General features: G+C 37.9%; 2 protein-coding genes across 6 annotated transcripts; both read left to right on the plus strand.

The window, feature by feature from the left end:
- The first annotated feature begins 2,762 nt into the window (after positions 1-2,762).
- Positions 2,763-83,911, plus strand: CENPE (centromere protein E). Of its 5 annotated transcripts, none has more exons than XM_047857067.1 (51): positions 2,763-2,888; positions 4,660-4,751; positions 7,335-7,424; positions 7,542-7,660; positions 8,825-8,944; positions 9,344-9,425; positions 9,578-9,645; positions 9,718-9,783; positions 14,488-14,539; positions 16,037-16,124; positions 16,476-16,605; positions 17,915-18,034; positions 21,677-21,835; positions 25,407-25,551; positions 26,456-26,544; positions 28,136-28,303; positions 32,136-32,210; positions 32,438-32,557; positions 34,538-34,660; positions 34,742-34,907; positions 35,308-35,462; positions 36,833-37,144; positions 37,257-37,529; positions 37,684-37,842; positions 41,639-41,842; positions 43,734-43,892; positions 45,856-46,146; positions 46,267-46,425; positions 47,614-47,937; positions 49,471-49,761; positions 49,925-50,083; positions 50,297-50,584; positions 50,736-50,840; positions 51,017-51,304; positions 51,893-52,051; positions 52,452-52,733; positions 53,380-53,538; positions 54,666-54,935; positions 55,565-55,723; positions 55,888-56,178; positions 57,660-57,764; positions 59,705-59,923; positions 62,011-62,208; positions 62,918-63,121; positions 65,655-65,873; positions 69,109-69,294; positions 74,705-74,817; positions 76,170-76,267; positions 77,354-77,537; positions 80,391-80,677; positions 83,357-83,911. In XM_047857067.1, exons 1-51 carry the CDS (start codon positions 2,833-2,835, stop codon positions 83,449-83,451), a joined length of 8,523 nt encoding a protein of 2,840 aa, XP_047713023.1. In that variant the 5' UTR covers positions 2,763-2,832; the 3' UTR covers positions 83,452-83,911. The 5 variants fall into 5 exon arrangements, with proteins under 5 accessions (XP_047713023.1, XP_047713024.1, XP_047713026.1 ...); XM_047857068.1 differs by having other exon boundaries at positions 47,647-47,937; XM_047857070.1 differs by lacking the exon at positions 55,565-55,723.
- A 10,484-nt stretch (positions 83,912-94,395) lies between these two features.
- BDH2 (3-hydroxybutyrate dehydrogenase 2) lies at positions 94,396-119,244 on the plus strand. Its single transcript, XM_047857088.1, has 10 exons — positions 94,396-94,467; positions 97,220-97,311; positions 98,221-98,299; positions 100,395-100,491; positions 102,974-103,082; positions 110,063-110,123; positions 111,344-111,457; positions 114,731-114,789; positions 115,375-115,467; positions 117,476-119,244. Exons 2-10 carry the CDS (start codon positions 97,237-97,239, stop codon positions 117,527-117,529), a joined length of 741 nt encoding a protein of 246 aa, XP_047713044.1. The 5' UTR covers positions 94,396-94,467; positions 97,220-97,236; the 3' UTR covers positions 117,530-119,244.
- The last annotated feature ends 795 nt before the right edge of the window (positions 119,245-120,039 follow it).

The raw sequence follows: 120,039 nt of genomic DNA on the forward strand, positions 1-120,039 counted from the left end.
ACAAGCCTTGAGTTCTTTGACTCACTTGTCCCTCTATCTGAGACAAATAAAAGAGGTATCCTTACCCTCCCATGCATGGCTAATTCTTTTCATATAAGTCTCACCTCAAAAGTCCCCTCCCTAGGCCTTTCTTGAGCATCCCATCTAAAGTGACACCTCCTTGGGGCACCCGGGTAGCTCAGTGGGCTAAACGTCCCACTCTTGATTTTGGCTCAGGTCATGATCTCATCGTCTTGAGATCAAGCCCCGATGGGCATGGAGCCTTCTTAAGATTCTCTCTCTTCCTCTGCCCATCTCTCTTGAGCAGGAGTGCTCTCTCTTTCAAAAAAAAAAAGTGGCACCTCCTCTTATCATAAGATCCTAGAACTACATCTGGCACATAGTAGATTTTCAATAAGTATTTCTTTATGAACATATTTGGAAAATTAAATGGAAAACTGCATGCAGAGCGTACACCAGAGCACCTGACACATAGTAAATCTCATTAAATGTTAGCTGCTGTGATGATGGCAGCAAAGACTAGCATGGCCACAATCACAAGCACAACTCTGAAAGGCCAATCCTCCTCTGTGCTCTTGAACCACCCCACTTGGTGTTGTCAGAGATTTTCTGTCATTAATTGCATGTCCCTTCTTCCTCTTTATAGGCTCCTTCCCTTCAGCTAAATATGTGAAATATTTCACCATTTTTTAAAAATCAATTAAAATATATGTTTCTTAACTCTGTCTTATTAGGTGCAGCCAAGTATCATCAGGGTTTAGTCCTTAAAAAAAGAGTAATCTAGGGGCACCTGGGTGGCTCAGTCAGTTAAGTGTCCAACTTCAGCTCAGGTCATGATCTCATGGTCCATGGGTTCGAGCCCCATGTCAGGTTCTGTGCTGACAGCTCAGAGCCTGGAGTCTGTTTCGGATTCTGTGTGTGTGTGTGTGTGTGTGTGTGTGTGTGTGCGCGCGCGTGTGTGTGTGCACGCGCATCTGCCCCTCACCACTCACTCTCTCTCAAAAATAAACATTAAAAAAAAGATTTAAAAAAAATAAAAAATAAAAAAAGAGTAACCTATACTAGCTCACAGCTGAATGTTCAAACTCCTTTTTATTTACTGTTTTTTTCCATTAACTAGTTTTTCCAAGTTTAACAACTAGATATTTGCATGGTTAAAATATTATTAATTATAAAATACTACACAGTGGAAGGTAGATCTACTATCTAACTCATCCTCCCTCTCTAAGGAAATTAGGTATATTCTGTGTATCTTTCCAGAAATTATGTATCCATATCTAGACACATAAATATCCTTTGAAAATATCATAGAGGATCATATTGTGTACACAATTCCACACCTTGGGTTTCTATCAGTTAACGAAACACCTTGAACAGCTTTCTAAAGTACATATTAAGAGCTATATCATTCTTTTTACGAGCTACATAGCATTTCATTTTATTGATAATATTCCATCCATTTAACTAGTCTCAGATTTATTATTTATTGGCACTTAATGTGTTTTCAGCCATTTGCTATTGTAAGCAATCCTGCAACCCATATACATATATCCTTGCACAGTCCTTCAAATACATGTATAAATTCTTAAAAGCAGAATTGCCTGTAAAAAGGGCATAAATAGGGCGCCTGGGTGGCGCAGTCGGTTAAGCGTCCGACTTCAGCCAGGTCACGATCTCGCCGTCCGTGGGTTCGAGCCCCGCGTCGGGCTCTGGGCTGATGGCTCAGAGCCTGGAGCCTGTTTCCGATTCTGTGTCTCCCTCTCTCTCTGCCCCTCCCCCGTTCATGCTCTGTCTCTCTCTGTCCCAAAAATAAATAAACGTTGAAAAAAAAAATTTTTTTTTAAAAAGGGCATAAATACCTTCCACTTTTTATTGATATTGCCAAATTTACTCCCAAAACAGTTTTATTACATCACTAGAATTTTCTACTCCTCTAAATAATAAACAATTATTAGTAACTGCTGGTCATATTTTTGGTGAGGGAAAGGGAATAATTCCTGAAGCTCCTTAAACCAACTATGAAAGGGAATGAAATCACTCTTAAAGAAAATGTTAACACTTTACTATGATACATATTTTTTAAAAAGAAAATAACACTATTTCCAGGAAAGAATTATTTAGAATTATTTTCCCACTCTTGCTAATAAATGTTCACCGTATTACTCAAAGAGTTTTTCCAGTGTTCAATAATTCTCTTTCCAAAACAGCTCCTCTTAGGAACTCACAGCCATTGGAAATAGGAGTTTAAAGAAAAAGGAAAATGTAAAACGTAAAACTCAGAGTTTCTAAAGAGCACAATAAGATTCTTACGTTTCGGGGCAGCGAAGTGACTTTCAGTTCTTGTCTTTTAGGGTGTTTTTAATTTTAAAAAGCTGTTAGGAGATTCTTAATTCTGTTGGTGGATTTAAAGGTCTTACCTCTTTGTGAAAAAAAAAAAAAATCTGCCTTATTTTCCTACACACGGCAAACTCTTTAGGGGTGAGGTTTGTAAACAGCTGCCTGCATTTCAGTGACTTTTAGCAGATAATAGTGCTCTCCGCTGCAGCCAAAACAGCCGCTCGCCGCCTGCTTCCCCCATCTCCTCTCTGTGACTCCCTAACCCTACTCTCTTCCAGATCCTTTATTCCCCCCTCCACCTTTTATCCGTGGACGCGCCGCCGGCCTCGCGCCCCCCGCGCCGAGCGCAGTGGAACAACCCATGACGTCACGAGGCCGCGGCTCAATCAGACGCGGAGTTTGGGAAATTTTAAACTTAAAGGCGGGGCGGCCGGTGCTCTCAGAAGAAGGGACGCTGAACAACTGTGCCAGTTCCCTGGGATCTAGCCTGGCAGGATGGCGGAGGAAGGGGCTGTCGCGGTGTGCGTGCGGGTCCGGCCGCTCAACAGCAGGTAGGTGGGCCAGACCGAGACCGGGTCCCAGCTGCGGCCTCTGGCGCGGGCCTGAGCCCCAGACTGAGTCCTCGCTGCTCCTTCCTGCTGCCTGGTATCTCGGCCTCTTACCCGCTTTGTGCCACGGTGTCCTTATCTGGTAGTGGCCAAGAGGAAGGATCGGAAGATCTAGAAGACAATTTCCAGCTGTAGGAGTCTTTTAGATGTTAACTCAGGCTCGCCAACGTTAAAGACCTCAACGCCAGCCCTGCACTGCCTCTCCCCGTATGCGTTTCCCCACCCCACCCCACCCCACCCCATACCTTAAAGGAAGTCGTATCGGAAAGGTTTTTATTTGTACTCATCTGTCATTTTGCACTTAACTCCCTCTCCCTTATTACTGTGTACTTCTTGAGAGCAAGGACTAGTCTGTCTTGTTGCATTGTATTCAAAGGCACTCAAGACTTCAGTCAATGACTGAATTCAACATTCAGAACGTTGAATGGCTGATATTTATCAATACTGATTTTTTTTTTTTAGTACAGTGTACTCTACTACATAGACACTACCATCCTTGCCCCTGTGGATCTACATTCTAGTGGGCAGACAGAAAATAAAGTAAAAAATACAGAATGTTAAGTTGACATAATGTTACAGGAGTCATGCTACAGAGAAGAAAAGAAGGGGGGGGGGGGTGGAAATGAAGTCTTTGCTTCTCTCTGATCTGTGGCCCTCACTCCAGAATACTAACATATTTTGTGTTTGAGAAATATTTGTTAAATATCACTAGGTGTTAATAAATGAGGAATTTCCTGTTTTTAAATATCTCATTACTTAATGCATTAGAAGACCATTATGTTACAATCACAATATTTAATCTCTTATTTTTGAAAGGGACTGATATGCAGTCAGAATTGATATGCAGTTAGGCATGTATAGGAACTTAGAGCCAGATGACGTTGAAGAGAGAAATAAACATGTTCCAGATCTAGTATGCCATGTTAAGAATTTCAGATGTTTTTTAAAAGTTGTGGGCAAGAGTGACATAATCAGAGTTGCATTTTGAATGTATCTTTTCAGCAACCAGTACTAGGTAGGAGGGTAGAAATGAAGAACTTCACCAGGAAACTCCCATGAGAAGGCAGGAGTTAAAAGTCTTGGCCCACTTAAAAGTCTTGGCTCCTCAAAGGCAGATTTTCCATGTTTCTCATATATAGTATAAGTCAATACTACTATTTTTTTTAAGTTTACTTATTTTGAAAAAGAGAGAGAGAGCAGGAGGAGCAGAGACAGAGGGAAAGAGAAAGAATCCCAGGCAGGCTCCATACCAACAGCCCAGAGCCTAACATGGGGCTCAAACTCACAAAACATGAGACCATGGCCTGAGCCGAAACCAAAGGTCCGACACTTAACTGACTGACCCACCCAGGTTCCCCAATACTATCTTTTAAAATATTCTTCAGAAGAAGCACCTGGGTGGCTCACTCAGATAAGCGTCGGACTCCAGATCAGGTCATGATCTTACAGTTGGTGAGTTTGGGGCTCATGTCAGGCTTTGTGACAGCTCAGAGCCTGGAGCCTGCTTGGGATTCTGTCTCCTTCTCTCTCCACCCATCCCCTGCTTACACTCTGTCTCTCCCTCTCAAAAATAAATAAACATTTAAAAATAAATAAATTTATTTATTAACTAAAATAAAATATTTTTCAGAAGACAGAATCTTTTAAATTATCTGTCATATGACATGAATTCCATGACCAGTTTTACTAAAATGCAGTGTTTTTATTCTTTCAGAGAAGAAGCTCTTGGAGGAGATACCCAAATTTACTGGAAAACTGACAATAATGCTATTTATCAAGTTGATGGCAGTAAATCCTTCAATTTTGGTAAGTTTATAATAGCATCAAAAGTTAATATATTATCCTTTTCCTATTAGGACTACAAAAGGCTTATCCATAATACTGGATTTGTCATTAAAGATCAGACGAGGCCTTCTGTAAACTGCATTAGTAAAAACTCAAAAATTGTTCATCCATCATGTATGATAAATAAGATAATAAATTGCTATTTAAAATGCAGTTATGTGTGGAACCTCAGAAACTTAACAGAAGACCATGGGGGAATGGAAAGTGAAAAAAATAGTTACAGAGAGGGAGGGAGGCAAACCATAAGAGACTCTTAAATACAGAGAACAAACTGAGGCTTGATGGGGGAAGGGAAAATGGGTGATGGGCATTGAGGAGGGCACTTGTTGGGATGAGCACTGGGTGTTGTATGTAAGCAATGAACCACGGGAATCTACCCCAAAACCAAGAGCACACTATATGTTAGGCAATTTGACAATAAATTATATTTTTAAAAATGCAGTTATAGTCATAGTGCCTCAAGGTTGAAACTAACATTTTTTCCTCTTATTCATTAGTGTATTTGTGGCCTAAAACCCCATAAGCCTAAAATATGTTGCTTGGTATCAAGTCATCTTTAAGATCTTTGATTTTAGTATATACTTTCCATAATTATTTTTAAGAAAATTCTTTAAAGAATAAGTAGTGAAGATATTCCTTCTTTGTCTGCTAAAATACAGCAAAGACCTACCCCTGCTTTTGTGGAACTTCTCATATGATGAGAGAGAGGCTTTAAACAAGTAATCACATTTGTTTTTTTTTTTTGTTTTTTTTAATTTTTTTCAACGTTTTTATTTATTTTTGGGACAGAGAGACAGAGCATGAACGGGGGAGGGGCAGAGAGAGAGGGAGACACAGAATCGGAAACAGGCTCCAGGCTCCGAGCCATCAGCCCAGAGCCTGACGCGGGGCTCGAACTCACAGACCGCAAGATCGTGACCTGGCTGAAGTCGGACGCCTAACCGACTGCGCCACCCAGGCGCCCCAAGTAATCACATTTGTGACAGCATAAGCTTTGTGAGATTTATAGTGGGACATAACTAGTCTAGGTTTCTAAAATGGTACCACTGACACTGGGGCAGAAGGTCATGGAGGCCCTGAACGTTGACTCAGCTGATTTGTATATTGATTTAATATGGGTCTACTGCTGACACTGTGCCAGATACAGTTTTCAGCATGTCATATTTATTAACTCATTTAATCCTCATAACAAGCTTATGTGGTAGGTACTATACAGTAGGTGCCTTTCCATTTCAGAGTAACTGAAATAAGCCTAGAGTCACACAGCTAGCAAATGGAAGAGTCAGACTCACTAGCATGCTGTCATTTAGGCACCTCAGGGCAACAGTGAGGCCCTCTCAACAACTCTGGGAGTAAGAATGGTTAGGATGTTGAACTAGCATTAAGCTAGAAAGCCATCATAAAAGGTTTTGGAGCAAAGATGTAAAGAAGAGAAAACAATTTCTGGTAAAGGACTTGTTTTAGAGTATTAACATAATTTTTAAAAAGGTAGTACAATAAATGCCAGAGATTATAAAACCAAGAGAGAGGGATGCACAAGCATTCAGACTCATGATCTATGGGTTCTCTGTAGCCATGTATGCCCATCGTGGATTTGGACTTATCCACTTATCTAAAGCAAATGGCATTAAGATTTGAATTATCCTGCCATCTGTCCTTGCTCTGATATCATAACCCCTAAGCAGCCTTCAGATGGCACTTTGATTTTCCATAGAGCTCTGCCAACAGGGCAAATGTGTTGTCGTGATGCAAACCATGTGATCACTGAATTTCTCATTGCATGTGGATGCATTTCCCTCCTGATTTAGAAATGCATTTCTTGTGAGTTTTTTAATATGAGGCTACCATTGAAAGAGTAGTCCATTTTTAATGTGCTAATTATGCTAACAAAATTAGCAGAGAACCACATCCTAGACTAGTGAATTCATCAGTACAAATGTACTCTAAACCCAGCCTCCTTTAGCAGCCAGCCAACTGGTCATTCCTTGTAACATTTCAGCTTTGTTAGGTCTCTTCTTCCATATGTGTGCATTTCTTATTTTAGTTTGAGCTAGGTCTTCTTGCTAAATATGTTATAAACCTTAAAATTTCTCAGTAGTAATAGTTCATATTTCCTAAGTATTGACTCTAGGTTCACAATAATTCTATGAGGAAGAGAATTCATATCCATTTTACAGATTGGGTAATTGAGGCACAAAGGCATCAACCACCTTGCCCAAAGTCACACAGCTTATAAATGGTGGAACCAGATTTGCAGAGTCTGATTCGATAACCCTGTATTCAGCCACTGTGCCCTGCTGACTCTTAAAAGCACATAGAATAGCTGAGAAGTCTGACTTGTATTTTTTCTGTGTGAGGACCAACACATCTTACCTTATAGAGAAATATTTTTTCAGAGGACCAATAAGGTGAAGAGAATATTGTGTCTTAAATATTTTATCTTATCATATCCTGACCATTTTATTTCTTTGGACAACTACTGAGAATGAAAACAAAGTTGGTTTGTTTGATTTAACTTCTGTATATGTGTTTTTTTCTTTTTAGATCGCGTCTTTCATAGTAATGAAACTACTAAAAATGTGTATGAAGAAATAGCAGTACCAATCATAGATTCTGCCATACAAGGCTACAATGGTTTGTATTCATTGTAGAAATATTTTGGTATTGGTTCTCTGTTCAAGTATTGATAGTTTCACATCTTACAGATTCATTTTTAATCTTTGCATGTGTGTGTGTGTTTTGGTTTTACAGGTACCATATTTGCCTATGGGCAGACTGCTTCAGGAAAAACATATACCATGATGGGTTCAGAGGATTATTTGGGAGTAATACCCAGGGCAATTCATGACATTTTCCAAAAAATTAAAAAGGTAAATAACTTAGGTAAATTTCTGGTACATAAAGGGAAAAGTAGTAATAGTAGGATGAAAACCTTAATATATTTTCTTATAATGATGAAAGGAAGTAGATTTACAGTTATCTCTTAATTAGCCATGGGTAAAGAAGGCATAACAGATTCATTTTTTTCCCCACAAACTTACTATGTAGAGCTTAAAGTTCTTTCATTCTTTTCCTTGAATCCTGAAACAGTAATAATCACACCAAAAAGTGGGTGTTGAGGAACAGGAAAATCTTACCAGAATGGTTAGCTCCTCGTTGTCTTTGTGTAACTACCAGTGATTTTTTTTTTTAATGTTTATTTATTTATTTTGAGACAGGGAATGAATGTGCTCAAGAGAGGGTAGGAGCAAAGAAAGAGAGAGAATCCCAAGCAGGCTCCACACTGTTAGGACAGAGCCTGACAAGGAGCTCGATCTCATGAACTGTGAGCCGAAATCAAGAGTCAGATGCCCACCGAGTGAGCCACCCAGGCTCCCTGCTACCAGTGCTTATAAAGGAACAGAGAGGGGTGCCTGGGTGGCTCAGTCAGTTAAGCGTCCAAGTTTGCCTCAGGTCATGATCTCATGGTTGGTGGGTTCTACCCCTGCATCTGGCTCTGTGCTGACAGCTCAGAGCCTGGAGCCTGCTTCAGATTCTGTCTTCCTCTCACTCTCTGCCCCTCCCCTGCTCGTGCTTTCTCTCAAAAATAAATAGATGTTAAAAAAAATTTTTTTAATTAAAAAAAAAAAAAAGAAAAGTACATGTAGAAAAAAGACAAGGAAAGCAGAAGGCCAGAATAAGCAACCTAGTTACTTAAGAGCTGGTTTTAGGTTTGTTTTTTCATTACTATTTTAATGATTTTTAATGTTCTTACTTGAACATCCATTGGTAGGTTTTATTTTGAGTTCAGAGAGTTGGACCAGGCACTCTCCTCTTCTAATTCTTTGATACTATACTTTCCATTATTACTGAAACATGTTTTTATATTTTTGTGTTTATTGTGGATATAAAACGACATGAGGTTTTGTTTGTTGTTTGCTTTACAAAGATAATTTCTCAAAATGTTTTAATATTTAATATTATCACATAAGTATTCAGTATTAGGTTTTCATAAATGGCTGACCTCTGATGTTTTACATATTTTTTTCTGCTAGTTTCCTGACAGAGAATTTCTCTTACGCGTGTCTTACATGGAGATATACAATGAAACCATTACAGACTTACTCTGTGACACTCAAAAAATGAAGCCTTTAATAATTCGGGAAGACTTCAACGTGAGTAACAGAGCTAGTGTGGTTCTAAAAATAGTCTTGCTTATTGGGATTCATGTTCTTGAATATTTACCTTCAATTTCTGTATTTTTTAAACTGTCTCCTATTTGTATGGTTTATTTTTTTGTTTCTTAAGTGTTTATAGAGATAGCATATGAGCAACATGTATCGTTTTTAAACACTGACAGCCGTGATATTTTGGTATAAGTGCCTCCTAAAAAAGAGCAAAATGGAAGTATCAGGTTCGAATTTGGTACAGAAATAAATTGTATATATCATAGTTTACTTGTTATTTTCATCCATTTTCCATTTGTAACTTCTGCATGTGAATTCTATACTAGCTCACACCTTCTTGTGAGATGCAACTTTTTCGTGACTTCTCTATTCTTAACCTTGTTTCAGAGGAATGTATATGTGGCTGATCTCACAGAAGAAGTTGTTTATACATCAGAAATGGCTTTGAAGTGGATCACAAAAGGAGAGAGTAAGACTTTATACTGTATTTTTCCAAAACACTTGTAAAAACTATTCAGTTGAATGTATTTAGGCTTTAAATCACACTTTTCACTCTAAAAAAAGTCAATATTTTTCTTTGATTTTAATATACACACCTGAAATATGACTCCCTTTTCACAGAGAACAGACATTATGGAATTACAAAAATGAATCAAAGAAGCAGTCGTTCTCATACCATTTTTAGGATGGTAGGTAACTCTCTGTTTGGCCTTTCCAATTAGAAATGCACTGATTTTTTACAAGTTGTCTTTTCTGTCTAGATTTTGGAAAGTAGAGAGAAAGGGGAACCTTCCAATTGTGATGGATCCGTCAAGGTGTCCCATTTGGTGAGTATTGATGGACCATGATACCGTCCCACATGGACCAAACCATAATTTAATTTGGCTGCTGGATGTTTGGTTTCATAAGAACTGTTAACTGAACTAAACAGGCAAAAACACCTATAAATTGGTAGTTTAGTCTCATCTATAAACATAAGATTACAAGCTGAAACATCGGACGAATTCAGAGGGTCTTTCTTCCTGTTATGTTATTGCTGTTGTCTCCTAAAATTTAGAGTGAAGCACTTTTCCTAACCAGAGTTCTTGGGGAAGAGATTTTCCGTACACATTTAAGAGTATATTCTTGAAACGGGGGTGGGGGCGATTTGGTATTGTTGTTGCTGTTGTTTTGTCTCAGCCAAAAGAATTGAGACTCGTGAGATCAACAAAAACCTAACTGGGATGGTTAAAAAGTAAATCACATTATTCAAGTTCATTCTTAAATAAAATAAGGAAATGTGTTTTTTTTTAATTTTTTATTTTTTAAACGTTTATTTATTTTTGAGACAGAGCATGAACGGGGGAGGGTCAGAGAGAGAGGGAGACACAGAATCTGAAACAGGCTCCAGGCTCCGAGCTGTCAGCACAGAGCCCGACGCGGGGCTCAAACCCACGGACCGCGAGATCATGACCTGAGCCGAAGTCGGCCACTTAACCAACTGAGCCACCCAGGCGCCCCAGGAAGTGTTTTATATTATAAACATTGTGTTTACGACTGTAAATCCCTTGAAGGGAAGAAAGACATTTATTCATCTTGATAGCCCCAACACAGTATACGTAGTTTATATTGAGTACTTGTTTGCTGAATAGTGAATATAAACATGATGTAAACATTTCTTTTTTCTACATAAGTAAGCCACCATTTCCTTCTTGTTGCACTGAAGAAGTTCTCTTTTTTTTGTGCTTGCTTCCTGTTCCTTCCCAATATTGCTTTATTTCTGTCTTCAGGGTCTAAATTTCTTAGCTTCATGTAGGATATGATTTAAGATTATTCTTGAAAACTTCAGGGAAAAAAAAATAAAAAATCTCTAATTATTCACTTACAGATTTGAAAAATCAGAGTCTTAATAAATTCTAATTCTTGTTCACCTCAGTTATTTTACCGTACCAATATAAAATTTATTTTAGTAGATGGTCTTGCTTTAATTTATTTTTTTTTTTTATTTTTTTTTTTAAATTTTTTTTTTCAACGTTTATTTATTTTTGGGACAGAGAGAGACAGAGCATGAACGGGGGAGGGGCAGAGAGAGAGGGAGACACAGAATCGGAAACAGGCTACAGGCTCTGAGCCATCCCAGAGCCCGACGTGGGGCTCGAACTCACGGACCGCGAGATCGTGACCTGGCTGAAGTCGGACGCTTAACCGACTGCGCCACCCAGGCGCCCCGGTCTTGCTTTAATTTAACAATAAAACACAAAACCTAACTTCTGTTTTGTTTTCTAAACCCAATCTGTGATATTTCACTACAATTTTAACTATTAATAATTTCTTTAATACTCTCGACATGTTCAGTAATCAAGTTGATGACTTTTTTTATATACTTTGACACTCTATCATCTAGGGAATATAGATACCATCTGGGGCCCCTGGGTGGCTCAGTCGGTTAAGCGGCCGACTTTGGCTCAGGTCATGATCTCTCAGTCCGTGAGTTCGAGCCCCGCGTCGGGCTCTGTGCTGACAGCTCGGAGCCTGGAGCCTGTTTCAGATTCTGTGTCTCCCTCTCTCTGACCCTCCCCTGTTCGTGCTCTGTATCTGTCTCAAAAATAAATAAAATGTTAAAAAAAAATTAAAAAAAAATATAGATACCATCTGGTCCAACCCTTCAGCCTTTCTACTTATTGTAAGTATCTTCTTGGAAAGAAGTCTTCCTCAAAAGATCATTTTCTGGCTCTGTTTTGTTTTGTTTTGTTCTGTTTTGGTTTTTTAGCGTCTTCTGATCTTTCTGGTTCATAATATCCAGGTCCTTTTGGCTCTGCTTCTTCTCTGTTCCCTTTGTGGGAATTCTTTCTCCTACTCTACTGTCTAAAACATAGGAGTGTTCTGCTGTCGCCTTTCTTGCTTCCTGCGTCTGCCCTCAGACATTCTGTTATCGTTTCTGTATTGATGACAGTCAAGTATTTTATCTAGAGTCTCTGAGCTCTAATTCATGTCTTTATAAAGATGATTATAATTGTGTGTCTCACTGTTACTTCAAACTTCAGTGTGTCTAAAACAAAATTAATTTCTTTCTATCATAGTGAATATTCCTTTTTTCCAGTAGTACCAACATTATCCTGGTCACCTAGGTTAGACCTGAGTCAGTTCCGACTCATCTTTTTCAGCCTTCCCCTTTTTGTGTCCATTCATCAGCATTTCTTATTCAACATTCCCATGGGCATCACATTCATTTAGGTCCTCATCTCCTGACCTGGCCTCTATGACTCTGGTCTTCCTTTCTGTGGTCTGCTGGCAGATTTCTAATGTTACTAAGTACTGCTTTTGTTATGTTGCATCCTTTGGCAAATTCTGGCCACTCTCAACCAACCTGATTTGATTTCCCTCTACTCCACGTGAGCCCTCTCTCAGATAGATTGGTGCCTCTTGGTGTCTTTGAACACCAATATTTGTTCCCAGTTTTATTCCTCAATTCATGCTGCCTTCATCACTACTTTGCCCCTTTATTATTTATCTAGGTCTTCTGTAGTAGATGCTACACCAGAAAGATTAGACTGAGTATTTTAGAGAAAGTAGTGTCTGAGATAGGACATAATTAAAGCAGGAGTGCATAATTACTGCCCATCCGTGAAAGTCTCTGACTTTGTTTTAATGCATTGAGAATATTTGCTGAGACTGCATCATGTTCTGAGCATAGTACCAGGCTCTGAGATTAGAAGAATAAGGAACACATCCCTCCATCACTTACTGTTTCCCATGCTACCTTACTAGTCCAAGCCGCCATTCACCTCTTGCTCAGATTCCTACACGAGCCTAATGGGCTCCCTGCTGCCACTCTTGCCTCTCTCCAGTCCTTCCCCACCCACCCTTTTCACCCTTCTCTGCCAAAATGTCTGTCACTCTCTTGCTTAAACCGTTTCCCATCACATTTAGAAAATCCACAGTTCTTGCTCTTGCTTACCATGCCCCATTCCATCTGACCCCTACCCACTTCTCTGACCCAGTCTTGTCCCAACTCCACTTCACCAACTCTGTTGTCCTTCCTATTTTTTGAACACACCAAGCTTATTTCTGCTTTGTGACTGGGTATACTAGCTGTTCTTTCTATCTGGAGTATGGCTCCCTTAGGCTTTGCATGGCTGGGCCCCTCTTCTCTGTCTTTCCAGATTCTAGCTTAATGGGAGGACTTCCCTGCCATCAAGTCCAAAGAACCAATTCTGTACCTTCCTCTTTCCCCTTCCAGCACTCTATTTAAATTATCTCTAATGAGGCACCTGGGTGGCTCAGTCCCTTGAGCATCCAACTCTTGATCTCAACTCAGGTCATAATCTCACAGTTCGTGAGTTCAAGCCCTACTTCGGGCTCTGTACTGACAGCACAGAGCCTGCTTGGGATCCTCTCTGTCCCTCTCTCACTCTCTCTCAAAATAAATAAATAAAACAACAAAAAATTATCTGCCATGATGCATTTCTTATCTTTTTCTTGTTTCTCACCAACTTTCCCCTCTCCCCAGCCTGCCCCATGTAGAATAAAAGCTCAATGAGAGCAGAGAACTTACATGTCTGATTCACTGCCATATCCCTAGTACCTAACAAACTGCCTGGAGCATGACAGGCAGTCACTTGTTGTCAACAATATTTGTGAAATGAAGGAGAGGCCCATGCTTTTAAAGATGCTACAGTGTAGGCAGAGACACAAATGACTAGCTCAACACAGTAAGTGCTGAAGAGTAAGTTGTATCTTTAAAGACCCTTGGAGGGGGCGCCTGGGGGGCGCAGTCGGTTAAGCGTCCGACTTCAGCCAGGTCAAGATCTCGCGGTCCGTGAGTTCCAGCCCCGCGTCAGGCTCTGGGCTGATGGCTCAGAGCCTGGAGCCTGTTTCCAATTCTGTGTCTCCCTCTCTCTCTGCCCCTCACCCGTTCATGCTCTGTCTCTCTCTGTCCCAAAAATAAATAAACGTTGAAAAAAAAAATTTTTTTTTAATAAATAAATAAATAAATAAATAAAGACCCTTGGGTACACAATTGAAAGAGCAGATCAAGGTGTGGGAGAGGAAGGATAAAGATGGCAAAGTTTCACTAAGAAGGTAACAGTTGTCTTTGGTCCTGAGTAAAGAATAAGGATAGTCTAGAAAATTAGAACTAACTAAACAAGGGGAATGGCAAAAGATAGCTCTTGGAAGCATAGAAGTACATGAAGCATTTAGGGCATAGTGAGTAGGTCAGCTAGAATTCAGAGCGAGTAATGTGTGGATTTAAAGCTGGAGGAACACAAGTGCCAGATTGTAAAGAATTATATTCACCATGGTAAGGTTTTGAACTTTGTGTAGTAAATAGAGAATCTATTCTGACAACATTATGGAGGCTATATTATAAGGCAGGAACAAAGTATACACATCAGTTTGACCCAAAAATGGTAAGGACCTAACCGGTGGAGCGAGAGACCAGCATACAGATGGGGTATGCTGATAAACCATGTGTTAAAATTGTTCCTTCAGTCATTGGGATTTTATTTCAAGTTACCCTTCCTAAAGTTTTATTTTCATCTATCTTACAGAATTTGGTTGATCTTGCAGGCAGTGAAAGAGCTGCTCAAACAGGCGCTGAAGGTAATGGAAACTCGTAAATGTTTTGGCCTAAGTGTTATCTTGTTCTTTTACAGAACAAAGAAGTGCTACCTTGCATTTTAGAAGCTAATAAAGATAGTAAGTTTGTGACAAGACTCTTTAATGTAAAAAGCAGCTTCCATATCTAGCAAATTATCTATTTGGGGCTACTATAGCATCAATTAAAAAGCTAAAACTATGCAGTTGGTAGGATTGTATAGCTACAAAGCTGAAAGTACCATGAAAACCATCTAAATTTTCATAATTAGTAAGGAAATTCAGGAAGGTAGTCAGGTACAAAATTAATATACGATATTAATAACTCCTAATACAAACAACAACCAGTTAGAATATTTAGTGTACAAAAAGACTCCATTTACAATAATGACTTAAAAGATCTTATATCTAGGAAAAAAACTCAACACAAATTACACAAGACCAAAATAAAGAAAACTTTAAAACAGACCTAAAGGATGTAATCAAATACTTAAACAAATGGAAAAGCATACTTAGATGGGAAGTTTCAAGATCATGAAGATGTCAAACCTTTCTATGTTTATTTCCTACAGCCTGACACAGAGACACTCCTCTGAGCATGGTCTCTATTCACCAAACCAGTGGATCCTCCAATCTGTAAACAAGAAATAAATGCTTGTTGTTTTAGCTGGCTTGTTAGAGCAATAGCTGAAAAATGCATCTGTAAAATAACAGCTGTTCAAAACTATTTGTTGTAGTACCTTTTATATATGTGGTATATTGAAAACGTACATGACCCTCAACAGGGTGCTGAGGAAATAAATTTCAATACGTCCATATAATGGAATTTTATGCTATAAAAGATAAAAACACCAGTGTTTACTGATAGGATATATTGCCAAGTGAAAAAAAAACAAAGCGCAAATTAGCATATACAGTGTGCTACTCTTTGTGTAAAAAAGAAATAAACATATATGAACTTGAATTTCTAAAAATTTCTACAAGAGTCAACTAAGAAAAGTGATTTTCTGGTAGGGGGACAGGAACTGGTTGAATGGAGCATAGGAGAAAGAGCTTTTTCAGTGTACTTTTTTGGGGGGGTATATGACTCATGAGAGCATATTAGTTTAAAAGTAAGAACTTTGTTGTGCACCTAATAGGAATTAATTTGGTTGTAAGTCTATAGTTGCCTATGTTTGGAGGTTTGGAAAAAAATAGATTTGAACTGGGGAATTAGGCTCTTGGGGGAAATGAACTTTACTTCCCTCTGATTTTTTTTCTTAGCCATCATTTTCTTTTTGCTCTTTCTCTGAGGTGATGACCTTTCTGATTCACTTACTAGGTAGGAGGAACAGGGAAAGAGCTCAACCAGTGGTATTAAAGGTGGACTCAGATCTAATCCAAAGCACAGACTTTATCATCTAACCCTTTAATTTCTAGTTTCTCTTGCAATTTATTGATAAATGAGTTAATCATCTAATACAGAGGTTAGTTTTCATTTTTATGTTTGCTTAATAAATGCAGGTGTGCGACTCAAGGAAGGCTGTAATATAAATCGCAGTTTATTTATTTTGGGACAAGTGATCAAGAAACTTAGCGATGGACAAGTTGGGTAAGTTTATTCCATTGTACATTTACCTATTAATGCTTACATTTTTCATTAGGTTGAGAATTTTAATACTTCAGTGACACTCAAATGTACTGATTTCTTCAATATGTTCAAAAGCTTTTGCGATTCTGTGAGCATGCTTAGCTTCTTAAATATATGACTACAACTTCCTAAATTTGCTTTCTATTTTAAATATTTTTTACTGAGTAGTTTTGATCTGCCTCATGTAACCTATAATGAATTAATTTTTAAATTGTAGCTAATTTAAGGTTCTGCATTAAAAACCAACCACTTTTGTTAAATAAAAATTCTTACTGGTTTTTTTTTTTTTCCCCAAACTCCTTTCTCACTAAGTGGTTTCATAAATTACCGAGACAGTAAATTAACACGAATTCTCCAGAATTCTTTGGGAGGAAATGCAAAAACACGTATTATCTGCACAATTACTCCAGTGTCTTTTGATGAAACCCTTACTACTCTACAGGTAAGTTTGATTTTTTTTTTCAGTATTCAGGCCAGGGCGGGGGTGTTGTGGGAGTGGGGAATCATCTTTAAAAAGAAAAAATTACCCACTAACATTAGGGTTTTTTTTTTTTAATGACATACTATATCTATTACGATAAAATTGGTATACTGTCTACTAAATAGTATTCCTTAATTTTCCCAAATTTCAATTATTCATATCCCACCTCCACAGTTTTGCTGTATCCAACACTATTATACTGATACATTTCTCTTTAAGAAAATCACTTTTTCTACTTTATTTATTGTAGAAGGAAACCTTATCTCAATCCCATGAATGAAAAACTAGTATCACTTTCAACAAATAGGTACCCCAAGAAACACATATATGTGTGTGTGTTTATAATAAAATAACTCTTAAATTCCTGCTAGCTCATTGTTGATTGCCTTTGCTCTGAGCCTAAGGCTTACATTTTCTGTTAAAAAAAAAAAAAAAAAGGAAAAATGAGAAATGTCAATAGAATAGCCGTCTCAGTCAAGGATTCAATGTTATTTAATGGTCACCTTCATGGAACCACTTAAAGTTACTTCTGATACACTCTAAGAAAAATTGTTTTAAATAGCTATTGAGCACTGGCTCAAGGTAGTATGAAAGAAACAAAGAAAGTACAGTCCCTGACTTCACAATTTATAGTCATATAGGGAAGGGGCACCTGGGTGGTTCAGCCAGTTGTGTCTGACTTCGGCTCAGGTCACAATCTCACAGATCGTGAGTTCGAGCCATGCATCGGACTCTGTGCTGACAGCTCAGAGCCTGGAGCCTGCTTTGGATTCTGTGTCTCCATCTCTCTCTGCGCCTCCCTTGCTCATACTCTGTCTCTCTCTCTTTCAAAAATAAGTAAACATTAAAAAAAAAATCTTAAAGTACTATAAGGAAGATAAGACCTGTCTTCCAACACGATTGGCTTGGATTAATTAACTATTAATAAATGGAATAGAGTTCAGAGGAAGGAGAGGTACTTTACACTGGAAGCAAAGCTTCAGAGTAGAGGGAGCATTTGCTCTTGACTTTGAGAGGTGGGTGGGATTCTAGTAAGCCAGTATTTGTAGGTTCTCTGTTGGCATATGTCTTCAAGATATTTCCCTGTCTCTTCTGAAGACTAGCAGCCAGGGTAAGTTACAAGGATAGAGAATACTCTCTGTGTTCAAAAGTATTAAGCCACCTGGAAAGAGGATTGATCTTTCTTTATAAAACGTAATTACAAGAAACCTAAATATTATTAATTAATTTTTTTGATGTTGAACACTTAACACTCTTGTATTTTCCCCAGTTTGCCAGCACTGCCAAATATATGAAGAATACTCCTTATGTTAATGAGGTATCAAGTGATGAAGCTCTCCTGAAAAGATACAGAAAAGAAATAATGGATCTTAAAAAACAGTTAGAGGAGGTATGTATGAACCGACAGATTTAGGGGCGCCTGGGTGGCTCAGTCGGTTGAACGTCCAACTCTGGATTTCAGCTCAGGTCATGATCTCATGATTCATGGAATCGAGCACTGTGTCGGGCTCCATGCTGGCAGCACAGAGCCTGCTTGGGATTCTCTCCCTCTCTCTGTCCCTCCCCTGCTCCTGTACTCTCTCTCTCAAAAGAAATAAATAAAAATTAAAAGAAAAAAAGAATAGGGGCAGATTTACAACTAAGAGCTGCCCAAATACCCAGAGATTCTTAACTCCTCAATAGCTGAGGTCTACAACCTAATTTTTTTTTTGGGGAGGGGGGGCTGTGTCATAATTTTTTATGGTGCTAAAATAGAAACATAAAATTTTACCATTTTTTAAGTGTAAAATTCAGTGGTATTAGGTACATTAACACTGTACTGATATAATCACTGCCACTATTTCCCAAACTTCTTCATTGTCCCAAACAGAAACTCTGTGCCCATTAAATAATTACTTCCTATTTCTCCCCCGTCCCTCCAGCCCCTGGTAACCTCTACTCTCATTTATGTCACTATGAGTTTACCTATTCTAGATACCTCTGGCAAGTGGAATCATGCAGTATTTGCCCTTTTGTGTCTAGCTTATTTCACTTAGCAAAAGGCTTTCAAAGTTAATCCAAGTCATACTGTGTATTAGAACTTCAGTCTTTTTTTATCCATTGTCTGGATATAACACATTTTGTTCATCCATTCACCTGTTCATGGACAGGTGGGTTAATTCTACCTTTTGGCTATTATGAATAATGCTGCTGTGAACACTGGTGTACAAGTATCTATTTCAGTACCTCTTGTCAGTTCTTTTGCACACATACCTAGTTATAGAATTGCTGTGTCAGATGGTAATTCTATGTTTAACATTTTGAGGAACAACCATACTTTTCCACAGAAGCTGTACCATTTTGCACAACCAACACATTGCATGAAGTTTCGAATTTCTCCACACTTTCACCAATATTTGTTATTTATTTTACTTTTTTTATATAATAGCCATCCTAGTGAGTATAAAATGATAAGTGTGTTTAGTTTTATAAGAGACTGGGGGCCCCTGGGTGGCTCAGTCAATTAAGCATTCGACTTCGACTCAGGTCACAATCTCACCACTCCCTAGTTCCAGCCCCACGTCCGGCTCTGTGCTGACAGCTCAGAGCCTGGAGCCTGCTTCAGATTCCGTCTGTCTCTCTCTCTCTCTCTGCCCCTCCCCCACTCACATATTCTCTCTCTCTCTCTCTCTCTCTCTCTCTCTCTCTCTCTCTCTCTCCTTCTCTCCATCCCCCTCCCTCCCTCCTTCCCTCCCTCTTAAAAATAAATAAACATTAAATTTTTTTTTTACAAATAAGAAACTGCCAAACTGTCTTCCAAAGTGGTTGCATTCCCACCAACAATAAATAAGAGTTCCTGTTGCTCCACATTGTTCAGCATCTGGTATCATCCGTGTTTTGGATTTTAGCCATTCTAATAAGTGTGTAGTGGGTATCTCGTTGTTGTTTTAATTTGCAATTCCCTAGTGACATATGACATTGTCTTTTCATGTGTTTATTTACCATCTATATGTCATCTATGGTGAGATGTCTGTTCAGATCTGTTGCCTATTTTTAAATTGGATTATTTTCTTATTGTTGGGTTTAAAAGTTCTTAGTGTTTTTTGGATACTAATTTCTTACCAAATATGTGTTTTGCAAATATTGTCTCCCAGTCTGTGGCTTGTTTCTTCATTTTCTGAACAGTGACTTTCACAGTGCGGGGGTGTATTGTTTTGTTTTGTTTTGTTTTGTTTTTTTATGCAAACATGATTCAACTTTATTTTTTTTTACAGGAGACTCTTTTTGGATTTTCAATTTTAGTTGAATCCAAGTTAGTTAACATATAGTGTAATAATGGTTTCAGGAGTAGACTATAGTGATTCATCACTTACATATATCACACAGTGCTCAACAAGAGCCCTCCTTAATGCCCATTACCCATTAACCCCCACCCACAACCCCTCCTCAACCCTCAATTTGTTCTCTGTATTTAAGAGTCTTTTATGGCTTGCCTTCCTCTCTGTTTTTATCTTACTTTCTTCCCTCCCCTATGTTCATCTGTTTTGTTTCTTAAATTTAAGAAAAAGATTTATATGCTGCTGTAAACATTGGGGTGCATGTGCCCGTTGGAAACAGCACACCTGTATCCTTTGGATAAATTCCTAGTAGTGCAACTGCTGGGCTGTAAGGTAGCTGTATTTTTAATTTTTTGAGGAACCTCCATATTATTTTCCATAATGGCTACACTAGTTTGCATTCCCATCAGCAGTGCAAAAGTATTCCCCTTTCTCTGCATCCTCACCAACATTTGTTGTTTCCTGAGTTAATTTTAACCAATCTGACAGGTGTGAGGTGATCTCTGATTGTAGTTTTGATTTGTATTTCCTTGATGATAAGTGATGTTGAGCATCTTTTCATGTGTCTCTTAGCCATCTGAATGTGTTCTTTGGAAAAGTGTCTATTCATGTTTTTTGCCCATTTCTTCACTGGATTATTTGGTTTTTGGGTGTTGAGTTTGTTAAGTTCTTTATACCTTTTACAACCTAATTTTAAAATAGCTTTCAAGGGGCGCCTGGGTGGCACAGTCGGTTAAGCGTCCGACTTCAGCCAGGTCACGATCTCGCGGTCCGTGAGTTCGAGCCCCGCGTCAGGCTCTGGGCTGATGGCTCAGAGCCTGGAGCCTGTTTCCGATTCTGTGTCTCCCTCTCTCTCTGCCCCTCCCCTGTTCATGCTCTGTCTCTCTCTGTCCCAAAAATAAATAAACGTTGAAAAAAAAATTTTTTTAAATAAAAAATAAAATAAAATAAAATAAAATAAAATAGCTTTCAAGTAAGAAGAAATCAGCTCATAAAAATTTTTCAATTTAATATAAACTGAAAAATTTGATTTCTTGAAATTATTTTAGATTGTTTTTCATTTCCAAAAGGCAAAATTTGAGATGTTCAGATGGGCCAAGTAGAGATAGTCTTTCTAAATTGTCACAAATGCATAGGGAGTTAGGTTAAAAAAGAGAGACCATGTATAATTACTTAAAAGTGTCTTTTGTATGTTCACATTATCTTGAATTCTTCTTCTGACTGTAAGATAACAATCTAATAAGATAGCATAATCATTTGTCATTGTAATTTGTTTATTTTAACCATTGTGGTCCCATATTTTGTAAAAATCTTATATTTTAGTTATCTTTTTAATAATGAGCTAAAATATCAAATGGAAGTCTTATGAGAACATCTGTTCCTTTGCTGTAGGTATTCAAGTCTCTGCTGTTATGACTTCTCTGCCTAATTTTTAGGCAATTAATAGGATTGCTTTAACAGCCTTGTTATAATCTATATGGCATAGAATAGTCACATGGGAAGAAATGTTTATTTTACTTTATTATAAGTTAGAAAAATTACTCTTTGTGGCAACTGAGTATTAGTATTCTATAGGTAAGATATATTTTCTTTCGGTAAAATGTAAATTTTCATAGTTCACATACAAATTTAATATTCTGTTCTTTCAAGCTACTTTCAAGGCTTGAAAATCTAGCTATGTTTATTATTAATATAACTTAATATTATGTCTATAGGTTTCTTTAGAGACTCGAGCCCAGGCAATGGAAAAAGACCAATTAGCCCAACTTTTGGAAGAAAAAGATTTGCTTCAAAAAGTACAGATTGAGAAAATTCAGAACTTAACGCGGATGCTGGTGACTTCTTCCTCCCTCACATCACAACAGGAATTAAAGGTAAAATTTAAAGGAATGACAACTCAGACTTAGTATATAGAGACTAGGATGGGTATTCCTATAGGTTTATAATATAGTTATACATTTCTTATCCTTTGTTACAGTGTATTCAGGAAACCCAGAACATTTTGTGTGTTTGCCTATGTGTCAGCAAAACCTAAAAGGTTCATTAAAAATACTGATCTCTGATCCTACATGTAGAGATCCTAATTCAAGAAATCTAGAATAGGGGCACCTGGGTGGCTCAGTTGATCATCCAACTCTTGATTTCAGCCTAGATCATGATCCCAAGGTCATGGGATTGAGCCCCATGTCAGGCTCCATGCTGAGTATGAATGATTATGATTTTCTCTCTTTCTTCCTCTGCCCCTCTTCCCCCATCACGCTTGCTCTCTCTGTAAAATTAAAAAAAAAAAAAATGCACAAGAAGTCTGGAATATTGACCAGGAATCTATATTCAATATGCTTCTTAAGAAATTCTGATGAAGTTGATCAAGTGATTGGGAACCACAGGTGTCTAGGGTATATGGGAATATTTTCTCTTTAAAGAAAAAGAATATCAATCTCAGGATGATTGATCTAGAATACAAATCAACATAGTGATCAAAATTCTGGTTTCCAGTATGTGTACTTTTTGTTTTTGGTAGAGTTAGGGGTTTTTTTTTTGTCAAGTAAGTATGTTTTGGCTATAATGGTATCATGGTTAAAAGGATGGCCTCTGGAGCTTGACTGCCTGGATTTGAATCCTGATGCTGTCAGTTCCTAACTCTTTACCTTAGGTAATTTCTTAAATACACTTTGTTGCATTTTCTTATTTGTGAGATATCTAGATCTCCACCTCATAGGAATGCTGTGAGAATTAAGTTAAATAATATATAGACTGTGCCTAACACTACACTTTCTACAGGGCAAATCCTCAATATATGTATGCTCTTAATTAAGGTAATTATTAATAGACATTATGCTCAAGTCACCACAGTTGGTATAAAGAAGACATTCGAAGAGCTATTTGTTGACAGACTGATGAGAAGAAAATAGTCCAATGGAAGGTATAAGAGAGAATATTTTACGAAGAGATCTACATGTACAAAAGCTCGGAGTTGTGAAAACAACATAATATATTTCTTGGACTTAGAATGTTTTGGTGGCAGGGGAATTCTAAACCATAGGGAAGGATTTGAACATTGTGTTATGCTAAGGATAAGGAAAAACCTTACATGTAACACAGAACTGTATTTTAGAAAGGTGTGTCTGCTTGTGTGCATCAGATTGGTTAGGACTATACAAGGACTGTGACTCTGGAGATGCCAAAGATGTGGATAAATTGGAAAGCTGTGTGAGAGGTAGACTCAACAGGACTCTATGATTGTTTAGATGTGAGGGACAGGGATAGGGAGGTATCCAGAATAATTTGCAAACGTTGCTAGGCTTGCTGGGTAACTGGTAGCAGTATTCGTTGTTAAAGAACACTGGATGAAGCTCAGTGCAGCTGCTCAGTGTTTTATTTGGGCCATCTCCAGTTTAAGGTGTCATGCAGTTGAAAATCCAAATATATGAAATCCAAGTGAAATTTGTGAGTTGGAGATACCAATGTGGCCATTAGATACTGCAGATCCAAAGTAAAGTCATGGGAATGGATAGTCTTGTTCTGGGAGCATGTTGAAAATGAAAATAGCCAAAGACCCCAAGGACAACTTTTTAATAAAGGCAAAAGAATCCCAAAGGGAGCCCAGGATTAGCTGTAGAGTTAAGTAAATCTGGTGAATGTGGTCTCTAAGAGAAGAAAATATTTCAGAGAGGTAGTGATTAGCAATGTCACATTCTGCTAAGAACTTAATTAAGATAAATATAGACATGGGGTGCCTGGGTGGCTTAGTCGGTTAGGAGTCCGACTTCAGCTCAGGTCATGGTCTCGCAATTCATGAGTTCGAGCCCCACATTGCTCACTGTGCTGACATCTCAGAGCCTGGAGCCTGCTTTGGATTCTGTCTCTCTCTCTCTCTGTCTCTCTCTCTCCTTCTCTCTCTCTCTCTCTCTCTCTCTCTCTGCTCCTCCCTTGCTCACGCTCTCACTCTCAAAAATAAAATAAACATTAAAATAACTAAAAAAATAAATAAAGGATAAATTTAGACAAAAACTTTTTGGATTTGGATATAAGAAGCTCATTTACAAAACAATTTGAGTTATGTGGTAGGAGTGGAAGCCACTTTACAGAGGGTTAAGATGGCCCCAAGGGATTGGATCATGAACACGGTAGAGAGGACTGGCTTCAGAAGAAAGGATCATTTATAGATCTATAAAAAGGATCTATAAATCCCAGTAATAGGATTATAGAGAGGATCAAATAAGACAATACTTGGACCTAGCAGAGGGACCACAGAAAAATGGTAACTGAAATATGGAAAAACACAAGCAGAGGAGGAGAAACCAGCAAAGCAGAGTGAGAGGTGAGGACGGCTAGCTGGGAGACAGAGGTATTCCTGGAAGGAGTAGATGGATGATGAGGAAGAATACAATGGTAGATAGAGAGAAGTAAGGACTGAAGAGTTTGTTTTTAAAAAAAAATCAAAAGCAAATAGGGCACATGGATGGCTCAATCGGTTGAGTGTTCGATTCTTGATTTTGACTCAGGTTGTGATCACAGAGTAGTGGGATCGAGCCCTGGGTCAGACTCCCTGCTAAGCGTGGAGCCTGCTTAAGAATCTCATTCTCTCTGTCTCTCAAAAAAAAAGATACTAAAATAAAATAAAAGTAAACAAAGAGGCTTGAGCATTTATCAGGCTACTAGCAGGGAACTGGTAAAGATGACATGAACAGATAACCCAGGGAGCAAGATCTCAAGGGAGAAAGGAACAATGAGGTCAGGAGTGCTGGTGGAGGCATTAGCTTTACTGAATTGGAAGAGAACTGGCATTGTGAAGGCCACGTGTGTGAGATTCATTCACTGCAGGAAATTCAAATGGACTGTCTGTCCTTGTCGGTTAAAGCTGGAGACTCAGACGTGCTTTTGGTAGCTATGGTGTGGCAACAGCAACTTCCTTTCTAGAGAACACTGGATTACTTACTTAAAGGGTTGTGAGTCTGCCAAGTCCTTTCAATTAAGTCCCAGAAAAGTTTGTAAATAAACCTTCAAATAAAACATGACATTTGTTTCATCAAATTTTTTTATGAGTTAAACACTGATTTTAAAAGTTTGTGTTCATGGGGCGCCTGGGTGGCGCAGTCGGTTAAGCGTCCAACTTCAGCCAGGTCACGATCTCGCGGTCCGTGAGTTCGAGCCCCGCGTCAGGCTCTGGGCTGATGGCTCGGAGCCTGGAGCCTGTTTCCGATTCTGTGTCTCCCTCTCTCTCTGCCCCTCCCCCGTTTATGCTCTGTCTCTCTCTGTCCCAAAAATAAATAAAAATGTAAAAGTTTGTGTTCTCACAGGATGTCCTAAGCCCAGTATGATATTACATAGGCTTAATAAGAATTCTACCAAGTTAGTGCTTTCCAAAAATGAAAACTAATTCCCTTGTTTTATGATGTTTGAGCCCAGATCTGTGCGAGGTAATTTTTATTTCTTTCTCCTTAGGCTAAAAGAAAACGAAGAGTCACTTGGTGTCTTGGCAAAATTAACAAAATGAAGGACTCAAATTATTTAAATGAATTTAATATGTCAGCAAATATAACAAAAACACATAAGGCAGCTATAACTATGATAGGAGAAATTGATGAATGTGAGTACTTTTTCAGCTGCTTTTAATTATAAAAGCATCCTTGTAGGGGCACCTGGGTGACTCAGTTGGTTGACTTGATTTCGGCCCAGGTCATGATCCCAGGGTTGTGAGATCGAGTCCCATGTCAGGCTCCACAATCAGCATGGCGCTTGCTTAGGATTCTCTATCTCACTCCCTCTGTCCTCTCCCCAACTTGCACTCCCTCTCTCTAAAGTAAAAAAAAAAAAAAAAATCAAAAACTCAAAATCAAAACAAAAAGTTATCCCTGTAAAGAAAGACTTTCTTTATAATTCAGTTAATGTGGTAAACACATTTAATAAAATGTATGAATTTTAGATATGATTACAGATGGAGATAATGATAAAAAATTAGTAATTTTAAGACAGTGAACATTCTCTATTTTTTTCAAGACTCTTAAGAATAATGCACTGTAGTTGAAACACATGAGACATGTTTTTATTGTTTGGTTTTTGTTCTAATCATTATCCAATTAAATTAGTATCCATATAACATCTGCCTTAAACTTTGTTTAATCTTGGAAGGGGGACATTACATAGACATGTTTCAAAATAATGTCTCCAACATTATCAGTATTTTTAAAGGGCATTTTAAAACCTACTTACAATGATCAAATCTTAAATTCAGATTTTGTCCCTATAATGTAGGTAACTATATTTTATTAAGGATCTATATTATATTACTAACCCCAACCAGGGATCTTAATTCATACAATACTATAAATGATCATATCTGTTGTTAATATATTCGTGGCATTCATATTGTGAGCACATGTTACCTAATTGGATCTTATTATTACCTCTGATCAGATTTTCTTATAGTCTTTGACTTTTGAGAAATTTTATTAACACATTTATGGATAAATATCTTTTCCTCCTTATTATAGCTATCTCTTCAGAGTCTGATATTTTCAGTAACACTCTTGATCCATTAACAGAGGTAGAGTGGAATCCAGCAACAAAGCTACTAAGTCAGGTAATTTAAGTGTACTTCATAGACATACTCTCTTTTTAAAATTCATTTTTTATTGGTGTTCACTATTGTTGCTGCACATTATAAGCTCTGACTTAATTTCGGTAACAGTTTTGGTTCTAATTACTCGTAACACTGCTAGTTGCTAACTGGCATGCGGAGGAGGCGAAAAATTTCATATTGCAGGTGTATCGTATTAGGTGAACCTTTGCTTCTGGTTCTTTACCAGCAGATCTTGGTATTCGTGATTTTTTGTTTGTTTGTTGTTGTTGTTGTTGTTTTGGTTTTTGTTTTTACTTAGACCCATAAGGGTAAAAAGTCTGATTTTTAAAGTGTCAAAATCTCAAGCATATAGTAGAAAAATGACACATCGGGGGTGGGGGGTAATATTGCCAAATAAGACTGAAAAAAAGAAGTAAATATATTATATATGACCTTGTCAAAACTGTAAACAAGGAATACTATAGTAAATACTTCAGTGGGTAGAGAGTCCATGTTTACTTTCTAGGCTACTAATGTCCAAAAAAATACAGTATAGTTTTATAAATGTTTTTGTTAAGGAAATTTCATTTTAGTTTTAGAGTGAAATTGCAGTGATGCTTGGGAATTATTACCATTAGTTAACCATCATATTAGTTATAATTAGGTGAGTATTAGAGGTAAAGTGCTTTTATGTCCCTAACACATCCTCTAGAAGTGTGTTATTGTTGGAAAATTCCTGGTGTTTATTTTTGTTTCTATAACTTAGAGTTTATCTCTTTCTCATAATAGTATACAAAACAGGAACAGGCCTCTTTTGAGTATGGTAAAACATGGCACTAGAGGTCAATGAAGAATATTTCTGTTTCCCTTCCTAAATTCAGACCTGTCTGAGAAATAAAACAGGCATCAGATAGGTAGAGAATTAAATTATCAGCTTTATTACTAAGGAGCTTAAAAAACTGTGGTCAAATGGGGCACCTGGGTGGCTCAGTTGGTTAAGCAGCTGACTTCTGCCCAGATCATGATCTTGTCTGTGAGTTCGAGCCCCGCATCGGCTCTGTGCTGACAGCTCAAAGCCTGGAGCCTGCTTTGGATCCTGTGTCTCCCTCTCTCTCTGACCCTCGCCCACTCATGCTCTGTATCACTCTGTCTCTCAAAAATAAATAAATGTTAAAAAAAAATTTTTTTTTTAAAACTGTGGTCAAATGGACTTCCCAGTATACACCCTACCTCCCCAAATTCCTCCTCCCGACAACTTTTCCAGTTAAATATTGGCAGAGCATTGTTTATAAGATGTTTTTTTCATACTCCTTTCAAAATTGCCTGCTCTTCTAAATTAGCTAGTTTACCGAAATTCACACCCTTTATTTTACCCGGGATGAAACTAGACCATTAGATATTGAAGAAGAATCTCCTCCTGAAGCCAAGACTACACTGTATGCTAACTAACTTGAGAATAAATAAAGTAAAATAAAAAAGAAAGATATTGAAGAAGAGAATGACCTAAGTTGCTACATGATATAAGGTTAAATTAATTATTTGAGTAATCTAAAAGAAACAATATATGATTTGAATTCTGTCTGTCTTGAAAATCTGGTTTTGTTGCCAATAGGAAAACTTAGAAAGTGAGCTGAATTCACTTCGTGCCAACTATGATAATCTGATATTGGACTATGAACAACTGAGACGAGAAAATGAAGAAATGGAATTGAAATTAAAAGAAAAGAATGATTTGGATGAATTTGAGGCTCTAGAAAGAAAAGCGGTAAAAGATCAGGAGGTAAGAGATATGGAAACATGAACCTAAAACCACACTTTTCAAAGAAGTATCATTCTCTTAAAGATATTTCTAAGGTTGATATAGGAAGAATCCAACCATTTTCCATATGTAGACACAATTTAAAGAATTTAAGAAATAATTCATTTGTGTCACTTTTAAAATATTTAAAGCATATTTGTTTCACTTGTGCTCATGCACAAGAAGAAGGACAAATTACAAATGTCTTTGGGATGGTTTGGTGCATCTGCCTATTGATGGATTTGTCTTGAATAAGTTATTTCATTGTAATTTGTATATTATCAGTTAATTGGTTGAGCACACGTAAATTCTGTCTATAGTATAACCATTTCCTACTGAGACCAATATGAATTTTACTATCTGACTGTTTTATGCATGGATACTACATATCCATGGACCCATGGATTTCATTTTCTTTGAAAAGTATATTCCTAAATATTTAGAACATTATTAGAATAGACAGGAAAGCTGATTATGCTCATGTCTTTTTCCATATAAGAGAGTTATTATGAAAATTAGTGTAACTAAATACTAAATACTTGTAATGCAATTTTTAGAAATGAAACAGATCACTTAAATTTTCTAAATATATATTAGGCTCTATGTTAAGAGAACCTAATTCAGAAAACCTCAAACTTCAGGTACTTAGAAATTGTCCAAGAGATTTAAGATTTCTTAGAGCACACAGTCCTTAACTTAGAGTTCACAGACAGTATAAAATTATTTTGCGGAATTTTTGAAGGATATTCATTTTTCTGGAACAAGAATCCATAGCTGTTATCAGACTATGAATCTGTCCCTACCCCACTCCCGTCTCCTGCCCTGCCAAATAAGAGCCAGTACTGGTGTAGTTAAATGATGAGTTAATTTAATTTGTAGCTACTTCTAAGACTTCTGTGTGGATAGCCCAAAGGAACACAATGCTCTTTCCTCAGTATCATTGTTTCATTTCTCACCCTCTTTTTTTTTTTTTATAAGGAAAAAAGAAATCTGTGCCAAAACTATTATTTCCATTCTATATACAAATTAAAGTTAATCCTACATTTATGGGTATATATCCTAAGAGGAAGTCTATATGTTCTCCACAGGGTTTCATTTAACTTGGTTTAAAATTTACATTTTAACAAAATACAAAATGTCATATATTGGCCCATGAATTTCAGTCTATAAAACAGAGTTTTATAAGGAAGGGGGTGGTGTAGTGTCATGGTTAAGACCATGGTCTCTGGAGCCAAACTGCTCAGATGCAAGGCTAACTGAGCGTAAGTATAGCAATCATTTCTAAGTTTTTTACATGATTTCTGTATCCAATCAATAAAAACTGAAGCTCACTAAATTGTCTCACACACAAAAAGATTACAAAATAACACAGTATATGACTTTACTGTCACATCCCAATTTTTTTTTTCTTTTAACCACAGTCAAGGGGAGAAATAATCCTATGCTCTTCATCTTTACTTGGACACAATTAAAATTCTAGGTTCAATAAGGTAACCTAAAAGATTAAGTAATAAAAACTTAACTCTATTCAAAGCTCTTTTTGCAACGTCCATTCCATTTTAAACTAAGAATGTAAGTCTGAATATACAGTAAAATGTGTTCCCAAACCTCCATTTTGGGGAAAAGCTTAATGAAAACGGAATGAAAAGTCAAATAATGACCTTAAGACATGTGGGTATTGCCCTGGTTTGCCGATGATCTTATAAATCACCAAGGCTATGGATAATTTTCAAATGGGAATATAGAAATACAGAATGTTTAGTGATTTTAGAAGGAGTAAGTATTATGCTCAGGGAACAAAGTAAATTCCAACCCCTACCTGTTTTAACTTGATTAGTTTTAGAATTTTAACAAGTTAGAGGTTTTTGTCTTAAGTTAAATATTTTATTTCACCTGCTGCAAATTACAGTTGAAATCTATTTTTTTTTTTTATGTAGCAACCACTTGACTTTTGATCGTATCATATATACTTTCTCTTTATGCTCAGCATCTTAATACATCTTTGGGAAGTTACACTCAGAGCTTTACAAAAGTTACTCCATCTTTTTTCTGTTAATGAGAACCAATAGTTAAAGTGGTATTTCAAATGAAAGTGGGACAATTTTTCTTTCTAAATGTTTATTTTCTAAAATGAAGGTAAATTTAGTTCTTCTTTATTGGTAAATGTGATTTTCTTGCACAAAATTTAGAAACAGGAAAGAAAAGATAAAAGATGGAGCCAATTTAAGTTATAACCAATATAAATGTCTAAAATTTTGCTGAACACTTGGTAGCCACTTAGCACATGTGGTGATTTTGAGCATTTGAAATGGGGCCAGTCTGAATTAAGTATGAAAAAAAAAAAAAAAAAGAATGTAAACTATTTCTTTAATTTTTTATATTGATTACATGAACAAATGATAGTACTTTGAATATTTTAGGTTAAAATACATTATCAAAATTAATTATACCTGTTTCTTTCTTTAATGCAGCCAGTAGAAAATCTTAAATTACAAATTTGGCTCACATAATATTGTGGAGGCAATGTTGGAGGGCATTGACCTAAAATAATAACATCAACACGAGCACTAGTCTGAGTCTAAATCTAGTTAGGACTGAATTAAACATTCATACAATATTAAACAAGATGCTGTTTTCCTAAGTCCCTTACATTCTACTCTAATTTGCCTTTACTTTTAAAGGATTCATCGAATTATGAAGATTAAATAATTCTAAGGGAAAAAACGTTTATCTGTGGTAAATTGTCATTTACTTGCTTTGCACAAGAATACCTGAAACTCAAATATTTAATGCTCCAGATATTTTGTGAAAAGGAAACTTTAATAGAAATACTTGTATCTTTAAGTATTCTTTGGACTTTTAGACAGTTGAAAAATGTAAACCAATAACATCATCTTTTTAGTATTTTCTGTAGACTGAATTGACAAGGTAATAATTCATAATCCCATACCTATTTCTGTAGCTTGGTGAACCGTAATATTATTATAAAAACACCACATGAAGCTACCTTAATCTAAACCTAAATTCTAAACCACAAAGCCTTAAAAAGTATGCCAGTATAAAATCTAAATGGATAATTTACAGGAAGAAAAAAAATCTTATAGAATAAACATATGTCTGTACTTAATTAACTTCCCCAAAACAAAAATCTATTAAAAATGTATTTTTAAAAAAAATGTATTTTAAAAATTTTTTTTTAATGTTTATTTATTTTTGAGAGAGAGAGAGAGTGAGCGTGAGTGAGGTAGGGGCAGAGAGAGAGGGAGACACAGAATCTGAAGCAGGCTCCAAACTGTCACCACAAAGCCTGATGTGAGGCTTGAACCCACAAGCTGTGAGATCACGACCTGAGCCAAAGTCGGACACTTAACCGACAAAGCACCCAGGTGCCCCTAAAAGTGTATCTTTTAAAAGTTTATTTCCTCCAAGGAATGCATACTAATTTGCTTTTAACTTTATTCTAGCATTATTAACAGATGACATAACTATTAGTTGGGCCATGCTGAGGTTTTTTTCTTGTTGGCTTGTTTTATGGGGATTGGGAATTTTCTGTTGAGTTTGTCTCTGTTTAATGAGGTGCTCTGTACCGGTAGCTTGAACAATTGATTTCTCAGTCCCTTCTTACTGTTTGGTGATTCTGAAGTGGTTGATGAATGAATGCTATCTTTTGGGGTTGTTGGTTTGGGTTTTTTGGTTTTTTGGTGTTTTGGTGTTTTTTTTGGTTTTTTGGTTTTTTGGTGTTTTTTTGTTTTTTTGTTTTTTTTGCTTTATTAACTATTGGTTTGCTCTGTTGCCTGTTCACATGCTCTTACAGATGCAACTAATTCATGAAATTTCCAACTTAAAGAATTTAGTTAAGCATGCAGAGGTATATAATCAGGATCTTGAGGTGAGCATTTATGTTGGTATTTCCATTGATAAAGAACTAGGCCTAAAATGTACATCATACATAATTGAACATGATTTCAGAAAATACAAGAATATATTTATTTTTTTCAATGTCAACTTTTTAAATTTTACTAACAGTGTAAACTGTTAAATATAAGTTCTTTTTAACCCCCTAAAATATAAATCCAATTAAATATGTTTCTCTTTTTTGTTTCACACTTCTTTTAGAATGAGCTAAGTTCAAAAGTAGAGTTGCTTAGAGAAAAGGAAGAACAGATTAAGAAGCTACAGAAATACATAGACTGTCAGAAGTCAGAAGATACAAAAATGGACTTGTCATACTCATCGGTAAAAATCAGGTTTATTTTGTTGCGTTCTCATGTAGACATTTATAGCACATCATCATCATCATTGTTATAGCAAATGCTTATATTGAGCCTGCTGTGTGCCAGGCACTGTTGTAGTTGTTTTACATATAGTATTTTATTTAATATTTGTCAACCCTATGAAACTGGGACTACTAGTATCATTGCCATTTTATGGATAAAGAGTCATTCATAGAGAGTTGAAGATACCATTCTTTGAGTGAATATAGGTAAGTTAGGGATGAGCTTCCATTAAAAATCAATAATTTAAGAATTATTTTATTTTTTTAATTATTGTATGCACATGTATGTAGAACTGTATAGTTAGTATCTTCAAGTGAGCACTTATGTTGGTATTGATACATACCTGGAGCTATACGTATCACAAGTAATTGAGCATGGTTTTATAAATTTCATCAATTTGATTAATATTAATGCATGCTCATCATAATTTAAATAAGTATTTTATCAGTTTGTTATTTTTTAATTTTTTTTTTTTTCAACGTTTTATTTATTTTTGGGACAGAGAGAGACAGAGCATGAACAGGGGAGGGGCAGAGAGAGAGGGAGACACAGAATCTGAAACGGGCTCCAGGCTCTGAGCCATCAGCCCAGAGCCTGACACGGGGCTCGAACTCCCGGACCGCGAGATCGTGACCTGGCTGACGTCGGACGCTTAACCGACTGCGCCACCCAGGCGCCCCAGTTTGTTATTTTTTAGAAACTGTGGCTCTAGATTATTTTAGTTGGTAGAAGATATGGCATTAAATAACATTGAATTTCGTAGTGAAATTGTTAATTTTTACTGTTTGCTTTCTATTCTTCTTGCTTTCAGTCCCGATTACTTCAAGAAAGTATCAGTTTGAGTCTAGTTTTTAACACCGTTTTTAAGAAAGCAGCAATTTCTAGCTGGAACTTTGGTTTCCATTGTTCTTTTGTTTCCATTTGAATTTTCAGAGTACTTTTTATTACCTTTTATTAGTACTCTTCTGTTACCTGTTACTAATGACAAATGCTTTTTTATAAAAGTGATCTTACTGTTCTGAGGCCCTGGGAAGAAAGGCAGGTATCATATAATCCTGGAGTGTCTGTTGATAGAGTATCAAGTAGAATTGGCCACTTTTTAATAATTATTATTTCTTTCTCTTTTTTCATCCAATTTATTAATTCATTCATTCATTCATGCATTAATATTCTGCCAAGACATGTGGTTGAATTTATGTAGGCTAAAGTCATGTTAAAATGGCACTTCTCTCTAAAAATGAGACCGTAGATCTTTTCATGTATTTATCATTCATTTGCATTTTCTCTTCTGGGAGTTGCCTGTTCATCTTTTATGTTTTTCCATTGAATTTTTTTGTCTTTTTCTTTTCAATTTGTAATTTCATATCCTTAATTTTAACTACGAACTACTTTCATGTTTTGGAATAACTTAAAAATACATAGGAGATTTTAACAAGCTAGCTGAACAACAATTGTTAGCCTTTTTTAAACAATAACAAATTTTTGTTAATGTTTATTTATTTTTGAGAGAGAGATAGAGAGACAGAAAGTGAGTGGGAAAGGGACAGAGAGAAAGGGACACACAGAATCTGAAGGAGGCTCCAGGCTCTGAGCTGTCAGCCCAGAGCTGGATGGCGGGGCTCGAACCCATGAATCGTGAGTTCATGACCTGAGCCAAAGTAGACGCATAACTGACTGAGCCACCCAGGCGCCCAACAATAAAAAATTCTTAAATCTATACAATGCTTCTGTAATTTAGAAAAAGAGATCCAGAATTTTAAAAATATTTTTATTATGGAAAATATTATTTTTTTCATCTTTTCCTAAATACACATTTGGTAATTACCATATTTCCACCATTTTTTATCAATTCAGAATAACATCTATGTACATGTTCTCTAAAGTGTTTTCCAACTCTCAGAAAGCTAGATTTCACTAAATTTTTTTGTCGTGTGTACAGGAAAGCACTGAAGACCTAAAACAAATGAAACAGACTCTGCTTGATGCTGAAGGTGTAGCTCTTGATGCCAAGAGAGAATCCGCCTTTCTCAGAAGTGAAAATCTAGAGCTGAAAGAGAAAATGGTAAGTGACTCCTATAATATTTATTTAAAAAGTTATTACGATCAATACGTTTGTGTGAATTTACAATGTTTCTCTCAATAGAAAGAACTTGCAAATGCACATAAGCAAATGGAAAATGATATTCAGTTATATCAAAGCCAGTTGGAGGCAAAAAAGAAAATGCAAGTTGATCTGGAGAAAGAATTACAGTCTTCTTTTAATGAAATAACAAAACTCACCTCCCTTATAGATGGCAAAGTTCCAAAAGGTATTTTATAATTTCAGACTACCTCTTTTTAGATCTTTCTCTAGAAACCTACCTGAAGAATTTTGTGGCTACATTCCAGTGATTAAAAATCTATTATTCTCTGCTCTGATTTTTTTAATAACCTAATAAGTTTCGGTGTCATTTGGTATCAATATTTATAAATGCTTCCATGGACTTCATTCAGATTCATAAAGGTTTAGGAGTTATTTTTCAAATAAATTGGACCTAATTTTTAAGGAGTAATTGAAGAACTATTAACAATTAGATTACCTGTTAACCAACATTGGCTCTTTCTTTAATAAATTTTATATAGTCTGGTTCAATAATTTCATTTTGCATGTAATTTAGGTTGTCCCAATAACTGTAAGCTGCTTTATTTAATTTACCCAAAATGTCCTAGATTTGCTCTGTAATTTGGAACTGGAAAGAAAGATTACTGATCTGCAGAAAGAACTGAATAAAGAAGTTGAAGAAAATGAAGCTTTACGTAAAGAAGTGAATTTGCTCTCAGCATTGAAACCTTTACCCTCAGAATTAGAAATATTAAGGAAAGAGGTAAATACATTTTTAAGCAAATAACCCTTCTTCTGAAATAAAAACCTTTGTAATAGCACTTTAAATATTTTGCCATAGTTTATTTTAAAGTAGCAGGCAAGAGTCCATAAACATTTAACTAACTTGTTAGGAACAGAAATGAATGTAGTTCCTCCTCTAATTTTTTTTATATTACTAGATGTAAAAATACATTTTCAGAGCATATTTAACAGTATACTTAGTATCATGAGCCATGTACAGCCATTTCTACAGCCCTCAAGTGTTGCATTTAAACAGAGTTCTGTGGGGGCGCCTGGCTGGCTCAGTCGGTAGAGTGTGCAATTCTTGATCTCATGGGGGTTGTGAGTTCGATCCCTATGTAGGGTGTAGAGATTACTTAAAAATAAAATCTTTTAAACAGAGTTCTGTGGCCCACCCTTTTTCTAAATCTTTTTTTTTTTCTTTCTTTTTTTTTTTTTTTTTTTTTTTTTTACTAGTCACTATGTTGAATAAAAGAAAGTAATGAGATACAAGGGAGGGCTCTGATACAGTTGAGATCAGTGTAAATCTTGCAGGCTAGTGAACAATCCTGTAAACCATCTGCCAGCCTTTCTTTTCTCTCTGCCTTTCTAGAAGAAATAAAAAGTGACAAGTGTTTGAACACTATATGGCAGACATCATGCTAAAAAGCTCTAGCAACATTATTTTATTTAGTCATCCTAAAAACTCTTTAAAGTAGGTGCTGGTTCTTAGCTCAAAAATAGTTATGGCACCAATAGTTGAGCTACATAGATGTGCCTCCTATCCTTAGTCTGTGATTGAAACAACTCTGCTGTGTTACCCCCATCCTTGGTCTCCAATTTAGCTCACCTCTCTTCTTCCCACCACTTCTACCTTACCTTTCACAGTGATTTTACTATTTATAAATTGGATATGGTTTATTTAAATAATAATTCAAATAAAGCTTGATTATTTATTCTTGGATTACGTTTTTAGAAATAAGAGTCGCATTCAAAGGCTTTAGATGAAAATATGTCAAATTCTTAGAAAAACCATAAAATGTCTGATACACCAAGAAGTTAGAAAATACTTTAGAATGATAGATGATGAAATAAAGGCATGTTCTAAAATAAAGTGTTTCTATTGAGTGTGCTCCAAACAATCCTTACTAGAGCCCAAAGAGATTAAAAAACAAAACTTTGAAGGTAAACAGGATAATACATTATTAAAGGAACGGTGACAATAAAAATGTTGCATTTCCTCAGTCAAATCTTTGCTTAATTTCAATGTCTTTTTTTTTTTTTTTTTTTTTGCATAGGAATTTTTTCCTTGAAACTGCTTCAGTAGATCTTACATTGCTAACATAACTAAATTTTATTTCCTCTCCGTAGATACATGATAAATCTGAAGAGCTCTATATAATAATATCGGAAAGAGACAAATTGTTTTCTGAAGTAGTTCAAAAGGAGAATAGAATTCAAGATTTACTTGAAGAAATAGAGAAAACTAAAAATGACTTAGCAACTACCCAGATGAATTATAAAAGCACTGATCAAGAATTCCAAGATTTAAAAAATCATCTTGAATTTGAGCAAAAGTATAAGATGGTCCTTGAGGAGAATGCAAGAATGGATCAGGAAATAGGAAATCTCTCTAAACAAGCTCAAAAACTTGGTTTAAGTTCTGATGCTTTGAGCACAGAGGTTGGTACAAGACACCCTCTAGGGAAGTGATCTTTAGTATTCTGGGGTCTGGCCTCCATATATGTCCCATAGACTGTTCTGCTTTTCACATTTTATTTTTCTTATTTTAAAGCTTTGTCCAAAAACCAAAGAACTTCAGCAGAAAGCAACCGAGAGTCAAGAAGTGTTAAATGAAATGGAAGAGCTAAAGGAACAATTAGAAAGTAGAGATTCTAGGCTGCAAACTGTAGAAAAGGAAAAAGCACTGATTGCTGAGCAACTTCAGCAAACCTTGGTGGAAATAAGAACCTTAACCCAAGAAAGGGATGACCTAAAACAACTCCAGGAGAGCCTGCAAATTGAGAGGGACCAACTCAAAAGTGACATTCAGGATACTGTAAACATGGTAAGACTTTGACTGATTAGATGCTGAAAACCGAGAGCCTCTGTGAAAACATAGGAGCTGTCACTTACTATTCATGATCAAGTAGTCCCTGCAAAATCACTTCCATCGTTTCTTATTATTCTAACAGAAATTGTTCTGTGTTTCTCTGACAAAGAATATAGACACCCAGGAACAATTACGAAATGCTCTTGAGTCTTTGAAACAACACCAAGAAACAATCAACACACTAAAAATGAGAATTTCTGAGGAAACTTCCAGGAATTTGCATATGGAGGAAAACTTAGGAGAAACTAAAGATGAATTCCAGGAAAAGGTAAATGATATTTCTGTCCAAAGTTTTCATACTTGTGTAGAAGAGCTTTCTCTTTAACCTCAAACACGTAACTACATAACGATAATCTCAATCTTGTCTATTATTCACAGAGCTAATAACTAACGATAATTTACAAGCATAACCCTAATGTGTTTGAAATAACTTCAGATATAACTGCTTACAGTCAATTTGGAAAAAAAAGGGCAAAAATTAGTTCAGACTTTGAGGTGACATTTCCTGAGCCTCGATGTATTTTAAAATCTTTAAAAACCCCTCTGAATTCTAAGAATGTAAGAAAGATTGCTTATTATTATGTCTAAAATACTTGTTTTATGTCAGATTTTGTATATTAAACTTGCTTAGAGTTCTGTAAAATCAATGTTTATGTTGTAGTTTTGCCTGTTTCTAGGGCTTGTGCTATAATTGTACTATTAGGTGCTTAAATCTCACCTTGATTTATTCTAGGTAGTGTGGTTCATTTTGTCCTGATACCTTAGGAGTTAACTGGTTATTTAATTATATACAAGAAGGGCTAGGAGATGCTAATGATAATTTTTTTTTTAAGGGGAGGTATATTAGTCTACTAGACTGCCACCACAGAATAGCATAGACTGGGTAGCTAAAACTTTTAACAGAAATTTACTTTCTCCCATTTGTGGAGGCTAAAAGTCCAAGACTAAGGTGCTAGAAACTTTGGTTTGTGGTAAGTCTTCTCTTCTCTGTATGCAGATGGCACCTTCCTTCTGTGTCTTCTCATGGCCTTTCTCCTATTCTTGAGCTGAGAAAGAGAGCACTAGTGTTTCTTTCTCTTCTTAAAAGGACACCAGTTCTACGGGATTAGGGCCTCAGTTGTTTGTTTGTTTTTTATGTTTATTTATTTTGAGAGAGGGAGGGAGAGACAGAGCATGAGCAGGGGAGGGGCAGACAGAGAAGGAAACACAGAATCCAAAGCAGGCTCCAGGCTCTGAGCTGTTAGCACAGAGCCCTATGTGGGACTTGAACCCACGAGCTATGAGATCATGACCTGAGCTGAAGTTAGATGCTTAACTGACTGAGCCAACCAGGCGCCCCAGGGCCTAAGTTTTATAACCTCATTTAACCTTAATAAACCTCCTTAAAGGCTTTATCTTCACATACAGTCACATTGGAGGTTAGGGCTTCAACATAGGAATTTGGGGACAACACATTTGAATCCGTAACAGGGGATTGCCTATAGTTTTATACAATGGATTCATTTACTATACATTTCTACTCTCAGAAATGCCTTTGATATATATTATCAACAGAATTTTTTATACTGTCTTTCATTCTTATTGCACTACTATTTAAACCAGACTATTTACAACTAGGAATTGAAAACATTCATCAATAAGAGACTGGTGAAATAATCTTTCATACATTCATAGCTCAGAATAGTATACACATATATATATACATATATACATAAAACTGGGTTTTATACAGTTACATAATTTTTTAAACTACATTTTGTATACAAGAAAAATCACCAGATTGGACATATTACTAAATAAAAAAAAATACTACTTCAGAATAATTCAGTAAGCCCCAACTTCTGTAAATAAATATTTGTATAGATTTATATACTATCACTCTATATAATGAGCTTTTTTTCCCCATTTACCCCAGGGTACAGTATTCTTGCCTTGGAAAAGCTTTCCCTCTCTCTCTGTATGCTTCAGTTCTCTCCTAGGAAAGCATTTTTGTTTTATATCTTATGTTCTCAGCTTCTCTATAGTTTGGATTAACCAAATGGGCCAAAGGCATTTGACCTTGATTTGAAATTTATAACTTTTATTTTCATTAGAGGAAGACTTTTTTGAAAAGATTTTTAAAAATAAGATACAACAATCAATACCTGCTTTTAGACAAATGCAAATCTGTAATCATGTGGCCCCATGAGAAGGGGCAATAGCAGAGGAGTGAGGGAAAGGGAGAGTTGTATTTACTGGAGAGTTATATTTAGCTGCTCTGTGTTCCTAAGTTCATGCTGGAATCATCTATGTTGATAAAAAGGTCTGACTGGGGCTCTTTTGTTTCTTGGGGTTTCTCAAATATGGGATGGAAGGCTAAGATCAGCTTCTTCTGTTATCGTGTTCATGTTAGAATCCCATGTGGACCCCTCTGTTCAATTGGACCCCAGAGGGCTGCATTAGTAGGTCTATAATGAATCCCCTTCGAGTGCCCACTTTCAATCTTGCTTCATATTTCTCTCTCTAGAAATGCAGCTTCTCTCATGTGTTCCAACAGAAATTTAAAACAATGATTAGTAAGCTTATCTCAAAGCACACAATTCTTTTTCTTTATTTAATAATAAGATCTGTGGTAGCTGAAATACTTGCTAGGTTGAATTCCATTCTGAAATGTACCTTGGGTATTATTACATAGTTTGTCTCAGCCTGCTCTGTTTTTGTGTACATTCCTATACTTAGGGTGTACAGATGCAAGATTCTGAATTAGGGTATCTGACAAGCTAGTCCCAATGACTATGTATTCCTTACCTTAATTTCTCATATAGTTAGCTCTGTGGTTACCATTGTCAGAAACTCATGCATGTTACCAACAATAAAAAAAATAGTTAAGTAAAATAGGTTCTGTCCATACCCACTCTAGAATATTGAGCAACTACTAAAAGTTATAGTTTGAAGATGATGTGACAGCATGGGAAAAATGCCTGTGATCTAAGTGGGGAAAAGCAAAAGCAAAAATGAATAATTCTGTATGTGTGTGTGTGTATAGATGTGTGTGCGTGTGTGTGTGTGTGTGTGTATATATATATATATATATATATATATATATATATATATATATATAAATGATAATTACTATGTTCAAATATATTTTTTCATGGACAAACTCTGAAAGGAAATATTCTAGAATTTTTTTTTTGGACATATTCTGGAAATCTAATAGTGGGTTCTGTGAAGCTGGTGACATGGGTAATTTTTTTCTCTTCATTTTTCAATTTTTTTTTAATTGTAGATTATTATAAAACTTTTAAAACATATGTGGCCAATATGGAGCTGTATTTATTTCCTGGTCATATAAGGTTATATAGTGATACCCTCATTTCATACCAGTGATTGTAATGTCAGTCTTTGTCTCCCTTTATCAAAGGGTACACATATTAAGTTACGTTTGCTTAAGATCTATTTATGGATAAATCAATGTGTATAACATGCTTTTCTTAACCAATATATGAAAGTATATATTTTGAAAAGGTGGTTTATACTATTAGAATATGAAATCTGTTTCTTGCAAGATTAATTTGTCCTCTCATTTGATGAAACTCCAGCCTTTTGGGAGTATGACTGCTTCCGAAAATTATCATTTGTTGGGAGTGGAAGATATGGAGTCATTTCCAGATTTTGATGGAAAGAAAGTGGTAGAGTTCAAGGTCGCTTACTCTTTCATAAAATTAAGTTAACCTATCATCATACATGAAAATAATTATTAATTATCCATAACTGTCCAGGTAGTTCTTAGCCATGAACAAGAGTATGTACAAGGACACAGAGTCTGAAGCCAGACCTCTTAGATTCAAAACCTGAGTGACCTTGGGCAAGTGACCTGTCATCCTCTCTGGAATTCAAGTTTCTTGTCTGTCAAATGAAAATAATACCAGTACCTACCTTATTAGGTTATAGTTAAGATTAAATGTGTCAAAATACGAAAATAGTGCCTGGTAAGTAATAAGTAATACTAGCTTTGGCAATTTTTATTATTATTCAAATTGTTATTAACTGAGAAATTCTTCTTTAATCTATTCATATTTTAGATGGCTGACACAGATAAAAAACAGAATTTGAAAGCCAAAAATACTCAAGCACTGATTGCAAATGTTGAAGATAATGAGCTAACTGAGCGACAGAGAAAGATATTTTCTTTAATACAGGAGAAAAATGAACTGCAACAAATGTTAGAGAGTATTACAGCAGAAAAGGAACAATTGAAGACTGACCTAAGGGAAAATATTGAAATGGTAAGATGTAGCACTGTACATTTAACAATATGTTTTTGTCTTTGCATGTTTTTGGTTTTTATAATTGTACTGAGGCATAATTTACATGCAGTAAATGTATCTGATACAAGCGCACAGTCTGATGACTTTTGACAAATGTCTCTACCTATATTCCCTCCACCCCAGTCAAGGTACAAGGTGTTTCCTTGTACACCTTGTGCAAGATGTGCAAGATGTACAAGATGTGCAAGGTTCTCTCACATCTCATCCCAGTCAGTCCTACTCTTACTCTCTACCACATATAGTCACCATCCTGATGTTTTTTCACCTCAGATCACTTTTTCTCTTCTAGAACTTCATACAAATAGAATCATATAGCATGTACTCTTTTGTGCCTTTTTTACACTCCTTTTTCAGTGCTGGATACACTCCATGTATGAATAGGCCACACAATTTGTTTAGCCTTTCTCCTATTGATGGAAATTTGAGTTATCTCTACTATTTAGCTATTGTGAGTGAAGCTGTTATAAACATTCTTACATAAATCTTTTTATGATCATTTTTTTTTTAATTTCTCTAGGGTAAGTATCTAAATGGAATAGCTGAGTCATTCAGCTATTCCAGCTATTCAGCTAAATGGAATAGCTGAGTCATATGAGAATAAATTCTCATATACTTAACTTAATGAGAATTCACTAGACTGATTTCCAAAGTAGTGGTACCATTTCACATTCCCATCAGCGAATTGAGAGAAGTCTGATGGCTCCACATCTTCATCAATGGTTCACATTACTGGTGTTTTTAATTTTAGCCATTCAATTGGGTATGTACTTCATTGTTTTAATTTGCCTTTCCCTAATGACTAAGAACATTGATCATCTTTTCATATGCTTGTTGGCCATTGCATATCTTTCTATAAATTATGTTCTCTCAGTGATATGTTATAGGTTTTAGTATACATGTCTTGTCCATATTTTGTTAAATCTTTTTCCTAAATGTTTCTCTTTTATTAATTTTGTCTTAATTTTTAAACTTCATTTTTAATTATTTGTTAATGTTTGCTGTATTGCCATATCTATTTTAGTTTTGTTTCTTCATTTAGGGTTAATATAGTATATATAGATTGAAATTAACATTTTTAGAAGTTTGCTGTGGGTTGTAGGAGAACCTGAACTTTTGTGTAATTTTCCATATTTCTTGGGATTGTCTGGTCAAAAGAGCTGAGTATAAATAAGAATGCAGATAAAAATCATGGTCTCAAGCTTGTAATGTTTTTGTGGCCATGATACTTGAGAATGCCACTGTATAAGCTTATAACTAGGATTAGCCCAAGTCATGCTAGCAAAGGATGGCTGCCATTTTGAACTTGGCTGTTAACTGGTGCACCAAACCAAAGCCATTCATTCTAGCATTTGAAAAGCCTGTAACTGTAGTCTCAGAGTCAGTCCATGAAAGCTTAGAAACAGTCTCCTTTGGTTTAAGGCTAGAAAATGAGCCAACCTCTCAAGATAGAATACTAAATCTAGTTCTAATTCTCATGATAAGAATATAAGTAGAGCAATAAAGAAAACGTGTAAAGAGTGTCTGACAGGCTCAGTCAGTGGAACCCTGATCCCAGGGTTGTGATTCCAACCCCTACTTTGGCATGGAGCCTACTTGAAAGAAAGAAAGAAAGAAAGAAAGAAAGAAAGAAAGAAAGAAAGAAAGAAAAAGAAACAGCATAAAAAAACATATGCTTGACATCCTATATGATTAAATTAAAGACTGACTTTCTAAGATAGTTTTTTCCAATAGAGTTTGCATAATTTCTTCATTTTTAGGCTGAGGTAAATGCTGATTTTTACTTGATTTGATTTTATAAAAATAAGCTAATATTATTTATTTTAATCTCCACTTTAAAAAAAAAATCTAGATGATTGAAAACCAAGAAGAATTAAGAATTCTTGGAGGTGAACTTAAAAGGCAACAAGAGATAATTACACAAGAAAAGAACAATACCATGAAGAAAGAGGAAGAGCTTTCTAGGACCTGTGAGAAATTAGCAGAAGTTGAAGAAAAGCTAAAGGAAAAGGTGAATCTTTAAAGTTACCTTCCTGGCCATATTAGATTTCCGATTGAACTTTTTTTTTTTTTTAAGTTTATTTTTTTATTTTGAGAGACAGCACACAAGCAGGGAAGGGGCAGAATAGAGGGGAGAGAGAGAATCCCAAGAAGGCTCAGCACTGAGCCCGATGCAGGGACTTGAACCCACAAACCGTGAGATCATGACCTGAGCTGAAATCAAGAGTAAGACCTTCAACCAACTGAGCCACCCAGCCACCCCTAAACTTCTTCTTTTTTTTTTTTTTTTTTAATAAATTTTGATGGCAGTAGAGCTGAATTCTAGAAATAACATGTATCTCCCAAATGAGCAGATTTTAATGCTAATATCATAGACAGTTTCAACTCACACCTAGATCTTAACCAACATCCTTTGTGAGGATATATTATCCTTGAGTCTTCAGATGAGAGAGAAAGCCTTAATTCATCTAAACTAATCATGGAATATATTCATTCATAAGAAACTTATTGGGAAGTACCATAGGCCAGGTGTTGTTCTGGGTGCTTGAGATACATTAATCAATAACACAAAGATTCTGCCTTTATAAAAATATGGTAGTCATTCTCTAAAATATAAGATATGTGACTGTTACCATCTCTTAGATGTTTACAATTTCCTGAGTCACTTCTTTTATAGAAGTAAGGTGCTGTTGTACTATTTGTATAAGAGATGAGAATCTAGTAATAATTGTACTGCCCAAGTAATTCTAAAATTCGCCCACTGAGATCTTTCTATTTTTCTAAGGCCTATGCCACATACATTATAAATAATATATTGTGATTTCCATTGTATTTCTGTGGAGTGTTTTTTTTTCCTATGTATTCTCTTAATTCTCCTCCTTTTCACAATAACCCAATTAATTTGCTAGAACCTGATGTCTGTTTCATATTCACCCTAAAGAAGTGAAATTTATAGACTTATGTAAAAGTTAATGCCTCAGTGTCTTTATGGGCCACCTGTAAGGACCTTTTTCAAAATAAAAACAGATGATCCAAAAAGGTTTTAAGAGATGAGGAATTGGGGCGCCTGGGTGGCGCAGTCGGTTAAGCGTCCGACTTCAGCCAGGTCACGATCTCGCGGTCCAGGAGTTCGAGCCCCGCGTCAGGCTCTGGGCTGATGGCTCAGAGCCTGGAGCCTGTTTCCAATTCTGTGTCTCCCTCTCTCTCTGCCCCTCCCCTGTTCATGCTCTGTCTCTCTCTGTCCCAAAAATAAATAAACGTTGGGAAAAAAAAAAAAATTAAAAAAAAAAAAAAGAGATGAGGAATTATAGTTATTTGGCAGGTATACCTGCATATTTAGTCTCTTTTCAAGTTTTTCTCATTTTCACTTTACCTCTTTGATTAACCTCGTGACCATATATTAGTTTCCTAGAACTTCTGTATCAAATTACCATAAACTTGGTGGCTAAAAAGCAACAGAAATTTCTTGTCACATTTCTGGATCCTAGAAGTCCAAAATCAAGTTTCTGGTAATACCATGCTCCTCCTGAAGGCTCTAGGGAAGAATCTTTTCCTTCCTCTAACTATCCTTAGCTCCCAGCTCCCTTGGTGTCCAAGGCTTATAGCTGTATCAGTCTTAACTCTGCCTCCATCTTCACAGGAGTTTCTCTATGTCTCTGTGTGTCCTTTTTTGCCTCTTATAAGGACACTGTCATTGCATTTAGGGCCCACCCTAATCCAGTAGAATTTCTTTTCATACTTTAATTATATCTGCAAAAACCGTATTTCCAAATAAGGTCATATTCTGAAATTCTGAATATACTTGAATTTTGGGTAGGACACTATTCAACCCACTATAGACACTGTGCCTAGAAGGTTACTCTACTTTCAAAGCTGTTTACTATAATAATCATTTTGGTTTGGCAAAATATCTTTTACATAAGAATTTTAAGGGAACATAAGCAAAATGATAATTAAAAATTTTATTTCTCAAGAGCCAACAACTACAAGAAAAACAGCTAAAGCTTCTTAGTGTACAAGAAGAGATGAGTGAGATGCAGAAAAAGATGAGTGAAATGGAGAATGTAAAGAATGGATTAAGAAGCCAAGAATTAACATTGGAACATATGGAAATAGAGAGGCTAGAATTGGCTCAGAAGCTCCATGAAAATTATGAGGAACTGAAATCCATAACCAAGGAAAGAAATGATCTAAAAGAATTACAGGAATCATTTGACATAGAGAGAGAGAAACTTCAAGATTACATAAGAGAACTCGAAGTTACGGTAAGTTATACCCTTTTCTTTCATCTAGTAAATGTGTCTTTAAAACCGAGCCAGTTGGAGAAGGGAGAGGCAATGTTGATGCTTGTTATAATATTCTTTAAATTCCACTTGCTAATTAAGGGTCTAGAAACAAAAGAAGAACTAAAAATTGCTCACGTGCATCTCAAAGAACAACAAGAAACTATTGATGAACTAAGAAGAAACATTTCTGAGAAGACAGCTCAAATGATAAATATTCAGAATGACTTAGAAAAATCCAATACTGAATTACAAGAAAAGGTTTGTCTCTTCTTTCTCTCTTTTGCCCCTTCTTTTTTGTTTTTTTTTTGGGGGGGGGAGGGGGTGTTTGTTTTGGTTTGGTTTTTGGTTTTTTGGTTTCGGGTTTTTTTGTTTTTTTTTTTTTTTTTTTTGAAGGAAAAATGAGCAGTTAAGTAGTGACTGTTACAGCTCATTTATTGGGTAGTATTTGTTGAGTTTCTAATGTGTCAGGCAAGGTCTTGGGTTATAGAAATAAAATGGGAACAAGCTGAACAAAATTTCTGTGACCATAGAGCTTATTTTGTAGTGGAAAGAGTTAATTGGTAAATAAACAAGCAAATGAAAAAGATAATTTGAGATAATGGCAAATGCTATAGAGAAAATGAAACACTGGGATAACTGAACCAACATATGTTAAAGGCCACTATGGGGGCGCCTGGGTGGCGCAGTCGGTTAAGCGTCCGACTTCAGCCAGGTCACGATCTCGCGGTCCGTGAGTTCGAGCCCCGCGTCGGGCTCTGGGCTGATGGCTCAGAGCCTGGAGCCTGTTTCCGATTCTGTGTCTCCCTCTCTCTCTGCCCCTCCCCCGTTCATGCTCTGTCTCTCTCTGTCCCAAAAATAAATTAAAAAAAAAAAAAAAAAAAAAAAAAAAAAGGCCACTATGTACCAGCCATTGAAACTGTGGATATGAGTAAGACACTCTTCTCTCCCCCTAATTTGGGCATATACAATAATCCTTCAATTCCAGCAGGACAAACGCAGAAATATGATATGCAAAGTTAATGGAACCACTAATGACCATAGGAAATGGTCTGTACATATAAAAGAGTATGAGAAGTGGCATGGGAGGTCATCTGAGAATTAAGGACCATTCATTTATTGAGATAAAATCTCAGTAAAAACAATGTTTTTTCTCCTATAGCCTTTGAGAACTAGTATAAAAATGAAGACGTGTGCAACTGGCTGAATTAACGGTGTTAGTTAGGTATAAGAATTGATTCACTTTGGATGTAAGCTGGAAACAAAGAAAGTTACGGCAGAATGTGACTAGCAGAAAGGCCATGGATAGCTTTAGTAGGAATCAAGAGAAAATGAATAAATTGTGAGTTTGTGATCCACGATAGGCCATAGGATCAAGATAACTTTTATTTCTAGGGACAGTATTCTCATCTTTAAAAAATTTTAAAAATTTATAATAATGCTCTCCAGATAGTAACCTTGGTATTCCATGCATATTACAAGATCCCAGTGCTTCATGAGGAACAGGAACTACTGCCTAATGTGAAAGAAGTCAGTAGTACTCAGGAAACAGGGGATGAACTGGAACTATTAAGGAAACAATCCAAAACCAAGGATTCAATGACCCCTGCATGCATAGAAATGGAAAAGCTTGGGTTGACTGAAAAACTTCCAGAAAGTCATGATGAAATAAAATCTCTAACTGATGAAAGAGACAACCTTAGAATGAGAAAAGAAGCAGTTCGGGCTGGACAAGACCAGTTGAAAGAAGACATTAGAGAAACTTTGGCTAAAGTAAGTTTCGTCCTTTCCTTCCATTTAACAAGTGTTTTGTAAGAATCAAGTCTTTGGGAAAGGAAGCACTTGTGTTATAGTTAAAATGTTACTGCAGTGTTTTCTTTAAATGTCTCAATTATGAAGTGGTTGGAAACAGAACTAAAAATTGCTCATAAATACTAAAAAAACTATTGAAATTGAGAGAAGATGTTTTAGAGAAGACAGCTGTCTTCTTAAATATTTAAAATGATTTAGAAAAAGCAATGCTAAATTATAAGAAAGGATAAAGCCAGAAAAACTATTTTCTTTCCTTCTTTAAATCTATTCCTGTAGCATCTCATAAAGCACTTCCTCAATACCTGAGACAAATCTGAGAATCACCTATCCCAATTTCCTTTCCTCACACTCACTTTATAATCCAAGCACCAAACCTTGTTGATTTTAAGGTGTGTGTGTGTGTGTGTGTGTGTGTGTGTGTGTGTGTGTGTGTATGAGAGAGAGAGAAAGAAAGGGAGAGAGAAATCTTCTCTCTTTCTCTCCTCATTGCCAACACTAATCCAAGCCACCATTATTTCTGTCCCTGGCTTTCTGTAGTAGCCTCTTACTGGTCTCCCAGTATTCATTTCTATACTTCTCTAATTCATTCCTCATTCTGAACCCAAGCAATCCTTTGTTCTTAAAACCTTTTAATAGGGGCACCTGGATGGCACAGTCAGTTAAGCATCCGACTCTTGATCTCAGCTCAGGTCATGATCTCACGGTTTGTGAGTTCAAGCCCTGCATCGGGCTCTGCACTGAGGGAGCAGAGCCTGCTTAGGATTCTGTCTCTCCTTCTCTCTGACCCAGCTCTCTCTCTCACTCTCTCTCTTTCAAAATAAATAAATAGAATAAAATAAAAATAAAATAAAATAAAATAAACTTTTAATAACCTATCTCTACTCTTGAACCAAAGACCAGAATCCTTCACGTGGCCTATGAGGCCTTGGATCGCAGACCTTGCTGGTCTCCAGCCTTATTTCTGCTCATCTTACCCCTGTTCATCATGCTCCAGCATTGTGCTTCCTCATCTCATGGCTTTTGGGTGTTCTGGTCTCCCTGCCTGCAGCATTTCCCTACTGCCTTGCCCACCTACTGCTGTCATCCTTCATGTCTCAACCGAAGCTTTCTATCCCTCAGGAAGCCCTTCCTAACCACTCAGGGTTGGTTAGGTTGCCACATAACCCTGCAAGAACCCAGCACCCCTGTTTGGTAAGATTTGGCATAATGTCTATCTTTCCCTCTGAAGTGTAAATCTCAAAAAGGCAAGGATCATATAAGTCTCATTTACCAATTTATCTCTAACCTCTGGTAGGATACTGACAGCACACTGAGCCCTCAGGAAAGAAGTGTTCAGTACCTGAGTGATGACGAGTGGGAGAGTGGAAAGAATGCTCTGTAATGAGCCACTGAGTCCTGACTTACTTGTTTTAGAAACTGTCCTGATATCTTTTCTCTGAAAGTAAAATAAAGTATCTTTGGATGTCAATTCTCTTGTTGTTCTATTCTTTTAAGATCCGAGAGGCTCAAGACAAACAAGAACGGTCCTTCAATATGGAAGAAAAAGATGGCGCACCTGAGAAAATGATGAGCGAGATGGAGCAACTGAAGGAGCAGCTCAAAGCCACAGAGTCAGCCCTGCAAAGAATGGACGTGGAAAAGCTCGAGATGTCCGAGAGGCTTCAGGAAAGTTGTGATGAGCTGAAATGTATAACTAAGGAGAGAGACAACATACAAAGGCTGCAAGAAGTTCTTCAGTCCGAAAGCAACCAGCTCAAAGAAAACATGAGGGAAATCATAGCTAAGGTAAGTTTCATCCATCCCCCATGTGCTTTTTTTTTTTTTTTTTTTTTTTTTTTTTTTACTTTTGTAAGCAGATATTTTTGTAAAAACTAAACCTTTGGAAAAAAGAGAGTATAGTGGTTATAATGTTTCTGTAAATTTCTTAACATCTCCTCTAATAATGAAGCACCTGGAAACTGAAGAGGAACTGAAAGTTGCTCATCATCACATGAAAGAACAGGAGGAAACTATTGAGAAGCTAAGAGTGAATCTTTCTGAGACGGAAAATGAGCTGTCCAGCCTTCAAAAAGAATTAGAAATAACTAATGATGAATTACAGAAAAAGGTAAATTGGGGGTGAAGGAAGTGTAGGAAAAAAACCTGAGGGAGCTAGCTAACTGAATTACAGAAACTGTTTTTGCATACTAAATTGTTATGGAGGACATTGTGAGTTCTTTTCATTCAAAAACTAAAACGTATTATATGTACACACACACATATATATAAGCATGATTTGTGTGTATGTATATTTTAGCTATTAACTTATTATTATTTTAAGATCCAAGAGCTTCATGCGAAACAGGAACAATTTATTACCACCAAAGAAATCAGTGAGACTCAGGAGAACATGAGTGCACTGGAGCAATTAAAGGAACAACTCAAAGTCAAAGATTCATCACTACAAAGTGTAGAAAGCGAGAGGCTCCAGTTGACCGAGAAACTTAAGGAAAGTCAAGATAAAATAAAAATTATAATTAAGGAAAGAGATGAACTGAAAAGGATGCAGGAGGCCCTTCAAATGGAGAGAGACCAACTCAAAAAAAACATTAAAGAAATTGTAACTGAAGTAAGTTTCCTTATTCTAATGATTTTTTAGGTATGAAATAGTGGTAAAGTGGTTAACAGTGATATTCATTATTGCTTTATTAATTTCTATCCAATCATAAAGGGACTGAAAATCAAACAGGAACTAAAAAACTACTTATATTCTTTTGAAGGAGTACCAGGAAACCATTAGTACAAGGACTTTTTCAAAGAAGACAGATCAAGAAGCAAATATTCAGAAAGATTTAGAAAATTCAGATGCTGTATCACAAGAAAAGGTAGGTCTTATTAAGTTGGAAACTGACATCTGATTATTGTGTTCCTCATATCCCTGTGGAAGACAATATTACATACATTAGATAAAATGTAAAGATGATTCACTTGACTCAGAAACAATTCCTCCTTTTCCTAAAAATTTCTGCCTGTGTCCTAACTTGTTTTGTTGTTTTCTCAGATGCAAGAACTTCAGCAAAAAGAACATCAGCTTCTAAAGATGAAGCCTGTCAATGAGACTCAGGAAAAAATGTGTGAAATAGAATACTTGAAGAACCAATTTGAGGCCCAAAAGTCAACTCTGGAAAATATAGAAAAGGAGAATGTAAGGTTAACTCAGAGACTTCACGAAAACCTTGAAGAAATGAGATCTGTTACAAAAGAAAGAGATGATCTTAGGAGTATAGAGGAGACTCTCAAAGTAGAGAGAGACCAGCTCCAGGAAAACCTGAGAGAAACCATAATTAGAGTGAGTTACTGTTTTTCCCCCATCCAGTAAATATGACACTGTATCCTAAAAGAACCACGGGCAATAGGATTGGTATGAGTGTAAAATTGGTCCAACCTTAGGCAAGGTCGGAGGAGGGGATATTTGATAATATCTTCCAAATATTTCAGTACGTTTATTCATTGACCCAGAAAGCCCAGTTGTAGCCACTTATCCTGCACACAGTAATGCAATTGTGCAAAGATATCTGTAGAAGAATATTCACTGCAGAAAGTTGTAAGAACAAATCAAAGCAAACCACAAAAGCAGGGAAAATACCAACTGTCCATTAGCAGGAGACTGGTTAATGAGTGCAGCAAACTCAGACCATAGAGTACTAGGCCATGGATAAAGAATGAGGCAGTGCCATGGTGGTGATTTGGAAGTATCCTCTTAAGGAAAGGGGTAAGTTATGGATTAATGTATCTAACATGTATTGATGTTTAAGAGTAACTAGAGGATGAGGCCTAAGGGGGTGGGAGGCATATTTACCTCTTACCCTCTATCTTTCCACACATTGTTTGAATTTTGTCACTCTAAAAAATCATTTTCCTTTCTCTAATGACAAAGGACCTGGAAAAACAAGAGGAACTAAGAATTGCTCACATGCATGTGAAAGAACACCAGGAAACTATTGATAAACTCCGGGACATTATTTCTGAGAAAACAGATGAAATATCAAATATGCAAACGGATTTAGAAAACACAGATACTGCCTTAAAAGTACAGGTATGGTTTTTATTTGAGAGTTTACATTAGGTCTTTTTTGTAATGAAACAGGATATGTATTAGCCTAAAATCATAGACAAAGATTTGCCTGCTTAATTTAGAAAGTATTATTTATCGGGTGCCTGGGTGGCTCAGTCGATTAAGCATCCGACTTCAGGTCATGATCTCACAGTTTGTGGGTTCAAGCCCTGCATCAGGCTCTGTGCTGACAGCCCAAAAGCCTGGAGCCTGCTTCAAATTCTATGTCTCCCTCTCTTTCTGCCCCTCCCTGCTTTCACTGGCTCTCTCTCTCTCTCTCTCTCTCTCTCAAAAATAAATAAACATTAAAAATTTTTTAAAAAAGAAAGTATTATTTATTAATATCAATCTATATCTTAACTTATTATATGATTATCTTAAGATCCAAGAACTTCAGGAGAAAGAACGTCAACTTCTTAAGGTAAAAAATGATCTCAGAGAAAATATGTATCAAGCAGAGCAATTGAAGAAGCAATTAGAGACCCAGAATTCAACCCTGGAAAGTGTAGAAACTGAGAAGTTAAGGCTGAGTCAGAAACTTCATGAAAACCTTGAAGAAATAAAATGTGTTACTGAGGAGAGAGATGGCCTAAGAAGAGCAGAGGGAACCCTTAGGATGGAGCGAGACCAGCTCAGAGAAAGCCTCAGAGAAAAAGAGGCTAAAGTAAGTTACTCTTCCTCTGCTGGTGAGTAAATGTATGTTTTTCTGACAGCAGGGAACCGTGCTTTGATGTGAGTGGCACTGTTGATGTGAGTGAACTGATGGAACCTTTTACAAAGGCGGGTAATTTGGTATTGTTCTTCAAAATTTTTAATTCTGTTAGCAGTATTTTCTTTGTGGACTTCATCCTACATGTATATTTATCTACATACACAAACACACACACACACCACAAGGTGTCCATTGTAGCAATTTGTAATAAAAATTGGGAAACAATCTAAATATCCATCAGAAGGAAACTGGGTAAATATGAACAGTATGTCAGAATACTGTGCAACATAATTTAAAAAAAAAAAGTGAAATAGGTTTGGATGTTCTAATTTGGAAGCCCAAATAACTTAGAGGGAAAAGCAAGCTGTAGAATAGTATATGTGTCATGTATTTGCCTCTGGAAAGTAGGAGTAGGTTGTGGGGAGGTGAGGACAGGGAAAGGGATGAAGGGAAAGCTTGTAACTTTCTGACATCTAAGATGTAGCTTAAGAAGTAATAGTTTTATTATTTTTACTAAGAAAATATCACTTTTATAAAAAAAAAATACTAGTTAATGTTAAGCTATGTCACCATTCTTAAAATTTCTCTAATGACAAAGGACCTAGAAAAACAAGAGGAACTAAGAATTGCTCACATGCATGTGAAAGAGCACCAGGAGACTATTGATAAACTCCGGGGCATTGTTTCTGAGAAGACAGATGAAATATCAAATATGCAAATGGATTTAGAAAATTCAAATGCTAAATTACAAGAAAAGGTATGAAGAAGGTGCTTGTTTGGGTATTTGATTTAATTTATATATTTTTTAACGTTTATTTATTTTTGAGAGAGAGAGAGACTGAGAACAAGCATGGGAGGGGCAGAGAAAGGGAGACACAGAACCCGAAGCAGACTCCAGGCTCTGAGCTGTCAGCACAGAGCCCAATGTGGGGCTCGAACCCACGAACCGTGAGATCATGACCTGAGCTGAAGTTGGACACTTAACCGACTGAGCCACCCAGGTACCCCTGGGTATTTGATTTATTCGTGCCTAAACTCATATGGGGATGTAAAATGGTTTAACCACATTGAAAACATCCTGACAGTTTTTACTAATGCTGAACATACACCTGCCTATGGCTCAGTATTTCTATTTCTTGGATATGTACCTGAGAGTAAAGAGTGCATACTTTCACATAAAGCTGTGTACAAGAATGTTCATAACAGTTCTAATCATAACAGCAAAAAATGGAAAACAAGTGAAATGCCTGTCAACAGGAAAATGGATAAATACATTGTGATTTTTCTTAAAGACAGTTCTTTTTCTTAATTTTTTTTTTAACGTTTATTTATTTTTGAGACAGAGACAGAGCATGAATGGGGGAGGGTCAGAGAGAGAGGGAGACACAGAATCTGAAACAGGCTCCAGGCTCTGAACGGTCATCCCAGAGCCTGATGCGGGGCTCGAACTCACGGACTGCGAGATCATGGACTATGAGATCATGACCTGAGCCAAAGTCGGATGCTTAACCGACTGAGCCAACCAGGCGCCCCGTGATTTTTAACTTCAAAAGCAGGCAAGACTCATCTAGGATGAAAACAGTTCAAAATAGTGGTTAACCCTAGGAGGGGGCACACAGAACCTTAAGGGGTGCTAGAAATGTTTGATATTTTAATCTGGGTTGTAATTATATAGATATATACATATGTGGAGAATAATTTAGCAATACACTTAAGATTAGTGTATTTATGTATATTATACTTCAAAAGAAAATAAGTTTTGTGTGGAATTATGCAAAATATTAATGAGTGACATGGGAAAACTGTCTTAATTTTGAAACTATTTTTTATCCTTCCCTTAAAAACTGTCTGTATCCTAACATGTTATATTATGCTTATCTTAAGATTCAACAACTTAAGGCAAATGAACATCAACTTTTTAAGTTAAAGGAAGATGTCAGTGAGACACAGAAAAAAATGTCTGAAATAGAGCGATTAAAGAAACAATTCAAGGACCAAAGTTTAACTCTGGATAAAATAGAAATGGAGAACTTAAATTTGGCCCAGCAGCTTCATGAAAACCTTGAAGAAATGAAATCTATAATGAAAGAAAGAGATAATCTGAAATTGGAGAGAGACCAGCTCAAGGAAGACCTACAGAAAACCATAGCTAGAGTGAGTTGGACTCTTTCTACCTGTCCAATAAACATGTTTTTAGTATAAGAAGCTTCCTTCTTTGGAAATAAATAATAACTGTTGGTGAAACTGTAAATGTTATAAACTTTCAGGGAGACAGTTTGACAATGCCTTATTAAAGATTTATCAGCGTATGTATCTGCTACTGCGATTCCACTTTGTAGGAATTTATCCTACCAATATATTCACACATTTGGGCAGAAATACAACAGCACTCACTGCAACGTTGTCTGTGCTGACAAGTCTGGAAGCAATCCAAGTGTCCACTAATAAGGCACTGGCTAAGTGGGGTTCATCTGTATGATGGAGTACTTAGCATGAGAAGAGGGCCCTCTTTCTGTGATAGTGATGTAGAATGATGTCCAAGTGGCATGAGAGAAAGGAGAGCAGTTGGCAGAGTTCACCAGGAAACCCAGCTACGATGGGTGAGGCTGGGGACAGGGACTTGACTTTATAGCCTTCTGTACTGCTCTCATTTGGGGGTGCTGTGCTTCTTGTTTTTAACTGGGAGCATGCATTTTTTAAGATTTTGTCTAACTAGTTCATCATTAAGAAAAGGTAGTGTGCCTTTACATCATAATATTTCTTCATTTCTTCTAATAATGAAGGATCTAGAAACACAACAAGAACTAAAAGTTGCCCATATGCATTTGAAAGAATACCAAGAAACTATTGATAAATTCAGGCAGAGAGTTTCAGAAAAGACAACTCAGATTTCAAATATTCAAAAGAGTTTAAATAAATCTAAAGATGAATTACAGAAAAAGGTACATGTCATTTTGTTCTTTGGGGAGTAACTGTGTCCACAATCACTTGGGGAATGAGAAAGAATATAAATACAGATATTTAGAGATAGAAATAGATGTACATATATAACAAATAGACACAGGAATTCTTTTTGCATTCTAACTTGTTTTATAATTATCTCAAGATACAAGAACTTCAGAAAAAAGAGCTTCAACTTCTTAAAATGAAAGAAGATGTCAATAAAACCCATAAAAATATAAACAGAATGGAACGATTGAAGCAGCAGTTTGAGGCCCAAACTTTATCTATGCAAAGTGTGGAAGCGGATAACTTACACTTGACTAAGAAACTTCATAAAAGACTTGAAGAACTCAGAATTGTAGCTGAGGAAAGAGATGAGCTAAGGAGGATAAAAGAATCTCTGAAAATGGAAAGAGACCAATTCAGAGAAACGTTAAGAGAAATGATAGCTAGAGTGAGTTCAGAATCTTCCTTATCTAGTAACTGTAAGAATCAAGCTTTCTTGACAAGGGGAACAATTTGGGTTTTTTGTTGTGGAGCTTGGGGATTTATTTTTTGTGGTTTTGGGTTTTTTTTTTCTTTTCTTTTTGGAAACTTCTACATACAGGGAAAGATAATGGGAAAACTATTACTATAATTTTTCACACAAAAGAAAATACAGTTTTAAAAGAAGCCAAAATATTTTTCAGAAAATACCATTTTATTTATTTTTTTTATTTTAAATAGTTTTTTTTTTTAATTTTTTCTTTAATCTTTATTTATTTTTGAGAGAGAGAGACAGTGTGTGAGCAGGGGAGGAGTACAGAGAGAGGGAGACACAGAATCTGAAGCAGGTTCCAGGCTCTGAACTGTCAGAACAGAGCCTGACGCGGGGCTTGAACTCACGAACAGTGAGATCATGACCTGAGCCGAAGTCAGACACTTAACCGACTGAGCCACCCAGGTGCCCCCATTTGATTTATTTTTAAGAAAAGATTTGTTACATAAAGCAGACTATTTTCTTTAATGTAATTTTTAAAAGGGCTTTTTCACCAGGAAATGGCATTATCCTTAAGGAAGAAATATTTGAAGGACTAGATCTGTAGAAGAGTAAGTGCGCCATTACTCTGCCTCTAAATGACAGAGTTTTAGGCATAGGCTCGTCTTGTCGCTCAGTCAGAGAAGTGGCCAGCTACACAGAGGAAAGAAGTTCATCCAGTAGGACTGTAGGTATTTAGAATCACATGTCTTAAAAAGCCCAGTTGAACCCTCAAGAAAATAACATAAAATTCAGATAAATAAGAAATCATATGAAATCTGTAAGAAATCTTTTTTATTCTCATAATTCAACAACAGAGCAGAAGACCATGTCATCTGCAACATTAATAGAAACATGAGACCCTTGGGAATCATCATTATGTGGGCCCTTTATAAAAAGATTTAATTCATTCAAAGATCAATCATTCTTCTAAGTACTGTAGTAAATAAGTGGGAGAAAAGGTTTTAGGTCGTACTTCGAATCAGAAGTCCAAGATGTAACAGGATATGCATTTTCTATTCCAAGGAGCTGGGAAGAGTGAACAGAGATATTTCAGGTGGTTTTGGTAGCATATTATTTGGCAGCAATTCAGAGACTAATTCTAATTCGGAGACTTGGAATAGTAGGACCCAGATATAAACCTAAAATCTAATTTGCAGTTGTGATGGTTACGGGGATAAATCCTATCTCCAAAAAATATGTGGTTTTTCCACATTTTTTCTTAGTGAGTCAAGGCCACTTACTACTTATTGGTACTGTTACTCATTTTCTGACCATTTTTCACTTTGTTTTTGAGTTACAAGTTTATAATTCCATTATTGAAATGAGGTAAAAAAATGTAAGTGGACAAGTATATAGACATTAAATGTGAATGTAGTTACAGTTGATGCCTTGTTTATTTCTTTGTGTCAAAACAGGACCAACAGAACCATAAAGAGGTAGTAAAATATGAAAAAAAGTTACCATGTAATGGGAAACACCACCTCACAGAGAGCCTGAGAGACAAGTGCTCTAGGATAAAAGTAAGTGTCCCATGTTAAAATTACAAATAAATATTGGTACCCTTCCAGAGGCCTAGAATGGAGCCTCTGGGGAATGAGTAGATAGTGTTCAAAGTTTCTTTCAACTTTCTAATCTAGTATAGGTGTGCAAGTATGTGCATATGTATATACATAAACACACAAAATGGGGGGGGGGGGTGATTTTAAGGCCCCACTGGAAAGATGATATTTGAGCAAATACCCGAAAGAGAAAGGATTGAGCCACATAGCTATCTGAGGGAAGAACAAGATAAGAAGAGAAAATAGCAAGTAAAAGCTCCTGAGGCAAAAGCCTGCCTGGTGGGTTCCAGGAACATCCAACAAGGGAGAAAGCTAATAAGAAATGAGGTCCGAGAGTTCATGAGGAAGATGCAGGCTGTGCAGCCTTGAAAGATCTTTGGGTTTTAGTCTGAGTGAGATGGAGATTTATTGACAAGTTCTGACCACGAGAGAGACATTATCTGACTTACATTTTAGAGGGATGACTCTGATTGTTGTGTTGGAAACAGAATGGAAGCAGGAAGAGCATCTGAGAGAAAAATTTCAATAAGCCAGGCAAAGTTGATGGCGGCTCAGCCCAGAGAAGAATCAGTGGAGTAGTGAGAAATGTTTGGATTCTAAATGTATATTGAGGGGAAAAGCCAACAGGATTTACTGTCTCGTTCCAATTAGAATGCAAGATCCCTAAAGATGTTGTGTGTTTTCTGTGGCTATATCACTTAGCACATTCCTAATGGAACATGTATTTATTAAAAGGACAAATAAATGATTACACAGTGCTGCTTCATACTGTAACATGATTCATACTAGGACCAAAGGCAGGAAATGAATGTACAGCTAGCTTTTCCTTAAGTTATTAAAAAGGAAGCTCATTATTGTCAGAAGTCCCTTGTTTTATTATTTAGCACCCTGAATTAAACATGTTATTTGTTACGTGACTGTAGCAATATGTACTACTGTGTTCTTCCATCTGCACTTTGACCAGTGTGTCCCCTGCTTGGCCTCTAATCATTTGAACTTACAGACCAGGCTTGTTGGGTGTCTACCATATGCTAGGCACTATATCAGTTCTTTATCTCATGAGATACATTTTATTGCTCCATTTACAAAGAAACTGAGGCTTGGAGAGGACGTTTAGTAGTTGCTCAAGGTCATTAGCTAGTAGGTTGGTAGAATCAGGACATGAAATCAAGTGTAAGTTTAGAATTTGAGTATAGAAACATTTTCACAAATATAATTTTATTTCCCTTAAGCTATAATGTCTGTGTATATTTCATAGATTACATAGATATGGATATCATATTTACTTTCCCCTAGAAAAGTTTGTGGGACTCATCATAGTCTTTATTTTGTTTTTGGGAAAATGGCTCAATGATATCTATAGTCAGGAAGTAGCAGAGATAGAACCTGAACTCTAACTGATAAAAGGTTCGAAAACTCAGATTCTAGGCAGAGAAATAGAAATGTGTAGAGAGGCTGCACCAAGCTGACAAATAGTTCGATTTTTCGTCACTTGTTTTACCTGCAAACTCACACTGCCTGCTGTGAACATGAGCCAGCATTCAGTCTTGAACTATAATATATACTAGATTGAATTCACTCAAATTTATCTTTAGACTTTGAGATGGTCATTTAAATCATGAATGCGTAAAGAACTAAAAGAAAATGTATCAAAATGTTAATAGGGATTGTTTCTGGTTTTCTGTGTTATATTTAAAATTTTTAAATTTTCACAATAATTAAATAGTATTTCTGTAATCCAAAATCAATAAGAGTTCCTTCCCCCCTTTTTTTAACACAAACATCTTAATTTGTTTCTGCATTACAGAAAATATTAAGCATAAGTTTTGTTAAAATTCTAGGGCAAGGACTATTTTTGTTACATTAGAATGAATTGTTAAATGAATTCTAATTTCCCTTAGGAGCTTCTGAAGAGATACTCAGAGATGTATAATCATTATGAGTGCTTAGATAGACTATCCCTTGACTTGGAGAAGGAAGTTGACACCCAAAAAGAGCTTTCAATTAGAGTGAGAGCAAACCTCTCACTTCCGTATCCACAAATCAAACAAATTCAAAAACTTCTTACTGCAAACCAGAGATGTTCAATGGAATTCCACAGAGTCATGAAGAAACTTCAGGTACCACGTTTCTTAGTAATATCTTTGTAAATACTGCTATAATTGGTTTTAACATCAGTATATCTAGTCCTACTTTGGGAGTTGGCATATTTGCTGTTTAGTGTATTTACTACCAAATTAAGGGTTATATGGGTCTCAGCATAGTATGTGCAAAATCCAGTATGCATCTAGGACCTGTTCATTCAACAAAACTTGAGCTCTCCCTGTGAATCTGGATACTGCCAAGGTGCTCGGGAGACAGGTAGGAATAACATCTCAGTTATCTCCTGGTCTAGTGCATGAAGCAGATATATAAGCAGGTAGTCTAAGTGTGGTGATAGAGGTACGTGAAGATTGTGTGACATACCAGATAAAGAGTCACAGAAGGTGAGACTGCAGTAGAAGCTGGACTGAGCAACAGTGACTGCAGTCCATTTTGCAGATGATGGAGAGCCACTGGACAGTTATTTTAAGTAGTGGCAGTAGCATGATCATACCATTTTACCTACTTCACCATAGAAAAACAATGAGTTTGTGGCAGAGAGAAGAGACAAAAAGCAGTTACAGTGGTCAGATGAGATACTATAGGTGACTCTTTTACCAGAAAAAGATTCACAGGGATGGGGAGGACAAAAGAAATTAAAGAAATATTCAGCAGCTTGGGATGCCTATGTGGCTTAGTTGGTTAAGCGTCTGACTCTAGATTTTGGCTCAGGTCATGATCTCACGGTTCATGAGATTGAGCCCCACTTTGGGCTCTGTGCTGATGGCATAGAGCCTGCTTAGGATTCTTTTTCTCCCTCTCTTTCTGCCCCTCCCCCACTCACGTATGCTTGCTCACTCTCAAAATAAACTTAAAAAAAAATAAAGGTTTGGAATTCATCAGCTTATAGTTGCTACATAATATAACATATGTGAGTAAAGTCACCCAGAAACCATAATAGAAGAATAAGAGCCATGGGATAAGAAGAGAGATCTAGAAAAGATAAATTTTCCAGTCAGTAGCAGAAAAGACAGCAACATGTGGGTTTGAGGCTGGAAACGTCAAAGGAACAGAAAAAAATCAAGCAAAAGTGCCGTTGCTCAAGTCAGTAGAGGACAACACGTCAAAGATAAAGTGGTCAAGAGTGTCAGATACTTCACGCAGCCAGAATATGAACCGAACAGATGCCCTCAAGTTGTTGTTTGATAATAGAGCTCATTGGTGACTTTCTCAGAGCAGTTTTAGTTGAGTGGTTAGGAAGGGCCAGATTATAAGAGGTTAAGAAGTAGTGGAAGACTGAGGAAGGAGGGAGGGAGTTGGTATGTGTCTTTCCTAAATAGTTTGCTTCTCAGGCCCTGATATTCCTTTTTTTTTTTTTTTTTTAAGTTTATTTATTTTGAAAGAGGCGGTGTGTGCATGCAGAGAAAGGGCAGAGAAAGAGAGGGAGAGAAAACCAAGCAGGCTCCACACTGTTAGCGCAAAGCCTGACACAGGGCTTGATCCCACTAACCATGAGAGCATGACCTGAGCCAAGATCAAGAGCTGGGTGCTCAACCAACAGAGCTACCCAGGTGCCCCAAGCCCTGAAATTTTTCCACAAATCCAGGCAATCAGATATCCAGAATTTATCCAAGAGGTCCATGGAACACATGGCATTCAAATTATTGTTACCTTGATGCCAAACATCTAACAACATGTAGAAAGTACATCTTGAGGCTGGCATACCCATATTGGTTACCCAATCAAGGTATGCAGGACAGGATGTTGAAAATGAATCTCAAGCTTCTAGCTGGGAAACATGGGTGATTGGTAGAGAAAGGTGAGTTTCTAGGGAAAGAGATTATGTTACATTTTAACATTGAATGTAAGGTAATTGTTGAACATCTATGAGATGTATCCAGTAGGGAGTCCGAAGTAAGGAACTTGGAGTCTGGAAGTTCTTCTCCCAAGATACTGAGAGGAGAAAACTGGGGATAGAGAGAGAGGCTCTTTCCGTCTTCCTCACTTACCAGAGGATATAGATAAACAAGAGATGCCATCCCACCTCTTAGTCTTGAGGGTTTAAAACTTCCTCTAAATGTGATAAAAAGTTCATTTCCCAATTTGTTTAATGTTTTTCTGTAAGTATGTGTTAAGCCATGTTACAAAGATAAAGGAAGAACACCATGAATCCATCAATAAATTTGAAGTGTTTTTTATTGATGAAGTGGAAAAGCAAAATGAACTGCTAATTAAAATACAACACCTTCAACAAGATTATGATGTGCCATCCAGAGAATTAACAGACCTTAAATTGAGCCAGAATATGGATCTACATATTGAGGTATCATTTATTTAAATGGTTTCATTAGATTTTAGGCCTTTATGTCACATAGAGAAGGTACCTTTCCATGTGCTTAGAGCCATTTTTCATTTTCCAGAAATTAAAACTAGGTTGCAGGGTGACAAGTGGCTAGATGTAAAGAGTGTCACATAATGGACTAATCTCCTTTTTCAGGACTCCACAGATACAGGAAATAGATTTAGTACCAACAAGTGGGAATTCATAGAACCCCAGAATAAGTTTGCAAATGCTTTCTAAACCTAGATCTGTGGCTGGGAGTCAGGAACATTTTTATTGCAGTAACTCCACATGGAGTGCCTTGCTCTCACCCAGCAGTGTGAGGCTGGCATCTAACTCCCAACACGTATGTGAGACCTGAGTGCACAGGAAAGCTACATGTAGAAGCACTTCGAATATTGTGATTATTGGTCACAGACAGTTTTGACAGGTAATTCTAACAGGCAGAATTCACAGACATTCCTCTTAGATGGCCTATACTGCCAAAAATTTATTATTCAAATCACTAGAATAAAGTTTTAAATTAGAATTACATTTCTAATGTAATTAGAATAAATTAGAATTATATTTATTTCAAAATATTAAGAATGAAAGTTCAGTAAGGTATTTTCCCCTCTTTATGATATCTATATGATATTTAGGTGAAAACTTTGCTAATGTCCAGGTGATTAAATACTTATTTTTCACACAGGAAATTCTCAAAGATCTTTCAGAAAATGACTTCCACTGCATAAAGGCTGAATTTCAACAAGTGCTAAGTAATAGGAAAGAAATGACCCAGTTTTTGGAAGAATGGTTGAATACTCATTTTGATACAGAAAAGCTTAAAAATGGCATCCAGAAAGAAAATGATAGGATTTGTCAAGTGAATAACTTCTATAATAACAAGATAATTGTAAGTAATGATTTTCTTTTGTGCTACCTCATTCTTTTTTGTTGTTTGCTCTGGTTTTTCCACCTCTTTCTTAAAAAAACTTAGAACAACTTAATCTTAGGTATGCTTTCTGTAATTTACTTGTACATACTTTATTTTTTTATTTGGAAAAAATTATGTAAAACATGTTCTTCCTCTTATATGTTATGTATGCTTCTTTAAGATAATTAAAGATAATCAACTGACACTTGTAAGGAAGATAAAATTAGGAGGCTTGGGAGACTTAGTTGGTTAAATATCCGACTCTTGGTTTCACTCAGGTCATGATCTCATGGTTTGTGAGTTCGAGTCCCACCTCCGACTCTGCACTGACAGCATGGAGCCTGCTTGGGAATCTGCACCCTGCCCCCCTGCCCTCCCCCCACCCCCCCACCCCACCCCCCTCCCCACCCCCCCGCTGTTCCTTACCTGTTTGTGCTTGCTCTCCCTCTCAAAATAAACTTTAAAAAAAAAAAAAAAAAGGATAAAATCTTGAGGTGTAATAATCAATTTCCACTTATGAAATCTTGAATCCTCTTTCCTTTCTCATTTCTCACTGCTTCTGTAGGAATTGAGCCTTTTCCCCCCAGTAGCCTCAGACAGGGTAAGACATGAGCCTGATTCAGGGCTGCAGGCAGCACCTGTGGTCATGCCATAGACAAGCCTGGCCAACTCCTTGGCGGAGGCCTCATTTGCTTTTCATGTTGGTGGTATCACTACCATATGCACTGATCCTTCAACTCTGAGGTTCAGAGATACGGTTTATACCTCTGTTCCCGAGGTGACTGACTCCAGTGTATAGATTCACAAGAACCAACATTGCTGAAGATCATTTTTGTTAATTTGTTGTACTTTCCATTGATGAGGATTATCATTCTGCTTTCTTTTTTTTTTTTTTTAATTTTTGTAATGTTTATTTATTTTTGAGACAGAGAGAGACAGAGCATGAACGGGGGAGGGGCGGAGAGAGAGGGAGACACCAAATCTGAAGCAGGCTCCAGGCTCTGAGCTGTCAGCACAGAGCCCGACGCGGGGCTCGAACTCACCGTGAGATCATGACCTGAGCCGAAGTTGGCTCAACCGACTGAGCCACCCAGACGCCCCTCATTCTGCTTTCTGAAGTAATCCCTATCTCTATACCTGGTAAAATACACAGTAATCAGAAAGTTGCTTGTGTACATGGAACTGGAGCAAGGGGAGCTAGATTAACATCACAGCTTCTAAGATTAATTTCATATTTCATATGTTTGGGCAGTTCTTTTTTGACACTTTAATTTCATCTGGAAACTATACTTAAATCACACTGAAGTATAGATAATATTTTCAAAAGCTGTTTTCCTATGGAGAGTCATTCCCATTTGTTAAATACCTCAAGCTAGCAGAATAGTATGAGCTATTTCAGGGCGGGGGCGGGGGAAGAGTCCACAATCAACAGGGAAAAATATAAAACCAATATTTGGCTAAGAGAATCCCCGTATAATTCAGTGTTTTTCTTGTAATATTGAGGGCCTAGTTGGGAGTAGAAAGTAGGGATTCCTACTGTGTGGATGAGCATAGATATGTGGCTTCTTCCAGCACCCTGAGAATAGGAAATGATAACTTCGTATGGTGTGAGGCCAGTAGTCTAGAACCCAGGAAAGTCCAGGGTGCCAGCAAGAACACAACTAAGTTAGCATCCAAGTCTGTTAGAAGTGCCTTAAAGCCACAAAGTTACAGATAAAACCAATAAGGCATTCATGATGAGAGCAAAAACACGTCCCATAACAATTAGGAAGTAAAAAGATATGAGTAATTTCAGAGTTAGCGAAGGTATTGATTGACTATTATTTCCTGCACAGAAATATAAGATTTTCAGATTACCAAAAGTCAGTGAACTATTTTCCCTATAAACATTGAGATTTGAAATGAAACTGGAAAATAGATTGCTGTTAAGTTTATTGAATATGCTCTGCTATTACATGTCAGTTAATGTTTATATAGGACATTATAAATACCATAATACAGGAGCACAGTCGGTTAAGCATCTGACTTTGGCTTAGGGTATGATCTCCCAGTTCATGAGTTTGAGCCCCGCATCAGGCTCTGTGCTGACAGATCCTTTGTCCCCCTTGCCCCTCTTGTGCATACATGCTTGCATACACTCTCTAAGATAAATAAACATTAAAAAAATTGGATAACAAATGTCATAATACATAATAACTTTAACCTATATAGTTTTGCAGATTCCTCTCCATAATGTTAGCACTGACTTAATAAAGTGAGGTTTATCATCTTGCAAATCAATATGAATCCTCTCCAGTCCTTATTTTTTATTCTCATCAATATCCAGCATCTTCTGTAGTTTTAGAAACTGATGCAAACCACAAAGAATGTTCACATTCTTTTAAAGTACTGTTCTAGAGTGTTCTAAATAATGAATTTCAGCATATGCCTTGTCCTAGAATTCTAGTAGTTTTCATAGTATTTTTATATGTAATTCATTTTAGAGTTGTAATAGTGTTTTACTATTCAATAGGCTATAATGAATGAATCTACAGAGTTTGAAGAAAGAAATGCTACCATAACTAAAGAATGGGAACATGACCTGAAATCAGTGAAAGAGAAAAATGAACAACTATTTAAAAACTACCAAACTTTGAAGATCTCCCTGACATCTGGTGTCCTTGTTAATGCTGTTACAGAAGACAATAAGAATCTTCATGTTACATCAAGAGCCACACAACTAACCACAGAGGTATGTGATTTCTTATGAGACATTTTTCAGTTTGCAGATTAATCAGAGTTAAAGATGCATTTTATGTAACACTTCAGAGCAAAATTATAGTATCAAATGTATTAGGGAATGTGGGTCATGTTTGTGTGTGTGATGGGCTTGTTTTTATTTATTTTTTTAATGTTTTATTTATTTTTGAGAGAGAGAGAATGAGCAGGGAAAGGGCAAAGAGAGGGGGAGAGAGGATCAGAAGCGGGCTCTGCACTGACAGTAGTGAGCCTGATGTGGGGCTCAAACTGACAAACTGTGAGATCATGACCTGAACTGAAGTCACATGCTCAACTTACTGAGCCACCCAGGTGCCCCAATGGGCTTGTTCTTTAAATACAGTCCTATTGTGGCTATCACTCAAATAACTACAGAACTATATATTACATGAGATCTTCCCTTTGAATTATAAAGCAGAAGTAACTCATAGCTTAATTTGATTAAAGATACATTTACCTTCTCAGGTGCTATTACTATACATTATAAATTTCTTCAATTGTGTAATTTTTTTTTTTAAGTTTATTTATTTTGAGACAGAAAGAGAGAGGCATGAGCAGAGGAGGGACAGAGAAAAAGGAAGTGGGGGGGAGGCAGAGAGAATCCCAAGCAGCTTCACACTGCCAGCACAGAGCCTGATGCAGGGCTCGAACTCACAAAATGCAAGATCATGACCTGAGCCAAAACCAAGAGTCAGCTGCTTAACCAACTGAGCCACCCTGGCACCCCACAATCGTGTAACTTTTTATTAAACTATAATCTGTGTCTGTATATAGAACTAGCTTAGAGGGTAGTGCAATTCAGCTTTTCTCTAATTAACTGGTTTGTGTTATATGAAGCTTAAAATGGAAAAGCCTGGGGCGCCTGGGTGGCTCAGTCGGTTGGGCGTCCGACTTCGGCCCAGGTCATGATCTCGCGGTCTGTGAGTTCAAACCCCGCGTCGGGCTCTGTGCTGACAGCTCGGAGCCTGGAGCCTGCTTTGGATTCTGTGCCTCCCTCTCTCTCTGCCCCTCGCCTGTTCATGCTCTGTCTCTCTGTGTCTCAAAAATAAATAAAAATGTTAAAAAAAAAAATAAAAATGCGAACCAGGAAGAACACCAACCTGTTAAGTTAAAAAACTAACTAACTAACTAACTAACTAACTAAATAAATAAATAAATAAATAAATAAATAAAATGGAAAAGCCTAAAAAAATATAACAGATGTCTTATACAGATTAACCTGTATCCAAGAATCAATACGTTATTTGAATGATTCAGTTATAGGGTACATTGGGTGGCTCAGTCGGTTAGGCGTCTGACTTCAGCTCAGGTCATGATTTCACAGCTTTTGGGTTCGAGCCCCATGTCGGGCTCTGTACCGACAGCTCGGAGCCTGGAGCCTGCTTGGGATTCTGTGTCTACCTCTCTCTCTACCCCTCCCCCACTCATGCTCTGTCTCTCTCTCAAAAATAAAGAATTAGTAAAACAAAATTTTTTTGAATGATTCAGTTATTTTGTTACCTAGCCTTACTTGGGAATCTGTGAAGCAGGCATACTATTTTATGTTGTTAGCACACAAAATGACTTCGTGAAGAACCTAAGAGGAAATTATAATTTATCATCTTGAGCAAAATAAATACTCAGAATAAAACGTTAGCCACTAATTTAATAATCAATTACCAGTGGAAACTAGAAGATCACTGGTACAGTTTATCAATTTGCTAGTCACTACAGACCTCAGTCAGTTGGTGGAGACAAAAATAGCCGAAATATTAAGCCCATCTACCAAAGCAATAAAGAAACAGAAGAAATATCCATCTTCAGTGACCCCAGGAAATACCCTATCCTATAGTAAATGATATACTATTAATCTGGTAATCATGCCAAATTAGAGTAGCATAGAGTAGTTTGATACGATATGGAAATAGACACATGGAGCAGTGGAACAGAGTAGAGTTCAGCAGTACACCCAAGTAAGGATGAGAATTCAGTGTTTGATAATGGTAACCACCAACTCGGTGGGGGAAAGATGGTTTACTGCATGTTTGATTCCAGACTACCAGCTAGCCACCTGGAAAAAAATAAATCTGGATTCCTACCTCACTCATTTAAACAAAAATAAATTCTAGATGAGCCAAAAACAAACATTTTCTAGGAAATCCTGCATGTGTGTGTAGGTGAATAATCTTACAAATATGAACAAACTCAGGTATTTAAATTCAGGTATTTTTGTATTTGAAAAAAACTGGAAATAACCTAGATGTTCACTAGTGGTTGATGGGTTAGCTAATTTACAATACCTCTATAAGACAGGATGTATGTATCCATGAAAACAAAAACGTGGAGAGATCTCTATGTGTTGTTAATGGAAATATCTGGAAAGTATATTATCAAGTTAAAAAGAAACAGAATTGGGGCACTAGGATGACTCAGTCATTAAATGTCTGACTTTTGATTTGGGCTCAGGTCATGCATGATCTCTCGGTTCATGGGACCGAGCCCTGATTGGGCTCTCCGGCTGACAGCAAAGAGCCTGATTGAGACTCGTTCTCTCTTTCTCTCTCTCTCTGCCCCTCCCCCACTTGTACACTCGCTGTCTCTCTCTCAAAAATAAATATTTTTTAAAAAACAACTATATATTCAGTATGTTCCTACTCTGTGTATGACTGACTCTTTTGTAACTGTGTACTCACAAGCACTTAAATAGGGATGGAAAATTTCTAGAAGGATACACTTGAAAGAGTTTAGTAGTCATTGTTACCAGGTCAGCTTGGGTTCTGAGATGGGGGAACTTCCCCTTCATTATATGCCTTTGAATTTTTCCACATGCTTGTATTTTTTAATTTTAAAATTAGGTAATAAAAATAAAGGGAAAGCTATGTTATATGCATTACTTAAAGAGTCAGTTAACAGGTGTACTTTCTTTAAGTGCTGTTAATTTAAAATGTGAGTGCCTTTTTAATATGCTTAGCACTGTACTAACCAGTAAATAAGATAAACACTAAACCTTGTAATATAAAATTTGGGCCTTTTTTAATCCAAAAATCATCAACTTCTAAATAAAGGAAATAATACATGTGTAAATTGAGTGACATTTGGTTTCTCTTCTATCTTTTCTTAATGCAATCTGAAAAATTAATACCTATGTATATGATCATCTTTGTCTTAAACTTATATTCTGTGATTCTGCCTTCATGGCATACCTTATTTATGTGTGCATTTTCTCACAGAAAATTCAGGAGTTGGAAACTTCACTGCGTGAAGCTAAGCAAAGTGCTATGCACAAGGAAAGCAAGATTATAAAGCTGCAGAAAGAACTTGAGATGACTAATGACCTAGTAGCAAAACTTCAAGCACAAGTTAATGAATCAAATAAATGCCTTGAAAAGACTAAAGAAATGATCCAAGTACTTCAGGTAACTTAACAAACTCATTTTACAATAAAAGGGTTTTTTTTTTTTTTTCTTCTACTGTTGAATTTGACAGTTTACTTGGGACTCTCATCTTTTACTTGAACTTCCTGTTACCTATGTATGTATGAAGTTCAATACTCAAGCTTTAAGAGAGCAGGTGAAGGGGCCCCCGGGTGGCTCAATCAGTTAAGCATCCGACTTCGGCTCAAGTAATGATCTCACAGTTCTTGAGTTCAAGCCCCGCATTGGACTTTCTGCTGTCAGTATGGAGCCTGCTTTGGATCCTCTGTCCCCCTCTCTCTCTGCCTCTCTCAAATAAATAAATAAATAAATAAATAAATAAATAAATAAATAAATAAACAAACAAGCAAGCAAGCAAGCAAGCAAGCAAGTAGAAACTTAGAAATGAAATGTAGGAATATATTTTCATGCAAAATAATGATTATTTTTGTATTCCTAGAAAAATTACTTTTAAAAGGCATATAAATACTATTCTAAAAGTCCTGGCTCATTCAATAAGACATGAAACAGAGAGGCAATAAAAAACAATCTCATACAGTTTAATGTAAAACTAAAAACCAAGAAAATCAATTGTAAATCCTTAGAACTTTTTAGAATAATTATTTAATATTTCAAATCACATTTTTATTCAATCAAGAAATATTTGTTGAGTCTTCTATATGTTGGTCATTGCTCTAGATGTCATGTATACAGCAGTGGAAAGAAAAGTACCTCCCTTCCTTCTAGTTGCTTATATTCTTGTTCAGGAAGACAGAAAATAACCATGTATATATGTGTGTCAAATGGTGAAAAGTGCAATGGGAAAAAATTAAGCTAGACAAGGGGTGTATGGGTGCTGGGTGAAAGTGAGGGTGGGAGGGAAACCTCTTATCTTACAAAGCGTTGCTGAGCAGAGCCACACCATTAAGAGGACTTGAAGGGATGAGTGAGCTCTGTGGTAGCGGAAGGGCCTTCTAGGCAAAGGAAATCTCAGATAGCCTAGACATGTTTAAGAAACAAGCCGGTGTCTCCTGTGCAGGAGCAAGGGGACAGAGGTGGGAAAGAAGGTAAGAAGTAGCGGAAAGTCAACTCGTAAAGGGTCTCACAGGTTATCGTAAGAACTTTGGTTTTTATTTTGAGTGAGCTGAGAAGTCGTCGGGATTTTGGCAAAAGGATATAATGATCTGACTTAATTTTAAAGGCTGCCCTTTGAAAATCAAATCCAAGAGGGTGTGTTTGTTGTAGCTGCTACAACAAAGGGAAGCAGACTGCAACAACTCACACAAGAGAGAATCTTGTTTCTCTATCTCATATAAAAGTATGAGTTCCAGGTTGGCAGGAGGGTCCATACTGCATGACCATTCAGAGGCTCACTTGTCTCCCATCCTGTTTCTCCGCCACCCCTCTGGTGCTGTTTTCATCTGCATGGTTAAAGCCAGGTTGTAAGCAGTTCATGCTCCGGCTCCTAGGAAAGGGACAGATGGAGAAGCCAAAATTCATCTTAAAATCTCTATTCTTAAAGAAGACTCTGGCCCAGACGTGGCACACATGCCTGCCTTTCATATTTCTTGGAGTTAAGACATTATGCCAGAGTTTTTGGCCCGGACAACTGGAAGGTTATAAACTTATATTCTATAAAATGCAACGTGTATTTAACGTAACATAAGAAAAAACTTTTAACCTATTCCCCACTATTTGAAAACATCTTGGATATAGCTGTCCAATATAATGTGGGGTTTATTAATTGAATAGAGAAGAAAGTAATTTGAACAAATGAATCATTAAAATTTTGTTTCAATCTTGATACATTTCCTCCCTTGTATCATTACAAATTGTTTATATCGAGTAGCAGTGAATTTATAAAACATTTAAGTTACATTAAAACTTTAGGGACATCCCGCATGATGGGAAAAAAAAGATTTTTTTTTTTAATGTTTATTTATTTTTGATAGACAGAGCACAAGTGGGGAAGAGGCAGAGAGAGAGACACACACACAGAGTCTGAAGCAGGCTCTCAGCTGTCAGCACAGAGTGGGGCTCAGACTTACAATCATGACCTGAGCCACCCAGGCACCCCAGAAGAAAAAAGATCTTATTTATGATAGTCACAAAATCAAAAATAAAATGCTTGAATGACTAACTTTAACAAAAAATGAGGAAAACATATATGAAAAGAGCAAGAGAACTTAAAAAAGAAATACAGAGCGTGTGGTTTTATAAGAAACACACCATTTCCTAGGTTGGAACTTCAATACTGTACAAGCCTAAGTTGTTCCCAAGTTAATTCCTAACTTTCATGTAATTCAAATCAGAATTTCAAAGGAATTCTTTCTCAGGTAGAGCCAGGAAACTTTCTTAACTGAATCCATCTAAAATGCAGCTGATAAATAGGTGATATTAACAAATTTATGTTTGCAGTCTTCTCAGTTTATTAGTGAAACTATTTAAGACTCAGTATTTCTTGAGTGCAGCATTGGTCGCATGCCATATGTTTGAAATATGGAATTCTGTTGTCTTTCATTTCTAATTCGGTATTTTCAATTTTGATTTCTCTTACATAAGAATGTTTTAAATAATGTTATATGTGACTAATTTATTTCATTATACCATGGCAAAAAAACCTGTAATCTCTGCATTTTCTTTTTAGTGTCATAAGTGGATACCTTTTTTTTTTTAGTTCTTTGAACTTTTAAAACAGTATATAGACAAGTAGATCAGTGGAAGAGAATAGAAGGCTTAGAAGTAGACCCACACAAATGCAGTCAGCTGATCCTAGACAGAACAAAGGCAGTTGAGTAGACTCAACTTAGCAACTAGTGATGCTGGAGCATCTGGATTTCCATAGGCCAAAAAACGAATCTTGACAGAGACCCTCTATCTGCCACAAAAAGTAACTCAGTTGATCAAAAATCTAAATGTAAAACACAAAACTAGAAAACCCCCAGAAGAGAAGATAGAAGATCTAGGTGGCTATGGGCTTGGGAGTGACTTTATCTTAGATACAACACCAAAAGCACGATCCAGGAAAGAAAAAACTGGTAAGTTGAAATGAAAATATTTAAATGAAAAATATCTGCTCTGTGAAGGACAGTTAAAATTAAAAGACAAGTCACAGACCGGAAGAAAAAATTTTTGCAAAACACATATCTGATAAAGAACTGTTGTCCAAAATAAACAAAGAACTCTTAAAAGTCCATGATAAAAACAACCTGATTAAAAAATGGGCAACAGATCTAAACAGACACCCCACCTAAGAAGATACTCATGGGACAAATAAGCAAATGAAAAGATTCTCAGCTTCATGTCATTAGAGTATTGCAAATTAAAACAAAATACACTACACTATAACACCTATGGTATCTCAAAATGCCATGCTCGCCAATCCAAAACATCACACTAAATGCTGATGAGGAGCTGGAGGAATAGGAACTTTCATTCATTGCTTGAAGGACTGCAAATGGGACAGCCAGTTTGAAAGAGAGTTTGGCAACTTCTTACAAAACTGACAACACTTCAGTCAGCCACATTCTCAGGGAGTCCCTGATACGAGCATCTGAATCAGAAGGTGGGGTATTGAACGGGTGCTGTGACTGAGCAAACAGTGGGCTTCTCCAAGAATGGGCTTATCTTACCCTGTCATCAGCCTCCTTAAGCTGAGCATCTATCATTTTGCATCTTTTTAGTCTTTGCTAGCCATGGTGTGCATGTGAATGTTTCTATGGGGTTTGGGGTGAGAAAGCCTAGAGGAATAAAGAGAGCTCTCTAGGTCCCTGTTTAGATGGGTTTTATTTTTTATTCAATATCTAATTCTCCATTGTATGGCTGCAGTACAATGATAAAAAGTGATTTATTCAGCAATAATAAGAAATGAGCTAACAAGCCACAAAAAGATGCGGACGAACCTTAAATACACACCGCTAATTAAAAGAAGCCAATCTGAGGGGCACCTGGGTGGCGCAGTGGGTTAAGCGTCCGACTTCAGCTCAGGTCACGATCTCGCGGTCCGTGAGTTCGAGCCCCGCGTCGGGCTCTGGGCTGATGGCTCGGAGCCTGGAGCCTGCTTCCAATTCTGTGTCTCCCTCTCTCTCTGCCCCTCCCCCGTTCATGCTCTGTCTCTATCTCAAAAATAAATAAACGTTAAAAAATTTTTTTTTTTTTTTTTAAAAAAGAAGCCAATCTGAGGTGGTGCTTGTGTGGGTCAGTTGGTTAAGCGTCTATCTTTGGCTCAGGTCATGATTTCATGGCTCATGAGTTCAAGACCTGCACCGGGCTCTGTGCTGACAGCTCAGAGCCTGGAGACTGCTTTGGATTCTGTGCCTCCCTCTCTCTCTGCTCCTCCCCGGCTTGTGCTCAGTCCCTCCCTCCCTCTCTCTCTCTCTCTCTCAAAAATAAATAAAACGCATTTAAAAAAAAAAATTCAGAAGAAGCCAATCTGAAAAGACTTACATACCCTATGATTCCAACTATATGACATTCTGGAAAAGGCAAAACCAGGGAGACAGTAAAAAAATCAATGGTTGCCAATGGTCTGGAAGGGGTTAGGGAGGGAAAGATGAATAGGTGAAACACAGGGGATTTTTAGGGCAGTGAAGCTATTCTGTATGATACAGTAATGATGGATATGTGCCATTTTACATCTGTCAAAATCCATAGAATGTACAGTACAAATAAAAAACCCTAATGCAACCTAAAATATATCAATATTGGCTCATCATTTGTAACAAATATACCACACTAATATGTGATGTTAATAATGGGGGAAATGGGCAGGGTGGGGAGGGAGATGGAGTGTGACAAGGGTATAAGGGAACTCTGTGTACTCTCTGCTCAGTTTTTCTATCAACCTAAAGTTTCTCTAAAATATAAAAATCTGTTTATTAAAAAAAGATTTAAATATATGCAAGTATGTATTTATGTATGTTTTGTTTTTTTTTTTTCTGTGATGGGAAGTAGATACATTGACAGCACTGGATTGAACCATCCTTGAATACACAATGTCCCAACAACACTTTATACTGCTTTGTGCCTTGGTTCAGTTCTAGTTTGCTGTTTGTATTGCCATTCTGGCATCTTTTTGTTTCATTTTACCCTCCCTGTCACCCCCCCCCCGCCCCCCATTATTCTCAACATTTGTTGCATTTTGTCTTAAGTATTTCATTTTTAATTGGAAAAAAAATTGTTTTAAGAAATGAAAGTCATATGTTCTTAATTACATATTAGCCTCCAGTAGTTTCAAATATACTTCACATCAAATATCTGCTTGTTCATTTTAGGATTAAATTTTGGGCCTTTTCCTGCTTTTCATATATTTGAAGTTTGCTGTTTTAAAATGTTCCTACCAAATCAAGGTAGTTAACAACTCTTTAAAACTGCTCTGAAATTATTTTATTTTTCTCTTCTCTAAAATATTTAGGACAAAGTTGCTTTAGGAGCTAAGCCCTACAAAGAAGAAATTGAAGATCTCAAAACAAAGCTGGTAAAAATAGACCTAGAGAAGATGAAAACTGCCAAAGAATTTGAAAAAGAGTATGTCTTTGCCTTAATTGAACACGACTTTAATAGCTCAAGTTTGCCTTCTAAATTATATAAATTCCTTTGCATTGGTTAACTTTTTAAAATATATGGAAATACTGTTATTGCTTTTTAAAATAAATATCCACATCCACAGATTTTAAACTTGTTAAATTCTCATTACATATCCAAAGTTTTTTAAAAATGTGCATAGTTCTGGCCAATTACTAATACAATGTTTCTTTTGATGCTTCTTGCTCAGTCATATATAAACAGCTTAAAAATGGCCTTTTTATGCTTGAAAATGAATGTTAAGAACCTGTATGTGTGTGTTTGTGTCTAGCAGTTTGACCAAGGTTTCTGTCGGTTCTCTTAATTTAATTTGTTCCTCCTGTTGTGTTTTTGTGTAAAGGTTGTATTTCCTTTTAAATTATGGTATCTAGTACCCAAATGCATAACCTCTTTTTATTTGTTTATGTATACTACTGTACATAATGGCACGCCTAAAATTCTTTATGATATGGCGTAATGAAAGAACATGAAACAGAGTCAGAGACAGTGAATTAGAAATATAATATTGCCACATTATTATATCACCTTGCATAGGCTGTTTAATCTCTCTGGGATTTACGTTCATATTCAATAAATAAAACAATAAGTTTGTATTAGACGATTTCTTAAGATTCCTTCTGGCTCCTAATGCTTTTTGTTCTTCCTATAAATATTTAACAAGGATACCTAATTTGCCCAAAAAGTAGCATTCTGAAGCTTTTGCATCCGGACTAGCCTTCCATTGATAAGACTATTGGTTTTAGTGAAACTTATACCTATCAAGTTCTTCACTATAAAAAAAGCTATTTTACTTAGAGAATAGGATCAGCAGATAACTTTCAGAGTCTCTAAAGGCAGAAAGTCTCATGATTTATCACTGCTGATTAATGCTTAAGCCAGGAGTTCATAAAATATCACTTTCTACTGGGAGACAGTGAGCAGAATTTGTTTGACCTTTGACTATCACTGGACTGGACTGCAGCCGGGGTTTACTTCCCTGACAATGTAGACATAGGTAGAAGTTTTTACTCACTTTCATGCTCTGGTAATCGTTGTATCCAATTAATAGCTATTGGGCTTCCAGATATTTAAAAAGAATTGTTTAAAAAAAATTACTCCTGCAACCAAACAGAATGCTTCTGATTTGATGGTGTTGTACCTATAAAACACTTGGTACCAGGAGGGTATCTGCTGCTACTTATGGGTTTCATGTCAATGTGATATATCTTATTAGAAAATTCTTGACAGCAGTTCTGTTTATTCTTCCATTAAAAATTAGTTGCTAGGCTTTTACATATTTCCATTGTTCTTTTTAGAATTACTTCTACAAAAGCCACTGTAGAATATCAAAAAGAAGTTATAAGGGTATTGAGAGAAAATCTGAGAAGAAATCAACAAGCGCAAGATACCTCACGTAAGTAGAAAATGCTGATATTTCCATAACTTTCCATTTTACTTCTCAATACACTTAGACATTTTGAATACTATTATATATGTGACAATCAAGAATAAACATGTTAATCACTAATTTAGAAAGAACTATTGTAAGGATCAAACTGAAAGTTGTGTGTGAAAGCGCACTGAAAGTTCTAAATGTCAAGCAAACATAAGGTAATACTTGTGTGTATTATTATCCACTCATTTAAAAAAAAATGAGAAAGTGTTAAAGATGTTGTCTAGTACATATGTAGACTGAACTTCTCTAGTGGCTATTGTGGGATAATTGCACCCCTACCTGGAAAACTTTAAGGGATAAAAATAGAAATGAGCAAGCTTTGTTGTTACAGAAGGGTCAGGATAATTAACTCTTGATTTGTGACTTTCAGTACATATTGTATCTGAATCCAAAGTAATTCAAAAGAAAATGGACATTAAGTGTCTTCCCCATACACACCTTACCACCCTTTTGTAAATTGTTGGTTACACAGTGGATTATTCTACATAGAAGCACCTCACATTTTAATGCAGTTTTACCTGAAATTTAAAAAACAACTCCTTACATTACTTTTACACACATAGTGCAGAATACTTAATAATATATGCTTTAGTATCTTTCTGAGGTTTATTCAGTTAACAAGTATGTGTTGAGAACTTACAGTGCACTGAGTAACTGGCAGTGGACCCCCCCACACACACATTCTGTATTGTAAGAAGCCCTCTGGGTGTTTCCACTGATGGAGAGGAGAGAGAGTGAAGGACCACATTCACTGGGGAGATTACTACTGCTGCCGTCATTGTGCAAGATTTCAGGGAGCACTGTGGTAGGAGTGGACTTGGTGGGTTGGAGAGAAGCAGGAGGACTCTAGAGATAATTAGAAGTGTTGATCATATAGGCACAGGAAGTGAGGTAGAAGGAGGAAGGCAAGGATGGCTTCTAGGGAGATGATTGAGATGGTCTGGTTTTTACAGTGACTTATTGCGCTCAGTAACATTCCCTTTATTTTGAACTTTGGAGATAATTAAAATTATCACTTAATGTGTGTATTTGCCCTCCTCACAGTTGTATCAGAATGTACGGACTCTCAGCCTTCTAATAAACCCTTAACCTGTGGAGGTGGCAGTGGCATCGTACAAAGCACAAAAGCTCTTATTTTTAAAAGTGAATATATACGGCTAGAAAAAGAAATCTCTAAGTTAAAGCAGCAAAATGAACAGCTAATAAAGCAAAAAAATGAACTATTAAGGTAAGATCTGCTTACACGATATTGAAATTATGCTTCTGGCTATTACATGTGGGGAGCATGGCATATACATATGCATATATATTTTTTGCAATTGGCAAGCCTTCACACATCTGGGGAAAGTCATTTTTTAGAGTATATGTAATAAATATATTTTTTTTTAATTTAATTTAAATCCAAGCTAGTTAACATATAGTGTAATAATGATTTCAGGAGTAGAATTTAGTGATTCATCACTTACATACATTACCCAGTGCTCATCCCTTCAAGTGTCCTCCCTACTGCCCATCACCCATTTAGCCCATGCCCCAACCCAACACCCCTCCAGCAACCCTCAGTTTGTTCTCTGTATTTAAGAGTCTCTTATGGTTTGCCTCCCTCTCTGTTTTTATCTTATTTTTCCTTCCCTCCCCCTATGTTCATCTGTTGCGTTTCTTAAATTCCACATGCATGAAATTATGATATTTATCCTCCTCTGACTGACTTATTTCGCTTAGCAGAATACATTCTAGTTATTTTTTTTTTAACATTTATTTATTTTTGAGACAGAGAGAGAGCATGAACAGGGGAGGGGCAGAGAGAGGGAGACACAGAATCTGAAATGGGCTCCAGGTTCTGAGCTGTCAGCACAGAGCCCAATGCAGGGCTCGAACTCACGGACTGTGAGATCATGACCTGAGCTGAAGTCGGACGCTTAACCGACTGAGCCACCCAGGCGCCCCAGAATACATTCTAGTTATATCCATGTTGTTGTAAATGGCAAGATTTCATTCTTTTTGATTGCTGAGCAATATTCTACTATATGTATATATACACACACATACCACATCTTCTTTAGCCATTCACTAGTCGATGGACATTTGGGCTCTTTCCATAATTTGGCTATTGCTGATAGTGCTGCTATAAACATTGGGGTGTGTGTGCCCCTTCGAATCAGCATTTTTGTAATATATGTCTTTTAAGAGGAATAAGACTATGGGACACCATTCCAGATGTTTGCTATCTAGCAATTGACCTATTTTTAACAAAGCCCAGAAGCAGGAAGTAAACAGATCTTTGAGGGGCAGCTCAAATATACCACAAGTCTGTATACCCAAGTCAAAGGAGAACTTAAGTCCATTATTGTAGCGTATTTCCTTTTACTTCATAAACAGTTCTAACAGATTTAATTATTTGGCTTCTATCAAGGATTAGAATCTTGTGCCAAGCACTTTACTAATGATACAATAGAAGAAAAATGGGCATTAAACAAATAACTAAACAACTAATTTTTGCAATGAGTGCTATTAAACAGCAACAGAAAAAAAACACATTATCTAGTTGTGGGGAGGGGTGATGGCGAAGAAACTGATAGAAGAGCAGTTATAGAAAAGGGTAGAGGTTAGGCCAGATGAAAGGAGAGACATATAAGCCTTCTAGGCAGGGGCCAGCATGTGCACAGGCTTCAATCAGAAAGAATAACCTGTTGGTGGAACTGAAAGACACCCAGTGTGACTGGGGTGTAGAGAATGAAACACTAAGGTACAAGAAGAGATGCCAGAGGTCACTGGTCTAGGTTAGTTACACAGGCCTTTTTGGGTCACTCTGAGGAAGCGTGGGTGATAATCTGCAATATAATGAGAAAGTGACCTCCGGTGGAGGATTTTAAGCCAGGGCCTGATGAGATCAGATAGCATCTCTGGCTCTAGAGCAAATAGGGAAACCCAGTTTAGGAATCTATTTGCTATAGTCCATGTAAAAGATAATTTTGGCATGGACTAGAATGGAGCCAATTGGGATAAATATAAGGAGATAAATTTGAAAGATTAAGTGTGAGGTTGGGTCCACAGACCTGGATGACCAAATAAAGGAGAGCAAGGCCTCTGGGATTGGTCCCCAGGCTTCTCTCTGCAGGAACTGGATAAATGCTGGTGACATTTCCTGCAACAAGCAAGACTATAACTAGTTCAGAAGCATGGTGTAGTATTTCTTTTAAAATAACAAAGGTACATTAAAGATTAGTCTATCCAGAAGATTAATTTGTCAAGTTATTGCTGCAAGGTATCAATAGGTAAACCACTCTGGATGATCTCACTGACTCATTTGAAAATCTGTCATACTCTAAGCTTTCTTTTCAGGACTCCTTAATTACAATTGTTCAATTAATGCGACCTCATTTCATTTTCTGAACTGTGAAAATAATCCAAGCAGGAAGCATTAGGTGGGAATATAAGTATGATAAAATGGTAAATTATAACAAACAGGCAAAGGGGTGGGGGGGGAGAGAAAGAGAGTTGGGGTGCCTGGGTGGCTCAGTCGATTAGATGTCTGACTTCAGCTCAGGTCATGATCTCATGGTCCGTGAGTTCAAGCCCCACATCGAACTCTGTGCTGACAGCTCAGAGCCTGGAGCCTGCTTCAGATTCTGTGTCCCCTCCTCTTTCTCTGCCCCTGCGCCACTCGTGCTCTGTCTCACTCTATCTCTCAAACATAAATGTAAAAAAAAGAGAGAGAGACAGAGACAAACCAAGAAGCTCTTAACCATAGAAAACAAACTGATGGTTGCCAGAGGGAAGTAGGTAATGGGATGGGTGAAACAGGTGATGGGGACTTAAGAGTACACTTGTTGTGAAGAGCACTGGGTATTGTATGCAAGGGTCGAATCACTATTTTGTACACCTGAAACTAATATAACACTATATGTTAACTGTAGTAGAACTAAAATTTAAGATTAAAAACAAGACAAAGTGGTAAATTATATGTTGTATATATTTTACCAGAGTTTAAAAAGTTTTTAACGTAAGTGTGAATAAATTTCAGGAATTGAGCCAGACTTACAGTCTCTTTTTTTTTTTTTTTTTCCCTACTACATTCAAGCAATAATCATCATCTTTCCGGTGAGGTCAAAATGTGGAAGGAAAGAATCCTTACAAGAGAGGCACACAAAGAAGTTAATTGTGAGAATTCTCCACAGTCTCCTAAAATGACTAGAACAGCTTCCAAAAAGAGGCCACATACACCTTCTCAATGCAAGGAACGGAATTTACAAAATCCTGTGCCAAGGGAATCACCAAAATCTTCATTTTTCGATAGCCGATCAAAGTCTTTACCAACACCTCAACCAGTTCGCTATTTTGATAACTCGGGTTTAGGCCTTTGCCCAGGTAAGTAAATATCCTGGTTCCTTAGAAATCAGGGGATATCTGTCAGAATTTATCATTAATTTGTGACCCCAAAGGGCAAGTTTAGACAAGATATAGTTGAGCAAACTATGGTGCTCAACTTGATTTGGCATTTCTGGGGTGAGAAAGTTTCTTCAAAGCGTGGCACTAACGTGTATTGTTTTTTACCCCAAGCTAAGCCTTTATTCTGCCTCTTAAACCTTCAGCTTTTCCCTAAGAGAAATAAGCAACTCTGTTAAAAACATGAAGACACTACACTATAAACAAAACTTTTACCGAAGAAGCCCTTCTTATCAATTCAGTTGGCCAGCATTTCCAATAGCATTATATTCATTTTACACAAGCCAGATCATAGACTTATTTCACTTACTTATTAATTCAATCAACAAAAAATTTTGATCTCCGACTATGTGTCAGATACATTGATAAGCAAAACCAGACATGGTCCCTTACTCTACTGGAGTGTATAGTCCAATAGGAGATATAGTAATCAAGTAGTCAAAAACAGACAGGTAAAATTCTAGAGTATAAAAGGCTATGAGGCATATTATAGGTTTTTGTTGCAGGAATATTAAGGAAGTCTTCCTTGAAGAAGGAAACTGAGATCTAAGGTTAATGTGAGTTTGCTTAACAAAGAGGGGAGGGAAAAGTATTTCTGGCAGATAGAACAGTGACAGCCCAAGGTAGGAGGGACCATAACCAGGGGAAGCATTAGAAGAAAGATCGTATGGCCACAGCACAGTTAACACAAGCTGCTGTGGTTGGAGGCCCTGAAGGCAAAGAGGAGAAGAGCCAGGTGTGTGGGAATTTGTAGATTGTACAGAAGAAGTCTTTGAAAGATTTTAAACAACATAATGGCAGGGGATCATAATGAGTTATAAATTTTGAACACATCACCTTAGTTATATGGTAACCAACAAATAATAGGAGCGAGAGTTTATGACAGTTGTCTAAGCAAGAGGTCATACTAGCGTGGACCTGAGCAGATTCAGTAGAGCTACAGAGAAGTGGACGGACAGGAGAGATAGGGGAGTCGAAGCGGTCAGAGGTGCCTGGCTAGATGGTAGGAGGGGTGCCAGACACAGAGGTGTAGAGCATTGCAGAAGAAAGTCTGTAATACTGTGTTTCTTGTAGTCCTTCTCACCACACAGCATTGATTGTGTGTGTGGCCAGAGCCTTTGTGACTGCATATCTGCCTGTCAGAAATCCCATTACACAGTTGTAGAAATCGACAGCAATAAAATTGTACACCTAAGGAAAGCAATTGCCAAATCATTTTTGGCCCCAAGTGAAGGTTGTGGATTTGTGAGGAACTCTACTGTGTGACTGTCCATTCTCATCAACTTTAAAATCAATATTAGATAAGTCCTCAGTCTTAAAGTGCTCTTTGGGATATAGGAAGACATCAATTTGAAAAAATGTTTAAACTATTCATTTTATGGAATAGTATTTAACAAACATTTAAGCACTTGCCATTAGCTAACACTTATGTGGAACTTTTGCTGTATATGCATACATGCTATTTTAGAAGAGTCTTCTGAAAAACCAGGAAACTGTTAATCACCTCTTGATTTTATCTGATAATGCCAGAGACACATGCATGATATGAAACCACAAGTAGAAATGCTTAAGTATTTTTATCAATATATGGATCACTCTGGTACTATTTTTAAGTAAAATAAATAAAAGAGTAGGCTGGAGGGACACCTGGGTGGCTCAGTGGCTGACTCAGTTAAGTGTCTGACTCTTGATTTTGGCTCAGGTCCTTATCTCATGGTTCATGAGATCAAGCCCCACTGGGGCTCTGCACTGACAGTGTGGCATTCTCTCTCCCTCTCTCTCTGCCGCTCCCCACTGGGGCTCTGCACTGACAGTGTGGCATTCTCTCTCCCTCTCTCTCTGCCGCTCCCCTGCTTATATATGCTCTCTCCCTCTCTCAAATAAATAAGCTTAAAAAAAAAAAAAAAAGAGCAGACTGGAATAATATATGAATCAAAAAACTGGCCAATTCAGCCTTAAAGGACATAGTCCCAGCCTGAATTAGTAAAATACCATTCTGACAAAATTTTAATGCTTTTATTTTGAATTATAAAAGATAATTTAAATTTTCTCAACAACTTGAGATAATTGCAAAGACCAGGTATGAGACATTTACTTATATGAATATAATCATTTGAAAATCAATATTATTTATAAACAAATAAACACAACTGAAGTGCTCTTTAAAGGCTCAAAGAAAGTTTTCCAAGGATGGCTAAATAGTCTCCAAAATTAATAGTATTTGTTTAGTATAGCATTTTTTTTTCCCTAAAATTCAGGCAAAAGAAAATCAGACTCACTCTGTGTTTGATTTCACTTTGAATCTCAAACTGATGAATTTCAAATGAGACTTTATTGCTTCTTGGTTTTATGTTCAAAATGGTTCTTCTAACAATTGATTTTGTGAGAAAATGGGGAATAAACTTCTCCAACTCTGATGAAGTGAAATATACCTTTGTAATGACCAAACATGAGGTTAATGACCATATTGTCATTTTTCATTCTTCTTATCTCTGCTGTCTTAGCATTGTTTACATTTCCAATTCTATTAGAATTTCGTGTAGTTTTTTAATAAAATATGGTTACTTTTGGTTTTTTTTTTTTCTTTTTGTTTTTTCTCAGAAGAACAAACTGCTGGAGCAGAGAGAGTGGGTCCTCAGCCAAGTCTTTGGCACACCTCCTCAAGAAAAGATATGCCTGAGTGCAAGACCCAGTAGGCTCCTCTACTGTCACTTTCCTGGGGACCCAGCATTTCCTGCTGAGAAATGACTGTACTTTTACATTATGTGCCTATCCCTGGCAATGTTACCACAGTCCAACATAATTTCAATTCAGTTTTCACTTTGCCACTAGAATTGGAAGATGAAGGAACAGGAGGTTAATGCATTCCAATAATTTGGAATGACTGATAGCAAAACCTCCTTGAAATGTGGTAATACTTTAGAAATTGAATTGTTTTATTTATTTATATATTTTATAAAGAATAAAATTATTGAAGGAAATTTCCAGTCTTTCCATGCATATGCAAAATGTATTCATCTTTATTAATGTAATGTTTTACACATGACTTAGGTAATTCTAAGGCCTAATACATAAAGTGTCATTTAATTAACATTATGAACTACTTTTTAAGTGCCTTGAACATTGAATAAATGTTTAATTAGTGGTTCTGAATCACAACTTTATGTAATATTGATGGTTTCTTGGTGGGGTATTCAGGGTATATTTGGCTGTACTCGTTTGGTGACTTTCAGAATTTTGCTACAAGAATATATACATGCTTCCTGGATTTAAGTTGCTAAGGGACAGCAAAGTGCTGTGACCTCTTCATTTTCTAGTCTGATCTTTGTTTTGCTATAATAAATACAAAAATTCTCTTTGTTTTTCTGTACCCACCCACTCCCTATACAAGAACTCTAAATTGGTTGATTTGCTATTAGACTTTGTACTGTGCTGCATTTTACTACCAGCGGTAAGAACTTCATACCATTTATCCTACCCTTGTATTTCAGACATGAGGAAACAACACCTGAGTTTCTATCAAAGTAGAAAATCTTAGAAACCCAGAGTCCCCACACATACATAAGGCATCTGTGGATGGGCTTCATGCAGTCTGTAAGACCTCTGAAATTTTATGTTAATTTGTATGTAAACTCATTTTTCTAGGATACTTGGGTCCATACTTCTATCATATTCTTAAAGGGATCTGTCACCCTATAGGAGGTTAAGAACTATGGTTTTAGAGAGCATCTGTTACTACTTTTAAATCATAAGACTTTGAAAAATCACATAAAACAGCAAGTTGCATAAGGTTTAGAACAGTTAGTGATTTCAGTGCATTCTTGGCTCTTTGATAAAATTCATTCAAAGGAAGAGATTGTGAATTACATCATAGCCATCATTTTACAATCTATGGATGGATATTTTCCTTTAATATACTATCATAGGCATTCACTAGGGCTAAGGGAAGGTGTCCCTTCCAATAACTGTCTCCCCCAAGCCAGTCCCTTCGGAGTTGTTTCTCCTTTCCACTCTTCCCCCAATAAGACACTACAGCAGAGCTGCAGATTTGTTTCTTGACAATGTCTGCTCCTCCACTGAATAACAGTAACTCAAGGTAGTAGGTTCACCTGGATAATAAAACTAAGTCCATTAAACGTAATCAGTCATCAGGTATCCAGTCTAGTAGAATATTGCTCAACTCTAGAATTTGGATGTCCATTTCCTTAGATTTGGGAAGTTTGGGGCCATTATTTCTTCAAATAAATTTTTTGACCCTCTCTCTGTTCTGGAAGTCCCATAATGCATATATTGGTCCACTTGCTGATGTCCCATGAGAACCTTAGGCTTTCTTCACGTTTCTTTATTCCTTTTTCTTTGATTCTTTCTGCTCATGGATCAAGTCTTGCTACTGAACCCCTCTAGTAAATTTTTTAATTCAGTCATTGTATTCTTCAGGTCCAGAATTTCTGTATGGTTCTTTTTTTATAGTTTCTATTTCTTTGTTAATATTGTCATTTTGTTCATGCATTGTTTTTCTAATTTCATGTAGTTGCCTATCTGCATTGTCTTGTAGATCATTGAGCATCTTTAAAACTATTATTTTGAATTCTTTGGTAATTCATAGATCACTTTTTCTTTGGCGTTAGTTTCTGGAGACTTATTTTGTTCCTTCGGGTCATGCTTCTCTTTGTGTGTACATGTGCTTTCTGATTTTTTGCTGAGTTTAATGCATTTGAAAAAGCAGCCACCTCTTCTAGTATACAGATTGCTTCACACAGGGGAATGCTTACACCAGTCAGCCTGGTCATAGATGCCAGGGGTCTCTGAAAACTTTTTAGGGGGATATGACTTCTCTGGGCTATGTGTATAATTTGCCAATTTCTTTTCTGAGAGCTGGATCTCTTGCTCCCTCTGGTGTCTCTCTGCAGTACAGCATGTTCTTTAATGCAGTAAGAAGCCACCTGCTCTCCTTTGTTCTCATTAGCCCCCGGGCATCCAAAGCATCTCAGCCCCCCATTAGCACCCCAGGTAGATAAGACAAATATCAGTCTTGGACAGCCTTCCAAAAAGTGGGAACACCAAGCACATACTCTACTCTTCCTCCTCTCTCCCAAGTGTGCTGAACCATTCCGGTCTCCTCCCGGGGGACTGCAGGCCATCTAGTACCAACTATGCCAGTTCCATCAGCCTCCCAAGTCAGGCAAGACAGAAACCAGTCCCTTGGGCTGCCATATGGAAAGAATTTTGGATGAATTTTCCACTCTTTTCTTTCCCCCTACTCCCCCGGGGAAACCAGGAGCCAGAGGCTGAACTGTGCTAGCTTGGGAAAGGGCTGGGGTGGGATGGGTAGAGCCACAGGTGAGGTGAAATGGCTCTTGCCCGTTTCAATGCAGCTGTTCTCAGCTTTCTCCTTACCAAGGGTACTGCAACTTCTTAACTGGCTTAGTTAGGTTAAGAAGGTATTTTGGTTCATTTAGTGTTTTAAATCAGTGTCTCGGGGGAAAAGAGAGGTGGGACTCCCTTTTCCTCCATGTTGTCGACATCTCCCTCAGAATGTTAAACTCTTGAGATCTGAGTTTCAATATCATGATGAATGGCTGTGAAAGGATAATGACAAACGTCAACAATGAAACATGCAAGAATGTTAAAAAGCAGTAATATGGTCAGAAAACACTAAACTGGCCTGAAAATAAAGCCAAGACTGAAGACAAATAGATTATTGTTCATAGGAAATATTTTCTTGAGAGCCTGGCAGATTTACATTCAAGAAAACTAAGAGCCTGCCATTCATACTCGGCAAATATTTAATGGTCGTTTACTGTGTGCCAATCGCTGGTCTGGACACCAAAAAGTACTGTCTTGGTGAAATTCATGTTTAGTTGGAAAACAAATTACTGTATGCTGATTGCAATATAAGGGTGAAAAAGATATGGTCCTTAGCCTTGAAGAAATTTAGTCCATGGAAAATACAGATGTGTAAGCAAATTTTTACAACACCATGTTACTTAGGCTATTACAGAGTAGGCATTATTGTTGAAAATCTGGGGACAAAGGGGTCAGAAGAAAGCTGCACCAAGAAAGTGTTAGAGTTGGCCTTGATTAGAGAATTCTCATGTCCATATAAAATCCGTTCTAAAATCCTCAAAAGTTAAAGGAAAGACATTGAGGCAAGGAGCACAGCTGGGGATGATTAGAGATCATTATACTCCATTGGAAGCTACCATAGGCAATGAGGGACAGTTTTACCAAAAACTGTATGTGGATGTATGCAGAAATTAGATCAGGGATTTTTTAAAATCAAATTTTGCCATCTACTATAATTGAATTTTAATAATCATTAACATTTATTAAGTAAAAATGTAACAAATGTGCTGGTATCTGTACATGCCTCTAGTCCCTCCTCACATGCCTGAGGTAGGTGCTATGGTTACCTTCATTAACAGATGAGAAAACTGGGGTTTGGAGAGTTGTTACTTACTCAGCTAGTGAAAAGCTGTGGGGCTTACCTTGGTCTTTCTGACTCCGCAGTCTTTGTTCTTAACCATCATGACTGTTATGAAGATACTTGGTTCCAAAGACAAAAAAACCTGAAGAAAAACATAATCTAATGAAGTTAACTTTTTCTCATATAAGGAGCACAGAGGAGTTAGTCTAGGGCTGCGGCACTGAGGCTGTCTTCAAGCCATCAGGTTCCTTCCCTTACCGGGCTCTGTCCTTAATGTGTGCCTCTGACCTCGTACCAAGTCACAAAATGGCTGCCATGTCCCAAGGAATATTCGCATTCCAGGAAAAAAGCAAGGAAAGGGCAAAAATGGAAAGCGTTTCAGAGTGGCCTTGCCTTTCTATCCAAGAAGGAAGTCCTCCTCAGCTTGTGTTTCCTTGGCCAGCACTAGCAGCAAAAGAGGCTGGAATTTGAGAGTTTTGTTTTCCGACCTTTATAAAATAAAAGGCAGAGGAAAGTGAGGTGGGTGCATGTTGAGTAAACCAACTTAAATAGTACATGCAGAAAATAACTTACACAATCACCCTGCTCAATTACACACCTGATAAGTATGAATGACTAAGCCTAGCACACATGACCTCATCCTTTCTTTTCAATCTCTAATATCTGTTCTCTTCAGCCAAGCTTGATTTTGTTTTGCTCCTACCCAACATGTCCTTCCCTTTCAAGCCTCCACACCTCCTCCACACTGTGAAGCTTGAAGTGTTGCCTGGACCCTGCCTCCTCAGAGTAGTCAGGATGCCTGCACTCTGCCACTAAATATGTACTAGTGTTAGAGTAGACTGTGACGAAACAACCGTAACTATGCCTTAAAATGAGAGAATTTTTATTACTCTCCCTCAAAACAATCTTGGTGAAGGGCCAGGAAGGAAGCCTCCACTATCTTAAATGATCTAGGGCCCTTCTATTTTATTGCCCTGCTCTCTTTCACGTGAAATTTCTTACTCATTAAAATGTAAATATCCTAGAGAAAAAAGGGCAAGATGGCGGCTTAGGAGGACGCTGGGCTCACCGCACGTCCTGCTGATCACTTAGATTCCACCTACACCTGCCTAAATAACCCAGAAAACTGCCAGAGGATTAGCAGAACAGAGTCGCCGGAGCCAAACGCAGACTAGAGGCCCACGGAAGAGGGTAGGAAGGGCGGCGAGGCGGTGCGCGCTCCACGGACTGGCGGGAGGGAGCCGGGGCGGAGGGGCGGCTCGCCGGCCAAGCAGAGCCCCCGAGTCTGGCTGGCAAAAGCGGAGGGGCCGGGCGGACTGTGTTCCGACAGCAAGCGCGACTTAGCGTCTGGGAGGTCATAAATTAACAGCTCTGCTCGGAAAGCGGGAAGGCTGGAGGACAAAGGGAGGGAGAGCTGCTGAGCCCCCTGACAACAGAGCTCAGTTTGGTGGGGAACAAAGGCGCTCGCCAGCGCCATCTCCCCCGCCCATCCCCCAGCCGAAATCCCAAAGGGAACCGGTTCCTGCCAGGGAACTTGCTCGCTCCGCGCAAACACCCAACTCTGCGCTTCGGCAGAGCCAAACCTCCGGCAGCGGATCTGACTCCCTCCCGCTGCCACAGGGCCCCTCCTGAAGTGGATCACCTAAGGAGAAGCGATCTAAGCCTGCCCCTCCTGCCCCCGAGCACCTTGCCTACCCACCCCAGCTAATACGCCAGATCCCCAGCATCACAAGCCTGGCAGGGTGCAAGTAGCCCAGACGAGCCGCACCACCCCACAGTGAATCCCGCCCCTAGGAGAGGGGAAGAGAAGGCACACACCAGTCTGACGGTGGCCCCAGCGGTGGGCTGGGGGCAGACATCAGGTCTGACTGCGGCCCCGCCCACCAACTCCAGTTATACACCACAGCACAGGGGAAGTGCCCTGCAGGTCCTCACCACACCAGGGACTATCCAAAATGACCAAGCGGAAGAACTCCCCTCAGAAGAATCTCCAGGAAATAACAACAGCTAATGAGCTGATCAAAAAGGATTTAAATAATATAACAGAAAGTGAATTTAGAATAATAGTCATAAAATTAATCGCTGGGCTTGAAAACAGTATACAGGACAGCAGAGAATCTCTTGCTACAGAGATCAAGGGACTAAGGAACAGTCACGAGGAGCTGAAAAACGCTTTAAACGAAATGCATAACAAAATGGAAACCACCACAGCTCGGCTTGAAGAGGCAGAGGAGAGAATAGGTGAACTAGAAGATAAAGTTATGGAAAAAGAGGAAGCTGAGAAAAAGAGAGATAAAAAAAATCCAGGAGTATGAGGGGAAAATTAGAGAATTAAGTGATACACTAAAAAGAAATAATATACGCATAATTGGTATCCCAGAGGAGGAAGAGAGAGGGAAAGGTGCTGAAGGGGTACTTGAAGAAATCATAGCTGAGAACTTCCCTGAACTGGGGAAGGAAAAAGGCATTGAAATCCAAGAGGCACAGAGAACTCCCTTCAGACGTAACTTGAATCGATCTTCTGCACGACATATCATAGTGAAACTGGCAAAATACAAGGATAAAGAGAAAATTCTGAAAGCAGCAAGGGGTAAACGTGCCCTCACATATAAAGGGAGACCTATAAGACTCGTGACTGATCTCTCTTTTGAAACTTGGCAGGCCAGAAAGAATTGGCACGAGATTTTCAGGGTGCTAGACAGAAAAAATATGCAGCCGAGAATCCTTTATCCAGCAAGTCTGTCATTTAGAATAGAAGGAGAGATAAAGGTCTTCCCAAACAAACAAAAACTGAAGGAATTTGTCACCACTAAACCAGCCCTACAAGAGATCCTAAGGGGGACCCTGTGAGACAAAGTCCCAGAGACATCACTATAAGCATAAAACATACAGACATCACAATGACTCTAAACCCGTATCTTTCTATAGTAACACTGAATGTAAATGGATTAAGTGCGCCAACCAAAAGACATAGGGTATCAGAATGGATAAAAAAACAAGACCCATCTATTTGCTGTCTACAAGAGACTCATTTTAGACCTGAGGACACCTTTAGATTGAGAGTGAGGGGATGGAGAACTATTTATCATGCGACTGGAAGCCAAAAGAAAGCTGGAGTAGCCATACTTATATCAGACAAACTAGACTTTAAATTAAAGGCTGTAACAAGAGATGAAGAAGGACATTATATAATAGTTACAGGGTCTATCCATCAGGAAGAGCTAACAATTATAAATGTCTATGCACCGAATACCAGAGCCCCCAAATATATAAAACAATTACTCATAAACATAAGCAACCTTATTGATAAGAATGTGGTAATTGCAGGGGACTTTAATACACCACTTACAGAAATGGATAGATCATCTAGACACACGGTCAATAAAGAAACAAGGGCCCTGAATGAGACATTGGATCAGATGGACTTGACAGATATATTTAGAACTCTGCATCCCAAAGCAACAGAATATACTTTCTTCTCGAGTGCACATGGAACATTCTCCAAGATAGATCATATACTGGGTCACAAAACAGCCCTGCATAAGTTTACAAGAATTGAAATTATACCATGCTTACTTTCCGACCACAATGCTATGAAGCTTGAAATCAACCACAGAAAAAAGTCTGGAAAACCTCCAAAAGCATGGAGGTTAAAGAACACCCTACTAACGAATGAGTGGGTCAACCAGGCAATTAGAGAAGAAATTAAAAAATATATGGAAACAAACGAAAATGAAAATACAACAATCCAAACGCTTTGGGACGCAGCAAAGGCAGTCCTGAGAGGAAAATACATTGCAATCCAGGCCTATCTCAAGAAACAAGAAAAATCCCAAATACAAAATCTAACAGCACACCTAAAGGAACTAGAAGCAGAACAGCAAAGGCAGCCTAAGCCCAGCAGAAGAAGAGAAATAATAAAGATCAGAGCAGAAATAAACAATATAGAAACTAAAAAAACTGTAGAGCAGATCAACGAAACCAAGAGTTGGTTTCTTGAAAAAATAAACAAAATTGACAAACCTCTAGCCAGGCTTCTCAAAAAGAAAAGGGAGATGACCCAAATAGATAAAATCATGAATGAAAATGGAATTATTACAACCAATCCCTCAGAGATACAAACAATTATCAGGGAATACTATGAAAACTTATATGCCAACAAATTGGACAACCTGGAAGAAATGGACAAATTCCTGAACATCCACACTCTTCCAAAACTCAATCAGGAGGAAATAGAAAGCTTGAACAGACCCATAACCAGCGAAGAAATTGAATCGGTTATCAAAAATCTCCCAACAAATAAGAGTCCAGGACCAGATGGCTTCCCAGGGGAGTTCTACCAGACGTTTAAAGCAGAGATAATGCCTATCCTTCTCAAGCTATTCCAAGAAATAGAAAGGGAAGGAAAACTTCCAGACTCATTCTATGAAGCCAGTATTACTTTGATTCCTACACCAGACAAAGACCCAGTCAAAAAAGAGAACTACAGGCCAATATCCCTGATGAATATGGATGCAAAAATTCTCAATAAGATACTAGCAAATCGAATTCAACGGCATATAAAAAGAATTATTCACCATGATCAAGTGGGATTCATTCCTGGGATGCAGGGCTGGTTCAACATTCGCAAATCAATCAACGTGATACATCACATTAACAAAAAAAGAGAGAAGAACCATATGATCCTGTCAATCGATGCAGAAAAGGCCTTCGACAAAATCCAGCACCCTTTCTTAATAAAAACCCTTGAGAAAGTCGGGATAGAAGGAACATACTTAAAGATCATAAAAGCCATTTATGAAAAGCCCACAGCTAACATCATCCTCAACGGGGAAAAACTGAGAGCTTTTTCCCTGAGATCAGGAACACGACACGGATGCCCACTCTCACCGCTGCTGTTTAACATAGTGCTGGAAGTTCTAGCATCAGCAATCAGACAACAAAAGGAAATCAAAGGCATCAAAATTGGCAAAGATGAAGTCAAGCTTTCGCTTTTTGCAGATGACATGATATTATACATGGAAAACCCGATAGACTCCACCAAAAGTCTGCTAGAACTGATACATGAATTCAGCAAAGTTGCAGGATACAAAATCAATGTACAGAAATCAGTTGCATTCTTATACACTAACAATGAAGCAACAGAAAGACAAATAAAGAAACTGATCCCATTCACAATGGCACCAAGAAGCATAAAATACCTAGGAATAAATCTAACCAAAGATGTAAAGGATCTGTATGCTGAAAACTATAGAAAGCTTATGAAGGAAATTGAAGAAGATTTAAAGAAATGGAAAGACATTCCCTGCTCATGGATTGGAAAAATAAATATTGTCAAAATGTCAATACTACCCAAAGCTATCTACACATTCAATGCAATCCCAATCAAAATTGCACCAGTATTCTTCTCAGAGCTAGTACAAACAATCCTAAAATTCATATGGAACCACAAAAGGCCCCGAATAGCCAAAGGAATTTTGAAGAAGAAGACCAAAGCAGGAGGCATCACAATCCCAGACTTTAGCCTCTACTACAAAGCTGTCATCATCAAGACAGCATGGTATTGGCACAAAAACAGACACATAGACCAATGGAATAGAATAGAAACCCCAGAACTAGACCCACAAACGTATGGCCAACTCATCTTTGACAAAGCAGGAAAGAACATCCAATGGAAAAAAGACAGCCTCTTTAACAAATGGTGCTGGGAGAACTGGACAGCAACATGCAGAAGATTGAAACTAGACCACTTTCTCACACCATTCACAAAAATAAACTCAAAATGGATAAAGGACCTAAATGTGAGACAGGAAACCATCAAAACCTTAGAGGAGAAAGCAGGAAAAGACCTCTCTGACCTCAGCCGTAGCAATCTCTTACTCGACACATCCCCAAAGGCAAGGGAATTAAAAGCAAAAGTGAATTACTGGGACCTTATGAAGATAAAAAGCTTCTGCACAGCAAAGGAAACAACCAACAAAACTAAAAGGCAACCAACGGAATGGGAAAAGATATTCGCAAATGACATATCGGACAAAGGGCTAGTATCCAAAATCTATAAAGAGCTCACCAAAGTCCACACCTGAAAAACAAATAACCCAGTGAAGAAATGGGCAGAAAACATGAATAGACACTTCTCTAAAGAAGACATCCGGATGGCCAACAGGCACATGAAAAGATGTTCAACGTCGCTCCTTATCAGGGAAATACAAATCAAAACCACACTCAGGTATCACCTCACGCCAGTCAGAGTGGCCAAAATGAACAAATCAGGAGACTATAGATGCTGGAGAGGATGTGGAGAAACGGGAAGCCTCTTGCACTGTTGGTGGGAATGCAAATTGGTGCAGCCGCTCTGGAAAGCAGTGTGGAGGTTCCTCAGAAAATTAAAAATAGACCTACCCTATGACCCAGCAATAGCACTGCTAGGAATTTATCCAAGGGATACAGGAGCACTGATGCATAGGGCCACTTGTACCCCAATGTTCATAGCAGCACTCTCAACAATAGCCAAATTATGGAAAGAGGCTAAATGTCCATCAACTGATGAATGGATAAAGAAATTGTGGTTTATATACACAATGGAATATTACGTGGCAATGAGAAAAAATGAAATATGGCCTTTTGTAGCAACGTGGATGGAACTGGAGAGTGTGATGCTAAGTGAAATAAGCCATACAGAGAAAGACAGATACCATATGGTTTCACTCTTATGTGGATCCTGAGAAACTTAACAGGAACCCATGGGGGAGGGGAAGGAAAAAAAAAAAAGAGGTTAGAATGGGAGAGAGCCAAAGCATAAGAGACTGTTAAAAACTGAGAACAAACTGAGGGTTGGGGGGGGGGGTGGGTGGGAGGGAGGAGAGGGTGGGCGATGGGTATTGAGGAGGGCACCTTTTGGGATGAGCACTGGGTGTTGTATGGAAACCAATTTGTCAATAAATTTCAGAAAAAAAAAATGTAAATATCCTAGAAGAGCGCATAATAGACCCCAACAAACAACAAAGACCCGTTAAAGTGAAGCAAATGATTTCCACATCCTAAGTAAGCTGTAAGGGGGCTTTTCCAGTTTTCACCTTCTCCTTGGAGTTAACAGTTCTAGATGAGCTCCACTAGATGGCAGCACACACACGTATATAGTATACAAACGTGCGACTCCTTAAAACTGAACGAAACTACAAATCCCAACATGCATCTTTAAGCGCCTGACTTGCTCCTGCACAAAGGTCTCAAGTTTGTTGCTCGAATGGGGATCTGGAGGACGCCGTCCACCTGCTGCTCTAAAGTAAGATTTCCTAATATTTTTTAAATTTAATTTTAGCCTGCGAAAAGAAGAGGTTTAGATTTTTGCTTGTTCTGCAAGTTACCTATTTCAACATTAATCTTAGCAGTTAAGTCAGGGTAAGGGTGTGTTTTTAACAAGTTTGAAACTCTGGTATATTAGTTTTTCAGTGTGCTTTTCACGTTGGATTTTACCATTTAAGGCCACGTTTGCACTCATTTTCCCAAATAAACCCATTTGTATTTAATAATGTAGTTTATTCTAACAGGTTTTAGCCCCAAAATCTGGTTCCAGAAAGCCAAGGCTAGCTAGGGGAGATATCGGAGTGAGCAAAGTGGCTACTCTGTGCTCCAGCAATTGTTCAGTAGTAAGTGCTTCTTTCTCCTGGTGTCAGAGATTCCTAGGGACGCCTTTGGTGTGTGCCTTCAGTGTCATGTTCCTGAAGCCAGCAATTAACAGAGGTGTAAAATAATCGCTTTTTAATACACCACGCCCAGGATCTTCGCCCAAGATCCAGTAAGATGATTGGATTCTCTTACTTTCTATAGTATATATGGTTATATCTCTCAACTCTTTACATGTTTAAAGTGAAAACGTATCACTCGTGTAAGAATAAAGACAAAATAAATAGAGAAAATCCATGGCATCAGAGTAGGTCAGGCAGTGTAAAAGCTCAGTTTCTCTGGCGCATGACAAACGCAGATTTAATCCGAGAGAGTATCAGTGAGACTCTAAGCAAGTCCCTGGAGCGGGTTGTTCGTCTGGCCCTCGGAGAAGCAAAACTCCAAGACAGAGGTAAACGTGCAGGAGAGTTATAAGGGGAAATGCTGGTGTGAGAGAAAATGAGAGGGGACTGGCCGTCAGACCACGAGGGAGCCCCTCCTCCCTCCCCGGGCAGGAAGGCAGTGCAGTGACTGGAGGGTCCGCAAGGCCCCGGAAAGAGCCCCGTGTCCCCCAGAAAAGAGTCAGCCTTGGTGGTGGTGCGCACTCGCGCCCAGGTCTCACAGCGTGCGGGTGGGCGTGCGGAGACTGCGAGAACCACGCGAACCACGAGGTCCTCTCCTGGACCTGCAATCCGCAGGCCTAATTCGCAGCCGCGAGGCAGGGTGCAGACCACATGATCTCTCCGAAGATAGGGCACTGGTGACCAGGCCTTGTGTCACGTCTCAAATGCTTCTCTGATCCAGCCCCCCCTTCCCATCCCTGCTATTTCACGCTCGGCCCTTCAGGCCCCCGCAGCACCCTCCCAAGGAAACCACCCACTCCCCAAGGTCTGCTCCAGTGATCTTTCCAAAATACATGTCTTCTTGTGTTGCACTCATTTCATCAGTCCTTCAGTGGCCATTATCCACAGGAGTAACTGGCCGCTCAGCATTCCGAGCTTAGATAAAGTGTGAAGGCTTGATTACAGCAAAATGCCAAGGTTGGCAGAAGACAGCAGAGATATATTCACAAAGATAGCACTAGATCATGTGAGCCCTTTAGGCAAGACTAGCTAGTTACCTGTATTTTTTTAGGCGGGTAATTGAGCAGTGAGCGTGTAGGTTATCTGTACATGTACTATTTAAGTAAGTTCACTCGGTACCCACCCAATTACGCACCCCTTCCCCCAGCTTTTCTCTTAATAGAGGCCAGAAAACAAAACTCAAATTCCTAGCCCTTGCTGCTAGAGCTGGCGAGTGAAATGTAGGCTGAAATGTTTGGCAAGGGCTTCCTTGTTGACTAGAAAGTGAGGACTCTCTGAAAGGCTTTTTTGGCTTTTATTTCCCACCACCACCCCCACCTTTTTTTTTTTTTTTTTTTTTGCCTGAATGCTGATGAGATGCCTTGCGACAAAGTAGCCATTTTGTGACTTGGCGTGAGATCAGAGGCAGCCATGAAGTACAGCAGGGTGAGAAAAGACGCCCAGGTCCTTGAAGACAGCCTCAGTTGATCATCATCTGACTCTTAACCACCCCCAATCTCGTCATGAGCCATTCCTCTTATCCCAGAGTCTACAATCCAAGCACCAGATATCTTATGCGTATCTTATTTTCCCGATGTCAGAATTTCTGTCTCCAGTTTGAAAATTACTGATGGTATCTGATAAAGTGTCACTACTTTAAGAGAGGATCAGCGGCATTGTGGAGTGGAATTTCACATAGCAAAGGAGTCGGGAGGATTGAGCTTAGTTCTGGTTCTGTCATTAACTGGCTCTGTGACCTCGAGCAAGTCAGATCAGTTTTCCCCTCTACAAAATGGGAGTGTTGGACATGATTTTATTTTTCCAGTTCTTTTGTTCAATGACTCTCTGAGGCCAACCACTAAATCTTTCCAAGGGAGAAGGAAAAGCCATGAACAATTGATAGTGCAAACCCCAACAAAAATTTATAGCAGAGAAATTGGGAAGCAGCCCCAAGTAGCAAGGACACATACAATGCCAAAAGAAGTGTGTATAGAGAGAGTGGGGAGGATGATGGTGGTAGTGAGGGGAAGGACTCCTCCCCTGCTGTATCAGTATCAGAGGCTGTCTTCTCTAAGTAGTGAAGAAACCAAATGGTAGGTTGAAGTCCCATGTCTGTCTGTTGCCAGTTATCACTTCAATGGTTTATGCTAAATGTTTTTGATTTACAAAGCTACATGTCTAGACTCAGCATTCTTGGAGAATTCAGTTGATGGACTATCTGTACAGAAATGCTACCTTTAAGTTCATTCTAGATGTCACTGCACAGGACCACATGCTGCAATGTAAACCATTAAATACACATGTCTCTAGATTGAACCACAGGTTCCATGATGGGTCGACTTGATGGGAAGATCATCGTCCTGACTGCTGCTGCTCAGGGGATTGGGAGGGCAGCTGCCATAGTAAGTTATTATTTCTTGTTAGCTTACTAACTTTTGAGGTATTAAATTATGTGGACACAGCCCATGGTTATTTAATTCTGCTCTCGTTTTTGGTTGTTTTTGGCTTTAATTTTGTTTTGTTTTACTTTTGTGCTTCTGTTGTCTGAGGTTACAAAAAGAAAACTCACTAGCTTTGACCCAGGGCAAGTGAAGGAATGAATACCTCACGTGTTTATTATGCGACATCAGTGATAACCTTGGACTCTGAGAAACTTAATTCTCTGCCTCAGTTTCTCTGCACGATGATATATTTACTGCAGGGGACCTACAGGAATGTATTGCTTTCTGTAATTGTCAATTCAGATGTAGGACTCCAGAGATACAAGACTATCAGGTTACTTTCACCTTCTAATTTATATCAACTTCTTGTGCATTATAACCCACACCTGAACTCATTAATGCACTTACAGTATAATAGGGTATGGTTTGACATTTATGAAAACAGTAATATTGTCTTAGGAGGAAAAGTGTGAAAATAACACATTTTCTCTTATTATTTGGGATATAGTAAAAAATGGAAAATAATAAGAACTAGCTCAGAAATGAAATACAGGCTATCACATCACAGAATAGTATTTTGAGAGGTGTCCGTAACAGAGTCCTAGTTTTTAAAAACACTCTTTTATTTGATAATGCTTACAGGCACAAAGTCAGATGACAAGCACAATGTATGTCATGTTGTTCTAATTAATGGTAAAATTATTAACAATGGGAAGGGTGAAATGAGAGTAGAGAGCTTAAAATTCCACCTATTTTATAAGTAAAACAATGAAAATAAGATAAGGGGGGAAAGGCTAAATGACTTTCCACTCAAGAGAATGGAATCAAATCGAATAAACAAAGGATTTATTTGTACATTGTGTCTACCAGGCTTTTGCAAGAGAAGGTGCCAAAGTCATAGCCACAGATATCAATGAGTCCAAACTTCAGGAACTGGAAAAGTACCCTGGTAAGCAACTCAGCACTTTGAACTTGGGATTCAGAATCTACAAGGTATTATAAAGCAATATTGTTCACATGTTGAAAGAAAATTCCTTAGCTGCTCGGTCGTGCTGGCCTTTTTAGAGCGTTTTTCTCTGCTATCACGTCTATATTCTGTGTGGGGCTCCTGGGCAGCTCAGTCAGTTAAGCATCTGACTCTCGATTTCAGCTCAGGTCATGATCTCATGATTTGTGAGATTGAGCCCTATGTTGGGCTCTATGCTGATAGCACAGAACCTGCTTGGGATTCCCTCTCCCTTTTTCTCTGCCCCTCTTCCTCTTGCATTCTCCCTCTCTCTACTTTTCTCTCTCTCAAAATAAATAAACATTTTTTAAAAATCTGTATTCTGTGAACCTACAGACAAAAATCTATACATTTAAATGTATAAACAAAATTTTAAGATGTATGCTTAAATTTTTTTTATTTAGCCAAAATGTTGAAGGATTCAGTACTCAATTACAAAATTACATGTGAAAATTTAATAGTTGTTAACTTTTTTTTTTAAGTAAGCTTTCGTCAATGGTGAGCTTGAACTCACAACCCTAAGGTCAAGAGTCACATGCTCCACCAACTGAGCCACCCAGGTGCCCCTGTTACGTTAACTTTTGATGATGACTTTCCACTTCTCTGCCTCCCTCTGGGGGAGACGCTGTCCAATAGACACATGACATGAGCCATATGTGCAAGTGTAAATTTTCTTAGTGGCTACATTTAAAAAGTAAAAAGATACAGGTGAAATTAATTTTAATAATGTATTTTAATTAATTCAATGTATCTGAAATATTATAATTTTAACATATGCAATTGTAAAACATTACAATAGAAAATTTTACATTTTTTACACTAAATCTCTGAAATCCATGTGTATTTTACATTTACAGCACATTTCAGGTCAGACTAGCTGCATTTCCTATCCATGCTTAGTAGCCAGCCACATGTGGCTAGTGGCCACCATATTGGAGACAGCTCAGCCTTAAAATCACATGTCATGATCAGAAACTATAAGAGATTAACTTGTTCAAGTACATATTGCCCCTTACTGTACCACACCGAGCCTAACTCCGACGTCAAAGGGCTTTAATTGGCGTTACTCAGAAAGAAATCAGAACGTAGAACTCATTTCAAAGTTAACTGTTTCAGCGAAATAGAATAGGTTGCATGATCAAACATAATTTAGTTCAATTGAATTAGTTAACTGAATTAGACTGAGTTATCATTTCAACAAATGTAAGGGAAGCTGCTGTCGTAGAAAAGCACAGAGGAAAGGAAAGTCCTTCTGAAACTCCATTCTAGTCCTCCCTTTATTTATAATCTTTCTTTTCTATATGCAAAAGGGAAGAATAGAATAATAAACCATATATTTTCTAAATCATAAAAATTGTGACTGCTGCTTAATGAAAGCATTAGAGCATATTTTTTTAGTAGCTAGTACAGTGTGTCTGCCTCAGACCCCATGCCAACTCTCTCATGACTAGTGTTTTCATCCCTTCTTGTGGCCTGTCATTTCTTCTTGGAATTTGGTCCAGAAATAAATGATGGTACCTGTGATCCACAAAGTCATTTCTAGTCGATAATACAATTGACATAAAGGTAAAATGCACAAATAGAAACCATCTCTTATCCCACTGCCCCTGTCCTTCCCCCTCAGACAGAATTCAGCATCACTGTAGCAGTGATTCAACCTCTGGGTTGAAAGACGGGACTAGAATGAGCCCACTTGCAGGTATTGCTGCTGGTTTGCTGAGAAGCATCTACTATAGAGGTCAAGGTGGAGCACCTGGCTGGCTCAGTCTGTAGAGCCTCCGACTCTTGATGTCAGGTCGTAAGTTCAAGTCCCATGCTGGTTGTGGAGCCTACTTAAAAAAAAAAAAAAAGATGGAGAGGACTTCAAGATTTTTACTAATGAGATTCTTAAGATTGATAAGACCCTACTAATGGCCAACAATCCTGTGAAGTCTAACTGGACAAATACTACAGTCTTCACACTTCAGAACAGCTAAATCTTCAAGGCTAGACATTTCTATGAGTAAAGATAAATTGTGTACTTTGTTTTGTTTTTCAGGTATTCAGATTCGGGCCCTTGATGTCACAAAGAAGAAACAAATTGATCAGTTTGCCAATGAAGTTGAGAGACTTGATGTTCTCTTTAATGTTGCTGGGTAATTCATACTTTTTCATTTCACTCTCCTTACAGAAAGTTTTATATGACTTTTATTTAAAAAGTTTTGGTAAGGGGCACTTGGGTGGCTCAGTCAGTTAAGCATCCAAGTCTTGATTTTGGCTCAGGTCATGATTTCACAGTTCGTGAGATCAAACCCTGCATCAGGCTCTGCACTGACATTGTGGAGCCTGCTTGAGATTTTCTGTCTCCCTCTCTCTCTGCCTTTCTCTGGCTCGTGCTCTGTCTCACTCTCTCAAAATGAATAAATAAACTTTTAAAAAATTTTTGATAATAAGGCATAATTGTTCATCATGAACCATAATCTATTTCTTAGGAAATATAGTTAGGTTTTAGACAAATTTTATTCCAAGTAAGATTCAGCAAATAAGACAGCCATAGAAGTGAACATGGGCTTCAGGCTCTGCACTGATAGTGTGGAGCCCACTTGAGATCCCCTCTCTCTCTCTCTCCCACTTCTCTCTCAGTCGCTTCCCTGCTTGCATGCACATGCACTCTCTCTCACTCTGTCTCAAAATAAATAAATAAACTTAAGGAAAAAAAAAAGCGGACACGGACTTGAGTCCTAAGGAAAATGATGGTCTCAAGAGAACTGGTATTAATCCAAACCTGTTAATCTTAAGGCTGGTCATAGGCTTACAGCAATGGACTGGCTGTGGACGCTCCACTAAGACTTATAAAATAAAATGAAAAACCATTTTCCAGTAGGTGTCTTTATTTTTTTTGAATGTTTTTATTTATTTTTGAGACAGAGAGAGACAGAGCATGAGCAGGGGAGGGGCAGAGAGGAAGACACAGAATCTGAAGCAGGCTCCGGGCTCTGAGCTGTCAGCACAGAGCCTGATGCGGGGTTTGAACCACGAACTGTGAGATCATGACCTGAGCCAAAGTCAGACACTTAACCAACTGAGCCACCCAGGCACCCCTCCAGAAGGTGTCTTTAAAGCAAAGTATATTTACCAGAAACCAAGTACTCAGCTTATTGAAATGCAGGTGTTCCCAATTTTTTGGCATGGCATTCTAGCAACTCCTTTACACATCCCAAGCTCAGTGTTTCTTACTGGGACAATGAATTCCACCCAGCAAAAGAAGTTTCCGTGTTGCATCTCTGTATAGAGCACAAAGAGAATGGCTTAATTGAACTTATGCAGATGATACCAAACGTGCTGAACCGTGTATGAATGAGGAGAGGCTGGAACTGGAGCAGCTCGTGCTGGGACTTTCCCTGCTCAGGCGAGACAGTAGAGATGAGTACAGCCGAGGTTTACACAGGAACTAAGTGACATTCCACTTTTCTTATGTTCTGTTATATTTGTACTGCCGCATTGACGGAAAAATTCCAGAGCCTTCTAATACATTTTTGTTCTTCCTAATCATTATGTTTCTGCACAAAAAACATGTATGTATGTATATATATACATATATATATATATATAGTGTGTGTGTGTGTGTATATATATATATATATATATATATATACATACATACACACCTTTCTATAGTTTGTCATAGGTTACACTGTGTGGATATTAAACCAACAATTTATGACAATCTGCTACATAAATAAACTGCTCATCCCTTATATGAGAATATACTCAGAGCCATGACAAAAAAATCCGCAGAACTGGTTTTTGAATATCTATGTATTAAATTCTCAGCAAGGTAAGGGATATAGAAATAGAGCATGGGTACCTGCTGTCATACGAAGGATGAGAAGGTTATTTAAGAGTGTGACTTGAGGGGCACCTGGGTGGTTCAGTCGGTTAAGCGTCCAACTTCAGCTCAGGTCAGGATCTCACAGCTCGTGAGTTTGAGCCCCGCATCGAGCTATGTGCTGACAGTTCAGAGCCTGGAGCCGCCTTCAGATTCTCTGTCTCCCTCTCTCTGTCCCTCCTCTGTTTGCACTCTCTCTCAAAAACAAATAAACACTAAAAAAAATGTTTTTAAAAACAAGAGTGTGACTTGAAAAGAAGTGAAAGTTGCTTTAAGAGTTTTGTTCTGCTTTGTTTACTCAATATGTTAGAACTGTATGATAGCGATATTACTTTGCTACCCTGAGATGTTGAGACAATGGTTTTCCTTTGCAATTTGATTTCCCTTTGAAAATGTTAAATCTATGCCACCTGAGGGCACTGTTGCTTATGAAATAGGAGTCGGGGCAAGTATCATGTTCTCATTTGTTTGTGATATTGTTTTTGCTATTTCCTGTGCACTTGCCATAGAGCTTCTTATGTTTGGTGGCCCCAAGCTTTTGCCTTTCTTTCAAAAGAAAGATGTTGTTTTCCAATAAATTTATTTAGCTTAAGCTGTTGGATACTTACTAACTTAATGTACTAAGTGTTACTATGAATTGCTAAAATCTTCATAAGGTCTAAGTCAATAAATGACAATATAAAATGATAAGGAAGTACAATAGAAATTCTAAATGATCATTTTTCCCCACTGATTAATCCCTCTTCCAGTTTTGTCCATCATGGAACCATCCTGGACTGTGAGGAGAAGGACTGGGACTTCTCGATGAATCTCAATGTCCGCAGCATGTACCTGATGATCAAGGCATTTCTTCCTAAAGTAAGGACCACCATCACTATGATAAGTAGGTCTCCACACCGGGCATCCAGAAAGGGCCCTTACCTTTCTGTTCTGAAGAGTGACAGTAGCTACCACAATGACTAACCCATACTGAACATTTATATCAAGACACTTAATACAAACTCACTTAACCTTCCAGTTAAGAAATATTCAAGAAGTATTAAGAACTTTCTTTATGCAAGTCTCCATTCTGGGTGCAGAAGACTCATCAGAAAAACAAGTCCCTTCTATGAGAGAGATCTCATTTTTGGGGAGTGAGACAGGATAACATAATTAAATAAACATATAACTCCGGGAGTGGTTAGAAGTACTATGAAGAAGGAGCACCTGAGTGGCTTAGTAGGTTGAGTGTCTAAATCTTGATTTCAGGTCAGGTCGTGATCTCATGGTTCATGAGTTTGAGCCCCACTTCGGGCTCTGCACTGACAGCGTGGGGCCTGCTGGGAATTCTCTGTCTCCCTCTCTCTCTGCCCCTCCCCTGCTCATGCTTGCTCACTCTCTCTCAAAAATAAATACACTTAAAAAAAAAAGTGCTAGGAAGAAAAAGAAGCTAGGATATCAGTAAAGCCCAGGGTGCCTCGCTGATAAGCTGAAATTTTCATGGAGGTCCAAGTGAAATGAGGGAGCTAACCATTGAGGTATATGAGGAAGAGGGTCCCAGAGAGAGGGATAGCAAGGAGGTACATGGGACCAGAAGAATGGGATAAGGTAGGTACTACTTTATCACATCCACTGTACAGAGGATAAAACTGGGAGGTGAGGTAACTTGCCCAAGGTCACATAACTAGCAAGTGGTTAGAGCCGGGATTTGAACCCTGGAGGTTAGGCCCCTTCTTGAATTTCATTGTCTAGGCATATGCTGTCAGATGGATGTACCTCATTGCTTTTCTGTTCCTTGAGTATTCTTCTTGCACTCGTGTTTTTAACTGAGCCACAGAGGTACCAGAGAGGTGAGAGACAGTGTGTGTTAAAGAGAGAGAGCATTCTTCCTGAGTCTGCTACCCTGGAATTCCACAGCTTTTCCACAACTCATTAATAATTTTCATTTTGTTTTACAAATAAGCATTACATGCCTTTTGATGAAAAGCACACGCTAGGCATTCTTGGAGAGGGGAGTGTAAATATGAAAAAGATTGAGTTCAAATGAACTTGTAAGCCGATAATGAGCACAGGCTCAGACAATGAAGGGATTGACTGCGTACAGAACCGGCTCAGTCCAAGGCTGCAAACTGAACCCTAGTGAAATGCAGAAGGAGCCGTTCTTCTCTTCCATCCCAGCTGGATTAGATGGCAGACGTACTGAATGCTGCCAACCCAGTGCAGGAGAAGAGCTTTTTAAAGGCAAGGCAGGGCTGATGCTTTGCTCTGAACATTCAACATAATGTCAAAAAGGATCCCAGGTCACTTAGGTGGCTCAGTAGGTTAAGCATCCGATTTCAGCTCCGATCATGATTTCACCGTTTGTGGGTTCAAGCCCCATGTCAGGCTCTGTGCTGACAGCTCAGGGCCTGGAGCCTGCTTTGGATTCTGTGTCTCCCTCTTTTTCTACCTGTCTCTCTCTCTCTCTCAAAAATAAGTAATAAACATTAAAAAAAGAAAAAAAGAAGAAGGATCCAGGTGAATGTTGAAAGGAAAACTAGAAAAACTGACTTCATAACAAAGGAATTTGTTTCAATCTACTTGTTTAGTGCTTAGAAAGGATCTCTTAGTGGTTCCATGGGATATGGGACTAGCAAATTGTTTTTTTAAATGTTGATTTATTTTTGAGAGAGAGAGGGGTGGAGAGGGGCAGAGAGAGGGAGACAGGGGATCTGAAGCCATCTCTCTGCTGATAGCAGAGAGCCTGACATGGGGCTCCAACCCACGAACTATGAGATCACCACACAAGCCGAAGTCAGATGTTTAACTGACTGAGCCACACAGGTGCCCCTAGCAAATTTATTTTTAATGTAAATTTCATTTTTTTGTTTATTCGGAGTTCATGAGAATCTGTTATTTGGAACCCTGATTCTTTTTTTGTTTTTGTTTTTGTTTTTTTTTAATTTTTTTTTTCAACATTTATTTATTTTTGGGACAGAGAGAGACAGAGCATGAACGGGGGAGGGGCAGAGAGAGAGGGAGACACAGAATCGGAAACAGGCTCCAGGCTCTGAGCCATCAGCCCAGAGCCCGACGCGGGGCTCGAACTCACGGGCCTCGAGATCGTGACCTGGCTGAAGTCGGACGCTTAACCGACTGCGCCACCCAGGCGCCCCACCCTGATTATTTTTTTGATGCCTGATCCTTAACCTATGATTGGGAGAGAAGCCAAGGCTGTGGCAAAAGGAGAAAACTTAGATCATAGTGGGTAAGACTATCACATGTGCAAAAACAGCCTACTTCATGTCTGCAGTGCTTGACAAATATGAGTGAAGGGAGCAGGCATGGGGTATGGTCCAGCGGCACTGAAATTCAAACTTGTCAGTAAATGTTAACTTTTGAAATATCAAACACTAACTTGCAAATTAGTGAGTTTTCCTATAATTTAAAGCATCTTAACAATAATCCATATGAGCCACTAATACTCATTTGTAAAAAATCCCAAGAGATATTATTGACTGGGATGGGCAGTGAGAAGAAGTCAGTGCCACTTATTAAAGTGACAGTAACCAACCTGACCCTGGATTTCAAACTCTGGCATCACAGCCTGAACTCTGCCCCTACTTCACCATGTGCCGTGGGAAATGGCACTTGTACTCTGTTCTATTTAAAATGAGGATGAGATGGGGTACCTGGGTGGCTCAGTTAGGTGTTCAACACTTGGTTTCATCTCCGGTCATGATCTGATGGTTTACAAGATTGAGCCTCACATCAGGCTCCACACTGACATCGCGGAGCCTGCTTGGGATGCTCTCTCTCCCTCTCTCCACCCCTCCCCTGCTTGCTCACTCTCTTTCTCTGAAAATAAATAGGCTAACTTTAAAAAAATAAAATGAGTGGGGCGCCTGGGTGGCTCAGTCGGTTGAGCGTCTGACTTCGGCTCAGGTCATGATCTCACAGTTCGTGGGTTCGAGCCCCACATCAGGCTCTGTGCTGACCTCTTGCTCAGAGCCTGGAGCCTGCTTCAGATTCTGTGTCTCCCTGTCTCTCTGCCCCTCCCCCGCTCATGCTTTGTCTCACTCTATTTCTCAAAAATAAATAAATGTAAAAAAATAAAATGAGGATGAGAGATTACACAATCCCTTCCAGCCCTAATTGGGATCTTCTGGGTTCATTAACAATGAGGCACATACAACAGGGTAGAACTTTCCAGGGGAAGTCAGGATTTGGAGTCTAGGCAGATCTGAAAAGTCAGGTGGTCAAGACATAGGAACACTTGTAGGAAATTTTTGATCATGGATACACACACAGAAAACCATTCCAAAACTGGAATGTGAGTCAAAAGGCAAAGAACAAGCTGAAAATACTGTAAGAAGAAGTCAGTGCAAAATCCAAAGTCAGGGAAGTCTTGGATATGTGGAGGTTTTTCCCCTTTGCTGTATCTTAGAAGATTCTCTAGTACATAGAGATGCTCTAGCAAGTATTTGTTGAATGAATAAATGAACCTAGGTTGTCAGTCCAGGTAGAGGTGAGACATGGAATCATCAAAGAGCCAAGAACCCAAGGTCTGCCAGGTTTAAGAGCTGAGTTCAGTGGAGATAGAAAAGCTAGGTAGGTAGGACTGACTAGATCAACAGCTGGAGGAAATTTTCAGAGCTCTTTCTTAGCCCCTGCCTGAGCTTCTGGGAGGTCAGTCCCATACAGAATTACTACATACCAGGCACTTCACTTTATACTTGCTAAGTGATATTTGCCAGAGCGGGACGTTGCATGGGGAGCCAGGAAGAGCATCCACACCGTACCAGCAGGTACTGAGCTGGTGTTGAGAAAACAGCGTGGAAGGGTGCTGAGCATGGACTGAGGGCTCTAGATCCAGCAGACAGACCTGGCTGAATGGATAGCACAAATGTTAAGGGACAGCACTAGCACCTCCTAGGTGGCTCTATTCCAAAGTTTTGCCTGAGGAATTATAGTATTTCCGGTGATTAGAGACTGAACTTACTTAGTAGCTCATCGTTATGTATTCTACTGTAATATATGTATTCTATAGGTATTAAAATGGATTATATATGACAATGATAGCTCAATGAAACTGGAACAAAACTAAAAATAAGTAAAAACAGATTATTTGCTAAATTGGATAAGAAAGAATAATGTTAAGGCTTCGTTTCCAACACCATTATACTTTACTAATTTTCCTGGTCGTTTTTGTGAAGACCCCATCTCATTATGATCCTCTTTATCACATAGACAAACAAGTGGGGTTAAATATTTTCACCCCTACTGTGTCCTTGCCTTGATCGGGTCACCTCAGCCTCTCCTGTATCCTTTAATCCATCCAACACAATGCCTTAGGTTGTTGTATATAGATTCTCTGCTCTTGAGAACAAACAGTAACTAAGTATCAAAACAGAAAGTCAGGAGAATACCATGGGGAGATCTGCCATCTTGGCAGCCACATCCCTGGACCATCCAGTCACTCACCCCCATCCCTATGCCTCTCTGACTGAAAGCTGCTGGAGAAGCTCACCCCAGCAGGAGTGACTTCTCTCCCTACCCTGACTATTGAGACTCTTTTCTTTTTAGAAACTCGTTCTTTGCTTGACTTTCATGGCATAGGATATCCTGCTTTTCCTTCCTCTGTTCTCTGGTGGTGGTCTTCCATTCCCTCTCAGCAGTTGTTTTAACTCTTCACCACTCTCTGTGTCCACCATTCCCCCCACTCAACCTTGTTCTTTACAGCCATCCTCCGAGCTTCTGATGTCAATGAGAAGGTAGTGCCCATCGAGTAGGAATTCTCTCCATGTCTCACTTCTTCATGGGTACCCACACTCTTGCACATATCTCCATGCCCTGAAAGCACACGTACTTATTATACTAAGTATAAATGTATATGAAAACATTTTTCATTCATAGCAGTTTTTCATTTATATATTCCTTTACATCAGGGGCAGGGCCCAGCAATCTGCACTTTAAATTAGCCCCTCAAGAGATTTTGATTCATCACAGTGTTTGACCACCTACTGTGTACCCTGTCTAGGAGAACAAAACAGCCCCAACCCCTCCTCTTCAGACCTTCACACTTGGAATGGGGGAATTCTGAGGGAGGTGTTCTTAGGAAGCACTGCCCTCGATGAGGGAGGCAGGCCTCACTTCATGTAACTGTTTACCACGTCCTGCCCTTACCACCTCGACCTCCCCCCACATAACTCACAGACATTGCTGCATCTCAGCTTTTCTCAGTCCTTTCTGAAATCACTGTATCACCTTCCAGTGGTCTCCTCCATGTCGTGCCACTATAATCTTAGAATTCCCCAATTCTAAACATGCCACTTCTCTGCATTAAGCCCCTCATTGTCACCACCACATTGCCTCCTGGGTAAAGCCCAAATTCCTAAATTTAGCCCCTGTTGGCCTCTGCAGCCTCATTCCTCCCACTCCGGGCATTCCAGCCAGACCCATCCCTTCCTCCCAGCTCTGTGCTAGAGCCTTTATACATGTGGCCCTCACTCCTTAAAACACCTTTCTCTTTTATTTTTCTGAATTACACTCCAGTTTTCAAAAATCAGCCCACCTCCAATGCAAGCTGGTGCAGCCACTCTGGAAAACAGTATGGAGGTTCCTCAAAAAACTAAAAATGGAACTACCCTAAGACCCAGCAATTGCACTACTAGGCATTTATTCACTGGATACAGGCGTGCTGTTTCGAAGGGACACATGCACCCCCATGTTTATAGCAGCACTATCAACAATAGCCAAAGTATGGAAAGAGCCCAAATGTCCATCGATGGATGAATGGATAAAGCAAATGTGGCATATATATACAATGCAGTATTACTCAGCCATCAAAAAGAATGAAATCTTGCCATTTGCAACTACGTGGATGGAACTGGAGGGTATTATGCTAAGTAAAATTAGTCAGAGAAAGACAAAAATCATATGACTTCACTCATATGAGGACTTTAAGAGACAAAACAGTTGAACATAAGGGAAGGAAAACAAAAATAATATAAAAATGGGGAGGGGGGACAAAACAGAAGAGACTCATAAATATGGTGAACAAACTGAGGGTTGCTGGAGGGGTTGTGGGAGGGGGGATGGGCTAAATGGGGAAGGGGCATTAAGGAAGACACTTGTTGGGATGAACACTGGGTGTTACACACAGGGGATGAATCACTGGAATCTACTTCTGAAATCATGGTTGCACTACATGCTAGCTAATTTGGATGTAAATTTTAAAAAATTAAAAATAAAATTAAAAAAATAAATAAATAAAAAATAAATGCTTTTTCCTCCCTGGCGGGGGGGTTGGGGGGGTAGTATCAGCCCACCTCTTTCCTCCTCAGGAGCCCTCCTCTGAGTGTCCTGAAGCCTAGTTTGGTCCCTTCCCACCACCGACCCCTCTCTGTGGAGGTCTCCGCTGTTGTTGGGTGCTGGTTATGTCAGCACCCCCAGTCCCCTGGCAGCTCTCCATAGGCAGAGAGTGTGTCATTTATCTTCGTATCTCCTGGACCTAGCACAGTAGGTGTTCAACAAATATATGTTGAATAAAGTAAGAATTTTCCAACATCGGGAGTACAAAGTAGTAATTAATGTTCATTAACCTTCCATTCAGCTCAGAGTTTCTCCTTGGTCTTGCTGATGCTCCTGTGCCAAAGGAAGGCAGTAATCCCCCTGGGAAATGTTCCTGCCAGTGAGTGCGTCAGCATGCCATCAACTCCCAGCAGTGACTGGGTGAGGCTGTTAAGACGCTTAACCGTGCTTAATGTTAATAGCTAAGAAGATGGTTCTGCAAACCATAAGTAAATGCAAATCTTGTAAAGAGCTATTATTTTTATCTTGCAGAGTGGCATTTTTTAAATTTGTTTTTGTTTTGGCAGATGCTTGCACAGAAATCTGGCAACATTATCAACATGTCCTCTGTGGCTTCTAGCCTCAAAGGTAAGGTCCGTCTTCCTCTGGGAATCACGATGCACATACTCCAAAAACTTTATGACCTATATGGGTTTTCGGAACAAACATAGCAGGGATTATAAAACCCACACGTAATTTCAACACCACTTTTTAAAAAAAATTGTTATTAAGCTCCCTTCTATCAGCCCTTTCTGCCTTAGATGTAAACCAATTGTAACAAATAAGTTTGGTTTCATTTGCCCTTCCTCTAATCCCTTCCAGTGGATATGGAAATGGAAATCAAGTTGGAAGAAGGAAATATTTACCCATTTAATTAACCAAAAAAGATGTATTGAACACTGTGTGTCCCTGCCCAAAAGAATTCACACTGCAAAAGGAAGAGAGTCAGGCAGATGTAGGTCTTCTATAGCATGATAATATTACAACACAGGTTTGTGCAAAGTACTGGCACGATATGGGGGAGGGTAACAATTTGGGAAGTGCTTCACAAAGACGGTGGATCTGGGCCCTAAACAAGAGGTCAAGTTGAAGAGCCAGGATCGCAGTGCCATCTGGAGTAATGTCAAATGTCACAGTCTGGCAGATGGGTTTGTGAGTTTAAAATGAAATCACTACTGCTGAGATAACATTCTTTCTCTTTGCAAGAACACACAGTGAGCCTGCACGAAGAGAGGAAGGTAGAGAAATGCCTCGGCCCCTTGACTTTTTGGTTTGGTTTTTGTTTTGTTGTTCTTTACCCTGATTGTCCTTTGGTGTCTTTTGGAATCTGCCCAAGTGTTCGACCAACTGACGATGAAAACCTAAGACCATTGCCGTTACCTAAATGCAGCATCTCAACACATAGGTCTCAACTGAGTTGGGCCAGTAATGATCTTACTTTCCTACACTCAGAAATTAGCCCCAGGAAGGGAGAAAACCTGATACCAAATTTTATTATTTCTTAGGTGTGTTTATTTATTTTGAGAGAGAGAGAGAGAGAGGGTGAGGGGCAGAGAGAGGGAGAGAAAGAATCCCAAGCAGGCTCTGTGCTGTCAGTGCAGAGCCCAATGCGGAGCTCAAACTCACGAACCTAAATCGAGAGTCAGACACAACCGACTGAGCCAGCCAGGTGCCCCCTGAATCAAACTTTAAAAAGGATGGCATGGGAGAAAGTATGACAGTAGGTATGGAGGACAGTAATTTGTGTTCCCTTTCTAAAGGAGATTTTTTTTGTTCCTTCAATGGTTAAACCTTCCTTTCATCCTCAGGAGTTGTGAACAGATGCGTGTACAGTACCACGAAGGCGGCCGTGATTGGCCTCACAAAGTCTGTGGCTGCAGATTTCATCCAGCAGGGCATCAGGTGCAACTGTGTGTGTCCAGGTGAGGTAGGCACAAAAGGGCTGTGCACTTGTCCTTTCTGAACCCTGGTTCGCACTGTGAAACATATGCATAGAAGCTTGTTTACCACATGCTATATTGTGTCCTGTCATTAGGAAAAGCTCAAATGAAAAAGGGTCTAGGCTAAGGTAACAGTCCAACGGTATGTTGGCAATGAGATTCTCAGTCATTGGGAATGAACCACAGATGCAAAGGGTTTAAATGGTATTCACACGTGTGTGGAACAACTCCAAATCTCGTGGCCAAGATAACTGACCAGAGCTTGGTGTTTTGGAGGTAGACCAGAGATGACCTTGTCAGGCGAAAGATGAAAAGTAGACCGTGTTCACTGGACCGCAGGAAGAAGGTAAGAGGAGCCTCCCAAAACACAGGGAGCTACTGAGGCTTGTAAATCACCTGGGCTGACCCAAAACCAAAAAGGAGAGATTAACACCTTCCTTTATGCTATAAAAAGGGGATCAGCAAACTATGACCTGCAGGTGGAATCTGGCCCGTCACCTGTTTAGTAAACACAGTCTTATTGTAACACACCCACACCTAGTTTGCCACATGTATGGCTACAGGCAGAGTTGAGTAGTTGTGCCAGACCAAATGGTTCTCAAAACTAAGAATATTTCCTATCTGGCTTTTTACCAGGATGCATGCTGACCTCTCATATAAAGGAAAGAAGAAAAGAAGAACTTATTATTAGTAGAAAGGACATTCAGTCTGTCCAAACAAAAGCATTCTATAACTTATTTTGTAGGAATAACTTCCCATTTTCTTAATGACTATGGGTATGTCTATTAAACAGATATGCCCTTTCACCTGGTTCCACTGACCCAAAATGAATACAGGTTGCCTAAGAAGAATTATTAACTTCTTCTCTAAAAAGGAATTAAATATCACATATCCAGAATCAAGCTTGCTCTCAGTGGTTCACAACTGGTACTGGGGGGTTGGGGAGAAGCAGCATTTCACAGTTACGTATGGAACTTTTCAAAACCTGAAGTGCATGCCAGAACTTGGGGAAAGAGTTGATGGGGAAAATTCTGTGTAGTTTGGAAAGTTCCACATGAGATTTTTATATAATCCACCATGGTCTCCCCTCAGGTTAAAAAACACTAACTCATTAGTTTAAAAGAGGAATGTGAAATACCTTTCAAGCTACAGAATTTCCATGACGGAGGTATTCTGTTTAATTTTTCTTGGATTAGAAATGTAAACATAGGTAACACCAAGAAAGAAGAGGATACAGAAGAGACAGTTTCACTGGGTTTTAACATACACGCTGGTGATACTTGACTCTAGCTATTTCTGGTGCCATTTACCCAGTGGAAAAAATTGAAAAATGATTTGGAAAATGTGGTTGTTTTAGCAGCTGGACTTTTCAGAAGTTTGGAAAATATATTATCAACCTGTGTGGGACAAGGAACGAGCTGTGACTCATGAGCCAGTCACAGCAGAAAACCTGACAAGGAGTGAGTGTGTCTGGGGTAGTGCTGCTGGTGGTATAGTCACACTCTTCAACACCAGCCTTTGTAGACTATGACATGCTATGTGGTCCGTGCCCTGGACGCAGTAGAGTTGAGACAATGGAATTAAGTACAAGGCATAGGCTTGCTCTATAGTTTCATTTAATAACCATTAATACCAGCCATATGAAAGACATGATGCTCCCTCGCCTGAGTGGTAGGAAGCTGTCAAAGTTGTATTTTAAAACTGGATTTTGAGGACATTGTTCAATGAAAGCTTACGACATCTTGAGCATACTGTTGGTAGGACTGGGGACTGTAAGGAGGCTATGGACGAGGGAAGTGAGGAAAATATTACCAGAAGATGGGTACAAGGGAATCTTTGTTACATGGTTTCAGAAAGTTTATCAACATTATTGCCTGTAGTAATGTGGAAGGTAGAAAATGTTCCTAATGAACCAGGTGACCATTTCTAGTAAAGACAGTTTCTACCCTGAGTGTCAAAAGTGCTGCCCACTTATGATGAAACGTGAGAGGAAACAGGTAAGCTAAAGAAAGGGTGTAAACACAAAGGAGCCAAAACTTTCTGAATTTGAAGATTTCCACCCTCTCCAGAGAAATGACAAATGATGCTAAAATTAAGAAATGGTTGGGGCTCCTGGCTGGCTCAGTCGATAGAGCGTACAACTCTTGATCTTGAGACTGTGAGTTCAAGCTCCAAGGTAGGTACAGAGATTACTAAAAAAACTAATTTTTTTTTAAAAGAAAATAAATGATTTCCTAGTAAACATCATCCCTATGGCACTCTCAGGAGCAGAAGATATGACTTTAAAATCATTTTTTAGGACCTTAGAAATACCATGTGGTTGCCCAGAGTACTGTCAGCACCCCCCACCCCCCGCCAAAAGGCCCTCTAAACAGAATTTACAGATTACAAAAATTGACAGAAACTCTGGGAAAGTTGCTCTGTAGGAGCTTGAACCAAGCGGGATTTTCAAATGTTTAGTGTCATTCTTACTTTAAGTGAGATAATTCAAATTCTATTTTTTATGAGAAACATGAAACAGTGGTTAAAAATAGGAATTTGAAACCAATGAAAATAGGCAAGATAATGAAGAAAATGTCGAGCCATTTAATTACTGAGGACCGTGACAGGCATGGCCCTGTCTGAGGATCCCCAGAGTGAACCTGACAGCAAAGAATGGTTTGGGGATCATTAAGGCAACCTAGGTTCTTTCACTGATGAGGTATTTATATGGCTGTATTTACATCTCAGGGTTGTTGTGAGGAATAACTGAGATAATACATGTAAAAGTGCTGAAAATCCATAAAGTGTCATGCAGTGTAATGTGACTAAAATATATCTTGGGGATGCTTGTGTGACTCACCCAGAGTCCTTGCCTAATGTCACAAAGAATTATGGTCTCTGTGTGTGTGTTTTTAATGTTTATTCATTTATTTTGAGAGACAGAGGGAGGGAGGGAGGGGCAGAGAGAGAGGGGAGAGAGAATCCCAAGCAAGCTCAGTGTTACCAGCACAGAGCCCGATGCAGGCCTCAATCTCACAACCATGAGATCATGACCTAAGCTGAAATCAAAAGCCAGATGCTTAACCAACTGAGCCACCCAAGCACCCCTATGGTCTGTGTTTTTAGAAATCCTAAACATGGAGGTGAAATTATCATTGTAAGTCATGGGAAAGGATTTCATTGATGTATCATGTGGAAAGGAAGTTTAAAGTTTGTCAACTTCTTTTTTCAATTTGAGTAATTAACCAAGCTGAATGTCCCCCTTTGATTTAGGAACAGTTGATACCCCATCTCTACAAGAAAGAATACAAGCCAGACCAAATCCTGAAGAGGTATATCTACTATTTTAAATGCGATTAAATCTTCTGGTTGAAAAATGTCCTCTTCCTTACCTAGAGTAGACAAATTCAGAGACAGACAGAGGGCGGCTGCCAAGAGCTGGGGGAGGAGAGAACAGGGAGCTATTGGTTAATGGGTACAGAGTTTCAGTTTTGCAAGACGAAGAGAGTTCTAGAGATTTGTTGCACAATAACGTAAATGTACTTAACACTACTGAACTATACACTTAAAAATGATTAAGATGGTAAATAACGTGTATTTTACCACAATTTCAAAAAAAATTTTTTTAAAGCTCTCCTCTTTAATATGTATTTTGATCTGACACAGTATCTACAGGTTTTATTATAGACACAGTGTCTATAGGTTTTACTAGTTTGAGTAGCTTGGAAGTCATTCTAGTCCTACCTGGTCCACAATTAATGATATTCTCATGTATCATGTATCATACATGATTAATCAAGGCAGCAAGCCAATGGTAACTCTATAGATTCCTCTTGCCTCGGACTTCCTGAAGGAGTTGCAGGTGAATTCAGACTTCACCTCCTATCACTGATATCTGGTATGGTTTCTGATCTCAGGCACTGAGCTCTTTCCTGAAGAGACAGAAGACGGGAAGATTTGCAACCGCAGAAGAAGTAGCCCTCCTCTGTGTGTATTTGGCTTCTGATGAAGTAAGCACTGTTCTTCCCAGGGAGTTCATTATTCCTCATTTGGCCACAATTTGCTTATCAAAATAATGTCATTTTAGAGAGTTGCAACATATATAAGAGGTTGCATTTACAAGATAGGGATAAATTCTAATTTAGTTTGCTCAAAGAAAGGCCACTTTGATCTGAGCCACCAACTCTTCCTTATTCAACTCTATGTGTCACTAAATCTTGTAGCAAATGACATGGAAGATTGAAAAAATAAATTGCTCAATTTTATGAGAGACAGTTGCTTTGAAAAATTGTAATTGGGGAAAGTCGAATTAAATGTAAGTCAAGCAAATGAACCTCCAAAATTATGAGAGCTTCAGGTGAAAGGGGGAGAGAGTTAACCAGATTTAGTTGTGTCTAGAATACACAGAATTGGCATTTGGTGTTTTTATTTTTACTGGTGACTTAATTAGGACAATCCCACTGGCTGGTTTTTTCCTGTGAATTCTTGTTTATCACATATGGAAATCCCAATTCTATCTCATTCTGTTTTGCACCTATTTAGTAATCAATTTCTTCCTTAATGGCTATTGCATATTCTTAAATGGCATACAACTAGGAAAGCAGAAACTATAAGGTAAAGAGCACAAAAACACCCCCCCTCTGTTGGATGTATTTGAATATTACATGAGGAGGGAACTGCAGCATTTGAGATGGGGGGGGGGGATTAGGCAGGAGTGAGGAGGCATGTTACTGATCTATTAGCTCTTCTTTACAGTAACTTGCACACCAGCTAGTTGGTGAATGTAACAAATAGTGGTTGAAATGTTAGTGACCGAAGTTACCACTTCTCAGGACTGTTAACAGCAGTTTTTAGCAGCTGGGAAATTGCTAAACAAATTACTAATGGAACAAGTTCATTGGCTTTTGTTGTTTCTCTGAATCTGTATCTGGGCAGAAGAGTTCATTTGAATTGGGGGGTACTGCTGATAAATTAAATTGTCCTTGTTTAGCCAGAGCTTAGTTTACCAAATATTTGGAAATGTTCTGGCTTGAAATGTGCAATAAAAAGACCTTTGGACTTCTAGAGGAGCCCCAAGGCGTCCATATGTGTAACAGAAAGTTTGCTTTTTAAAAAACCTTTGGGGAGTTGATGATAGTTTACCTACAGTATGTGATTAGTTTTCATAGATTGAACTTTAAAAATGTCTGTACTCATACTGTGATGTCTGTCCTTCCTGCCTCTTCCATTGTGTCAGGCTTCAGATAAATTTAAAAATAAGAACACGAATTTAACATCTATGTTTAAGTTAAAAGATTTTTAAACTTCTACCACAAGGCTTACTTCAGATTGATTTCTTTGGAAAGTGCAAATTTCTGTGCAAAAAAAAAAAAAAAAGTGGTTTGTTTTTTTTTTTAATTCCCTTAGTTTGGTACAGATTTGGATATCTGAAACTAGTATAGAATATTTTTTCATAGCTTAATAGATATAATTATTCATATAAGTTTTTTAAACACATTTACTGTGCCTCAGCTTCTGACAACACCTATATATTTTTATCAACTAAAAATACAATATCTTCCACAAAAAATTGTTTAGTAATTAACACAACCACTTTATGACTAATACACTTGACGACATTCAAAAGTTTATTAATGGCATAAAACTCAGCTGCTTTAGAATAGTTCTGAATTTCAAAATGAAAATGTACTGTTTTAGCTTATACTTTATCCTAATTTAGGGAATGGCTGCATATCACTGAGCTTAATTTTCTGATTCTGAGACCAAACATCTGCTTAGAATGTGACATGTGCTAAAACACTAGCCAGAGGCCAGGTAACTCTAGATCACAAGAACATGCAGCAGTTTCAAATCATCCAAAATGTAATTCAGATTTTTCCTAAAATCTATTTGTTATGTGAGATTTCCTGTTACCATGAGAGTACATTGTTTAGGTTTCTGAGTCATGGAAAAATTGAAGAAACACAACCTGTGTTAAACCTGGTTAATTGTTCTGTCTCCTTGTGTTTGTCATTGCAGTCTGCCTACGTAACAGGTAATCCTGTCATCATTGATGGAGGCTGGAGCTTGTGATTTTAAAATCTCCTTGCTGGGAAGGCAGGCTCTTCCTGTCCACAGTGAACCTGGTTACAAAGAAAACTCACCCATCATGTCTCTCCTATTAACAGCCTATTAACGAAAACAAGCCCTTTTTAATGATGTCTTTGCTCACAAGAGTCAGATTCTTTAAATATATTAATCTCTTTCTAACCTCTTCTGAAATCATTATAGGTAGACGACATAAAAGATAATGAACTCACTGCAAATGAAGAGGTTTAACATCAACCACAATTTGTAAACATATAAAATTAAAATGTGAATATGAAAAATGGAAGGTTTTTAAGAAAAAAGTATTTGTATTTTACTTCTATTTCCCAATATTCAAATATTTCGTATAATTCTGCTTGGTCTGTACATGGACTCTAATTTTAAAATTTTACACCATCATAAATGAACACAAGATAGGAAAGAATTTAGCTTCAGTGACTTACATTAAAAAAGAGTTTAGATTCAGAACTATATTGTTAATCTGTTATATAAAAGAAAAATAATCATCAAGTATTTATATTTAACAGATGTTACCATTCATAATTGAGTACTATTTTCTTAGTTTAACTAAAAAATCTTTATTAAAATAATGACATCGGCATGGGCCTAAGAAACTTACAGTGAACCAGCAGTATTTTCAGTTTGAATAGATTAAGTGTAGATTTTTTTCATCAAATGCCAGGTTAACAGTAAGAGGACATGAAATTTAGAAACAGTCTCTGGATACATAAATATAAATGAATCGTATAACAGGAAACTAAAAGAAAATAATTTTCAAGGGATGGGTGAAATAGAGAATTAGGAAACACAAACTTCCAGTTATAAGTAAGTCACAGAGATGAAAAGTACAGCATAGGGAATACAGTCATTAATATTATAATAATGTTGTAGAGGGACTACACTTAATCATGATGGGCACTGAATAATGTATAGAATTATTGAATCAATTATGTTTTACACCTGGAGTTAATACAACATTGTATATTAATCATAATTCAATAAGAAATGGTTAAAAAAATTTTTTTCAAGAAAAAGTTTAAGCAAATTCATGGATGGTAATTGTATAAGAGGTTATTAGGAAGTTTTTTCTTTTTATTTTAGTTTTAGGGTTTTATGTTTGTTTTTTACTTGTTGCTACTTCAAAAGACCAAATGGTATGATGCACATATAGATAATAAATGAGCAGTTATTCTTAGTCTTTCCTCTTAGAAACTTAATTAACAACTAATATTAACAAGGAAAATTTTGAAATGGACATTGAGAGGATAACATTTTATGTGCGAGGAAGAGTATTATGTGATTGATGAAAAAAAGTTAAAATTGACAGCAAAGGATATTTTGACCAGCATTCCCAAAGAGTCCATTGATACAGGATTTGTTTTGGGGTTCTGGACCAGGTTTCCACAACTGCATCACAGAACGCTTGGTTTGTGACTAAACCAAGTCCCCGGATATATGTTAGATTTTAGTATTCTGGTTTGTGAAATAAGGGAACTGGGCCAAATGACTTGGGTTTTTGTTTTGTGTTTTGTTTTTGGTGTATTATATTCAAAATGCTGTAACTTCTTATTAAGTGGAGTAGTGGAACAATGAAACTTACAAGTATGTTATGAAGTACTTCATGCTGTGAGCAAGTATACGGGTGTGTGTATAACTATGACAGATGAATTCTAAATAAACAAATGATGAATTCTTGAAAATGAATTCTAATTAACAAATGCTTCTTCAGACTGCATGCTCTAACTATAAACTATAAAACATTATAAACAATAAAAGTGCAGGTAAAACCTAACTAAAAAGTTCAGTGTTCCTCTCCAAAGTCCTGTTACTCAAATCGGGTGATGTGTCGATGAAGATCATATGTCTGAAACAAAAGGAAAACTGTATTTCATTCCTGTGGTAAGAGGAAGCTGGATACCACTAGAAACTTCCCCCGTCCTTAGGAGAGGAAGAGTTCGACTTAGGAAAATACAGTAATAATCACTTTAGATGCCCTGAAGTTTACAGAACGTAGGTTCATCCGTCCTGCCCACAAAGGCTGAGAGACAAGAATGAGTGGTTTTTATTTGGTGGAGATATTAACTTGACATTGTCCCCCTTGCTTGAAAAGCGGTGCTTAAAATTGAGCCAAGAAGTGAAAATTAGGTAAGACCATTTTTATTTCTGAAGGAAATGAAAATTACCCCGAAAGGGGCGCGCGCATATATAGACACACTTACCTGGAGCCGGGAGACATAAAGAAAAGGAAGACACAGAAATGGAAGGGAGTTTTAATGGAAAAAGAAACTGCTGATGGGAAGGTTCAAATCTACAACAACGCGGTAAGAAGGGCTCCTGTTAAAGACGCGATACAAGGGGGAAAGACAAGTCTTTAATCCCGCCTAACTGGCCGCCCAAACGGAGAATGCTATCTTCCCACCGCATCGGAGAAGACACTTCGAAAAGCACGGCTGAAAGGTGGAGTTAAAACCCGAAGTGTGTTAGTGGGTTTAGGG

The sequence above is a fragment of the Prionailurus viverrinus genome, chromosome B1, assembly GCF_022837055.1.
Source record: "Prionailurus viverrinus isolate Anna chromosome B1, UM_Priviv_1.0, whole genome shotgun sequence".
Classification (NCBI taxonomy): Eukaryota; Metazoa; Chordata; class Mammalia; order Carnivora; family Felidae; genus Prionailurus; species Prionailurus viverrinus.

Excerpts from the sequence above, each read along its gene's own strand:
- BDH2 (XM_047857088.1), top strand. The coding sequence starts at position 97,237 with ATGATGGGTCGACTTGATGGGAAGATCATCGTCCTGACTGCTGCTGCT. Across the intron at positions 100,492-102,973 it reads GTTCTCTTTAATGTTGCTGG|TTTTGTCCATCATGGAACCA; the intron begins GTAATTCATACT and ends TCCCTCTTCCAG. Across the intron at positions 111,458-114,730 it reads GTGCAACTGTGTGTGTCCAG|GAACAGTTGATACCCCATCT; the intron begins GTGAGGTAGGCA and ends CCTTTGATTTAG.
- CENPE (XM_047857067.1), top strand. The coding sequence starts at position 2,833 with ATGGCGGAGGAAGGGGCTGTCGCGGTGTGCGTGCGGGTCCGGCCGCTC. Across the intron at positions 76,268-77,353 it reads ACAAGCGCAAGATACCTCAC|TTGTATCAGAATGTACGGAC; the intron begins GTAAGTAGAAAA and ends CCCTCCTCACAG. Across the intron at positions 77,538-80,390 it reads CAAAAAAATGAACTATTAAG|CAATAATCATCATCTTTCCG; the intron begins GTAAGATCTGCT and ends ACTACATTCAAG.